The 135,409-nt window shown below is 47.7% G+C and overlaps 32 protein-coding genes across 32 annotated transcripts in view; 16 read left to right on the forward strand and 16 right to left on the reverse strand.

Annotated features, from left to right (window-relative positions):
- Positions 1-5,483, reverse strand: part of DDX47 (DEAD-box helicase 47) — a 9,834-nt gene extending 4,351 nt beyond the window's left edge. The window contains exons 1-6 of the mRNA XM_074167038.1: positions 5,459-5,483; positions 5,278-5,426; positions 4,435-4,528; positions 1,758-1,946; positions 1,010-1,081; positions 26-144 (exon numbers count right to left, since the gene is read on the reverse strand). Of these exons, the coding sequence (XP_074023139.1) occupies positions 26-144; positions 1,010-1,081; positions 1,758-1,946; positions 4,435-4,528; positions 5,278-5,379 (576 nt within the window). The 5' untranslated portion in view covers positions 5,380-5,426; positions 5,459-5,483. The remainder of the gene's footprint in view (positions 1-25; positions 145-1,009; positions 1,082-1,757; positions 1,947-4,434; positions 4,529-5,277; positions 5,427-5,458) is intronic.
- Positions 5,484-11,344: 5,861 nt separating this feature from the next.
- APOLD1 (apolipoprotein L domain containing 1) lies at positions 11,345-12,085 on the reverse strand. Its single transcript, XM_074169111.1, has one exon. The coding sequence runs from the start codon at positions 12,083-12,085 to the stop codon at positions 11,345-11,347; it is 741 nt and encodes a 246-aa protein (XP_074025212.1).
- A 16,371-nt stretch (positions 12,086-28,456) lies between these two features.
- Positions 28,457-29,128, forward strand: LOC141462398 (histone H1.03). Its single transcript, XM_074144213.1, has one exon. It carries the CDS (start codon positions 28,460-28,462, stop codon positions 29,126-29,128), a length of 669 nt encoding a protein of 222 aa, XP_074000314.1. The 5' UTR covers positions 28,457-28,459.
- Positions 29,129-29,714: 586 nt separating this feature from the next.
- On the reverse strand, positions 29,715-30,104 carry LOC141462397 (histone H2A-IV). The gene has a single exon (XM_074144212.1). It carries the CDS (start codon positions 30,102-30,104, stop codon positions 29,715-29,717), a length of 390 nt encoding a protein of 129 aa, XP_074000313.1.
- A 333-nt stretch (positions 30,105-30,437) lies between these two features.
- LOC141479399 (histone H2B 5) lies at positions 30,438-30,818 on the forward strand. Its single transcript, XM_074168562.1, has one exon. It carries the CDS (start codon positions 30,438-30,440, stop codon positions 30,816-30,818), a length of 381 nt encoding a protein of 126 aa, XP_074024663.1.
- A 1,888-nt stretch (positions 30,819-32,706) lies between these two features.
- LOC141462396 (histone H3) lies at positions 32,707-33,117 on the forward strand. Its single transcript, XM_074144210.1, has one exon. The coding sequence runs from the start codon at positions 32,707-32,709 to the stop codon at positions 33,115-33,117; it is 411 nt and encodes a 136-aa protein (XP_074000311.1).
- A 600-nt stretch (positions 33,118-33,717) lies between these two features.
- On the reverse strand, positions 33,718-34,128 carry LOC141479219 (histone H3). The gene has a single exon (XM_074168292.1). The coding sequence runs from the start codon at positions 34,126-34,128 to the stop codon at positions 33,718-33,720; it is 411 nt and encodes a 136-aa protein (XP_074024393.1).
- A 1,888-nt stretch (positions 34,129-36,016) lies between these two features.
- LOC141479221 (histone H2B 5) lies at positions 36,017-36,397 on the reverse strand. The gene has a single exon (XM_074168294.1). It carries the CDS (start codon positions 36,395-36,397, stop codon positions 36,017-36,019), a length of 381 nt encoding a protein of 126 aa, XP_074024395.1.
- Positions 36,398-36,752: 355 nt separating this feature from the next.
- On the forward strand, positions 36,753-37,142 carry LOC141479220 (histone H2A-IV). Its single transcript, XM_074168293.1, has one exon. The coding sequence runs from the start codon at positions 36,753-36,755 to the stop codon at positions 37,140-37,142; it is 390 nt and encodes a 129-aa protein (XP_074024394.1).
- Positions 37,143-37,918: 776 nt separating this feature from the next.
- On the reverse strand, positions 37,919-38,599 carry LOC141479218 (histone H1.03-like). Its single transcript, XM_074168291.1, has one exon. It carries the CDS (start codon positions 38,597-38,599, stop codon positions 37,919-37,921), a length of 681 nt encoding a protein of 226 aa, XP_074024392.1.
- A 17,022-nt stretch (positions 38,600-55,621) lies between these two features.
- LOC141479277 (histone H2B 1/2/3/4/6) lies at positions 55,622-56,002 on the forward strand. The gene has a single exon (XM_074168372.1). The coding sequence runs from the start codon at positions 55,622-55,624 to the stop codon at positions 56,000-56,002; it is 381 nt and encodes a 126-aa protein (XP_074024473.1).
- A 1,033-nt stretch (positions 56,003-57,035) lies between these two features.
- LOC141479401 (histone H2B 1/2/3/4/6) lies at positions 57,036-57,416 on the reverse strand. The gene has a single exon (XM_074168564.1). The coding sequence runs from the start codon at positions 57,414-57,416 to the stop codon at positions 57,036-57,038; it is 381 nt and encodes a 126-aa protein (XP_074024665.1).
- A 355-nt stretch (positions 57,417-57,771) lies between these two features.
- Positions 57,772-58,161, forward strand: LOC141476952 (histone H2A-IV). The gene has a single exon (XM_074165914.1). The coding sequence runs from the start codon at positions 57,772-57,774 to the stop codon at positions 58,159-58,161; it is 390 nt and encodes a 129-aa protein (XP_074022015.1).
- An 8,209-nt stretch (positions 58,162-66,370) lies between these two features.
- LOC141479353 (histone H2B 1/2/3/4/6) lies at positions 66,371-66,751 on the reverse strand. The gene has a single exon (XM_074168506.1). The coding sequence runs from the start codon at positions 66,749-66,751 to the stop codon at positions 66,371-66,373; it is 381 nt and encodes a 126-aa protein (XP_074024607.1).
- Positions 66,752-67,103: 352 nt separating this feature from the next.
- On the forward strand, positions 67,104-67,493 carry LOC141462509 (histone H2A-IV). Its single transcript, XM_074144384.1, has one exon. It carries the CDS (start codon positions 67,104-67,106, stop codon positions 67,491-67,493), a length of 390 nt encoding a protein of 129 aa, XP_074000485.1.
- Positions 67,494-67,656: 163 nt separating this feature from the next.
- LOC141462510 (histone H1.01-like) lies at positions 67,657-69,276 on the reverse strand. The gene has a single exon (XM_074144386.1). It carries the CDS (start codon positions 69,159-69,161, stop codon positions 68,502-68,504), a length of 660 nt encoding a protein of 219 aa, XP_074000487.1. The 5' UTR covers positions 69,162-69,276; the 3' UTR covers positions 67,657-68,501.
- Positions 69,277-77,819: 8,543 nt separating this feature from the next.
- On the forward strand, positions 77,820-78,131 carry LOC141479661 (histone H4). Its single transcript, XM_074168936.1, has one exon. The coding sequence runs from the start codon at positions 77,820-77,822 to the stop codon at positions 78,129-78,131; it is 312 nt and encodes a 103-aa protein (XP_074025037.1).
- A 1,079-nt stretch (positions 78,132-79,210) lies between these two features.
- LOC141477080 (histone H2A type 2-C) lies at positions 79,211-79,600 on the reverse strand. The gene has a single exon (XM_074166138.1). The coding sequence runs from the start codon at positions 79,598-79,600 to the stop codon at positions 79,211-79,213; it is 390 nt and encodes a 129-aa protein (XP_074022239.1).
- Positions 79,601-80,815: 1,215 nt separating this feature from the next.
- On the reverse strand, positions 80,816-81,226 carry LOC141479303 (histone H3). Its single transcript, XM_074168405.1, has one exon. The coding sequence runs from the start codon at positions 81,224-81,226 to the stop codon at positions 80,816-80,818; it is 411 nt and encodes a 136-aa protein (XP_074024506.1).
- Positions 81,227-82,465: 1,239 nt separating this feature from the next.
- LOC141477072 (histone H2A type 2-C) lies at positions 82,466-82,855 on the forward strand. Its single transcript, XM_074166127.1, has one exon. It carries the CDS (start codon positions 82,466-82,468, stop codon positions 82,853-82,855), a length of 390 nt encoding a protein of 129 aa, XP_074022228.1.
- Positions 82,856-83,934: 1,079 nt separating this feature from the next.
- LOC141479676 (histone H4) lies at positions 83,935-84,246 on the reverse strand. Its single transcript, XM_074168956.1, has one exon. The coding sequence runs from the start codon at positions 84,244-84,246 to the stop codon at positions 83,935-83,937; it is 312 nt and encodes a 103-aa protein (XP_074025057.1).
- Positions 84,247-90,588: 6,342 nt separating this feature from the next.
- LOC141462600 (histone H1.11R-like) lies at positions 90,589-91,269 on the forward strand. The gene has a single exon (XM_074144562.1). The coding sequence runs from the start codon at positions 90,589-90,591 to the stop codon at positions 91,267-91,269; it is 681 nt and encodes a 226-aa protein (XP_074000663.1).
- Positions 91,270-98,688: 7,419 nt separating this feature from the next.
- Positions 98,689-99,000, forward strand: LOC141462602 (histone H4). The gene has a single exon (XM_074144564.1). The coding sequence runs from the start codon at positions 98,689-98,691 to the stop codon at positions 98,998-99,000; it is 312 nt and encodes a 103-aa protein (XP_074000665.1).
- Positions 99,001-100,494: 1,494 nt separating this feature from the next.
- LOC141462601 (histone H3) lies at positions 100,495-100,905 on the forward strand. The gene has a single exon (XM_074144563.1). The coding sequence runs from the start codon at positions 100,495-100,497 to the stop codon at positions 100,903-100,905; it is 411 nt and encodes a 136-aa protein (XP_074000664.1).
- Positions 100,906-105,481: 4,576 nt separating this feature from the next.
- On the reverse strand, positions 105,482-105,892 carry LOC141479306 (histone H3). Its single transcript, XM_074168408.1, has one exon. It carries the CDS (start codon positions 105,890-105,892, stop codon positions 105,482-105,484), a length of 411 nt encoding a protein of 136 aa, XP_074024509.1.
- Positions 105,893-107,487: 1,595 nt separating this feature from the next.
- Positions 107,488-107,799, reverse strand: LOC141479675 (histone H4). The gene has a single exon (XM_074168955.1). It carries the CDS (start codon positions 107,797-107,799, stop codon positions 107,488-107,490), a length of 312 nt encoding a protein of 103 aa, XP_074025056.1.
- A 13,395-nt stretch (positions 107,800-121,194) lies between these two features.
- Positions 121,195-122,074, forward strand: LOC141479593 (histone H1.10). Its single transcript, XM_074168839.1, has one exon. It carries the CDS (start codon positions 121,195-121,197, stop codon positions 121,855-121,857), a length of 663 nt encoding a protein of 220 aa, XP_074024940.1. The 3' UTR covers positions 121,858-122,074.
- Positions 122,075-123,314: 1,240 nt separating this feature from the next.
- Positions 123,315-123,695, reverse strand: LOC141479595 (histone H2B 1/2/3/4/6). The gene has a single exon (XM_074168841.1). It carries the CDS (start codon positions 123,693-123,695, stop codon positions 123,315-123,317), a length of 381 nt encoding a protein of 126 aa, XP_074024942.1.
- A 331-nt stretch (positions 123,696-124,026) lies between these two features.
- Positions 124,027-124,416, forward strand: LOC141479594 (histone H2A.J). Its single transcript, XM_074168840.1, has one exon. The coding sequence runs from the start codon at positions 124,027-124,029 to the stop codon at positions 124,414-124,416; it is 390 nt and encodes a 129-aa protein (XP_074024941.1).
- A 7,260-nt stretch (positions 124,417-131,676) lies between these two features.
- On the forward strand, positions 131,677-131,988 carry LOC141479673 (histone H4). Its single transcript, XM_074168953.1, has one exon. The coding sequence runs from the start codon at positions 131,677-131,679 to the stop codon at positions 131,986-131,988; it is 312 nt and encodes a 103-aa protein (XP_074025054.1).
- A 551-nt stretch (positions 131,989-132,539) lies between these two features.
- LOC141479370 (histone H2B 7) lies at positions 132,540-132,920 on the forward strand. Its single transcript, XM_074168524.1, has one exon. It carries the CDS (start codon positions 132,540-132,542, stop codon positions 132,918-132,920), a length of 381 nt encoding a protein of 126 aa, XP_074024625.1.
- Positions 132,921-133,207: 287 nt separating this feature from the next.
- LOC141479674 (histone H4) lies at positions 133,208-133,519 on the reverse strand. The gene has a single exon (XM_074168954.1). It carries the CDS (start codon positions 133,517-133,519, stop codon positions 133,208-133,210), a length of 312 nt encoding a protein of 103 aa, XP_074025055.1.
- Positions 133,520-135,409: the final 1,890 nt, after the last annotated feature.

Raw genomic sequence — 135,409 nt, forward strand, 5'->3', positions numbered from 1 at the left:
AACTCTTCTTTTAGCAGATTCCTACCTCTGTCTCAAAATCCATGTTAAGGATCCGGTCAGCCTCATCCATCACTAGGAACTTCAGAGCTCGTAAGTTGAAACCCTTTGTGTTCTCCAGATGGTCAACTAGACGGCCAGGGGTAGCTACCAACAAAATCACGAGAGCAAATTTAGAATGAAAGCAAAGAAAGATCTAAAGAGGCAAGAGAGTAATCCATTACAGAAATGGGATTCTTTGCCCAAGAGAAGTAAAGGCAGATTGCTTTGTGGGAAGGACTCTTTCATAGGATATCTTCAGAGTGTTTTGAAATAAGACTAATGGAGTCAGACTCTCTGAACAACACCTTCCTTCCCCCTCTCCCCCTAAAAAAACCCCACAAAACAGACTGTAAAAGAGCTGTACTGAGAAGGATGACAACAGCATTTTGAATACTTGAGGAGAATGCAAAACCAAGCCAAAGGTGGTCTAGCAGGAATCACAGAATGATATATGGTTGGAAGGGACCTCTGAAGATCATATAGTCCAGCCCCCCTGCCAAAGCAGGTCCACCTAGAGCAGGTTGCACAGGAACATGTCCAGGCAGGTTTTGAATGCCTCCAGAGACAGAGCCTCCACCACTTCTCTGGGCAGCCTGTTCCAGGGCTCTGCCACCCTCAGTGAAGAAGTTCCTCCTCATGTTTATATGGAACTTCTTATGTTCAAGTTTGTGCCCGTTACCTCTTGTCCTTTCACTGGGCACCACTGAAAAAAGACTTGCCCCATCCTCTTGACACCCACCCTTTAAGTATTTATACGCGTGATGATTTGGAGTGAGCTTGTAGCAGCAAGGCTACTGGCATATACTTTAGAAGCATTATCAATGATCCAGTACTCAGATCTCACGACAAATACAAAGGAAGGATGTACTCTCACCTCTCCTTCAAATGCACAAAACCTTTTAGCACTCTTTCTATGGACTACTGTAGTTTGATAATATTCATACCCCGCACCCCCAGCACATTAACTTACCAATTATAACATGTGGTTTCTTGGCTAAGGCCAGAGACTGAGACATGGTGTCAATTCCACCCACAATAACCGCTGCAGGACAAACAGAATATAATGAATCTCTCAGTGTAGCACCAGCCAGCCCCAGCACCCTAGTGTTTCATCCTACTCCCTGCCACCCACAACTCTGTACAAATAAAAGGCTACTTATCTTTACAAGAATTCACTTTACTTTAGCACACCTGACCTTCCCAGGCCTCTTAAGCCATACAATGAAGTCCTTACTGGCCCCGGGTATTTTATTTTCACAGTTGAAGAGCTACAAGCAGAATCTATTCCTTGCAGCTTAACTCAGCTGCAAAAATACAGGAATTCTAATAATACCCACAAAGCTTTTATGTTTGTAGAGAATATCTAAAGAACCAGTACAGAGAGTCTGAAAGAAAGGTTAAACTACATCACACTATATAGAGTGGAGCTCTGTTCAATTTCACTGCACACAAACTTACTATTGAGAAGATTCTCTTCTACTTCCATCTCTAACTGTTTGGATATGAAATGCAGAAGAGCTGCAGACTACTCCATGAGGGAAGACCATATAGCCTTTCTTTCCCAAACCCGACACCAGATCTCTGTCTTCAGCATCACAAGCTTTTCTCATCTTTTGTTCAACCCTCCATACAAATATTCTCTACTTTTTCCTTTGCAATCTACAGCCAACAAACTTCAGTCTTCAGGAAAACTGCTTCAATATCACAAAGGTACTTACTAGTGTGGACACCGATGGAGGATCCAAGAGCTTCAAACTGCTCTGAGATTTGGAAGGCCAGCTCCCTTGTCGGTGTGAGGACAAGAGCAAATAATCGCTGAGGTGTTTCCAGCAGCGCTTGAAGAATTGGCAAAGCAAAGGCTCCTGTTTTTCCAGAGCCAGTTTCTGCCAGTCCGATGATATCTCTCCCTACAAGGAGTGCAAAAACTGTTACAAATCTAGACCAGAGAAAGAAGCCTTTAAAGCACTGTGCAATAAAGCACAAGAATTCCCTAAGGATTTAAAAAACAAAAAAAGACACAGGAAGGGTAAAGAGGAAAAAAAGGTCAAACCAAAGAATTTGAGAACATCTCTGAATCACTTTGAGAGTGTGACTTCAGTTGTACAATGATTACAGTCTCGATCCTTTCTATTCTGTAGTTAAACTCCTGCCAATATACAGTTTTCATACAAACTTTAGGTTCAAAAAATGCTTGACTTTTATTTCTCAAATCTGTCTGTCAACTTATAGCCTATTGCTTCTATCTGGGTAAGTATTCTAGACCAACTGTTGTCTTTTTACCGGTTTACAAGGAAATAAGACTCCAGTGGTTGAGACTTAGGTCATACCAACCACAAAACAGTGCTACCAAACTCGCATTTCACACGGATTAGGATAGCCAGTTCTTTGCCCAAAACCAGTGCAGGCAACACACAACATCCTGCTTGCCAAATTGGAGGGATACGGATTTGATGGGTGGACTGTTCCGTGGATAAGGTATTGGCTGGAAGGTCGCACCCAGAGGGTGGTACTTAATGGCTTGAAGTCCAGATGGAGAGCAGTGACAAGTGATGTCCCTCAAGGGTCCATGCTGGGACCGGTACTGTTTAACATTTTTATCAATGACATAGAGGGATTGAGAGTGCCATCAGCAAGTTTGCAGATGACACCAAGCTGTGTGGTGTTGTCGATACACCAGAGGGACGGGATGTCATTCAGAGGGACCTGGACAGGCTGGAGAGGTGGGCCCAGATGAACCTCATGAGGTTCAACAAAAGCAAGTGCAGGGTTCTGCACCTGGGAAGAAACAATCCTCAGTATAAATACAGACTAGGGGATGAGGTATTAGAAAGCAGCCCTGAGGAAAGGGACTTGGGGGTGCTGATGGACGAGAAGCTGGACATGAGCAGGCAGTGTGCACTTGCAGCCCAGAAGGCCAATCACATCCTGGGCTGCATCAAAAGAAGTGTTGCCAGCAGATCCAGAGAGGTGATTCTGCCACTTTACTCTGCTCTAGTGAAACCTCACCTGGAGTACTGTGTGCAGGTCTGGAGCCCTCAATCTAGAAAGGACATGGACCTGATGGAGCAGGTCCAGAGGAGGGCCACTAAAATGATCAGGGGGTTGGAGCACCTCTGCTATGAAGACAGGCTGAGGGAGCTGGGGTTGTTCAGCCTGGAGAAGAGGAAGCTCTGGGGAGACCTAATAGCGGCCTTCCAGTACCTGAGGGGGGCCTACAGGAAGGCTGGGGAGAGTCTGTTTACAAAGGCCTGCAGTGACAGGACGAGGGGCAATGGCTTTAAATTGGAGAAGGGGAGATTTAGATTGGATATTAGAAAAAAGTTCTTTACTACGAGGGTGGTGGAACACTGCAACAGGTTGCCCAGGGAGGTGGTTGACGCCCCTTCCCTTGAGATATTCAAGGTGAAGCTCGACGAGGCCCTGGGCAACCTCGTCTAGTTGGGGGTGCCCCTGCTGACTGCGGGAAGGTCGGACTAGATGACCTTTGGTCCAGGCCGGAAGGGACCTCCAAACTATGAATCTATGAACAGGATAGAATTCATCAACAGAATCCATTCTGACCTCCTAAACTGCCACAGCTGAGAAGAACACACTGCTAACAGGCTTTAAACTGGAGACAACTTCTCAGGAATGCAATTTTACTTTTGTTTCATTTTTTTTTATTTTTCCAAGAAAGTCTTATATGTAGAGTAAAAGAGTCTGACAACAGTTAAGTACTAGGACAGAGTAGACACTGAAAGTTTATTCCCATTCTGTCACTACACTCTATTCCTGCTTCATGGTGTTTTAAAAAAACAAAACAAAACAAAACACCCAAATATTCTGGAGGCAGAAATGTTTGCTGATTCAGTAATTTATTTTCCCATAATTCCAGGAAGTTTACAGAAAGTCCTTGTGGTTTACTCACTCCAGAAATCTAATTTCAAAGAACTGCCTGCTCACAGCAATGCAGATTATACAAGCTTTGTAATCAGTCAAGGCATCTCCAATTTCAGACACACACTATAGGTATCTACCAGAAGAGTCACAGTCCTAAATCTATCAGAAGTTGCCTGTGTATTTCAGAAAATGGTCGATGTGGACTAGCAGCTCAAACGATTGACAATAATCCTATTTACCAGGGAGCGTCAGAACTACCCAACAGTAGTGAACACTCAAGAACCCCTATTTGTACCCATTTGAAAGTTTACAACTGCAAGCAATGATACAGAAAAAATTTGTATTCCAAGCTCCATCTGGGAAGTACACAAGAATGAACAGACTGCTTCTAGACAGAGATCTTCAGTGATGAAATGAGAACACTCTCACCCCTGCCACTTCTCACTCAGCAAAATTCATTCCCATAGAGCTGCTGGGGCATCCCCAGGTTTGAGATCTGAGAAGCACAATGCTCACCTTGGAGAGCCACTGGAATAGCCTCAACTTGGATCTTTGTTGGTACCTTCCATCCTAACTGGTCACAAGCTTCACACAGGACATCTGTCACTCCCTGAACATTAGGGAAAAGAGAAAAGGGAAACAGACATCACCAAGAAGACCTAAATTAAATCACAGAGTTAAGTTAAATACACGATACAACAGAGCTAAGCTCATCTCTAGCAATGACAAACCCCATCAGACCCTCAATGCAACTACACGAAAGGCCAGGCTGCTCACAGTGATCCCCATCTCCATCCCCACCTCACAGATGTGTTCAAAAGTGTTGGAGGCGACTACCATCAGGAAGAAACTAGTCATTTTTTCCCTCGTTTACACAAGGAACCTTACACACACACAGCCGCCTCTCTTCCTCTCTGGGGTGTCCCACGAGCACGGAAATAGGAAAACGCCTAGGCAAGGTAACACAACTGGGAATACAGGCAGCCGGCCGAGAAGCACAGACCGGAGCAGCAACGCCATCCTCACCGGAGCAGAGGCCCGAACTCCCAAGACCTCCAGCCCAGGCACAGCACCGCGCACGCCGATCGACGCGGCGGCAGGGCCGGCCCACGTGTCTGCCCCGTTCCCGCACACCGGAGGCTCCACCGGGCCTGGGGCCGCCTGCAGCCTGCGGAGAGCCGCAGCCCGGGGCCATGCCACGACGAGCAAGCACGACGGGGCGGCGTGGGGCAGGGCCTAGCACACGGGGCTGTGCGAAGAGCTCCCCTCCGGCCCGACATGCGGGGCGGGAGCACGAAGGTGCCCCGCGGAACGGGAAAAGGAGCAGCAGGGGCAGAAGCGGCTCCAGCCCGGCCTCACCAGGTCCTTGAAGCTCCGTGGCTCTTCCACCGCCGCCTCCGACTCCGCTACCGACTCCGGCTCCGGCTCCGCCGCCTGGCCTTCCGCGGCTCCTGCCGCCATTTTGGCCAGTCACCGTCTGAGACAGCGCAGAGCACTATGGGAGTTGTAGTCCCACCCACGCCTCCGAGGGAGGTTATGGGATTTGTAGTTCGGAGGAACGAGCCAATCGAGAAGTGGGCGGGGCGGGGCTGTGCTCGGCTCGGCTCGGCTCGGTTCGGCTCGGCTCGGCTCGGCTCGGCTCGGCTGTGCTGGGCTTGGCTGGGCTGTGCTCAGCTCGGCTCGGCTCGGTCGCGGGGCCATGCGCGGCGGCCCTTGGTCGTCGGGTGGCGCGAAGGGGCCGATGTCGGCCGAATTAGCGTGTTTGTGTAAACAAGCTGATCTGCATGTTGGGGGGTATTAGTTGTTTAGCGTAAATAAGTAAGTCTAATTATAGTAAATTACTTATAATAGGGTGTGATTTGTGCTTTTACCTTGCTTTGCTGGGCATGAGTAGCTGGATTTGCTGAAGCCTTTGGGCCGCGATAGAGTTATTTTTCCTAGCAGCTGGTGCAGTGCTGTGCGTAGTCATTTAGTGTGGGAAAGATGTTGATATCACACTGATGTTTTGGTAGTGTTTTTCCCAAATCTGAGACCCTTCGGTTCTCCATATTCTGCCAGTGAGCCCAGGCGCACAGGATGTGTGAGCCCCAAGATAAGGAGGCACTAACCCTCGGCTGAAACTGCAGATCAACAAGATAAGAGCCTGCCTGCCTGGACACAGAAAAAGAATCCAGTAAGATGCTAGAAGACCCCAGACCAAAAGTCTCATGGGCAGTGTGTGATGAGCACGTAGGGGGCAGGTGTATAGCTCACAATAGCCAGGTGTACAGCTGGGCTGTAATTGCCCAGGGGTTTCTTTGGGGTCCCTCTCTTGAGAGGCAGCCAGCCTGGGCTGTCATTGCTGCTGTACCCTTCAATTAAATTAATTATTTTACAAAATCCGGTGCCTGAGACTCTGCTTTGGGAAACCTAGGGTGGAGCCTGAAGAAGGAGGAAGCCCACCTGAGAGTAAGTGTCAATGCCATGGATGGCGTGTGAATGCTTGGGCAGTGGCTTCCCCTTTAACACTTCACAAGGCTTGATTAAGCAGCACACTTGAGAAGGCATTTCTTCTAAAGGTGTTCAAGGCTTGTTTCCTTTTAACTTAATTGGGGTTATGCTTCTGCAAGGGAGGGTTGATTATGCGGCAAGTGCTGTGCTGCTTTGCTAAATTGGAAAGTGTGGGTTTTCACACAGTGTGGGTGGGTTTTCACTGATCGCCAGAGAGGCCGGGGGGGGGGGGGGGAAGGAGGAGTTATGGATCTGTAGCCACCTGTATAGGGATAAGAGCACACTGAATTGGCTGTGTTAAAACCTGCCTGCTTGGCATTAACCGCAAATGGCTAAGCCTCTGGCCTGCAGCTCAGCATTTGTATTGCTTAGGCGGTGTGTGATGGTGTTCTGTATTCATAAATTTTACAGTTGTGAAAGAGCAAGACAAAATGAGCTACCCAGGCACAAAAATACAGGTATATACATAAACCTACATATATAATACATATAAGGAGCAAATTAACTTTTATCATAAGTGCTGGTATGCAACATTTTGAATTACTAGTGAAGAAAAGAAGCCAAGATGTGTCATTGTTCTACCTTGTTTTCCTGTTTATGTTAATTGCCAATGTGCAGCTTTGAAGTGCCAGAAAAACATAAAATAAACTGAACTGTGGGAACTCACTGCATAAAATGAGAGAATAGGGGATGGGAATAGGTGAAAACATTCACCCAGATCTTTTGATTGCTGCTGTTGTGACTCAGGCGGGGAGCATGCAAGTGCAAAGTGAGAAAATGGTGATGGATTTAGTGCCTTTTGAGGGAAAGCAGCATCAAAATATCATGTCAAGATGGTAGTTCTGAGCTCATAGGTTTCCATCTGGTCTGGATGTGCCCTCTCTAATTTGTATTCCCACTGCTGATTGCAGCTGGGCACCCTTGCAGCTAGGTGAACATCCTTTGTTTTAGGGAAAAGGATGCTAATGTATCCAAGAGCTCGGGCTTCAAAAGGACAGCAGAGCTGCCTGCAAAATAGAACTCGTGACTGCATTTCTGAGCAGACCTCCGTCTCTCGTGCTGGTTGGGAAGGCCAGCTGGGTGTGCTCGCAGTGGAAATGCTGACGTACCTGAGCATCTCTCACTGGATTCCAAGCGTGCCATTTCCTCTGCTCCTAGAACAATGAGGAAAGTGAGAGGAAATCTGAACAAACTCTCTGCGTGACAGAGAAAGGAGAGGAAACCTGAAACAATTCACTGGGCAGCAGTGGAAATGAAGCTGCTGCATCCCACTGTGCTCAGGAGCAATGACTTTAAAATAAATTAAAAAAACCCCAACCAAACAAAAAAACAAACTAAAAAAATACTCCAACGAGAAACACCCAATGTAGATGCTAGTTATGGCCATATGTTTAAAAAAATTACAGCAATCTGAGCCATGGGCTTGCTATATATCATTAGTGCTAAAGTTTAAGACTGGCCAGCACTTAGACATGAACCCTTGTATGGGTCACTGGGATGCCTCAGGAAATGGAGCCAGGGATGTGACAGGAAGTCAACTGCTTGTGGTTCTTTGTTGAACTCATTGCCCATATAATATGGTAAGTGCTGTTTTGGTGGGGAGCAGGGCAGAGCAATTCTATTCTGGTGAAATTCCAGTTTTGGGTAATTCCCTTTTGTCAGTAGATGTATTTGAATAAAAGTTCCCTCCTGTCCTAAGCTGCTGTTGGAAGCACTGATGTGTGATAAAAGAAGTACCACTTCTAAATGATGATTCCCTTTTTGTGCTTTTCAGCACAGGACACTGCAGATTATACTGGATTTAGAAATCTTCATTCTTTTAGACTTGGCTTTTGACCAAATAGGTTCCTAACCCTCCTGCATGTCACAAGCTTAGTCTTCCTTAGGGGGGACAGGGTGAGAGCATACACAGCAGATGAATTTCAGCGCAGGTATAATGCCAACTAGTTAATAAGGGATGCACAATAAGACAAGATGGACAATGCGTGTAGTAGGTCGCGGTTAATGATAAATGGTCTTGTCTATGCACTGGGATGCCCAGAGGTAGGCTATTGGGATATCCTGACTCCCTGACTGTACTTGGGCTCCTTTGTCATAGACACCTTTTATTTAGCTTTCAAAACACACTATAGGACTTTGCATTAAAATTATGTTTGCATTCCTGCTTCACCATAGAATGATTACTCCCTGCAGTAATTTTCCAAAAAAAAAGGGAGTAAAAATGCCACCAGGAGGCCAGCCAGGCTTTGTAACTGCCAGCCCAGGTGAAACATCAAATCACACATATACCCTTCTCACCCGGCGGCCTAGCTACCAAAGGAGGGGCTCCACCAGCACATCTGCTATTTTGAAGGGTGAATAACTACTACCAAAAAAGCTGCTTATCAAAGACACTTCCCCCAAATGCTCTAAGGGAGTCACAATATCGGAACTAAGCCTATATTTATACTGGAGTAGGTGCATCCCTGTCCCAGCCCAGGTCACTTGCTTCTGGTTCTTTCTTGATGTCATCTCTGGTGCTCATCTGACGCAGCAGTGAGTAGGAAGAAGTAGGAAATGAATCTTACTGACAAATATGGTAGATTTCTTCCAGCACAGCTGTTAAATATTTTAATATGTGTTGATAAAACCAGCCATCTCAGAAGTATGGTGAAGTCGTAACTGATCTGGTAGAGGTAGCTAGTGATATGCTGGATATACTAAGAAAAACTTTACATGGTGTCTGCCTTTGCACAGTGCGCAGTTCACACTCCAAAAACACACTTAATGTGCTCACACTTATGCACCTCAGTGTCTGCATGTCAGAGATCAGCCTCTACAGTGTACATGGTCTAATTTGCACACCAGAGTATGCGCTCACACAGACATAAACACATACACACACACAAAAGCCAGCTGTGTGGCGTGGAGCTGTTGACCTCACTTTTCATTCTGCCCTTTTGAATGCCTCCAGCTACTCCTATTTATTCCCTGGCTCCAGTGCCTGGAGCATGAAATCGAGCAGGGTGAGCCAGGGGGACAGGAATGTGATCATATGAAGGTGTGCAGAGAGACACTGACACAAAAGTGCTTCATATTCATTTAATCAAACCAGCAGTGTACTTGTTCATTTCTGGCAAACAGGCATGGGCATTAAAGGCATCTGAGTCACACTCTGAGGAACCAAAGCTTTTTTTTCTTCTTATGTATAAAAACAAATGTTGATATCATTGTGAGGAAGAGGCAAAAAGGACAAGGATTCAAGCTTTGTGAGATGTAGTGTTTCCCTTCCTAAGATTTTTGCCAGCATTACAGAATTACAGAGTGGGTTTTCTGATCATTTTAAGATTCATGCATCTGCAGGGAAGTTTCCCTTATCCACTGGGGCCTACTTGTGGAGGTGGAATTATCCCTGCATTAACTTCTGTAGTTGTCTCAAGTTACTTTCTGGGGTCTCTTCCTTGTACCTCTTCAAGGTACATGATCCCCATCATCACAGTACTTGAGTGCTTCACAATATTCGTCTCAGAATCATCCTTGTGAGGTAGGGAAGTGCTACTGTCCCCTATTTTCAGTCAGAGAACTAAGGCACTGAGGGGTCAAAAATCACAAAGGACTTATTTAGCAGAACAGTCACTTGGAACAGGATCCCAGTCCTTCCTCCTGCTTTGTAAGTGCTCTGCTATTGAATCATCCTACTCCTCTGCACCCCTCTTAGTATTAGTACCAGTATATATATTGTTAATATTAAGCTTACCCCGGGAAGCATTGCTAAGAGTACGTGTAGCTCTCTTTGAGTGCTGCCTCCACCCTCATAGACTAACCACTGTGGGTATCACAGGCTGCTCGACTGCACAGAGAGCATCACCTCCACCTCTCAGATGTGCTTCTGTCACACCTGGGCTCCAGCTCAGACCAGTAACACCAACCTACGCTTCCCTTCCTGCTGCAAGAGATACAACTGCTTTCTTCCACCCGTGCCCTGAGGCAGGCTCTGGTCCCAGGGTCACTGACCTGTCCTTTTCCCTCTTTTCATTCCTGAGATCTGTCACTGGTTGACCGTGTTTCACCTATTTTATAACTACCAGCATTCAGGCCACGTTTTCCTTTTCCTACAGGGACTTGCCCTCCCTCACAGCCAAAGAACGGGTAACTTGCTCTCACATGCCACAGACTTGCTTTGCCTCTAAGAACAGCTGCTTTCCTTTGGAGCAGAGGCCTCCTTTTTAAAAGAAAAAAATATACACATCTTTAAATACAGTATCAAAACCTTAAAATAATTGTATGCAAATAAATAGAATAAAAACATCACAGTTCTCAGCCTGGAGAGGTTTCAACAAAAGGGATAACAATCAATTTCTGGCCCTGCTATTTCACCCTGGGGTGATGAGCCATCTATATAGTCTGACATATCTGGAGCTGCTTCCTTCAACAGCCTTTCAGATGTACCTTGGTAACAGGACTGTAGTGGAAATTGGCAGCTGCTGGCTTTTTGAGGGTAGCCCAGCCCTTTTACCACTCATAGATTCCTAAGTCCTGATAGGATTAGTAAGACCAGGACTGCAGGGATTCCATCACCTCCTGATCCTCTTTTTGCTGCCTTAGGGAAGCAGAGCTGGGGAGATGGCTGGGGAAACATGGGTCTGGGGAACGAACCCCTACCCCTGCCTTCAGGCTGTGGCATCTGCTGCTGTGTACACAATAGTCCACGTGTCCATCTTAACCTCCAGCTTGAATCAGGTGGCTACTGTCAGTTGGCAGTGCAGTGTGTCTGGAAGCTTTAGCTTCCTATCAGGAAGGAGTTTGTGTTCAGATATAGATAAGGCACATCAGAGATGTGCACACCTGTGTGGATTAGCACCACCAATATTATAATAGCAACAGGCAGCAATGCTAGCGGTGACAATTAATAATATAACGTCTCTAAGCCCGGTTTTTAGTATGGATAGCCACTGTTTCAGCTGGATGGTCTCGGGATCTCCGCAGTGGTTTTAGCACTCAAGTTGAGTCTCCTCGTGCATGGGGAAACCTCTGTCCTGGACTCAAGAAGTTCACAGACTTCATCCATCGCCCTGGTGCAGGTCTCAAGGTTGGCAGCCAGCTTCTGGATTTTGGCCTTCAGGACAGCCTGGCTCACTTTTGTGACCTCTTTTGTGTATTCTGGCACAAGGAAGCTGTGGGAACCACAGAAGACCATGAAGCAGATGGAGTTGTACAGCGAGATGGAGGCCCTCTTCTCTGACTGGCGCAGTGTGGGGTCCCCTGGGCCCTGCCCCCGGCGAAGGAACTCCAGGCAGCCGAGGATTTCCCTCATCTGCTTCCGACAAGTCATTGCAATTTCCTGCACCTTCCTCACCTCCCGGGAATTACAGAGCACTAAAGAGAGATCAGAGGAGATGCTGACGGCCCCCCCAGCAGTGGCCAGTCCCAGACCCACAGCTGATGCCAAGAGAGAGGCTCCCAGCGTCGCCGGGCTCAGGGACAGCCCCACGATGGCTGTGACTGCTCCAGCGGCGGTCAGGGTGCTCCCGCTGACATTGGCAATCAGGGACCTTTTGCGGAGCTTGTTGAGTTTACGAGCTGCCTTATGAAGGTGAGCAATTTGGCCACGCAGCCTCCGTCTCTGATCCAGAAGCGCTATGTGGAAGTGGTGTGTGGGGTCTAGAGTCTGGGGAAAGGCAGCACCGTTTCTCTCCATGGCCTCTGTCCAGAAACAGAAAAGGGTGGGTTGGGATTTATGTTAAAAAAGAGCATGAGACATGCTCAGCCTGGACCACCGTTTCAGACATGGCATCCAGCCAATATATTTTTTTGCTTCAGCCAGCTACATGAAAGGTTTGCTCTCTGCACACACGTACACACTCACGTACACATGCACACACGTACACACTCACGCACATACACAGAGGAACTTTTTCAGAGAGAGGAACTTCTTAAAATTTTTCTTGTTCCTTGAGAAAACTAAAATATCTTAAGGGCTGAGGTCAGAGGTGGTGTTGTTATTACCTCTCTGAAGACACAAAATGTCTCTTCCAGCCCTGGGGACAGAAATTCCCTTGAGATTGACTCAGTGCCCAGAGCAGTAATGCTGCTAGAACTAACGTGTTTTCCCCACAATGGGATTCAGAGGATCTGCAATACTCAAGGGCATCTTTCACAGGAAAGGCCAGACTCTAAGGAGGGGAAAGCCACCCATCCTAGGTTGCTATTTAGGGGTCATTTCCCATTAAAGGAGGACAGAGGAAAGCTGCTAAGGGGAGTCAAGGTCTGGCTTTTCCATCTAGGAGGTGAGAAGCTCATTGATGCCTCAGACGGGTATTGTGAACATCCTTCCTTTCTTTAAGCCTAAGCGACTCAAGGTCCTGCAGCATTTTTTCCCTATTGTAACCTGGCGTCAGGGTCTGGACAAAGATGGGAACCGTTTTTCTGCAGTGCTTAGTCCAACCTGTGGTGGTGGATCCCCAGGGACAGTAGCAAGGAGGCCTATGGACCTTGTTTAAAATGTTCATGGAGGGTACACCTGAAAAGCGAGTCCAGTTTCAGTATGCACTCCCTTGGGGATGGGGGAAACGGGGAAATACAGACACCTGTGAATAGAAAAGGCTGAAAAACTGCTGGCTATGGCAACCTCCCCTGGCAAGATAGCAGGAGAGTGGCTTCCCTCCCAGAGGGTGAATCTTCAGGGTTTCAGTGCTAGGTGATGTGTTTGCTCTCTCTGTTCTTTGTCACAAGGGTAGAAAGAAATGTTCCAATAAGCATTTGCAGGCTGCTGTAGGGCTGCAAAGTGCTTTACAAAGGAAGTTGGCATCCTTAACCCTGCTTACATATAGGCAGGCAGCTGCAGCAAGGGAGGCGACAGGAGCGATGTAGCATCGCCAGTTGTCTGGTGGGAGCAGAGCTTTTGTGCTCCACAACACTGCACTGTGCAAAAGTATGTGGTGCCTCTGCACCTAGCAAGGTTTACGAATAGAGCTAAGAAGCTCTTTGCAGTCCATAATGCCCTCATAGCCAAAAGAGGTCTCTGTAGCAGAAAGGCCCTGTCCCAGGGCCAACCAGACAAAACTATTCATTGCTACAGCCAACTTTCACTTCTCAGTCTCCTGAACTGTTTGAACTGGAGGTGCCTGGTCCCTCACACAGGCAGACTATACAGTTAGGATCCTTGGGGCTTTCATTCTGTAGAATCCCTGTGTTTCAGAAGAAGGAAACCTCCTACCATAAAGAGTCTTTCCATCCTGAAGTGTGTAAGTAAATAATTTTCACTCATTTTTTTTTCCCTTCTACTTGTCCTAATCCATCTCACACAGAATCCTTTAGGACCTTCCCTTATGCCGTTCAAAACAATGACCTCAGTGTCTCTTGGTATCTTTGGGCCATTTGACCTACTTAGTACATTGTGCTTGTCTTAACTGGAGGTAGTGACCTCTTATTTTTTACACTATAGTCAGAGATGAAGCTGAAAGCGCAAGGGCTAACACTAAGCTAAATGGATACCAGCATTGAAATGAACAATGAACATGTCATCAATAACTTAACAACAGATCAATAGGATAATGATTAAATATATCGATTCCTGTACCCTTTTAACAATTTGTTCTGCAGATTTTCTTGATGAGAACAGTGTCAGGTAATAATAGCGGCCATCTCACTGCAGTTAGTAGAAAAGTCATTCAATATATAGCATAAGTCACACAGTGTTCCAGGTCTTTCGAATACACTGATATATGCCAGCATAAAGGAAAATGAAACCAATTCCTGCTCTTAGAGAAAAATCTCCCCAGCAAAAAAGGTATAAATTAGTCCGAAACCCGCAAAAGCTTCCCTAATACAGTACTTAGAGAGACTCGAAAAAATATTGGTTCAGACTTACCTTTAGTTTCCAGCCGACCTCCCCAAAAACAAATTTTGATCTGTTTCTGGAGGAGACCAATTTATAGCTCCTGTGGACCAATTGCTGTGATGGGAATGCTTTGCCTCATACTGGGAGTTTGCCATTTCCTGCTCTCCCTTGTGCAGAAGGATGTGACACACTGGAAAGTGACCTGCGGGACAGCGAGCACACATCATGTTCAGGAAACGATCCCTGCGAATGAACATTGTGTGTTCGCTTTTCCTGAAGCGTAGGGGGAAAAATTTTTTTAAAAATCTCAGCCTATTCCTGGCGCTGAGCTGGTGCAGTCATTCCCCTCAGGGAACAGTTGCCTTTCCTTTCCCTGAAATAGCAGCTGACTTTACTCTGTGCTGGAGCCACCAATTGCTTGATGACTGAAGTTTCCCCCCCACCACACGTCTAGAGCCAGTGGAGTATCGGCCAGCCAGTGTTCTTACTTCATTCAAGGCCAGTGTACTTTTAAAATCTTTGGTACAATCGTGTGTGTGACTGGCTGGAGCACAGCAGTGTTGTGTGAGAGCTGGAGCGGTGCTCCGCTCCTTAAAAGGGAAGCAGCTCCACAGCAAGATGATTGCTCTGAATTCCTTTCCCTTCTACTTCTGAGTAGATAAAACCATGCAGCATCCTGCAAAAAGAGTGATCTCCCTGTGTTTTTGATCTGTTTGTTAACTGTGGGCACTGTGATGGTTGAGAAACAACTGTGGTGTTTCCCTAAGGTGCCTGCCTGGCAACCAATGATCAGAAAGAAAGGGTCATTGGAATCCCCTCTTTTGCTGCCTGCCATGTCCTAGCAGTTGTGCCCACATACCGATGTGGCCAGAAGGAGGAAGTGATGAAGTTGTCGGGGAGAAACAGCCTAAGTGACACTCCTGGCGCTGCCTTTCACTCTGAGCCAGGGCCAGCTTAATCAAAAACAGATTCTTTTTGTATGGGTTCAGGAAAAGAAGTATTTTTTTGTGTCACTGAGTGGCGCAGCCTACTATAGACCAAAGTGGCATGTGCCCTTATTGACACAGGGCTTGTGGTGCCCGGGCCGTCTGTTTTCAGCAGTTGTGCTTGAAGATGGGGCACCTGCTTTCTTGCTTGGTGGATTTTCACTCTTCAGGGCTTTTTATTAATAGGGAACCTCTGATTGTGCCCTGGTGTCCCCCTGGCCTGGCTAATCAGCTGTCACTGAGTGGTGAGGCTTTACTGTTGAATGTGTGAAATGCGTAGCCACGCAATTGCTGTAGCAGACCTTAGGAAGGGACAAGGACTGAGAGGCAGCAGGCAGGGAAAGGGAAAGGCTGGGATTATTCATTTCAATGGCGGCTTGGCTTTAGATCACCTTAAAATGACTGTGAAATGGTATGCCAAGTGTTTTGTCAGGGGTGGACCTGCATCAGATGGGACGTGAACAAATAAATAAATAGCATTGAAGAGCTACTTCAACCTGTCACATGCCTGAAAAGAGAAAACATTGTTTTGAAGATGCTTAAATAAGCAATCTTAGCCTGTTACACTTTGTACACATTGCACATTAACAGGACGGTGAGTTTTGACACTGAAGGAAACTGTGCTTTAGCCCTTCCCTTCGTTTTAGAAACATATGCTGGAATTTGAGCCCATCTGCCTTGGTGAACATTTGCAGTGGACAGACGCAAGAATTCTTTCCTACATTCCCAAATAGAATAGGCTTTTTTTATGTAACTGCATCTGCATTAGGACTTGTGCCAGCAGAGATGTCCTTGTTAGGACAGTGAGTTTTTGGTAAAAACAAAATAATGGAGAAAAGAAAAAAAAAGGTCTAGAATGAGCCTGAGAAGGTGACACAGTTTTTGTTGCTCTTCTTCCTTTCCCAGTGCTCTTCTTTCAGTATACTCAGCTGCAAAATGTTGTCAGAAACCCCCTGCAATGCTCAGTACGTGGGCGAGGACATGATTAGAGTGCAGAAGAGAGAATTCACTTTTTTAATAGTATTCCCTCACAGAGTTTCACACTGAAAGACCTACACTTCACATAAAACGAGATTTTGGTCTCAGACTAGGATGATTTCTCACAGGGATCATCCCTGGGCTTCTTCACCATCTAAAGAGAATGTTTCCCCCTAATCCACCCCAATAATGAGGAGCATACCCAGAAAGTAAGGACTTTCCATGAGGAGCTACAGATGTCAACTTGATTTAAAAAAAAAAAAAAAAAAGTGTATTAGAATAAGAAACATTATTTCCTAGGGAGTTGCCCTACAGCAGTATGCTGTGGTCTGGTTTTGTCCCTGCTGACACTCCCACAAGCATCCCTTTGGTGAGAGTACTTGTCTTCTCTTCCACCCACAATTAGAGAGACAGCCTCCAGCAAAGGTGAGCAGATGGGAATGGGAGCAAGATGGGAGGTCCCAGAGGCCTGCTTGGAGTGAAAGTTAGCTTCCAGGGATCTCAAGACTTGTGGGGTAGGTCTGACCTTCACTGGGCAGTCCTGCAAGCTAGTGGAGGCCTCACCATCCTGCCTGCTGTACGTTTTCACCCAAACCCTCTGCTGCTGCAGTCTCTTCATTCTTGGCCTGTGAAATGCTTGGGCATTAGGGTAGAAGGGGCACAGCAGGCGTTTCACAACTACCCTGGCCAAAAATGGTCCCTCTGCTCCACCCTTTCCCATCTAGCCACATCCTTTTGAAATGGGCAGAAGCCAGACCCATGCAAAATCTGCCCTGAAGGCATTTTGTGGGAACAGATGACCAACAAGGGGAAGGAAGGATGTTTTATTGCCTCAGTTCTCTTCCTTCCAGTGGATTTTGGCAGAAAGGACTGGTCTTTCTGCTCTTGTTCTCTCCAGTAGAAGGGATATACAGCAGAAAAATTTATTTTTAAGCTGTTTGGAGCTACTGCAACGTAACATGAAAATGTCTAACATTTGAAGCTGGAATTTCAAAGATATACTTCCTTTATTAACATTATTTTGATCAAATAATTGAGTAAATTTGAGTAAATTCATATTCAAATATAATCTTTTTAACAGGGGATTTCTGTCACCCTTGGTACTTTCAACCTTAACCGCTGGATCACGGAGCTAAAAGTTGTCTTTTTTTTCTTTTCTTTTTCCTGTGGTTAATTGAATCGATGACAAATTTTAGCTCCTCACAGCAAGACATTCATTCAGATTCAGTGGGAACTTGAATAGGCCAAAACTAAAACAAATAAAGCAAATGAGATCAAAAAGGGCTGCATTGGCTTTTAGTAACTTTACGAGTAGATCCAAATTAATTTTTGGAAAGCATTCCAGAATCAGACAGGCTGTTCTGGGCTCTGGTCACCAGCATGTGTGGGACTTGGTATTATCCTGTTTTTGCACAATTAAAAGCTCCTGATCCTGTCTCTGTACTTGTCACTGACAAAAAACAGAAAGCTGTAGTGAGTGGGTTCACGCCACAGCCCTGTGTGCTTCCCTTCCACCTGCCTGGGCAGTGGTTGGGCAATGCGATTTCAAATGTAGTAAAAAACCATCTGCTCCAATATTGAACCAAAAATGTAAAAAAATAAAAACAAAAAATCATGAGATGATACGAGGTCTCAGTGCATTGGTGTTGTCTGACTTAAGTTTTGGAAAGAAAACAATTTTTTTTTTACTATTTTTATGAATTCCAGTATTTCTTTTTAAATATATGAACAAAAAAAGAGTATGTTTTTAGAATTTGTGTTTTTATTTAATCTTAATTCTTCTCTTCCATCTTCAAATTAACCAACTGCTCTATTGTACATCATTTGCATCTAGTCATGAGAGATATTTAATATCCATAACAATACATGAGCATTTCACTGAAAAATAACTCAGATAAGAGAACTTATAATCAAATTTAGGTATTGGAGATGAAGTGATTTGGACAGATTGAGGCTGCACTTCAGGTCTGCATGTTAATTCCATACCAGTTTTACCAATGATGCTGGCTTTGTGTTGGGACTATTCAGCTCAAAAACCTCAAATTTCATAAAGGAGGATTTGAGTTGTCCTGGAATGGTCACAGTCATGTGTCAGTGTTTAATTCCTTCATCATCAAATGTGTATCCACAATCCTGGTGCTATATTTGAGGATGAACCAAGAGTTGAGAGGTTCAGACTGTGATGGAAGATCAAATCCTGGACTACTCTAAATTTTTCAGGTCTCCTCTCAGTTTTTTAATACGCTCGCAAGACCTATTTGGGGTGGGGTGGTGGGGTGGGTAGGTGGGGGGCATGAGAGGGTGGGAGGTCTGTTTTGTTTCATTTTGTTTAAAATTATTATTAGTTTTATATTGTTAAGCTTTTGCTAACAGGAAACATTCCATATAAAAAATGCGCTGGGATGAAAACAAAATAATGAAATTCATTAACTTGATTAACCCTCCCATCTGGCCCTAGAGAAGTCCAGGAGAAGCTGAAAACTGTTACCTCAAACTTCAGACAGGGATGCGTCTCACCTAACTTCGTCTTTCTTCAGAAGTTCACACGCAGCCAGTTTATTCGCTTTATGAAGCTCCCTCTAGAGCCAGGAGAAGGTACAGCCATCCCCAAAGACTGGTTCGGTCCATCTCTTACAGGCCCGTGCTCTATAATACGTGACTTATTACAGACAGCAATTCTTTATCCCTCTCCCCCTCTGTTCTATATCCTCCAGGTTTGTTAGGTTTATGCTGCAATTTCAAATGTCCTCTCCCACAGAGACTCCTCTGGGCCAGAGATGGTCCCTGTAACCCAGCACTTGGTGTCTTGCAGTGCTAGTAGGAGATGCTATTGTGGAAGATTGCAGGTAGCAGTGGTACATCCCTGCCTGTCCCCTTCAATAACAGGCCCTTCTTGCCCATGGATTTATCTGGTACCTTTTGACCCTGCTGATGCCAGCTGCCTCCACTGCCTCCTGGGACAGTAAAGTCCAGAAGTTCCCAATTACTCTTGGTATAAAGAAGTATTTTCTTTTGCCTGCTTTCAGCTAATATACTACTTTCCTAGAGTGACCCTTATGCTAGCTGTGTGGGATCAGGGAAAGAAAAGTCCATGGGTTTGATGATCCTGCACTGTGCAGTGTGTGGCATGTGGTCGCCTCTCATGCTCATGAGTGACAAGTTGTCAGTCACGTTCTCAGGATTAGCAGAAGACAGGTACAATCCAGACATGTACAGAAGAAAGCAGGGCTTTGTGGAGCTGCGCTTGGGAATGCAAAGAAAGCATGATGGATAACATCACTGCATCACAGTTCTCATGGTTTCTTCTAGGTCCAGGGAGACTAAGATTCAGTTTTAAATGGCTGAGTCTGAACTGAAAAAAAAATACCCAATTCAAATCATTACTATTTTTGTCAAGCCAGGACTGTTATTTTAAGGTCAGGTCTTCCATTCTTAAAATATGATAGCTGCAAGGTGATTCCTCTTCGTAACACTCTAGAGCTGGGAAAAATAATCAGAAACATTTTGTCCTATTGCTAGTGTCCTTAGAGGGAGGGAGAAAGGGAAATTCTTCCTCACCAGATAGGCTGGGTATATAGCCTTTTATACCTTTGTTAGCATTAAGGCATAATCCGGTATGAGGGCCTCAGAAATCACGTATTACATGTTACCCAGACCTGATCAGAAAGAATAGCTCTCAGCAATATAAACCTCTTTGAAGGGAAATTGATGAAGAGGGGGTGGTAGTCTCATGAAGGAGCTGAGGGCATCTTTCAGGCACGGTACTGAATCTGTTAATGGAAGATCTGGCAAGAGCAAGTCACCACTCCCATGAGGCCTGGGAGCCTGTGCTTCCAGAAGAAGGGAAACTGGCCAGCTGCAGAGCCAGGACGTGATGGGGACGGGAACTTGGCACTTCTCCCAGGCTCCTAGTTCATGTGTGCTGTGCCTGAGCGCTCTGCTGCCCGGTGTCCCTGAAGCAAGTTCATGAGACTACAGGGATGGTCAGCAGATGCTCTTGGCCCAGGTGGATTCGGCCCGTTTCCTGCACCCTCCTGAATAAATGATTGGGACATGGGAGGGAAGAAAGGAAACCTGTGAGAGAATGTGCTTCCCTGCATCTGCAGATACGCCCTGCACGATTAGCAGAAGCCATAAGGCAGGGCATGGTTCAGTGACCCCATGGTTTGCAAACACATGCAGTTTTAAAAAATACTTTCTAAAAATGGCATCTTTCTGGGAGGTACAAAGGCTTGGGAGAGTAGTAAACCTCTCTGGTAGTGTTTGATCAAATGCAGCCCTTGAAAAGATCAGGTAGTGCCTCTTTTTTACCAGTCCAGTAATACAAAAAAACCCAGCCCACCCCAAAACCAAACAAAGTAAGCAAACAAACAAAAATAAAATTTAAAAAAAAAAAGTATTTCCTTACCTATTCTTTGATTTTTCTAACCCACTCAAAACACAAACAGTAAAGAGAGACCTGGCTTTTGGGTATAACTGGGCTGGGCCTAGGACAAGACTTTTAGAGAACAGTAAAGCTGTTTGTATCTCCCAGGCTGGATGGAGCCAAGATAAATCCTGCTGTCACTGAGGGTGACCCAGAACAGGCTCTACTTTACCCTTTCCTTCTCACTGCCGAAGATGCTTTGCTGGCGGCTGGAAATTGTTGGGGTGACATGAGGAGATTCTCCTCTGAAATACCCAAAAAGGTATTTTCAAGGAAGATTCTGTAAAAAAAATCTTATCTTCTGATTCATGCTTATATCAGGATCATGGTCCATACAAGTATTATGCAGAAGAGATGCTTGTGTGGAAGGCAATCTCCTCTCTATTTCCTCACAGACTACTCGTGGCTACATGTTTAGTTTAGCGGTTAAGATACCTTTTCCCGGATTATTTTGTAGCCCATCTCCTTGCCATATGAAGTCTCCCATTCACTATTCTAATTCCATTCCTGATGCGAGGACACATCCACATGGCTTGGGAGGACTGCTCCAGAGGACAACCCTGGAGTAAGCTGCCGGACTGAAGTATGCCACTCCTGCATGCATACGGGGTCTTGTGGCTCTTGCTTGCTCCACACCATATATACATAACCACCTTCTATAATGCACGTTTCTTGCAATATCCTAAACAGGGCCCTTTTAGAACTCATCCAGCCCCTGCTTTGCATACACATGCTAGATCCACTATCCAATTTTCCAGCCTAACTCCCTGTTTTGAGACATGAATGGGAAAGAACGGGCTGGAGGGCCAGAGGAGTTTCCCACTACTCTGGGGAAAGACATGAAGATGAGAAACTTCACAGAGTACATGGGTGGCTTCCAGGATAAGCCAGAGAAGGATGCATTGTCATGGTCAGCTTCAGTACCTGTGTCATAGGAAAAGGAAGGAGAAAAGCTCTGGATGCAATGTGTAAGCTCCCAGGGAAGAACATGAAAATCAGAACGTCTCTGCTCGCCTCCTGCTGAAAAGGTCCCAGTATGCTGCTTGGGACCAGGGAGGGACATGGATGATGGTCTCACAACCTGGCTGAGAATAAGGTTTCGGCAGGAGCTGGGAACACTTCTGTACTTCAGAGCACTTGCACAGGAGGGATGGAACGCATCTGGGTCAAAAGAGAAATGGGCTTCTGGCTATGAGCATGCAGGAGGTTGTCAGTGAGCTTTTTAGCTGAAGAGCTAAAAAGACAGAAAACCAGTGGTGACATTTTTCAGGACAGTGTTTCCAAGGACAAGACATAGCAAATTCTGTAGCCTCTAGGGAAGGATACATCAGAGGATAGCATAAAACACGAGGGTTAGCATTCAAAGAGAAGGCTGGGAAACCAAATCAGTGCTGTGATCATCTCAACATCAGGGTTTGAAGCCTGGGGAGCAAGACAGGAACAGTGGCACATCTTGCTGATATGGTAGGCACTTTGGAAACCTTGAGCTTGTTAAAAAGAAGCTCAAAGGAACAGCTTTGTTCCTTTGGGGGGTTTAAATCCTCACAGGTGTGTGGAGATGGCTGAAGTGACCATACTGGGGACACCGTGGTAGGCTACCATCCACCCAGAAAGGCCTGAAAAAGGGAAAGATGCTGGTGGTGATAACAGGAGGGAGGGTTGAGAGTAAGACAGCATTATTCAGAGAGCTGCAGGTGTGCCTGAGTAAAAAACACAGAAAAGAACATTGACTCCAGCAGATTAGGCATAAAAATATAACTGAGCTGCCCAAAAAGGGATTAAAAGATCAGCTAGTTAAAAATTCAAACCTAGTATTAAATCCTCCAACTGTCACAGCAGCAGCAAAAATCCTGCCTGAGAGCCTGTCGGACCATAGGACTCTTGGTCTAGAAGCCTCTTCTAAGAGGTTTTTAAAGATTACCTGCATGAAGCAATATTCTTTCCTTATTGCTGGCATGTATTCAAACGAGAATTCCTATGACAGCTTTCCCATCATTTCCGTATTCAGAAAAAATAATACATTTTGTCCCAGAGGCCTTACAAGTGAAAGATTCCTGTTGGTCCACTGGTGCCTTTTCTTTTCCAAGAAATATAAAGAAAAGAATGCTGTGGCCTTGAAGGCTGAATCAGTATACCTCACATCAAGCTGTCTAGAATCAGAAGTATGACACACACTGAAAAATGGGAAAGTCTCACCCTCTAGTCTTGAGGAGGCCCAGAACAAGGAAATTTAAGGAATCTTTACTTTCTAAGATTTTTTTTTTTTTCTGAATATGGAAATGATGGGACAGCTGTCATAGGAATTCTCATTTGAATACAGGCCAGCAGTAAGGAAAGAATATTGCTTCATGCAGGTAATTTTTTAAAACCTCTTAGAACCTCTCATCAGTTCAAAACTACCAGAAGTCTAGTGGAAAAGGAACAGGAGGATGTATTCAGGGTCCCAAAACTAGTCACTTCACATAACACACCTTCCATATGCTCAAAAAGAAGATGGCAAAAACAACCCACCAGAAGTACCCTTCCTCCTCCAGCTCTTCTCTGAAGATGTCTGCTTGCCCAGCTCCACGCAGCTCCCCTGTTTTTACAGGTGCACTGATGCCAGCGGCTATTTTTGCACTTAGCTCAGGGTAGAGCTTCAGCTGCTGGACCTCTGTGTCCATCTGCTCCTTTCCTTTGTAGACTCTGCATCCCAGTGGCCTCTAGGAAAAGTGCAGGAATCATCATCTTCAATCCCTGCCCTTCAGCAAGAGAGGGAGAGGGACCAATCTCTTCTCCCTCAAGGGTGTTTGTCTGCCTGTGGTGGGCCACTGTGAGCTTGCTTTTGGAGGTGGCAGCTCACCTCACTGGCTTCTCTGCAGAAACTGGAGGGGTTGCAGGTTGTACATGGGCACTCTGCATTGCTGGTGGTTGAAGAAGGTGAGAGGAGTCAAAGCTATCAGTTAGTAAAGCAGGAACAAAACTAATAATTCAGGATCTTTCCATGGAGGCTGCAGAGGTGCCTAAATGCAGTGCACCTCTTCTGTAAGCAGGTCTTTTCCCAAACTGTGGATCATGGTACTTGAGAGGTGAAACAGGTCCAGAAGGCAGCTTTTAAGTGTCTGGATTAATCAGAGAACAGCTAATACGCTTAGCTACTGATAGCCAGTAAAAGCAGTTATCTTCTTCTTGGCCTGGGTGGGCATCAGTGGGGAGCAGGTGAGCGCCAAGGGCTGCACACCAGCCAGAAGTTGGAGAACAGCCTTAGAGGAAATGAAACTGGCTGAAGCACCCCTGTGATGTGAGTGTCATGGTTCAGAGTGGGACAGGAAAGGACGGGAGTACCCATCTGCAGTTAGTAAGGAGACTTGTACATCATCACCCAGACCAAAACTGTGGTTCAGCATTTTCTCCAGATAGCAGCTAAAAGGGGAAAAAAATGGCTTTTTCTACTGGTCCCTTTTGAGTTTTGTGGCTGTGCTGGAGGGGATGGAAAAGCTGTTACCCAGAAGGACAGTTTAGCAGCTGAAGCTGGCTGCTGTTAGTCCAAAACCTCTTGAGATGTTTCCCTGTGAGGGTCAATGAAATGAAGGTGTAAGGACAACTCAGATCCAACGGACCACTGTGGGCCCTGTACAAGGTCAGCCAAGCTATTCCCGTATTTTGATGTGCTTGATGACAAAACAGTAGGGAATCACTGAACTGAGGTGCGGGAGCTGTTGTTCTCAGCCATCTTGAACCTAAAGCTAGTGACTATACCCAATGTCAATGATAAGTGCCAGCGGCAGTAGATATTTGTTGTAACTGAAGTCTACTTCTCTGCCTGCTAGGACTGTAATCAAACATTTGCATGCAGCTCGGCCCAAATTGCTTTTTATTGTCTGGATCTAGAGGGATGCTGAAGCAGTAGCTTTGAGAGCCTTTTATAGCTCCTGCTCCACTAAGGAGGGGTCCTGTCAGGGTACCACCGGCCCTGCTTGTCCCTGCCCAGCACCGCCTGGGTCTCCTCCCACCCTGCCCAGGCCATTTCAGCCACCCAGGGCTGTCAGCCCCTGCCCCAGTGATGCCACAGCAGGGCCAGTCTCCAGCTCCCCACAGTCCTGCCCTGACTGGCCATGGCACCACTGCACCACGGAGGTGCCCTATGACCAGGGCTGGGGCTGTGTCTGACCCCAGAGCTCCTCACCAGGCCTGATCCTGACCCCACCTGCAGACAGACATCCTGGTCTGGCCTGTGTGTGTACGGAAGGAGGGAGCTGAGCTTTGTGACAAATTAAAAGATAAAATGAGCAGACAAACTCATCGCATTTTGAACAGGGGTTTGGGTTTTCCCCTGTGAAATTAGATGAATCATCTCTGAACTGTTTTTCTCCTGACAGGAAGTGGTGAGAATTAACCCTCATAGCTGGGCCTCAGCAGGAGGAGAGTGGAAAACCTGAGCCAGACAAAAATTGGAGGATCCAATTAACTGCACCTTTAAGAAATGTGGATAAGTGACCCTCAGTTCTCCCATCTGCAAAATGAACATGCGCTTTATGTGTTCGAGAAAGGTGTGGCAATGTGAAATGAATAAATGCAGTGCAGTTAGATACTGATGTGGAAAAGTCATAAGGAAGGGGAGAAAAAGGATCAAACAGTTCAGGAGGATTTTCCTCAGTACGTGTACAAACAGCTGAACACTGAACCTCTGTAAGGTGTTCTTCCTAGGACTTGTAATGTCATCTACGGTGGCCACTCTGCTTTGTCACCTAGCGCCAGGTTGTCACAAAAGGGACATGCAAAATAGGAAAACTACCCTAAACTTGTAAAAATTGCTTGTTGTCTTGCAGGCATTAAGTTTGGTTTGGATTACTATGTATACTTTCAAGTTAGTAGGCATATGTTAGTGGTTATAACAATCTATACTTTTTGTGCTGACTGGGAAGTGCTCTAAGGCTTTCAGATCTAGCCCTATGATATGAGCTGGCTCACACTGATAGTGGTAGCAAAAACTTTCTGTAGGATTTTCGGCAGATCTTCGTTACTCTACCAGATATCTCTGTCCATGCCAACAGAGCATCTAGAGATCGAGCATGAAATACCACTGAGGTCCCGTTGTTCTTGATGGTTCACCTCTTCTAAGGTGAGGCAGCAAAGTTAGGTGTAATTGTGGTGGCAAATGCGTAAGAGGGAGGGAGCATCTCTCCTAGAGAGTGTCCCCCCTATCTGCTCCTTTTTTGTGCCTGCATTGCAGGGAAACATGTACTACTTCCATGTATCCCGGTTAAGCTTGATCATGGCTAGACTAATGACTTCTGGCGTGTTACTTCAGGCTTTTTGTGCTGCTAATTACACAAGGAATAGCAGTATTTGGGGAAGGAGGGTGAACCACAGTCCTTGTGTATTCAGTACTGACACTGTATTCATCTCTCCTTGTATGCCTTGATTTTTCTCTGGTACTTCTGCATCCTCCCCCTAATACACATCGCTGGACTGCTTGTTTGTGAGATGGTCGTAGGAATATATTGTCTTCTTAACAATAAGGGAAGGGAATAATGGAGTAAACACGTAAGTGGAAAATCAAGTAAGTAAAACCACTTAAAATAATTAGAAAAAATAGCTCCAAGTTGCAAAATGGCCATTTAACATTTAATGGAGATTGATAGCCTCAGAAGTGGAGTAAGACAAGGACTACAACAACACACTGCAGTGTTGCTCCGGCACGTACCGAGAGGCTTTTCCTCTGGAGATGATTGGTGTTGTAGTTATCACTGCTATACAGGATTTAGACATACATCTGTATTCCATCTAACTATGTCTGTGCAAGGAAAATGGTCCTGAGAATATCAAATTACAGATTGGAGACAAATGTGCTATTGTGCTGCATTATTACTCTTGCAAAGTAAGAGCTGTAGAGAATGAGGGAAAATGCTTTATTGTGATGTAGAAAGGTTTCTGTCCCAACCCCAGTATTGACAGTGGCAGTGTTAGAAGAGTAGGTGACCATAAAAAGTTTCAGCTTACAGGCACTGTAACCAGTTCGGTTTTTAAAGGACACCAGGGCTCTTACCAGACCTAGATGGGATGGAGGAGACATATCATGTAAACCTGATTTCAGGAAACTTTAGGAGATTACAATCATTTCACTATTCACTACTTCATGCCTGCTGTTACTACATGAAGTAAATCTGTCTTACAGTCAAGTTCTCTTGCCTTTGTAAAATTCCTAATGAATATTGGTCTATAAACCATCCCACTTCCAACAGGGCTTGGACAGCCCAGATTCAGATTTGCTGAATTTGCCATCTTATTTGCCCTCCCAGCCTCAGGGATAGCTTCTCAGCTACAAGACCTCAATGATGAGGAAGAGATAGAAAGAAAACATAAGCGGGAGAGAAGAACATGTTTGTTTTCCTGAAGTCCTTTTTACCAAAAGGATACAATAAAAGGTTAAACTACCTATACGAAATTTTAAAGAATGGGACTTTGTGAATTAATTGAAGATGAAGAGTCACCCAAAAACTTCAAGAGGTTCATTTTTCTTCCCTGTAGTGGAATGAGAGAGGGAGTGAGGTGATATTTTTCCACTTAGAGATCCTGCATCTTGTTGAAATAGTGAAGTTGATCATCTGGTCAACACTGTATGTAAACTGTGCAAATGCAGTTTGCATAGTTCAGGTAGAAATGCAGCAATACAACAGTGCTAAACTGGGTGACAGCTATTAAACTTCTGGTTAAATGAAGTATGTTCTCCTGCCAGAGACACAAAAATATATACAAAGTTTTAGCTAATAAGGTGGTGTGCGTGCGAAGTCACCACATTGTGGATAAACAGCTTTGCATCAATTTTGTGTTGCAGCCAAAGATTTTATGTAGAGAAGCTGCTGTGACTTGATCTGTAACCTGGCAAAAGAGCAGTGAGCAAAAAGGGTGCGATTTGTCTTCCTAGCTTGGCATCAAAACATGAATAAAGTGGTGCTTTCACATTTCTTGCAGACTCGATCTCTGCCAATTTTTTTTCCATGTTACTGAATCATACTGACAGATTTTACAGAAATAGCACTGTGTGCTTTATTTAGAGTATGGTCTGTGTCTGGATGCCAGAGACTTACATGAAGCTCAGTGAGTCGACACAAACCTTTTCTTTTTTGGTCTTTGTGTCCCAATTTATGCCGTTAACATTAGAGAGCCTTTTACTGGGTTAACAGCAACAAAGTTGCAGAGAGAGTATCACATTCTCAGGTAAATAAAACACATGCTGTCTCTTATTTCACGAGTAGCCTCTAGAAACTGTAGCTTTGGAAGTAAGGGGGAAAAAATCCCTAATTGGATGTTTCGCAGTAGCCAGAGGTATAAACGTCGGCAAGAGAAGCAGATGCGCAGCTTGTGGGAGTTTGTGCTACCTGATCCTCTTTGAAACCATTTTATTAAAAAGAATGAGATCCTAACTGTTCACTTTCTTCTCCAATGTGAAAAAGACCCTCTGAAGATTAACACTGCGTTTCCTGTCTCACGTTACCTTTAAAGGAGAATTTCTAATTTACGAAGAAAAACAAAACTTTCCCTCTCTCAAGGTCCGTTCGGTTCCAGGACTCGGGATTTCTTATCTCCTCTCTTCCCAAACTCCACTCATTTCGCGACAAGACACCGGTAGGCGACAACAGGCACTCCCACGGCCGCCCAGGTGCACAAAAGGGACATTTTCGTGGAAGGTAAAGTGGAAAAAAAACCCTTTTATTACCCCCGAAGAAACACAAGCCGGGGCGCGGAGCGCCGGGCGGCGGTGAGGAGGGGCGGGGCGGGCGGCACCAATCAGCGCGCGCCGCGCTGCTATAAATGGGGGCGCCGCGGCCGCCGCCGCCCAGAGAGGTCCCCGCTGCTGAAATGGCTGAGACCGCCCCCGCAGCCGCTCCCGCCGCCGCCGCCCCGGCCCCCGCCGCCAAGGCCGCCGCTAAGAAGCCGAAGAAAGCGGCGGGCGCCGCCAAAGCCCGCAAACCCGCCGGCCCCAGCGTCACCGAGCTGATCACCAAGGCCGTCTCCGCCTCCAAGGAGCGCAAGGGGCTCTCCCTCGCCGCGCTCAAGAAGGCGCTGGCCGCCGGCGGCTACGATGTGGAGAAGAACAACAGCCGCATCAAGCTGGGGCTCAAGAGCCTGGTCAGCAAGGGCACCCTGGTGCAGACCAAGGGTATTGGTGCGTCTGGGTCTTTCCGCCTCAGCAAGAAGCCCGGGGAAGTGGAGAAGGCTCCTAAGAAGCGGACTGCCGCGGCCAAGCCCAAGAAGCCAGCGGCCAAGAAGCCCGTCAGCGCCGCCAAGAAGCCCAAGAAGGCAGTGACAGCGAAGAAGAGCCCTAAGAAAGCGAAGAAGCCGGCGGCCGCCGCGGCCAAGAAAGCGGCCAAGAGCCCCAAGAAGGTGACCAAGGCTGCCAAGCCCAAGAAGGCGGCAGCTGCCAAGAGCCCGGCTAAAGCGAAGGCGGTGAAGCCCAAAGCAGCCAAGCCCAAGGCGGCCAAGCCCAAAGCGGCGAAGGCGAAGAAGGCGGCGCCCAAGAAGAAGTAGATCCCCGTGGGAGAAAACTCTTGCTCCGCACTTAAACCCAACGGCTCTTTTAAGAGCCACCCACTTTTTCTCAAAAAGAGCTGAAACACTGTAGCTGCCACCCAGGTTGGGGATACAATGGGGATGTTTTCAGGGGTAATGGCAGTCTGATGGCGAGAGCGCTGTATTTTATTTTGGGGACAGGCAGGAGAGAGTAAGAGCAGGAAACTTAAGGGCTACTTTTTACACCTCCCCTCCGCTCACCGGGGAGAACGGAGCCCGACGCTGGTGGCGTGGAAAGGCGCGTAAGGTGTAGGGATTGGCTGCGGCTTAGGAAGGGACGAGCTGGGGCGTCCCGGGAGCCCCGCCCCGGAGTGGGGCAGGGAAAACAACGCGGTGGCGGAGTGCGTGTGGACGGGGCTGCCTCCCTGCGGGCAGTGCGGTTGTTCCACCGTCGGCCTTGGCCGACTATTTTAAAGTGCGCTGATACTTTTTGCTACTTATATTTAATGAAATCCGAGCTCTTTTTCTGAATTTGTTGGTGGCTCTGAAAAGAGCCTTTGGGTTTCTCTGGGAAGGACTCCCCGGGCGCTGTTCTTCGAGGCGCTCACTTGGCTTTAGCCTTGTGGCTGTCGGTCTTCTTGGGCAGCAGCACGGCCTGGATGTTGGGCAGCACCCCGCCCTGCGCGATCGTCACCTTGCCCAGCAGCTTGTTGAGCTCCTCGTCGTTGCGGATGGCCAGCTGCAGGTGGCGGGGGATGATGCGCGTCTTCTTGTTGTCGCGGGCCGCGTTGCCCGCCAGCTCCAGGATCTCGGCCGTCAGGTACTCCAGCACGGCCGCCAGGTACACCGGGGCGCCGGCGCCCACCCGCTCCGCGTAGTTGCCCTTGCGCAGCAGCCGGTGCACGCGGCCCACGGGGAACTGCAGCCCGGCCCGCGACGAGCGCGACTTGGCCTTGGCCCGCGCCTTCCCGCCCTGCTTCCCGCGGCCGGACATGGCAGAGACTCAGCAGCGACGAATTGGAGTCGTACGGAAATAAAGTCAGCTCCGGAACTCGGGCTTATATCCCTTCTCAGCGAAAGGCGCGAATTTCGATAGGCTGAGAGAGGAACATTGCCAAAGCAGCCAATGGGAACGCGGATCACATTCTAACCAATGGCGATGAAGTACGGAGAGCTATCAGTGTAAGGCCTTCTCTCAGCCAATGAAAACTGAGACTAGGGGAAACCTTAATTTGCATACAGTGTCTATAAAAGGAGGGCGCTCAGGCTGAGCTTGCATCCGCGTTTGTGGGTTCTGTAAACGAGGTTTATTGAAAGGCTGAGTAAAATGCCTGAGCCGGCCAAGTCCGCCCCCGCGCCCAAGAAGGGCTCCAAGAAGGCGGTCACCAAGACCCAGAAGAAGGGTGACAAGAAACGGCGCAAGAGCCGCAAGGAGAGCTACTCCATCTACGTGTACAAGGTGCTGAAGCAGGTGCACCCCGACACGGGCATCTCGTCCAAGGCCATGGGCATCATGAACTCCTTCGTCAACGACATCTTCGAGCGCATCGCCGGCGAGGCCTCGCGCCTGGCGCACTACAACAAGCGCTCCACCATCACCTCGCGGGAGATCCAGACGGCCGTGCGGCTCCTGCTGCCCGGCGAGCTGGCCAAGCACGCCGTCTCCGAGGGCACCAAGGCCGTCACCAAGTACACCAGCTCCAAGTAAGCTGCCTCTGCGCCCTGTGCCAGACCTGCTCCACCCAAAGGCTCTTTTAAGAGCCACCCACCTTCTCAGTAAAAGAGCTGATGCTGTGGTGACTTGTGTTTAGCTGTCCTGGGTTCTTCTCGGCAAAGGAGGAATAATAGTGTGAAAGAGCTCTCAGCTTTAAGCGCGGGTATGTGTGTGTTCGCGGTAAACGATGTTATCTGCGTCTGCCTGGCTGGAGCAGAGGACATTCAGCTTTCGCTAAAATCACCCCGGGATCGGGCTTCGCTTTCGCGTACATTGAGGGGCGGGGGTGTTACACAACCAACGAACGATGTGGGTGGTCTCTTTAAATGCCTGAAACCAAGGCTGTTCTGGAGAGGCGATGCTTGCTACGTTTCCCGGTGAGACACTCTAGAGGAATGGGGAACACCGAAAGCACAGACGGCTCAAGATGACCGTCTCCTTTTTTTTTTCTTCTCCAGTAAAAAGCTCCGGGCTGGACCCCACCCCCCTCCCGCCATCGCCAACCGTTAACGTTCTCACGGGCGACCGGAGGAAGCGATGCAGAGTGCCTCACGGCGTTCTGGCCCTCGAACCGCGCAGCCCCGCCTGTGCTCCCGAGCGCGGGCTGAGCCCCGGCGCTCTCCCCCGGTCAGGTCCGCTTCTCCCTCCGCCGCCGCTTCTCCGCGCCCCGAAAACCCTGCAGCCGAGCAGCCCGCGGGGCCGCGCAGCGGGGCGGGAGCGGCGCCGCCGTAGGGGTCGGTCGGTCCGACCTGAGTGAGGACTGCACGGCGCTCCCCAGCAGGCGGGCGTGGCGCAGCTCCCGGGAGGGCGGCCATTGGTCGCGGTGGCGCTCGCGGCTCGCAGCCCGTTCTGGCTTCACCAAGGCGCGCTCCGCCGAGGAGAGACGGGCCTTAAACCGAGGCGGGGGAGCACCCGGGAAACGTTCGCCCTGCGCGAAACGTCGGCTGCCGCCTGCGCCCGTCGCGTTCCTGCCGCGGCTCCGAACCGGACGCCGTTACTGTGTGGGAGCAAACAGCGAGCACTCGGGAGGGACGGAGGCTGCTGAGCGAAGGAGCCTCAGCCATCAGTCCCGATGCTGCGGGTTGGGGGAGGGGGGCGGGTTGGGAAGAGAATCATGGAGACAGAGTCTTTTGGGCTGGAAGGGGCTTCTAAAGGTCATCTGCAAGAAGCAGGGATATTGTCAACTAGATAAGGTTGCTCGGAGCTCCGTCCAACCTGACCTTGAATTTCTCCAAGGATGGGGCATCTACCACCTCTCTAGGCAACCTGTTTCAGTGTTTCACCGCCCTCAGCATAAAAAAAAACCCCAACTTTTTCCTGATATCTAGTCTAAAACTCCACTGTTTGAGTTTACAATCATTACCCTCTGTCCTATGGCAACACGCCCTGCTAAAAAGTTCCTCCCCATCTTTCTTATAAGCCCCTCTAAGAAGCCAAGTCCGAGGTGTGGACCGAGGGAGGTTGCTACACCGGTCACCCACGGTAGTTCCTGCGACCTCTCTCACCTCCCCGCCGCCCAAACCAAACTGCTCGCGGGGACAGTCCACCCGCATTGCTCCTTAGAACGCGAGGGAGCCGAGGCTAAAGCGGCCTAGCGAGCCAGAAAAGAGCAAGCGGCCGTGGCGGGAAGGGGGCGGGCGGGCCGGCCGGTTCGGGGGCTCGGGAGACGGAGGGGGCGGGGCGGGGGAAGGGGGGGGGGGGGAAGGGCCGGGTTTCCCGCCGGCGAGCGCGCGCCTTTCGAATGCCTGCGTCGCCCAATGGCAGCCGGCCTCTCGCGGGCGGCCAATCGGCGGGGAGCTTCGGCTATAAATAGCGCCGCGGCGGAGCAGCCCCACAGCCCGTTCTCTGCGGAGCGAGAGTGTTAAGTGGCGATTGCGGAGCGATGGCGCGCACGAAGCAGACGGCGCGTAAGTCGACGGGCGGGAAGGCGCCCCGCAAGCAGCTGGCCACTAAGGCGGCCCGCAAGAGCGCGCCGGCCACGGGCGGCGTGAAGAAGCCGCACCGCTACCGGCCCGGCACGGTGGCGCTGCGCGAGATCCGGCGCTACCAGAAGTCGACGGAGCTGCTGATCCGCAAACTGCCCTTCCAGCGCCTGGTGCGCGAGATCGCGCAGGACTTCAAGACCGACCTGCGCTTCCAGAGCTCGGCCGTCATGGCGCTGCAGGAGGCCAGCGAGGCCTACCTGGTGGGGCTCTTCGAGGACACCAACCTCTGCGCCATCCACGCCAAGCGCGTCACCATCATGCCCAAGGACATCCAGCTGGCCCGCCGCATCCGCGGGGAGCGTGCCTGAGGCTCCCGCCGCTGCCCCTCCCCGGCTCCAGCACACACTGAGGCAGCCCACACAGACCCAAAGGCTCTTTTAAGAGCCACTACACCAACAATAAAGGAGCTGTTATACTGTGGAATTCAAGTAAAATTTGTATTGTCCCCCATAAAATCATCAATCATAAATCATATCACTATTCAGTTACATAAAACTGGTATATATACAATGACAATTGCTTTAAAGGTTAATTGATTGCTTGAAAGCTGAATTCGGTTTGAGAGAATAAAGATCATGTATATTACAATGCCATTAACAAATGGAAAAAAGTTGAGGGTGACAGAGCACTGGAACAGGCTGTCCAGGGAGGTCGTGGAGTCCCCTTCTCTGGAGATTTTCAAGACCCACCTTGATGCGGTCCTGAGTAATGTGCTCTAGGCAATCCTGCTTTAGCAGGGGAGTTGGACTAAATGATCTCTAGAGGGGATTCCGTGAAAATGTTAGTTACCTTTACTAATTATTATCTTCTAAAAAGTTAAAGAACTGCATTAACAGCTCCTTTATTGTGCACTTGGTGGCTCTTAAAAGAGCCTTTGTGTTTAATGGTGGCAGGGGTGGGGCCACAGCTCAGGCACGCTCCCCGCGGATGCGGCGGGCCAGCTGGATGTCCTTGGGCATGATGGTGACGCGCTTGGCGTGGATGGCGCAGAGGTTGGTGTCCTCGAAGAGCCCCACCAGGTAGGCCTCGCTGGCCTCCTGCAGCGCCATGACGGCCGAGCTCTGGAAGCGCAGGTCGGTCTTGAAGTCCTGCGCGATCTCGCGCACCAGGCGCTGGAAGGGCAGTTTGCGGATCAGCAGCTCCGTCGACTTCTGGTAGCGCCGGATCTCGCGCAGCGCCACCGTGCCGGGCCGGTAGCGGTGCGGCTTCTTCACGCCGCCCGTGGCCGGCGCGCTCTTGCGGGCCGCCTTAGTGGCCAGCTGCTTGCGGGGCGCCTTCCCGCCCGTCGACTTACGCGCCGTCTGCTTCGTGCGCGCCATCGCTCCGCAATCGCCACTTAACACTCTCGCTCCGCAGAGAACGGGCTGTGGGGCTGCTCCGCCGCGGCGCTATTTATAGCCGAAGCTCCCCGCCGATTGGCCGCCCGCGAGAGGCCGGCTGCCATTGGGCGACGCAGGCATTCGAAAGGCGCGCGCTCGCCGGCGGGAAACCCGGCCCTTCCCCCCCCCCCCCTTCCCCCGCCCCGCCCCCTCCGTCTCCCGAGCCCCCGAACCGGCCGGCCCGCCCGCCCCCTTCCCGCCACGGCCGCTTGCTCTTTTCTGGCTCGCTAGGCCGCTTTAGCCTCGGCTCCCTCGCGTTCTAAGGAGCAATGCGGGTGGACTGTCCCCGCGAGCAGTTTGGTTTGGGCGGCGGGGAGGTGAGAGAGGTCGCAGGAACTACCGTGGGTGACCGGTGTAGCAACCTCCCTCGGTCCACACCTCGGACTTGGCTTCTTAGAGGGGCTTATAAGAAAGATGGGGAGGAACTTTTTAGCAGGGCGTGTTGCCATAGGACAGAGGGTAATGATTGTAAACTCAAACAGTGGAGTTTTAGACTAGATATCAGGAAAAAGTTGGGGTTTTTTTTTATGCTGAGGGCGGTGAAACACTGAAACAGGTTGCCTAGAGAGGTGGTAGATGCCCCATCCTTGGAGAAATTCAAGGTCAGGTTGGACGGAGCTCCGAGCAACCTTATCTAGTTGACAATATCCCTGCTTCTTGCAGATGACCTTTAGAAGCCCCTTCCAGCCCAAAAGACTCTGTCTCCATGATTCTCTTCCCAACCCGCCCCCCTCCCCCAACCCGCAGCATCGGGACTGATGGCTGAGGCTCCTTCGCTCAGCAGCCTCCGTCCCTCCCGAGTGCTCGCTGTTTGCTCCCACACAGTAACGGCGTCCGGTTCGGAGCCGCGGCAGGAACGCGACGGGCGCAGGCGGCAGCCGACGTTTCGCGCAGGGCGAACGTTTCCCGGGTGCTCCCCCGCCTCGGTTTAAGGCCCGTCTCTCCTCGGCGGAGCGCGCCTTGGTGAAGCCAGAACGGGCTGCGAGCCGCGAGCGCCACCGCGACCAATGGCCGCCCTCCCGGGAGCTGCGCCACGCCCGCCTGCTGGGGAGCGCCGTGCAGTCCTCACTCAGGTCGGACCGACCGACCCCTACGGCGGCGCCGCTCCCGCCCCGCTGCGCGGCCCCGCGGGCTGCTCGGCTGCAGGGTTTTCGGGGCGCGGAGAAGCGGCGGCGGAGGGAGAAGCGGACCTGACCGGGGGAGAGCGCCGGGGCTCAGCCCGCGCTCGGGAGCACAGGCGGGGCTGCGCGGTTCGAGGGCCAGAACGCCGTGAGGCACTCTGCATCGCTTCCTCCGGTCGCCCGTGAGAACGTTAACGGTTGGCGATGGCGGGAGGGGGGTGGGGTCCAGCCCGGAGCTTTTTACTGGAGAAGAAAAAAAAAAGGAGACGGTCATCTTGAGCCGTCTGTGCTTTCGGTGTTCCCCATTCCTCTAGAGTGTCTCACCGGGAAACGTAGCAAGCATCGCCTCTCCAGAACAGCCTTGGTTTCAGGCATTTAAAGAGACCACCCACATCGTTCGTTGGTTGTGTAACACCCCCGCCCCTCAATGTACGCGAAAGCGAAGCCCGATCCCGGGGTGATTTTAGCGAAAGCTGAATGTCCTCTGCTCCAGCCAGGCAGACGCAGATAACATCGTTTACCGCGAACACACACATACCCGCGCTTAAAGCTGAGAGCTCTTTCACACTATTATTCCTCCTTTGCCGAGAAGAACCCAGGACAGCTAAACACAAGTCACCACAGCATCAGCTCTTTTACTGAGAAGGTGGGTGGCTCTTAAAAGAGCCTTTGGGTGGAGCAGGTCTGGCACAGGGCGCAGAGGCAGCTTACTTGGAGCTGGTGTACTTGGTGACGGCCTTGGTGCCCTCGGAGACGGCGTGCTTGGCCAGCTCGCCGGGCAGCAGGAGCCGCACGGCCGTCTGGATCTCCCGCGAGGTGATGGTGGAGCGCTTGTTGTAGTGCGCCAGGCGCGAGGCCTCGCCGGCGATGCGCTCGAAGATGTCGTTGACGAAGGAGTTCATGATGCCCATGGCCTTGGACGAGATGCCCGTGTCGGGGTGCACCTGCTTCAGCACCTTGTACACGTAGATGGAGTAGCTCTCCTTGCGGCTCTTGCGCCGTTTCTTGTCACCCTTCTTCTGGGTCTTGGTGACCGCCTTCTTGGAGCCCTTCTTGGGCGCGGGGGCGGACTTGGCCGGCTCAGGCATCGCTGCAAACGCACGGCTCTCAACTCACTAACAGCGACCACTTAGCACGTACGAGATGAGGTCGAGTCCGCGGGAGTCCCCTTTATAGCGGCGCTGTGCAAAGCAGCAGCTCGACAGCGTCGCATCGCCATTGGTTGGAAGTTCTACCTTCGAACCGCACGCCCCGCGAAGCTTGGCTATTGGACACTTCTCGATTCGCGTTCCCATTGGCTGAAGAAACAACGCCTCCTTCACAGCCTATCAGAGAAAGCGCCGCCGCTCCGCCCGAGCAGTATATAAACGGGCTGGAGGGCGCGGCCCGGAGCAGCTTGTGTGACTGTGGTGCAGGCGGTTGTTTGTCTCCTGAGTCTCTGCCATGTCCGGCCGCGGGAAGCAGGGCGGGAAGGCGCGGGCCAAGGCCAAGTCGCGCTCGTCGCGGGCCGGGCTGCAGTTCCCCGTGGGCCGCGTGCACCGGCTGCTGCGCAAGGGCAACTACGCGGAGCGGGTGGGCGCCGGCGCCCCGGTGTACCTGGCGGCCGTGCTGGAGTACCTGACGGCCGAGATCCTGGAGCTGGCGGGCAACGCGGCCCGCGACAACAAGAAGACGCGCATCATCCCCCGCCACCTGCAGCTGGCCATCCGCAACGACGAGGAGCTCAACAAGCTGCTGGGCAAGGTGACGATCGCGCAGGGCGGGGTGCTGCCCAACATCCAGGCCGTGCTGCTGCCCAAGAAGACCGACAGCCACAAGGCTAAAGCCAAGTGAGCGCCTCGAAGAACAGCGCCCGGGGAGTCCTTCCCAGAGAAACCCAAAGGCTCTTTTCAGAGCCACCCACTAGATCACTGGAGAGCTGAAATGCTTTAAGTGTGCTTGGAAGCTCCTAAACAGGGATGTATCATGTTTTTCTCTAAGAAAAAAGAAAAAAAACACAACACCCAACAGAACAGTCATACCTTATTTTTTTTTTCATAGTTATATTTTAGAATATTTTTAAAACTATGCCTTGGTTGTGCAGGTCAGATTAGTTTTTTTGATGTTAGAATGAATTACCTCGGAAGGCGAAGCGTTTCGTGATTTAGATTCTACAGTTCTGCATCAATACGCAAATCAAGTCTTTCCCTTCCCTCAAGTTTGGGATGAGAGCGATCGAAAACCGTCCCCGCCCCTCCGCTTTGCCTCCCGTGTAGCTGCACACGCGGATGGGGAAAAGAAAGCGTTAAGTGCTGGCTACAAGGCTGTGTTTAAAACAAAATAAATAATAAATTTCAAGTCCCTAATTACTTACGCCGTCTTGAAGCAAAATTCACTCTCGAAGGAGTGAACCATTTCCCTGAAGTGGTGACGTTCCTCCCGCGGTCACAGGTGCCAGCTTCATGAACCCCCGTATGGAATAGATTTGAAAGCTCTAAAACCATTTCCAGCATTTATCCACAATATAAAAAAAGAACCACCTTGTTTCAGCTCTTTTTGAGAAAAAGTGGGTGGCTCTTAAAAGAGCCGTTGGGTTTAAGTGCGGAGCAAGAGTTTTCTCCCACGGGGATCTACTTCTTCTTGGGCGCCGCCTTCTTCGCCTTCGCCGCTTTGGGCTTGGCCGCCTTGGGCTTGGCTGCTTTGGGCTTCACCGCCTTCGCTTTAGCCGGGCTCTTGGCAGCTGCCGCCTTCTTGGGCTTGGCAGCCTTGGTCACCTTCTTGGGGCTCTTGGCCGCTTTCTTGGCCGCGGCGGCCGCCGGCTTCTTCGCTTTCTTAGGGCTCTTCTTCGCTGTCACTGCCTTCTTGGGCTTCTTGGCGGCGCTGGCGGGCTTCTTAGCTGCCGGCTTCTTGGGCTTGGCCGCAGTCGCCCGCTTCTTGGGAGCCTTCTCCTTCACTTCCCCGGGCTTCTTGCTGAGGCGGAAGGAGCCGGAGGCGCCGGTGCCCCTGGTCTGCACCAGGGTGCCCTTGCTGACCAGGCTCTTGAGCCCCAGCTTGATGCGGCTGTTGTTCTTCTCCACATCGTAGCCGCCGGCGGCCAGCGCCTTCTTGAGCGCGGCGAGGGAGAGCCCCTTGCGCTCCTTGGAGGCGGAAACGGCCTTGGTGATCAGCTCGGTGACGCTGGGGCCGGCGGGTTTGCGGGCTTTGGCGGCGCCCGCCGCTTTCTTCGGCTTCTTGGCGGCGGCCTTGGCGGCGGGGGCCGGGGCGGCGGCGGGCGCTGCCTCAGCAGCCGGGGCAGGAGCGGTCTCCGACATCGCAAAGCTGCGCGGTCGAGAGCGCGGCGGCTGTAGGAACGGCGGCGGCGCCCCTATTTATAGCAGCGCGGCGGGCGCTGATTGGTGCGTTGCCGAGCCCGCCCCGCCCCTCTTCTCCGGCGCTCTGCCGCTCGGCTTGTGTTTCTTCCTCCACAAAAAAGTGTGTTTTTCTTAAAAAAAACGTGACCACGGCACCCCGTTTCTTAGCAGCGTTGCTGGGGACAGAACGTATTTTTGTCTTGCGGCGTTTCTTTTAGCTGACAGTTAAAATGAGCTTCAAGCAAGCCAATAATCCCTGCGTTTGGGGATTGCACGCAGAGCTGGATGGTGAGATTTTTATTTTTCCTTTTGAATTAAAAATTTGCTTCTGACAGCACTGTCACAGTGACAGCGGATTCATGTTCCTGAGACGGTTTTTCATCAAGATAGCGCAAAGTGGAGGTAATGTCGAGACATTTTCTTAGCGAAAATTAGCTTTGAAAAGAAGCAAGTAACACAAAGTAGCCACTCTGCTCTCTATCTGGGTTATGATTTGTTTCCCGTAATACGGCTTCATCTCTTAAAAATAATGAAACCTTTGGACATAGTGGGCTATTTAGCTCTACTCGGAGCTAATAAAAAGTAAAAGAAAGGCAGTTTTCACTAGAAACTTTTATGTGTAAAACATCTCCCTCAATTCAGCAGGTACTTTCAACATTTCATAAAAAAGAAGACCTTTCACTGTTTCCCTCAATTCTCTGCGCACTTCTATTAATACTTTGGTGAACTATATTCCCATATTTTTCTCCAAAATACTTCTTTTGACTAAGCCAAATAGGTAAACACATTCATTTGTATGTTCTTATTTTAAAAGAGTGTTTATTTTAGTGCTTACTTTTACACTGTACTTCAGGCATTGTCAGCCAAGATCAGCAGTTGTGCAAAAAAAAAGAAAAAAAAATATTGTGTGCATGTTTCCTTTATGGAAAACAGAGGTAATGCTGCAGGCATTTCTTTAATAAAATTATATAAATTAAATATATTTTATTTATATTTAATTTAAATATAATTTATTTAATAAAATAATATCAATCAAGAGGTTTAATCAAACAATTATGTACTCAGAGGTGCTGAGATAAACTAGGGCATGATTTTTTCCAACCCATGAGTTATTGTGATGTGACATAAACTGAAAACACATAAAATCATTTTTTCCTGGGATGAGTTGGACAGAGGAGTGTCATGTTCAATAATATTTAGTACAATATGGGAAAGGAGACCCTGGTGATTATTTCATATGATTGAAAATGCAGTCGTTTGGCTTCTTTCTTTTTTTTTTTTGATCATATAATATTACACACCATCTTGTGGAGTTTTTGTGATGGGGGAGTCAGCTTTAAGAGCTTGTCAGTGGTGCTGGTTTACCATGACTAAAGCGCACCTAAAGTGTGAGAAACTGCCAAGAGATGTGGCAGCATTTCAGATGGGCTTTTGTCTATAGAAGACAAACAACAGAATAACATAACATGCAAGAGTATAAAACCTGAAGATAACGTGGATTTGGAGCCGACATCTATACAGATACTATATTTTATGGTAGTTTCACCTGCTGACCCCACTGCGGATTGTGGGTTGTGAACTACATTGTCACAGAAGTTAATCTTGGGAAAGACACACACCATTGAGGAGAAATTTCTGGGGATTAGTTCTGTAGCATACATATTTCCTTCAAATTCTGCATCTTACTCCCTTCTATTCACACCTATCCGAGTCAGTCCGCTGGTAGCTTTAGCTCTCAGTTCTTTTGATTCTCTGTGAATGCAATTTCCTAGGTTTAGGCTAGGCCTCTATCATTCTTCTAAACACCTTCTGTAGCAGCACAATCCTAGAGTAGTCTATATGTTCTCCTAAATGCTCCTTTTTCTGGTGCTCCAATGTTTTCACAATATATCTGGACTTTTTATTTTTGGGTTGGTGGGGTTTTTTTCAATCATAGACAGTTTTAGGCTCAGCAAAAGGAGGAAATGCAAAGAGATCTTGCAAATGTTGTCAGGTGGAGGGGAGGAAGGAAAAATAATCTTTCAAGTGTCCTTTAGTTCCTTTAATTTAATGGGCAACCTTATTTAAAAAAGTAATACTTTTTTCAAAGATCATTTTAACCTTTTTTTTTTTTTTCTGATAGGAAGTTTCGTAAAATGATGTATTCAATAAAAGACAGAATTACTTCCACTTCCTGTTTTTCCCTGAAAATAGTACCCAAGGAAATAGAGCATTTATTAAGATGGAAAAGTTTTGTGCAAAGGTAGAAGGTAGTGCTCACAGTGGACTGTGATGTTCGGACGTGACAAATTTCTCAGAACTTCAGGCAGAAATATGAGGACTCATTTTTCTCCTGATGTTGGATAAATGCTTTCATGAAGGTTCTTTTGAGCCTAAGTGACTGTAGAATCATAGAATGTTTTGGATCAGAAGGGACATACAGAGATCTTCTAGTCCAAATGCCCTGCCATGGGCAGGGACATCTTCCGCTAGATCAGGTTGCTCAAAACCCCGTCCAACCTGACCTTGAACACTTCCGATGATGGAGCATCCACAGCTTATCGGGGCAACATGTTTCTGTATCCCACCACCCTCATTGTAAAAAATTTCTTCTATATGTCCCATCTAAATCTAAGCTCTTTCAGTTTAAACTGTTGCCTCTTGTCCTGTCACTACAGGCCCTGGTGAAAAATCTCCATCTTTCTTATAAGCCCCCTTTATATATTGATAGGCCGCAATAAGGTCACACAACACCATTCTCTTCTCCAGGCTGAACAATTCCAAGTCTCTCTTTCTTCACAGGAGAGATGTTCCAGCCCTCTGATCATTTTTATCATTCTCCTATGGACCTGCCCAAACAGGTCCATGTCTTCCTAGTGCTGGGGACCTCAGATCTGACTGCAATACACCAGGTGGGGTCTCATGAGAGCAGAGCAGAGGGGGAGTATTAACTCCCTCAATCTGCTGGCCATGCTTCTTTTGATGCAGCCCATGATATGCTTGGCTTTCTGGGCTGCAAGTGCACATAGCCAGCTCATATCCAATTTTTCATTCACTACTGTCCCCAAGTTGTTCTCTGCAGAACTGCTCTTAACTAATTCATCCCCTAGTCTGTACTGATATTGGAGATGGCGGCAACCCAGGTGCAGAGCCTTGCACTCGGCCTTGTTAAACTTCATGATGTTCATATGGGTTCACCCCCCAAGCCTGTAAAAGTCCCTCTGGATGGCATCCCTTCCTTCTAGTATATCAACTGCTCCGCTCAGCTTAGTATCATATACAAACTTGCTGAGGGTGCACTCAGTCCCACTATCTATGTTATTAATGAAGGTATTAAATAGTATTGGTCCCGGTATGGACCCTTACAGGAAACTACTCATTACTGGTTTCCACTTGAACATTGAGCCATTGGCTGTAACTCTTTGGATGCAGCCATCCAACCAATTCCTTATCCATTTTATAGTCCATCCATCAAATCCATACCTCCCCTCAGTCACCTCCCAGCTAGAACTCAACCTGGCCATTAATATAAGGGACAACAAAAAAAGTTTCTATAAATACATCAACAAAAAGAGAGTGACAGAGAATGTCCATCCCTTACTGGATGCGGGGGGAAACCTTGCAACCAAGGATGAGGAGAAGGCTGAGATACTTAATGCCTTCTTTACCTCTGTCTTTAATAGTCAGACCAGCTACCCCCAGGGTGTTCAGCTTCTTGGGCTGGAAGATAAGAATGGCGAACAGAACAACTCCCCTGTAATCCAGGAGGAAGTGGTTAATGATTTGCTTATGCACCTGGACACGCATAAGTCTATGGGGCCGGATGGCATTCACCCAAAGGTTCTCAGGGAGCTGGCAAGAGAGCTCACCAAGCCTCTCTCCATTATTTATCAACAATCCTGGTCAACAGGAGAGGTGCCAGATGACTGGAGGGTGGCCAATGTGACGCCCATCTACAAGAAGGGCCAGAAGGAGGATCCTGGAAACTACAGGCCTGTCAGCCTGACCTCAGTACCGGGAAAGATCATGGAGAGGATCATCCTGAGTGAGCTCTCAAGGCATGTGCAGGGCAGCCAAGGGATCAGGGCCAGCCAGCATGGGTTTATGAGAGGGAGGTCCTGCCTGACCAACTTGATCTCTTTCTATGACCATGTGACCCGCTTTCTCAATGAGGGGAAGGCTGTGGATGTTGTCTACCTGGACTTTGGTAAGGCCTTCGACACCGTCCCTCACGGCATTCTCCTGGAGAAACTGGAGAATCATGGCATAGACAAGTGTACCCTCCGCTGGATAAAAAACTGGCTGGATGGCCATGCCCAGCGAGTTGTGATTAATGGAGCAAAATCTGGTTGGCGGCCGGTCATCAGTGGTGTCCCTCAGGGCTCAGTTTTGGGGCCAGTCTTGTTCAATATCTTCATTGATGATCTAGATAAGGGGATTGAGTGCACCCTCAGTAAGTTTGCGGATGACACCAAGGTAGGTGGGAGTGTTGATCTGCTTGAGGGTCGACAGGCTCTACAGAGGGACCTGGACAGATTGGACCAATGGGCCAAGGCCAATGGGATGAGGTTTAATAAGGCCAAGTGCCGGGTCCTGCATTTTGGTCACAACAACCCCAAGCAACGCTACAGGCTTGGGGAAGAGTGGCTGGAAAGCTGCCTGGCAGAAAAGGACCTGGGAGTGTTAGTGGACAGCCGGCTTAACATGAGCCAGCAGTGTGCCCAGGCAGCCAAGAAGGCCAACGGCATCCTGGCTTGTATCAGGAATAGCGTGGCCAGCAGGAGCAGGGAAGTCATCGTGCCTCTGTACTCGGCACTGGTGAGGCCTCACCTCGAGTACTGTGTTCAGTTTTGGGCCCCTCACTACAGGAAAGACATTGAAGTGCTGGAGCGTGTCCAGAGGAGAGCCACCAAGCGGGTGAGGGGTCTGGAGAACAAGTCCTATGAGGAGAGGCTGAGGGAACTGGGCATGTTTAGTTTGGAGAAGAGGAGGCTGAGGGGAGACTTCATTGCCCTCTACAACTACCTGAAAGGAAACTGTAGAGAGGCGGGGGTTGGCCTCTTCTCCCAAGGGAATAACGACAGGACCAGAGGAAATGGTATGAAGCTGCGGCAAGGGAGGTTTAGATTAGATATTAGGAAGAATTACTTTACTGAAAGAGTGGTCAAGCACTGGAACAGCCTGCCCAGGGAGGTGGTGGAGTCACCATCCCTGGAGGTATTTAAGAAACGTGTAGACGTGGCTCTTCAGGGCATGCTCTAGTGCCTGGGATTGTTGGTTTGTGGTGGGGTGTTGTGTGTGAGGTCGTGGGTGTGGGGTTTAGTTGGTGGGTGCTTTTTTTTTTTTTTTTTTTTGGGGGGGGGGGGTTGTTGTTTGTTTGGTTTTGTGTGTTGTGTGTGTTTGTTTGTTTGTGTGGTTTTTTTGTTTTTTTTTTATGTGGTTGGACTCGATGATCTCAAAGGTCCCTTCCAACCACTAAGATTCTGTGATTCTGTGATTCTGTCTTCCATATGCTTCGATGTGGCTTCCAGGAGGATCTGTTCCAGGATCTTACCAGTCACAAAGGTAAGGCTAACTGGTCAGTAGTTCCTGGGACCCTCCTTTTTAAAAAAATGGGTGTGATATTCCCTTTTCTCCAGTCACTGGGGATTTCACCTGACTGTTGTGACTTTTCAAATATGATGGAGAATGGCTTAGCAGCTGCACCTGCTGGTTCCCTTGGGACCCTGCATGCATCTTGCCAAGTCCCATGGACTTGTATATGTTCAGGTTCCTCAGATGATCTTCTCCTACAATGGGAGGGACTTTGTTCCCCCCTGTCCCTCTCTTGAGGTTCAAGGACTTGAGAGGTGTGGGTGGGTAGAGAGATTGCGAGTGAAAACTCAGGCAAAAAATCTGTTGAGTACCTCAGCTTTCTCTGTATCAGTTGTCACTAGGTTTCCTGTCTTATTTATTAGGGCCCTCATTTTCTCTGGTCTTCCCTTTCTGATCAACATACCTGCAGAAGCCCTTATTATTATTCTTCACATCCCTTGCCAAATTTAGCTCCAAATGTGCCTTACCTTTCCTGATCCTATCCCTACACAAGTGGACAGCATCCCTATATTCTTCCCAGGATGCATGTCCCTGCTTCCATGACCTGTGCGTTTCCTTCTTGCACTTCAATTCAACCAGAACTCACTCAGCCAGTTTGGTCTCCTGCCTTCCTTGCCTGATTTCTTACCTGTGGGAATTGAGAGGATTTGTTCTCTAAGAAAAACATCCTTAAATAGCTGCCAGCTCTGTTCTGCTCCTTTATCCCTGAGGGCAGTTTCCCAGGGGTTCCATTGTCATAGAGGCTTGCAAAATTAAATTTTGACAAGTCGCAAATTCAAAATAAACTTTATTCTAACCAAAATTGTTTAGCAGAGAACTGACTGGAAATTAGGTGTATCAAAATTGTTTAACACTCCAACAGCATTAGTAAACCACAGGTTTAGAATGTATGAGGAAATTAATACTACATGACTTAAGAATTTCTTAAGCTTTAGAAATGACGATTCAAAATGTGCACAATCACGCACCAATAAAATGAGGGCTCTCACCCTGTACAGGAGATGAACCATGGAATGGCATCCCAGCCAACGGGGAGAGTCCCTGACCACAGACCTGTTGCTCTGAGAACCATCTCTACATGGCTTTTTTGCGGGGCCTTGTTTATACCCTATTAGAACTTTATCTGTGATCATCCAGGGTCATGTAGCCACCCCATTGGCTGAATTGGCTGAAGACCCCAACTTCTTCTCCTTTTGACCAAAATGCATACATGTTGGCCCCCACCATGTGGGCTTCACAAGAACTGTGGTGGGAAGTTTTCACGGGCTTTTGCCCGGTTTTTATTAGGTCTTTCTCAGATCTTTGTCAGATCTCTGTCGGGGTGAGTGCATCTGCCACACCCATCCACTAGCTTCTTAAACATCTGAAAGTCCACTAAAATTCAAGGTCTTGACTTTACTTTTTGCCTGGTGCATAACTCTCAAGTTCGTGATGGGCCTGGACCCAGGCTGCAACCCAGGCTGCCACCAGTCTTGACCTCTCCAGTTAGTTTTTTCTGTTGGTGAGCAACAGGTCCGGTAGTGCTTCTCCTCTGGTTGGGTTGTCTTTCATCTGGATTAAAAAATTATCTTCAGTGCACATGAGGAATCTTCTGGACCAGTTACAACTTGCTGTGCCACTTTTCCAGCAGCTGTCAGGTTCACTGAAGTCCTCCAGCAGCATCAGGGCCTGCAAGTATGATGCTTCCTGTGGTTGAAATAAGAAAGCTTCAACATCCACCCCTTGATAGAGCAGCCTATAGTAAATATCAACCATTAGGTTTCCTTTGTTTGCTTGGCCCCTAATTTTCAGCCATAAGCTCTCAAGAGTTAGTTAATCACTGATTTTCAAAGGCAATTGTGTGCAATCAATTAATTCTTTTACATAGAGAGCAACCAGCCCAGACATACAGACACCTTTCCTTCCTTGCTTGTCCCTTCTGAACTGTTTATAGTCATTGATTGCAGCATTCTAGTCTTGTGATTCATCCCATCAAGTGACTGTGCTGGACTTTTACTATTTGCACAGGAGGATATATGGAGGTACCCATCTCACAGATGCAGCTGAGGAGGCAGGACTGCCACATACTTAGGCATACTTCAAGCAGGGTGATCAAGCTCATGCATTAAGACTATAGCTGGGAAGCCCCATTCATGTGTTTTTCACCTTGGGCTGGGTAAGGCTGCACAGCATCTTCAATATTTTTTGAAGCAAGTAGCTCCTCCTGATGCCTGTGTTGCTGAGAATTCATACTTTATATATGTGATCCAGTTAAATCCATTCTGACTTATAGAATCATAGAATCATAGAATCGTCTAGGTTGGAAGAGACCCTTGGGATCATCGAGTCCAACCATCTACCCTACTCTACAAAGTTCTCCCCTATACCATATCCCCCAACACCACATCTAAACGGCTCTTAAGCACATCCAGGGATGGTGATTCAACCACCTCCCTGGGCAGCCTATTCTAATGCCTGACCACTCTTTCTGTGAAAAATTCTTTCCTAACGTTCAGTCTAAACCTACCCTGCTGGAGCTTGAAGCCATTCCCTCTCATTCTGTCATTAATTACCTGTGCGAAGAGACCAGCACCAACCTCTCTACAGTGTCCTTTCAAGCAGTTGTAGAGAGTGATGAGGTCTCCCCTCAGCCTCCTCTTCCTCATACTAAACAGTCCCAGCTCCTTCAACTGCTCTTCATATGATTTGTGTTCCAGGCCCTTCACCAGCTTCGTTGCCCTCCTCTGCACTCGCTCCAGCACCTCGATCTCTCTCTTGTATTGAGGTGCCCAAAACTGGACACAATACTCGAGGTGTGGCCTCACCAGTGCTGAGTACAGGGGCACAATCACCTTCCTACTTCTGCTGGTCACGCTATTTCTAATACAAGCCAGGATGCCGTTGGCTTTCTTGGCCACCTGGGCACACTGCTGGCTCATATTCAGCCGCTTGTCAATTAGAACCCCCAGGTCTCTTTCTTCCAGGCAGCTTTCCAGCCACATTTCCCCAAGCCTGTAGCGCTGCTTGGGGTTATTGTGGCCCAAGGGCAGAACCTGGCACTTGGCCTTGTTGAAACTCATACCATTGATGTTGGCCCAATGATCCAATCTATCCAAGTCTCTCTGTAGAGCTTCCCTATCCTCCTGGGAATCAACACTCCTGCTTAACTTGGTGTCATCTGTGAACTTGCTGATGATACACCCTATGTCCTTGTCGAGAATGGGTGCTCCAGGTACATGAGAAACATAAATGAAGTCACAGGGTCATTTAAGGCATTTCAAATCTGCCCTTAATGTAACTGCAGACTTTGGATAATTTGGGAGATATCTTTTGTCCGTGGATGATGGATTTTATTTAAAAAACAATTTATATGATGTTCTACATCATAACACATTGTTACATGAGTAAGAAAAATTCATGTCTCAATAGGGAAGGGATTACAGCTGCGTACTGTTCAGTCTCCAGTAAAGGACTCTTCCCAATGACAAAAGGGTTTTGTATTCATATAGATTTAAAATTCCAGATAGATCTTTACTCTCTTAAAATAAGAGATCCATGACCAGAGGTATGGTATGCATTAGGAAGAAAATTTAGTTATTACAAGGGGATAAACAGATACAGCTTTCTTCATTTTTTCTTAAAATTATCTCCTTGGAAAAATATTCAGATTTTATAAAAATTTTTTTTTTTTTTTGGTTCAAAGCAAGAGAGAAATCGCTCCTTGATCATTCCAGACCACATAGTTTTCCATAACTTCAAAGCTCAGTTAAGGCATAATTCCAAGAATCAGTTCAGATTAATCAATCAAGCAAGCAATCAGTGATATTATGAAGTTTCATGTTTAGTATTTAATGTTCCAATGTGATATAAATATGTATGAAAATGTTACTGTACTGAATGAATTTATATGTGTATAATAATGGTTTAATAAAAAGCCTAATTTTGCCAGTGGGGGATGTGAATTTAGGCAGAGAGAAAGTAGCCAGTCATCGCTCTTCCTTTCTGCTTAACCCTTTTTAAGGTTTTTTTAACCCTTTCTGCTTAACCCTTTAATAAGCTGAGAGGGCCACAGGGTACACAAAATATGACATGTCTGGAAAATGTGTGCACAAGCTGGAGACCAGAAGGCTGTGTAGAATGGAAACTCTGGGTATCACAAATTTGAATATTTCTAATTGTTCAGGCAAATATTTGAGACCTTTTGAGGGGAACACGAACATGTGAAATAACACATTTCAATGCTACATGAAAGTGACACTTCCTTTGCTGCTGCACACGTTGTGCATGTCGTCTGGGATCTCCCAATGCAGCATGTCTGGACTGCTGTTGCCTGCCCTGTGTGTTGGGGAAGAGCAGCTCCTTCCCGCTATGGGTTACTCTGGGGAAAGAGGTGGCATTCTCCTTCCTGGGCTGTCCACTCCACAAACAACCTCAGCAAAGGTGCTGTGCCACACGGCCAACGTTTCATTTGCATCTCAAGACAGTGAGAACAAAATTTTAGTTTTGACTTCTGCCTGGCACCTGCAACAATGTGGGTCTGGGTTTTGTCGGGGAGAAATAAGAAGTGACAAACATGTAATGGTACGTCTTGTTGCAGAACTGAACCATCCTGTACAGTCTTCTACAAACTGCAGGCAGCACAGGCAGAGATTGAGTGGCTGAGACACTTCCTAGCTGCATGGTGCCTTGGCTCTGAAGACCTGTGATCATGAAATTATGCATTTCAGAACGAGCTTGTGTTCCTCTCTTTCCAGCTGATACTCAGGAAGTCATAGTGGGATTTCTGTTCCCAGGAGCCGCTTGAGTTTCTTGCTACAGTCCCTACCTGCTGTTTCCTCCTTCCTCTTCCTCAAAAAAAGAAGTGTTACAGGCCTTGCAGATTATTCTGAAAGCTTCCCTGACAAGGTTGTTCTGCATGCAGCCCGGTATTCACAGAATACGTGAATCTCATTCACAGAATGAGATCAGTAAAATCAGCGGGATGTACTTGACACCCCTATTTTTTGATGATTTCTTCTCTTAACCTGGCTCATGAGTACCCTGACTGCCCCGTCTGTCAGAAGGACCTCTGCAGAGGAAAGCGGAGCAGGGATGGTGGCAGTGATAAAGGGCAGCCACGGCCCTGGATCACTGGGGAAGTCCGCATGTACGAGCTTGGGACAACGTCGACCCAGGAAAGTGCAACCAGTGGAGTAAGAGATGCACAGGCACAGTATATAAGGTAAAGCCTGAGCCTAAATGCAATTCCAAAGCCAAGGGGTGGAGGGCAAGATCTCGAGAGATCCTCAAACAAGTCACCTTCAAGTCTGCCGAAAGGAAAGGGAAGAAGAAGGTCCTAGCAAAAAGCAGCATGTTTTCCTTATGCGAACAGAATCCGATTGGATGCAGAAGTACCAGCAGAACTGAAATGAAATCTTCCTGTACACTGCTGATGTGATGAATAAAGCTTTTTTGTTCTGCTTTTGTCACAGGGTCGGGTTTTCCATCGCGTGGAACCGGTGCCCAGAACTCCCCTTCCAAATATCAGTCTGTGTTCAGGGAATCAGTTCTTGCATGAGATCTGAAAGCACACAAAAAGTTAGGAGGGGGACAGGCTGGCCGAATATCTCTGTGGGCTGTTACTGTGGGGAAGACAGTGCTTTTCAAGAACAAAAGGGTGCTAAAGCCCCTGTCTTCAGATGTGTAAATTTTTTTTCTTTATCTTAAATACGTTCCCATTTCTTTTGATATCGGGATTGTAGGTCCACCCTGAGCAAAGAGTTCAGCTTACATGTTTTCAGCTTACTTTTTTTTCAGCTTTCCGTACAATTTAGTTTGTGTCTAGAAAGACATCAAACTAACCTTTGTGACTCCCTTACGTTTGTGGATGCTGGGCGAAGTTTGATAAGAAACTCCCAAAGGAAAACTGATTTATACTGCCTAAGATTTATCTATTTATCTATTTATTTATTTTAATGCGCCTTCTGTTGCTGATTCCATCTCTTGCCATTTAATTTCATTTCCCGGACAATATGCAATACACACCAGAGTCTATGAGGGAGAAGACTTTGGCAGGCAAAAAATGGCAGAGTTGACACGTCTGCAAAAATCCAACGAGAGTGTTAATTTAGATTCTCTTCATCTGAAGAAAAAGAAAAATCCTGGAACCATGCGACTTTATAAGGGCACAGATCGTATGCAAACGAAAGTGTTAAGTTGTTTGGAAAATGATTTATTTACGTCGGTAATGGCTGCCATGGTTTTGAGGAGAGAAGGCACTTCATCCCACCACTGAGAAGAGGAACTTTATCCTCACCTCACGCCAAGTATTCTCACCGCTATTGTTAACTATTCCACTCTGAGGGAGCCGTACGAAGCTGTTCTTGGACAGCTAAGGATAACACAGAAAATCAATTAGTGATTAATGTGTAGCTCTTAATTAGGCGAATGGTGGTTTCCCTGCCGAATCTGTGCACGTGAGTATGTGCTATTTACGGAAAGGGTGTGCTCCTCCCTGATAATCTGTCTACACAAAGGCTGGGAGGAGAGTTTGGATTGCTGAAGGGCACAGTGCCGGGCCGCCCCGAGCGCTGCCTATGCAGACTTCCCCGTGTCGCAAGGAACGAGGGGTCGCTGAGGTCTCCGCGTCGCCCCTTCGCTGCTTGGGATCCCTCCCACGGCCGTGTGTGTGCCCGGGACTCGGAACCGTGGAGAGGTGATGGAGTGTGCTGGCCTAAAGGTCGAGGAAATTGTGGAGGAACCAGCGTGGGAAAATGGAGAGGAGGGGGGGGCGGTGTTGTGTAAGCAGTCAGTGCCCCGCTGTGACTCAGCCCTGAGCCCGGTCGCCGCAGGCTCTTCTCTCCAATCTCTCCATTCGTGGCTATTTCCCGTGCGAGCGAGCTCCGCCACAGCTCTGGGCACCAGCAAACGGAGAGGGGTATCTGGGGAGGACTCCAATACTTCCTTTCGGGATAAAACACTGATTTTACCTCAGCAGTTCCCACACTTAGAAAACTTCCACCTACAATCGCCTTTCGCTCAACACCCAGACAAGAGAGAGCCTTTCAGTAGCGCGGGGAGAAGCAGGGCAGGGCAGGGCTATTGCCGGCCCTAGACAGAGCGGGCGAGGTGGGGTTGCAGCGGCTGGGGAGAGGAGCAGCCCCGCGACACGGCTGGGAGCGTGAGCAACCCCTCTCTTTCCGCACTTACAGCTGAAGCCCGACAAGGGTTAATTTTGGGCTGATGAGTACGATAGCTCCGTTCAAGGGCTTCCGGCAGCGGTGCAAGAAACAGAAGGGAATTGAATCTCTAACACGTACATTTCCAGAAAGAAATAGCCAGATGAAACAAATGTAAATTCGTTATAGGAATATGTGTGGAATTAACCTCTCAGTCACAAGGCTGGACCGGGAGAGGAATCGGGAGCAGAGCACGGCGGGACGCTATGCGGCGGCCGGAGAGGAATAAGCCACGGCTTTACACTGTGCCTTTACACCTTCGCGACCATCCCGTTTTATCTAGGCTGAGCGAGTGGGTCCCACCGCCGATTGAGCCTCGGGCAGTGCAGGGCAGGGCGGGCAGCAGGGGAGCGCCGTGCTCGGCAAACGGGAACGCGGAAATCCACCAGTAGGTAAGAAATGCCGGCGCTGTGCCGTGGTGGCTTACGCAAGCTCGACCGAAGAAACTCGAAACGAAACTGGTAAAAGATGATCAACGTGAAGTGTACAACATACTCTCTCCCACGTCTTCAAGCAGCGGGAGGAAGATCTTCTGTCCCGTCTCAAGTGCTCGGGGATCCCAACACGGAGCACTTGTTACAGTGATCTTACAGACAGCTTCTCTCAACAGCCCAATGTTGCGTCTCAGTACACACACTTTGTTCTTGAAAAAAACTTCACTTCCTTAATGTTCTGTAACATGTTTATCATAAAGTGATATTCAAACACATAGAGCGTGTCCCCGACACACACAGAGGACACACTGTGCTCCTGAAAAAAAAAAAAAAAAAAAAAAAAAGACAGGGCACCCCGAAACACACATTAGCTTTTCACCCCCTGACGCAGCCATCAGCGCGCACAGACCGACACACACGTCGCTCCGCGCAGACGGCGCACACATCGCTCTGCTTTAAGGCGCAGCCATCGGTCAGTGCCCGACACCGCACACATAGCTGTTCTTCCGATGACACACACATCGCTCCGCTCCTCCCCTACACAGGCATCGCTTCATAGCGTCGGCGTCCGTCCCCTGCCTTCCCCGAAACGCATCGCTCTGCGCCGACGGACACACACATCCCGAAACGCATCGCTCTGCGCCGACGGACACACACATCCCTCATCGCCCCGCCACGCACACGTTCCCCCGCGTACCACACAGCCATCGCTCTGAGCCCCCTGCCCCAGACACCGTCGTTCTGCCTCCTCCCCCAAAACACATTACCCTTACGTCCCGACACACACGGCGCTCTGCACCGCCTGAACAAACACATCGCTCAGCCCCCAGCAGCGCACGCACCGCTCTTCGTCCAATCGCACACACATCGCTCTGCGACGTCTTCGTCCCGTCCCCCACCTCCTTTCTCCGCCCTGCCGCCCCCTCTCCACCCCACACTTCTCCGAAACGCATCGCTCTGCCCCGACGGACACTCCCATCGCTCCGCTCCGCTCCCCGAAGTCACTCCCATCGCTCTGCGCCGGCTGACAGACACTTCACCCTTCGTAACATAGTCCCGTCGCTCTGCGCCTCACGAAACACCCATCGCTCTGCGGCGGCGTCGCCGTGGCCCTCAGCCCCCTTCCCCGAAACACATCGCTCTGCCCCGACGGACACGCATAACGCTCCGCTCCCGCAACGCTCCCATCGCCCTGCACAGCCTGACGAACATATCGCTCCGTACCCAACGACACACGGACCGCGTATACGCCTCCGTTGCGATGACAAGCACATCGCTCCGAGCCCCAAGATCGGAGCGTAGATCCCTCTGAGTCCCCCACAACACACATCGTCCTGCGCCCCTAAGACGCACGAATGAGCCCGCGCCCCGCGACCATCGTACTGGGTACGACAGGCCGTCGATCTGCGCCTCCAGAAACACACCTCCCCCCCGAAAATGCATAATTAGGATCCTCATTACCATTACGCTCCGACACAGATATTGACCTATGCCTCCTCGAAACTTATCGCCCTGAGGCCAGCGACACACACATCGCCGTGCTCGACGACGGAGAAACACAGCGCTCCGCTCCTTCCGTACACACGCACGACGACGGACACACCGTCGCATCGCTCCCCGAAGACACTCCCATCGCTCTGCGCCGCCTGACAAACACGGCCCCCAGCGTACCATAGTCCCATCGCTCTACGGCGTCTTCGTCCCGTCCCGCCCCCCCTGCCCCCTTCCTTCTCCGAAACGCATCGCTCTGCCCCGACGGACACTCCCATCGCTCCGCTCCCCGACTAACACTCCCATCGCTCCGCTCCGCCTGACAAACACAGCTCCCAGCGTACCATAGTCGCAACGCTCTGCGCCTCCCGAAACACACATCGCTCTGCGGCGTCTTCGTCCCGCCCCCTCCCCCCCCCCTTCCTTCTTCGAAACACATCTCTCTGCCCCTACGGACACACCATCGCTCCGCTCCCCTAAGACATTCCCATCCCTCGGCACCGAAAGACAGACACTTCACCCTTCGTACCATAGTCCCATCGCTCTACGTCTCACGAAGCACACATCGCTCTGCGGCGTTGTCGCCACCCTCATGACCTTCCCCCCCCCCCCCCCATCCGCCAAAACACATTGCTCTGCTCCCCCAACACTCGCTATTTCCTGAGTGCAACGACACACGCAGCGTTCCGCTTCTGCCCTACACACTCGTCGCTCCGGTCCCCGAAGAGACTCCCATCGCTCTGCGCCGCCTGACAATCGCGGCGCGCAGCGTACCATAGTCGCAACGCTCTGCGCCTCCCGAAGCACGCATCTCTCTGCGGCGTCTTTGTCCCGTCCCGCTCCCCACGCCTCCATCCTTCTCCGAAACGCATCGCTCTGCCCCCGACGGACACTCCCATCGCTCCGCTCCCCTAAGACATTCCCATCGCTCGGCACCGACAGACAGACACTTCACCATTCGTACCATAGTCCCATCGCTCTGCGCCTCACGAAACACACATCGTCCAGCGGGGTTGTCGCCGCTCTCCCCCGCAACCCCTTCCCCGAAAACACATCGCTCTGCGTCCCTAAACCACCTTACCCTTGCCTCCTAACACACACAGTGCTCTGCTCCCCCTGACATACGCTACGCTCTGAGAGCTACAAGGCACACATCGTTACGCCCCGACGGACGCTCCCATCGCTCTGCTCCGATGGGTAAACACATCGCTCTGACACCGGTGACAGACACGCACACATCGCTCCGCTCCTCCCCCACACAGGAGCCGCTCGGCTCCCCGAAGTCGCTCCCATCGCTCTGCGCCGGCTGACAGACACTTCACCCTTCGTAACATAGTCCCGTCGCTCTGCGCCTCACGAAACACCCATCGCTCTGCACCAACGGCGGCGTCGCCGTGTCCCCTCACCCCCTTTCCCCGAAACACATCGCTCTGCCCCGACGGACACGCATAACGCTCCGCTCCCGCAACGCTCCCATCGCCCTGCACAGCCTGACGAACATATCGCTCCGTGCCCCACGACACACGGACCGCGTATACGCCTCCGTTGCGATGACAAGCACATCGCTCCGAGCCCCAAGATCGGAGCGTAGATCCCTCTGAGTCCCCCACAACACACATCGTCCTGCGCCCCTAAAACACACGAATGAGCCCGCGCCCCGCGACCATCGTACTGGGTACGACAGGCCGTCGATCTGCGCCTCCAGAAACACACCTCCCCCCCAAAATACGTAGATTTAGGACCCCCAAAACTCATTACCATTACGCCCCGACACAGATATTGACCTATGCCTCCCCGAAACTTATCGCCCCGAGGCCAGCGACACACACATCGCCGTGCTCGACGACGGAGAAACACAACGCTCCGCTCCTTCCGTACACACGCACGACGACGGACACACCGTCGCATCGCTCCCCGAAGACACTCCCATCGCTCTGCGCCGATGCATCGCTGCGCGCCCAGCGGTACTGTAGCCTCTCCGCGCCACCACGCCGCCGTTTCCTCCCTAGGACACACAACGGCCGCGCAGGTGATTGCGGTGACCACAAACCCAAGATGACACACATCGTGCAGCACCGATTAAAAAGCATACATTCCGCTGTGCGATCCACAGTGGGATTGCGAAATCATATCTTATATTTCAATGACTCATAAGCCCGGAGGAGGAGGGGTTTCCCGCCCTGTCGTTACATCCACGCTGATATAAAAGGAGCTCCCGCGGGCAGCAGCGTTATCCGCTGCTTCATGAGCGCTGCCCGGGCGTGAGTGAGGGCTGCCCGTTTGCTGCGATGCCTGAGCCGGCCAAGTCCGCCCCCGCGCCCAAGAAGGGCTCCAAGAAGGCGGTCACCAAGACCCAGAAGAAGGGTGACAAGAAGCGCAAGAAGAGCCGCAAGGAGAGCTACTCCATCTACGTGTACAAGGTGCTGAAGCAGGTGCACCCCGACACGGGCATCTCGTCCAAGGCCATGGGCATCATGAACTCCTTCGTCAACGACATCTTCGAGCGCATCGCCGGCGAGGCCTCGCGCCTGGCGCACTACAACAAGCGCTCCACCATCACCTCGCGGGAGATCCAGACGGCCGTGCGGCTCCTGCTGCCCGGCGAGCTGGCCAAGCACGCCGTCTCCGAGGGCACCAAGGCCGTCACCAAGTACACCAGCTCCAAGTAAGCTGCCTCTGCGCCCTGTGCCAGACCTGCTCCACCCAAAGGCTCTTTTAAGAACCACCAATTCTTCCACTTGAAGAGCTTCGTCACTGGTGTTTTCCGACGGTTATTTGGCTCCTCTGTCTTCTAAGTCTCGCTTGCGTAGGGACCAGTTTTTCATCGGTTATTGCAGTTTTTTCTATGTCTCTGAGCCTGTGGTCTTAACCTGATGCTATAACACGCAAAATGACAGAAACTTTAGAGACTGCCCATCAGGGGGCAGCAGGGGCTAAGGAATCGCGGTCGTGACACCCTATTAGACCTTACTTACGTGAATGTTAGTCCATTCAGAAATCATTACCAATTTTGTATTAGGAACCTTAGAATAAAGAAATACTAGGAAATAGCTTAATTAATCATTTAAAGCATACATTTTAAATGGAGGGTTTTTCCTGATAAAGAAGACGAATGACACATAGCACTAAAAAAAAAACTTTACTTAAATTACTAAAATCTTCGAAGAAACTTTAAAAGTACATTGGTATAGGTCTATGACTGATAACAGAAGTTCATCGAACGAGGACAGTGAGAAGGAATAGAACAGGGCTGAAACCACCCTAACTCGGGGATAGCAAGCACCACACCCACTTCCCCTTCCTTTCTCTCATTTCAGACGACAGCGACTTTCGCCGAGCAATGGCACGCTAAAAGCGGATGGCACAGGGAAGGTGCCCTGCAGACAGATGGTAATCGAAGCAGCCCGCAAGAGAGCATACACAGCGGGGAGCGTGAAACCTCGCTGCTAATGGCTGGGTACAGCAGGACAGAAAAAACAATTGAAGAGGTAAGTGCACTAACCACAGAGCAGGAACCAGAGATAGATGTGTGCTTTATGCTGAATTACGCTAGGGCTTTTCAATCATTCGGAATGAACATTTGTCATTAAGATTAAAACATGCTATCAATTAAACTGAAATAAAACAGAAATTAAAGCTCTTTTTACTGAATACATGGGTGGCTCTTAAAAGAGCCTTTGGGTTAATCTCTTAAAACAGGTTTTACTTGGAGCTGGTGTACTTGGTGACGGCCTTGGTGCCCTCGGAGACGGCGTGCTTGGCCAGCTCGCCGGGCAGCAGGAGCCGCACGGCCGTCTGGATCTCCCGCGAGGTGATGGTGGAGCGCTTGTTGTAGTGCGCCAGGCGCGAGGCCTCGCCGGCGATGCGCTCGAAGATGTCGTTGACGAAGGAGTTCATGATGCCCATGGCCTTGGACGAGATGCCCGTGTCGGGGTGCACCTGCTTCAGCACCTTGTACACGTAGATGGAGTAGCTCTCCTTGCGGCTCTTCTTGCGCTTCTTGTCACCCTTCTTCTGGGTCTTGGTGACCGCCTTCTTGGAGCCCTTCTTGGGCGCGGGGGCGGACTTGGCCGGCTCAGGCATCGCTGCAAACGCACAGCTCTCACCCAACCTCGGGCAGCGCTCACGGAGCACCAGATGACGCTGCTGCCCGCGGGAGTCCCCTTTATAGCGGCGCTGTGCAAAGCAGCAGCTCGACAGCGTCGCATCGCCATTGGTTGGAAGTTCTACCTTCGAACCGCACGCCCCGCGAAGCTTGGCTATTGGACACTTCTCGATTCGCGTTCCCATTGGCTGAAGAAACAACGCCTCCTTCACAGCCTATCAGGGAAAGCGCCGCCGCTCCGCCCGAGCAGTATATAAACGGGCTGGAGGGCGCGGCCCGGAGCAGCTTGTGCAACTGCGGCGCAGGCGGTTGTTTGTCTCCTGAGTCTCTGCCATGTCCGGCCGCGGGAAGCAGGGCGGGAAGGCGCGGGCCAAGGCCAAGTCGCGCTCGTCGCGGGCCGGGCTGCAGTTCCCCGTGGGCCGCGTGCACCGGCTGCTGCGCAAGGGCAACTACGCGGAGCGGGTGGGCGCCGGCGCCCCGGTGTACCTGGCGGCCGTGCTGGAGTACCTGACGGCCGAGATCCTGGAGCTGGCGGGCAACGCGGCCCGCGACAACAAGAAGACGCGCATCATCCCCCGCCACCTGCAGCTGGCCATCCGCAACGACGAGGAGCTCAACAAGCTGCTGGGCAAGGTGACGATCGCGCAGGGCGGGGTGCTGCCCAACATCCAGGCCGTGCTGCTGCCCAAGAAGACCGACAGCCACAAGGCTAAAGCCAAGTGAGCGTATCTAAGTCTAATTAGGATACTGAATAAGCAAACAAACAAAAAGGCTCTTTTCAGAGCCGCCCACAACGGTCATAAAAGGTTGAGTCGCTCTCTGGGGTTTCGGTTCTTCTCGTGAACGCAAGCAGAAACATGTAAGCCGCTTTTTTCTTAAAAGTTTTTGCATTAAGTTCGCGTTCTCCGTTCTCGCCTGCCTAATTTTTCACAGGGAAGTTGTTTTATTAATACTGTATGTTTTTTTTTTTTTAAAGAAAAGGACTGAGGTGTTCAATTTAGTTGCTTTTTACTTTCTTTTGTATTTGTCTCATTTTATTTTTAATAAAATGTTTTTGTGCTTGAGAAAGTCTAGACCCTTTTGACTGTTTTTGTGTGGTATTGGAGTGAGCGTTGTGTTTCCTAGTAAGCGAACTCTGGCTTACCTATCAGTGCTCTATGGAATATTTATTAAAGGACGGTATAACCCGAAGTCTTCATATAGAGTCTCAGTTTTCATAGACTATTTCTGTTCCCGTGGAGAGCATCAAAAAGCTGTAACATCGTCGATCGATGTTACAGCTCTGGGCAACGCAGAGTGAAGTGTGGGGAAAACAAAGCATAGACAGAAAAAATAAAGCCCTGAAGAAATCACGCGTCCCGGCAGGGACTCTGAGCCAATTCTTTCGCAACGGGGGGTGGGGGTGGGGCGTTCCCTGCCTCGGGTCCCTTGTCGATTTCCATTTTTCACTGCTTTTTAACGCACTCGTTAGAGAGTCCCGTTGGCTTTCCTTGGCAGAATTAACTCCGCAGAGCCCTAGGGAAGTATCTCGGGCAGGGTTAGCAGCGTTCTCAGTGGGCTGCCTGATATGATATGCCACCACGGTGACAGCTGTTGCGTTACACTGGGAAGAGCATTATCACTTTTAATTTCATTTTTCTGGCAGTACTGGCTGGATCCGCCTACTCTTCTCCATGAGGTAGGGGAAGTTTCGAGCTTCCTCCTTTGTTTTGGGAGAAGGCAAGTGGTTCCTAGAAAACTTCCCTCCTTTCCAGCAGGGCACAGTGTTGCTCTAAAGTCGTTTTTCTGCTTTGCTGCTGCCCTACTTGTTTCCGATTTCCTTCTGGTTCAGCGGGGTTCCTCGTTGCTTTTTTACCCTTACAGTCTTGAGCAGTCCCTTAGCTGCAGAGGCCGGCAGCTTCCTGGCTCTCCTGCGGCACTTCTTTTTTTTTTTTTTTTTTTGCGCTCCATGGTGGCAGGGCCCTGGTGAGCAGCCCTGGATCAACAGGAGCGCTTTTCATCATGACCAGTACTCATCTCTGTTCTCGAGTATAGAGAAGAGAGAAGTGGGCTAATGTATCTGTGGACCTGGTTCGTGTTCACTGAGTTTAGCTTTACTAAAATTGAATCGGTAATAAGGTCACTCATCTACAGATGAGGGACGCCCCTACTCCCCTCTGTGTCTGTGTTTCTTCCACACGATTAAACTGCCACCCGCACCTCGGAAGCACTGGGGATTGTAACAAAGATGGGGAAGGGTCCTGTGAACCTCCCTGGGTACACGTGCATCACCTCAATGTTGTGTGAGAGGATTTAAGTTCTAGTTTCTAGACTGTAGAAACTTTCAAGAGGGCAAATACTTTTATTACGTTTCCTTATAAATGAATGCTCTGGTATCAACAGTAGTAACGCAATAGTACAGAAGATATAGTATTATTTATTTTTCTTGTAGTTATTCCTCTTAGTTCCCTGTTGGAGAATATGTTTTGGCATTACATAGCTCTAATTTCAAATCATATATCTGGGAAACACAGTCTTAAAACAACTGACAGGGCTACCTGAGGTCTAAAGTATGAAGGACCACAAGGCCTCAAAAGTATATCGTACAGACAGACACTTTCGTGAAGATGCTTCATCGATCTGGTTTACTAAAACTGGCGCAAGCAAGCAGATTGGTTTTGAAAACATGTATTTCTTAACAAGGCGAGTGTGAACGTTTGCAGTCTCCTACAAGCGGCACAGACGGATTCCCGGTTTCTTGAACATTAGCTCGGTTTGGCAACAGCAGAAGGGGAGAGGAAGGTGAAAACGCCTGTGATTAAGAGACAAAGAGAAACCTGCCCCCTCGAGGCCGCGTGAATGGAGACCGCTTAGCAACTCTAAGGAGCCGACGTTCGGGGCGGCAAAGGGCAGCGCATCCCCCGCGTTCCCCCCGGCGGGTCCCTCTCCCGGACCCATCCCATGCAGGTCTGCGGCTGATGGGGCAGCCGCCACTACCCATCCTCCCCTCTTCATTCACCGAGCCTGAGGAAAAGAGGGGAAGTGTGCGCTGTTTCGGCACCCCGGTTGAAGAGCTGGCTGTACATTGAAACGAGACAATTACGTACGAATTTGTTTCTTTCTTCGTTGTGCGTTTCATTCCTTGGGGGAGGGAAGCAGAAAAAGAGCCAAAACACTCAAAGGTGTTTTATATCTAATACGCATTTATTAGCTTTACTGTGTGATTTAATCCCACGAGTTCAATTTGGGTACGTTAACGGAGGAGACCTGAGGCTGAAGCCGTTACCTCGTCGCTGGGTAAACGCGGCGGGCGGGCGGATAACGGAGCGGGCAGCGACCGCTGAAGGGGGAGTCCCCGCCAGGATCCCTCATTCCTCCGGTGGCGACGAAACCCTCCGGGTTTGTCCGTCCGGCCACGGCAAACGGAAATTTTCCTACTCCCCGCGCCCTTGCCAGAAACGGGGATCTAAGGACTGACCCGGCTCCAGGGAAGGAGTCCATTGCAGAGGAGAGGAAGGGGAAGTGCGGTGTAACACGGGCTGATTCAAGAAAAGAAGCGGGGCCGGAGGCCGGTCTGGGCGGGGACGCAGGAGAGAGCGGAGACAGGGGCGTCGCGGGGGTTGGAGGCTGAGAGGGCTCTGCTGCCAGAGGAGCCTGGAAACAGCGAGGAGAAGAGCCAAAAAAAAAAAGGTCAGGTATCTCTGGAAAGGGCAGAGCGGGGGCCCGGGTTTTTAAATCCAGAACACAGCATTTTCTTTTCTCTTTTTAAACAATTAAAGTTAAAAATCTCTTTCATTGTCAAGAAGTAAGCCTGTAATGAGAGCAGAAGAATCCACGTCATTCAGTTCAGATAAATGCTGTAAATGACCCCCAGTTCTTCTGAAACTTCCTGGTGTCCCGTTTAGGCCCTGTGCCATTTCCTGCTGAGAAATATGGTCTGTCATTCAAATGTTCTCAGGTGGCAAATAATGTAAAAATTAAAAAAGGGTGAAAGACTTACCTTCCTTCATGGTCTTATGAAAAAGGTTAATTGCTTTAATTGTTTTTATCAACGTTTTAGAACCCCTCATCGTTTGATTTTTGTCCCGTCAACAAATGCACCTTTAGAAGTTGCAATTATAAGTCTGACGTACAACACATACACATCCCATTAAATTTTGCATGACATTTACGTATCAATTAAGGCTAAAACTCCGGCAACTAAATGTACTTTACACCCGTGTGACCATTTCCCTTTTTCCATGGGATTTGTACCAAAGATTTCAAAAGGCAACGTTTAAAAGCCCCTGCACGTAAGGAGTGGAGCCGATTATACATTATACGTACAAATACATATACCCAGATACATTGTCTGGGCTTCCTGAGCCAGCTCGGCTGAGCCCAGATACCCGGGTTTGCCTGCCATACTGTCAGCCCGGTATGCTGGTGTTTGGAGCACAGGAGGAGGCAGCCCTATTTAAAGACATATTTCGATGTGTAGAAAGATTGGGGCTATGCCCTTCCTATGGTAATTCTTGTCCTCTTTTCTAAGCGGGATGATCAAAGACGCTAACCTTGCTGTGTCCCAAACCAAAGGTGAAAAAACATTATCATGCGGAGTGTTCTGACTCTTTCTCATTACAGTGGTTGCTGCTTGCTACAAAAGGAAAAAGGGATGCATAAAAGAGATCCATGCATTTCTTCATAGCTCTGATGCTGCACAAAGGTAGTGCAAGATCCTTTACTCCCTCTGAAGTCCAAAATTCAGCTGTAAGTCTCCATCAGTGCCCTCTTCCTATTTTGGGAATTATTTCTTCCATTTTCCTATGACCAAGAACTAAATCTACGTGCAGTGCAAGTAAGGCTACGAGTACAAAAAGGTTATGGATTTTACTGGTGATAAAAATGCCAAGCTGTCCTGATGCTCCTTTCACACACAAACTGCAACTGCTTATTTTCTACTTTTAAAATGCAAGTAAGTCCAGAATTGCTTCCTGAGCTTTTCTGTGTTAAAAAGGGAAAGGAAGAACCTTTGTGATTAATACTTAGTATCTAATTTTTGAACAAGGAATTCTTTTAGAACAACCTCTCCATCAGAATGGGCATCAAATAATTTATTTCTTTGCAGCCACCAAAGAATCCCACACCAAAACCTAAAAAACCCTTTCCACCTACATAGACCTCCAGTTGTGTGACCCCAGTCCCCGAGGAAAGAGCTGTCCTTGCTCATTGTAATGTTTCTTCCTTCCTTGCAGGGTACGTGAGCTGGAAAGGGAGGAGAGGTGTTCCCAGTCACATTCCCCTCTACTTCCAGCCCTCTCCAGTGAGTTTTATGTCACATCTTGAGCTATGCTGTGCCCTGATGTAGCACAACCCTGAGACCAGGTTTTTGGAGTCCAAAGCTCAATCTTTTCCTTTACAATCTGAACCAGGAACATTTTCATTACTGGCCAAAAGCATTACATCAAGGCATACATAAGACCAAATCTTCTTCCCTAGCTGCAGTTAATACTTTCTCCCTCAGTGCTAATTATTTTGAAAGATATTATTTTCTATTAAAACTGGAAAATAAAGTCTCCAGAAAACTAACATAACTATAATTTGCCCTGTGTAATTATGATCTCTGACCATTGGGAAAAAAAATTTGATTTCATAAGTAGGTGAGCAGATATTGATTTACTCCATTAAAAAAAAAAAAAAAAAAAAAGAGCAGGAAGTAGTATAAAATTGTTATAATCAGAGTGTGATTTTTCCAGGTTTTGGATCAGGTTTCTGGTATCTATTTCTTGTTTCTGATTCACTGTCTGATCAGTTAACTAGAAAATAGTTATTTGTTTAATCAGCTGTGTTTCCACGCTTGGGGCTGTCAATTCCAAGTCTACTGGATGCCCCTCCAAGTGAAAGCAAACTGTGGTCTGCACTTTGCTGCCAAAGGGATTGAGAAAAATGCATTAGCAACATCAGTTGTGGCACACCACTTAGCTGCCTTGGACTCCGGTTCGTATAGAAGTTCTAGCATGTCCAGCATGGCAGCACTCGGCAGTGGTGTGACTTTGTTCAGGCTACAATAGTCAACCGTTAGACTCCACCCTCCATTAGACTTTTTGGGACCCCAGAGCTGGGTGCAGTACTCCAGGTGGGGTCTCATGAGAGTGGAGTAGAGGGGCAGAATCACCTCCTTCCGCCTGCTGGCCACGCTTCTTTTGATGCAGCCCAGGATGCGGTTGGCTTTCTGGGCTGCAAGCGCACATTGTTGGCAAGACCTGAAACATATACAGAAGTAATGAACCACCTAGCAACAGAAGCACATTGGTTCGAGCATCCCAAGGGTATTCAAAAATCTTGAATGCCTTTGTAATTAGCCTGGAGGACAAGAGAGAGGTGAAGGAAGGTGTCTCCTCCACAGATTGGTTCTCCAAGGAGGAAGGGTAAAAGTGTAACTACTAAAAGTTACTGGATACTAAAGATTTCCACTAAATAGCTCCTGAAATACGGGTATGAACGTATCACTTCCATTTTGCCTTGTTCATCGCTCTTAATCATTAATGAGTACAGCCACAGCACACACAATTTCATCATATCATAAGGCCACACTACAAAGCACAGAAAAACGATAATCGTGACCCATGACCCAAGGATAATAACACAACGGGGAGCACATACAGCAGCTAAAGTATTACAAGATGCAACCCAAAAGCAACATTGTGAATATTTATCCCATACAATGACTGCTTATGACAAATTTCTTCTAATGTGCTTTTATCAGTTTTGTCACTATCTCAATCCATCAAGCCCCTCATTGGGTGCCAAAAAGGCCACAAGAGCTGACTGAGAGTAAACTTTTTGATAAAACTAATGCTGCAAACACAGAACTAGCTGAAACCAGGAAATGCAAGCAGAAAGAAGATAAGGACCAAGGAAATAATTCCAAGAGAATGGGGTAACGTCAGAAGGCATCTAGCCCAACTATGAAGAAAACCGATAAGAAATCAAGAGACCACTGACGAGAATTAAGTGATTGGACTTGGCAATTGAGTGCTGGGTGGTACTGGTATACTTGGGAAGTAAATCTGGGATAGGGGTTCCTCTTTGGAGGCACCCAGCTCAAGCTGCTCTGGGATAAATAAACCACTTCTTTAGTCAGCGGATTGGAGGCTCATCTTCTTTAAGCAGAACTTAGAGCCTCGAAACCTGTTGAGATGGCAACTACATAACTCCTACTATAGTCTAGGTGGCGATGGCATAATTCCTGCTACATCAGGATGATGTGGTTGAACACTGTGCCATCTGACTGTTGCTGGATGATGTCATCTGGGTAGTTAATCATCTGGATCATCATCTAGACTTCAGAATACAAAGAAAGCTGTTTTGAACTGAATAGGAAAGGACATTAAGGAACATGGAAGATGGAAGAATACGCTGGCATATGATTTTATATTCACACTATTTCTTTTATTCATTTTAAATGTTCATTCTCCTGTGGGATGAAATTGTTGTTTGTTATTCTTGCTGAGACTAAATCCTACTATTTTTACCTTTGGTGAAAAGAACAAGTACACAAAATTTTCCAATGTAATTACTTTTTGTCATTTCAGAAACTTTGGTCTCAGCATTGACGGAAAAATAATGGATGTGTTAGAATCAGATCTAATCATGTGTGTGCAGGTAGAAATGTTATGTTCACGTTATACCCCCTAATATTGCCTTATCATTGATACTGAGATTGGGAGAAGCAACCAGAAACAACATTTTCTTTTCTGCTGAGTGAAGTGTTTCATGAGCCTAGAAACAGTTTCGTATACTGAAACATCCTTTTAAAATAAAATCCCCTGAAAGCTACATTAATGAAGCATGCAGCAGGGAACACATGAAGTCAGGAAAGGCAAAGAGAATGTTTATGGATTCCCGAACTGGGAGGCCAAAAGGCACCACCAAGCTCCTACTCTAGGGATGCCCTATGATAGTTGCATTTTGAATCAAGGTCTTTTTTTTTTTTTTTTTTTTTTTTAAACAACATAACTGACTTTGACACTTATGTGACTGATTATTGAGAATAAGAGCCACCATCAAATTTTTCAAATGACAACAACCACGATCAAAATATGAGTTCTTTTAGTATGTGATATTTTCTAAAATCCCTTTCTAGTGACCCATACGTCCCCTTCCACAAAAACCTAGGGACTAGAATACACTGTGTTTTATTCATCTTCTTAGGTAGTGGACATACAGAGCGGTACAAAATCTGCAAACTATTTCAGAGTTTGAAACTAAAGGCACTTGGAGAACAGATCTCTAAACTTCATTTGAAGCTGCTAGAGAACAGAGTGTGGAGGATAAATAATTTTAGAAAGGACTTCTGTGTTGTATTATTCACTGAACTATTGGTGACAGCTTATTAAGATGCAAATCACATGTTACTGTACAGATTCTTTCACAGTACAGGGCACTGTAGACTTCTCACTTTACTAGGGAGGAAAAGAGTGAGCACCATCAAGCGGTAGATGGTGCTACAGCACTTAGAAGAACAACGTACATGAAGTTTCCATTACCAATAACTGATTATTTCCCGACTAAAAAACCACAGAAGCCGTTTTCCCTTAAATTTACAACGCATGTAACGGGAACATGCTTAGAATTAATAATGAAGTATTGCACAAAAAATATACAAAGCAAAGTTTAAAAGCGCTGTAAAACTCTAAGTTAAAAAAAAACAAAACAGTATCACACAGAAAATAGAACAAAAAACCCCCACGTTATCAACACAAACTTTGGTTACAGCAAATCATTTGTTGCCTAGATAAAGTGTTTGTTCTCTAACACAGAGAACAGGATAGCAAGTTTTAATGAAATCTCAAGCAGGACTTAACCTTTTTTTCCATAGTTGACTATACAGCCCTTTTATTGAATAAGTGGGTGGCTCTTAAAAGAGCCTTTGGGTTAATGGGTTAAAACCGACGGTGCCGAGGCGCTCGCTCTACTTGGAGCTGGTGTACTTGGTGACGGCCTTGGTGCCCTCGGAGACGGCGTGCTTGGCCAGCTCGCCGGGCAGCAGGAGCCGCACGGCCGTCTGGATCTCCCGCGAGGTGATGGTGGAGCGCTTGTTGTAGTGCGCCAGGCGCGAGGCCTCGCCGGCGATGCGCTCGAAGATGTCGTTGACGAAGGAGTTCATGATGCCCATGGCCTTGGACGAGATGCCCGTGTCGGGGTGCACCTGCTTCAGCACCTTGTACACGTAGATGGAGTAGCTCTCCTTGCGGCTCTTCTTGCGCTTCTTGTCACCCTTCTTCTGGGTCTTGGTGACCGCCTTCTTGGAGCCCTTCTTGGGCGCGGGGGCGGACTTGGCCGGCTCAGGCATCGCAGCAAACACCCTTCTCTCACAGACCGAAGCAACGGCTGTAGCGACTGCTGAAAACGAAGTGAGGAGCAACACCCGAGTGCCACCTATTTATACTTCTCTTATGCAAATGAACAGCATTCCCTCTGCGTTCTGTCATTGGTCAGCAAAGAGCAACGCGTCATAGCTCCCCTACGGCCGCTTTTTATTGGTCGGAATTCGATTCGCCACCTCATTGGCTGCCTAGCGGAGACCTACTTCTCAGCCTATCAGCGAAGGGGCGAGGCGGCAAAGCGAGGCTATAGCTGAGCAGCGCCGGGTGGTCGCTGTGTTGCGCTGCTGGTTACTCCCAGAAGCGAGCGCTCGATCGAGGATGTCCGGCCGCGGGAAGCAGGGCGGGAAGGCGCGGGCCAAGGCCAAGTCGCGCTCGTCGCGGGCCGGGCTGCAGTTCCCCGTGGGCCGCGTGCACCGGCTGCTGCGCAAGGGCAACTACGCGGAGCGGGTGGGCGCCGGCGCCCCGGTGTACCTGGCGGCCGTGCTGGAGTACCTGACGGCCGAGATCCTGGAGCTGGCGGGCAACGCGGCCCGCGACAACAAGAAGACGCGCATCATCCCCCGCCACCTGCAGCTGGCCATCCGCAACGACGAGGAGCTCAACAAGCTGCTGGGCAAGGTGACGATCGCGCAGGGCGGGGTGCTGCCCAACATCCAGGCCGTGCTGCTGCCCAAGAAGACCGACAGCCACAAGGCTAAAGCCAAGTGAGCGCAACGGAAAAGCGGCGCGTTGTCTCATCCAGAGAAGATAATTCTAAGGCTCTTTTCAGAGCCACCCACAAAATCATAAGAGAGCTCAGTTATCCATACTGTACATAATGCTGTTTTATATTAATTACTCAACCCATGTTTTGTCGTTTTTTCTTCGTGTTTATTAACCATATTTTTGGTTTAGCGATAGTAGCAACGCTTTCCATGTTTCTATTAACACAAAGTCGTGCCAAAATGTCCTTTCAAAGCAAGTTCTTCCGGGGATGGGCTATTTTCCGGTTAGTTCTTAAGCCAGGGAACACGGGAACTGTGTTTCGGTGGGAGCTGCCGTCCCTCCCCCTTCTTCCGCGTTTTGCTTCTCCGAGAGTGGCTGGAACAGCAACAGAGAGGAAGCGAACGGGGGGGGCGAAGGGGCAGCGGGCCGGGCTCTCCGCTGGCCAATCCTTGGTCAGGGCGGGCTTTTTCAATACTTAAAGGTCCTTTTCTTTCTCATTGAGAACAAAAGGAAGGGGAAAGCTCAGGGCTATTTTCGGGTCAGTAAGCAAACCCTCCCCTCCTCCCCCAATCAGACAAAACCATTTAAGGAGACACCTTTAAGAGAAATAATACAATAGATTAGACGTGGCTCAGTAGGTGCGCGCCTGGCAATTGCATTGCTTTTGTTACAAAATATATTCTTAAAAAACCATACATCCGATTTTTATCAAATCATTACTATAAAACATTGCTTCCTGGTAGTCAAACCAATTACTCGGCAAAAAGATGTAAAAGTCTACACTTCCCTAAAAGCCGCCGCGTTACACCGTGCTCGTTAGCGTTTCTTTCGGTAATTGTAGAGGGGGAGGGGGAAAGACACAATTGACCTCTGACGACTTACGAATTACTGGATCCTTGCTGCAGATTACTGACGACCTCGGTGCCTCAGCTCCTTTAGGGAAAGTGTGGGTGGCTCTTAAAAGAGCCGTTGGATAACAAAATATGTCGAGCAAGACTCTTCTGGTATAATTTACTTCTTTTTGGGTGCTGCCTTCTTTGCCTTGGCCGCTTTGGGCTTGGCCGCCTTGGGCTTGGCTGCTTTGGGCTTCACCGCCTTCGCTTTAGCCGGGCTCTTCGCTGCCTTTTTGGGGCGGCCTGCCTTAGCCGCTTTCTTGGGGCTCTTGGCCGCTTTCTTGGCCGCGGCGGCCGCCGGCTTCTTGGCTTTCTTGGGGCTCTTCTTCACGGCCGCCGCTTTCTTGGGCTTCTTGGCGGCGCTGGCGGGCTTCTTGGCCGCCGGCTTCTTGGGCTTGGCCGCCGTCGTCCGCTTCCTGGGGGCCTTCTCCTTCACTTCCCCGGGTTTCTTGTTGAGGCGGAAGGAGCCGGAGGCGCCGGTGCCCTTGGTCTGCACCAGGGTGCCCTTGCTGACCAGGCTCTTGAGCCCCAGCTTGATGCGGCTGTTGTTCTTCTCCACATCGTAGCCGCCGGCGGCCAGCGCCTTCTTGAGCGCGGCGAGGGAGAGCCCCTTGCGCTCCTTGGAGGCGGAGACGGCCTTGGTGATCAGCTCGGTGACGCTGGGGCCGGCGGGTTTGCGGGCTTTGGCGGCGCCCGCCGCTTTCTTCGGCTTCTTGGCGGCGGCCTTGGCGCCGGGCGCGGGCGCATCGGGGGCGGCGGCGGGAGCGGTCTCGGACATGGTCGGCGGCGTCCTCTGCGGAGCAGGCGAACACAATTGGGCTGGCGCGGGTCAGATGCTCGTATTTTTAGAGAGGAGCCGCGCGGTGATTGGTGCGTTGCAGAGCCCGCCCCGCTGCACGGCCGGGGAGCCCTTCGGTGTGCTCGATTTGTGTTTCTTTGGACTAACAAAAGTGTATTTTCCTCGGAATTTCTGCCACCAAATCGCCCCGTTTCCTCGGTGAGGGAGGAGAAGAGCAGGTACTTGCGTTCGGGAGAGTTTCCAGCCGCAAACGCGCGGAGTGAGTTAAAGGAGAGGCGATAAATCCGGTGTGCTGCTGCTGGAGAGACCTCTGAAGAGAGAAACTTTTGTTTTTCCTTGCAAATTAAAAAATTCCTTTTGACACAAATGTTACAGCAACAACTCAGTCTGATTCTTTAGAGGGTTTTCTTGGGGTCAAAGTCGAAACCTGCCGATTTGAAGCTATTTTGACAGTTTAAATTGATTTTGAAGAGGAGGAAGTAACACAAACTCCTCTTTCAGCTCTGAATATGGATTAAGAACCGGTTCCTTTGACCATGTGTTTTACCTCCTAAAACGCTAAAGTCCAGTGAAATAGTGTCTCGTACAACCTCCTATTGCACTTATTATAGATCCAGAAGCAATTTGTTAATATCAGGAGATTTATGAACACACAGTTGTTTTATTTTGTCTTCCTGCAATTTCAGTAGAAGGGAGGCAAACTTACCCTGCTACCTTGTGCTGGGTGTTTTCTTTCTTTTGTTTGTTTTCCATATGATTTTCTGTACCAATTATTAAGTAAATCAAGCTATTTGCTTTTCATATTGCATGTTACTTCCAAGGAAACAGTAATTTGGTAGATGATGTTACAAAACTGCGGCTTTGTAAGAGAAAGCAAGCTCCTGAACTTCTGGGGATATTTACTGGAATTATCTTTGTCTCTCTAGTAATTTAAGATGTGCAAGGGCTAGTGTAGCAGTTTAGTAGTTATGCTTTTCCTGCCCAGAAAGTATTATCTTGTTATGTATTTTCTCTAATAGTAGTAGAATTTAAAACCATATTACTGTTTGGGTTTTTGTTGGGTTTTTTTTAACACATCTCACACAGTATGCCTACACAAAGGTTTATCTAAAGGCGTTTCTGAATCCTCTTCCCACTTCAAATAAAATCCACCTTATTTTTCCTTATGCATTTTGCAGCCGTTACTGAAATGAGGAAATGCGTTCAGGACAAAAAATATTGCACTTTGTGATAACCTGAGTTTTAACAAGGGGAGAGGTAGGCCATAGGTCGTTCCTAAAGAACCAGGAAGAATTCAATCAATATTGGTATCTGGTTGAAGATGATGTAATAAGCTGAACAGAACAGAGCTCTGGAATAATTTCATGAACCTCTACTTGATTATAAACAAATGTATTATCCATCGCTTTTTGTAGTTATTTAAGAATCGCAAAGGCTACACTTCAGCCCTGCCCTCTGTTTTCCTTTGGTATGCCCAGATATAACCTATAATGTAAATACAGTATTTAAGAAGATATTAGAAACTAAAATTTCAGATTGTATGAATAGGTAGTTTTAGGTAAGTGTAATCCTATTTCCACCTCATTGATTCATTTACAGTGGCCATTTTGTAAATACTAAATGTGTGTATAACACAAAACCATTTTAGTTTGCTGGAAAATTGTATTTCAATGAATATGAAGCTATGAATAAATGCAATGAAGGGAAAAATTGCAACCCACACCCTAGAAGAAAAAAATACCAGAAAAAAAGGTTGCAGGAAAAGTGCATGTGAGTTCTGTAATGCTTCAACAGGAAGATAGCTGAGACAAGGGCTAATCAAATTGGGACTTTAAGGGTCTTGTTTGTAAAAGATATTTAGCATAAAATAAGGATATAGGAATTAAATAAATTGGAGTGGATGTGGGTATTGAAGATACACCTTCACAAATTACCAAAGAAATGAAATAAAATAAATATATATTTTTTAAGCCTATGTCCAATATGTGTTTGTAAATCGATGAATGAGACTTTCTATTGACTTTACTACATAGCGAAATAAAGTAGCAACGCTGTCAGGAGATGACATTTAGCAGCTACCAAGACACTTCATACCACATAGACAGAGGAAAAGTGTAGGCTATGAGTGACATGTCAGCAAAATGAAAACTCACGTTGCCTACTTTTTTTATTTTGAACTCATACACATTTACTTCAGTAACCTTCACTGGAGGAGCTTTAAATACTTCAGCCCTCAGTTGTGGCTTCACAGAGTGTTGATTCACATTTATTGGTGGCTGAAATTGAGGTGGCTAAAATGGTCACCATCCCAGTTGTCTGCCTGGCTTTTCTCCCAGCAGTTGCTACCCTCTCCCCATTCCCAACAGGGATAGCTAATAATACGTGTAGCAGCTTCTGACCTCCAACAGTTACAGTCTACTATCTCAAAATAAATTGAGGTAACTTCAGAAATTTCACGACACAGAGAGAAGCACTGATCTTTCCTTTTTAATGGCTTTGCAGCAAAGACATAAAAACTTTAGTGATGTACAATTGCTGCTGGGAACACATGTTCTTCTCTACATGAAATACATGCAGGAACAAAACTTTGGAAAGCTAAGGTGCATTTGACAATTTTAAATAGAGTTTGCTCTGCAGTCAGAACAGATAGTTTAGAAGGAATGGACAGATGTACTCAGACAAATTAAAAGTGGGGTGAAGGATTACATAAAAGGCAGGAATGGCAGTTTCACCTCCAGCTGAGCAAATGAGGAAAGGAAATAATCTTGGTTTAGGTCTAGGATATTGTAGAAAGACTTCATGAAGAAGGTGCCATGTAGTCTCTCACAAGCAGTTTGGCTTTCCCAATGAGTTTGGAGGGAGGTAGACTTCATCATTCATTAAAAGAGAAGGGAAGTGATATCAGGATCTCCAGAGTTACTTTTAGGGAAAGCATCACTGTAATGTCTATGAAATCTGAACAACTTCAATCCTTCTTGCTTCATGGGCACCCCAGCAGGCCACACTACATCAGAAAGCTGCATAAGATTGCAATTTGAACCCTGCAAGCCACTTCCCTTCAGATACCTAGATCTGTACAACTTTTGCAGTTATCTATTCAGACCTCTTGGCAAAGCAAGGAGACACATGAACCACAGCCAAGGGCTGGCACTACACCCGAGAGCTATCAAACATTCCCATCTCCAGTTTAGGACCTGCTGGTACTTGTTCTTAAGAAAATGAGCTCTGGGTTATATTTAGATATTTTTGCAATAATGAGAGGTGGCACAGTATTTGTTCTTCTCAAGCAATTTTGTTAGAAGGCATTAGCATGAGAGCTAGCCACTTAAATGTGGCTAATGGGCTGCTCTACCTGCTGTAGGTGAGTGCTGTGGTCAGTCATTCTTAGCTGGAGGAAGTAGAGCTGATTTGCCTGTGCACTGTAGACCCTCTCCTTCCTTCAAGTGACAATTTCGGGAGAGATTTAGGTGAGAGCCTTTACGTTATGTGCTGCCCTCCCACATACATGTTCCACAGGAAAGAGGTGTAAATACTCCCTGAAACCGTGATTACACTCTTATTACAGTGTTACACCCATGTCTGTCTTGCCCTCAGTGACTTCATCCTTCATCTGAGTTACAAATGTAATAACTCGTGTGATCAAACCAGCCAGCACAGTTTAACAGCTTTTAACCCTTAGCCAAGCAATTTTAAAGTGGTACCTACCAAACTACAAACTCGTTGCAGCTCAACAAACAAGTCTCAGCCTACATAATATGAACGTTGCTGCTCTTGCTGTTGTTAAGACTCCTTAGTGTAAATGAGGCCACACAAGGCCTCTTAAATCCAGTGTATGGCTGAACCTCTATAGTGGGCAGGACAAATAGGGTAGGGCAATGGATGACTGTCCCCGTAGACTCAGCTTCCTGGAATGTTGCAAACTCCTCCCTGTACTCTTGGTTAAGGGTTGGGGCACCTATTGTGGCCTCCCTTCATCATTGCCATGGCATGTCATTTGGCAATTGAAAACCTATAGTCCAAAACCTGGATATGTCCATAGTTAGGAGGCGCTGGGAAGGATGCCCTTGCTGGGAAGGAGAGAAAAAACTCAGCAAAAACGCAGGGGGCCAAAATCCTTCTCAGAACAGCTAATGAGGAAAAAAAAGATTCACTTTGTTCTCTACTGTACAGGAGTTTACCAGGTTAACACATTTTTACTTTTCTCATACACAGGCAAAGAAAAGATCCTCACTGTCAGTCAGATACCAAAGAACAGCATTATTTATGTCTCAAAGTACTCTGGTCTTCTAAAACTAACCTAAGGCACTTGACAAACTGTCTTCTGGACCACGCTGGCATGCTTTGAATGTAGTCATCTACCAGCAAATGAGGACCTCAGGCCTGAGACAAACTGTCCATGAAAGTTAAACAGTGTTAACAGAAGCTCCACCAACCATGGCTCCCCAAAGAAATCATCTCCTCCTGAATTGACAGTGCCTGTCTTTCAGCTGCATTTCATAGTGAATTCCACCAAGGAAAGGTGCCACCACACTGTCCTTTCAGAGCAGACTCTCCATCAGCACTGAAGTCTGGCTGCACAGAGAAGTATTGCTCACACAGACCAATGCTGAGCAACCCTCTTTTCCTCCCCATGAGACCCCAGCTCTTCTGCATGATTTCTGCCCTCCACTTTCCTATTTGTGTGCGAGTGCTCCCTGTGAATGCCGGTAAGAGGGAGGGAGCAATGTGACCAATCCACATGCTCCCTCCAGCCAGAGCCATGTTTGGTACCTGTGGAGGGACAAAGTGTCCTTGGGCATCTAGTGCATGCACAGCTGCTCTGCAATCCACCATTTCCCTGGCTGATGACACCCCAGGTGCTGATGTGACATGCTTCCAGGTACATTCGGGTTGGCAGGCAATGCATTTTTTTGCCGCACAGGCAGTGATGGTGGCACTCAGAGACTGTGTAGGCTGCACTTCTTCTATCAATGACAGCCAAAGCACTGTGTCACACACCATGTGAAGGTGCTCTCATTAAGTGATGCCGCCTTGCCGGTTTTCCTCAGAGGTGTGGGGGTGAAGCAGGTACTGTCCCCAGCAGGTACTGGCACAATTTGTGCCATCTTTCTAGAGCAGGAGTATGGCGAGGTAGCGCTTGGGTGCCAGCAATATAGGCTGGCTGCCTTCTCATAGAAGGGATCAAAAAGGTATTGAAGAGTTGTTCAGTGCACAAGGGTGCTGTGCTGTAGCTTATGTTTTTTACAGTACATGCTTTGCAGCTGTGCAGTCCATGGGCTGGTGCCAGAGTGGCACTGTCCCTGGTGAGGATGTCATCCAGACTGCCAGCAGCAGTGGAAGGGCCGGCTGGTGCCCGGATTTCCCCACAATATACATATGAGGCCAGTCACTCAGCACTGCTGCTATCAGACAGTTAGGAAGTCAGGAATCTGGCTTCACAGGCACAAGAAAGTATGTGTATACAGTGCAGGCACATTCAAGAAGAATATATTTTACCTATTTTGCCTGCAGCCTGCCTTGTATGAACTGATTCCAGAAAGAAGGATTGGATTCCATGTTAAGTATATTAAGTCTAAATCTTGGTCTTCCTGACATAGTGTTTTTCTGGTTTGGACACTAAAAATGCAATCAAGTTTTGGTTGCTTTGTGCATGAAATGAGGAGTGGAATAACAAGTTTTACTTTTGTGCACTGTTTGAGGTTAGTAGTTTGTAACATTTTACATTTACTTCCATGGTTAACTAGATCAGCACACAAGGCAGCAGGGAGCAGCTAGGAGAAGGGACCACTCGGTGTCCAGCTATTTAAAGGAGGTAAGTAAAAAGAAGTCAGCTGGGTTTTGGGGTTTACCCAAACTGCAATAGGAGGCACCTACAAGAAAGGAAACTTCATAGTCCAAATTACCCAGAGTTGTTGAGAAGAGCGCCTGCTGAACAACAAGGTAAACATTTGAGTAATTCTGATACTAACTGTCCAGATTTAATGCATGTTCATTTATATAAACAACTTCCCGGGAGGGGGAGGGGGTGCAACGAAAGAAAAAAAAAAGGAAAAAAAGACCAAAAAAGGGTTTAGGCTCAACAGTTGAACAAAAACTTAAGTGAAGGCAAAGGTATAATCTCTGCTTTTCTTTTTAATTCTTTAGAATAAGGCAGGCCTTGGCATGTTGAGTACATGCAAAGGCTTTCAAGGGTTACCATTGTGAGCAACAACAGTGAATGAGGACAGGAATATTTGTTTGCATCTGACACTAATGAAAAGAAAAGGTTCTTATACTTGAAAACTTTTTTAAGGTGGGTGGGTTGTTTGTTTTTTTTTTTTTTTTCTTTTTTTTCATTTTACAACATGTGATTACTCTCCTAACGTGGTGAATCGTCTTAGCTCTGGTTTGGATTGTTTTGAGTTTTTTTGTTGCCTGGTTATGGTCTCTTGAGTGCTGAAGGAGACGCTAGCTCATGACCTATTGGGCTGTTATTGGGGGGACACAAGCCCTAACTCCGGGGGAGGACAGAGGAAGAATGTAGTAGTAGAACTTGTTTCTGCAGTTAAGAATATCAGCAGAGATCCAGAATGGGGACAAATGAATGGGACAACCTTGAGATTGTGCTGTGCTTTGAATTGCATTCTGGACAGAGACCTATGAACATAAAACTGGAAGAACAAAGTAATTCACAGGAAATTTCCATCTGGGCCAATATCCCATCTCTGACAGGGGCCAATAAAATAAGTGTGTAAAAACAATAACTGATATTTCATCAAAATTCTGCCTTAGATCCTAGTGATTTGTAGGCTAGGGACTAACCGGGTCAGGGGGATTGTCTTTGAATAGAAGAACATTTGAATGAATTTTTCTCCTGTGTGTTGATTGATTGCATTCTCTGCATATAGCAACTCTCATTTTTCATGTTTTTGGATGTGGCTTCAACAGGAGAAATTATAATAGGCTGAAGAACAGGTACAGTGGGAAGTGGACAAATGGGTGATGGACATGTATACTAGATGGTGTGTATCCCTTTCATAGAGGAGAATCTCATTTATATACAGTTAAGTGTCCTCAGTGCATGCGAGTGTTACAAAATGGTGCCGGAAAACATGATTTCTATGGTGTAGATGAAGTGGGACAAAATGGCAACCAGCATAGAGAGTGAACTGCACCCTCTTTCCTGTAGCTGAAGAGAGGTGAAGGGAGTATATTTGAAGCAAAGGGAATGACAAGCCATTTGAAAGAACAAAGAAAAAGAAATCAGGCAGGGCCAGAAAGAGACATTCCTATATAAATTATCAGAACTGAAAGATACTGAGAAAGAATTACCTCACCATTATATTTTTAGATCCCATCACTCACACAGACCTTCGCTCCTGGGGTCACTGTGACTGAGGGAGAACCAAATGACGAAAGGTTGTCAGAGTTCACAAAGATCTCCCTGACCTCTTTCTTCATCTTGAAAGGATGTCCTCTGTCTCTGTGTGGATAATGATGCATGCATTTGGCCACGATGATCACTGGCAAACCCTCCATGTTAGAATTATGCTAATCTCATAGCCCCAGTAGGCCCTAAGCTACAAAAAGAAAGACTGCAAGGATAGCCAGGAGAAATTAGGTATATTTTTAACAGTCGCAATGACTGATTTTCAGAGTCATGAAGTTGTACGAAAATTATAAAGAGAAATCTTGTCACTGGCAATGTACACTCATGAGAGGAAGACATGTTACAGGAAAGAAAGAATATCTGTATACTCAGAATGCTGTAAGGCCTTTGAAAACATGGAGGTACACATGTACACATACACATAGCTGACATAGCTATTTCTATTGTGCATTTGACAGGCATGACTAGTTTTCATCCAGCTACTATGAGTGATCTAAATAGAAACATAATGCTTTTTTAATGTGACCAGGACGTCTGTGACTTAATATGAAGCAACATTCCAGAAACAAGGTAGCAAATAAAGGGCCTTCTCCAGTCCTACACTGAACTCCAGTTTGCAAACTCCCCAGTGCTGCAATAGTCTGCGAGTCAGGCATATCAAGCTTCTAAAAACACACTCACACTTATTTCTGGGCTGAGGTGAAGGCATAAATGTGATGTGATTTTCCTTATCCTTTGCAGCATAAGGCAAATCCTAGCAAAAGTCCACCGAGCTGAACTATTAGTTCATATATTTAGCTGCCGGTTCACAATCCTACCATTGAGTCCTGGAGATGTGACCTCAGAATTGTTGACACCTGGTCAGCATGACCTTAGCAAGGGCCCTTGGGGGCCTTAAGGCCACCGGTTCCCTGCTCATGGGTGCGCTTGGCTCATCCTAAAAGGGAGGACTGTGCGCCGCCGCCCTGCCAGGAAGTAAAGATGCCGGGTAAAAGTCACTTCAGGGCCACCGGGACTGGGGGACGGCGAGCGAGGCGAAGGCCTAGACGGAGGCGGGGACTGCGCAGCGAAGCCGGCCGGCGCCCCGGGGAGGAGCCCGAAAGCGGCGAAGGGCGAAGGCGCCGCCGCGCCCGCGCAGGAGGCGGAGCGCAAGCCCCGCCCCCGTCGGCCGTGCCCGCCCCTGCTCCCAATCAGGTCGGCTCCCAACGCATAAAAGCCAACGCGCGGCCAAGTGGGGCTCACTGCTCGGCACAGGTGCAGGGAGCAAGATGTCTGGCAGAGGCAAGGGCGGGAAGGGGCTCGGCAAGGGGGGCGCCAAGCGCCACCGCAAGGTGCTGCGCGACAACATCCAGGGCATCACCAAGCCGGCCATCCGCCGCCTGGCTCGGCGCGGCGGCGTCAAGCGCATCTCGGGGCTGATCTACGAGGAGACGCGCGGCGTCCTGAAGGTCTTTCTGGAGAACGTGATCCGCGACGCCGTCACCTACACCGAGCACGCCAAGAGGAAGACGGTGACGGCCATGGACGTGGTCTACGCCCTGAAACGCCAGGGACGCACCCTCTACGGCTTCGGCGGCTAAAGCCTTTCGCCCCCCGGACCATCTCGAGAACCCAAAGGCTCTTTTAAGAGCCACCCACTTTTTCCTTGTAAGGAGCTGTGTCGCATTAGTCGATTCTCCTTTGTTAATTCTCGTAATTGATGGAGTTCTCTTGTAGTCGCGGCATCCCTATTTCTCTTAGCATCCCTACTCCCTGGAGCCGAGCTATAGCCGGGCTGGTAAGCGTTACAGTTCGGGCTTTGGGTTTCTAGTGCCCTGCTGCTGGCTCTTCGTTACTGTTTTCAGTTCTGCCTCTTTTCTGCTTGGCACCCGCTTTGAGAGCGGCTTACTGGGGTGCTCTGTCAACTCGTAACTCTCCTCGGGGCGTTTATCGATGCCACAAAGTCCTGGGAACTACCGAGGCCAGAAGGTGCCAGCCTGGTGCCCCCCCTTAAGGGGCTTTTTTCGGAAAATACGCGGGCCAAGGGAACAGATCCCCTTCTGCAACAATAAAATTAAAAAAAAAGGCAAAACCTAGACCTGCCTCACCAAGTTCTCTATTACAGAGCGGGGGATCCTTCGTTTGCTCATGCCCGTAGGGAGAAAGTGCTGGGACTACACTGAGGCTCGCCCCAGCCGGTGGGGTGCTGGGGACTGGCAGTCGCTGTCCCCGGGCTCTGTCCCCGGGCGCGAGCGAGCGGGTTAAGCGCCCTCGCTCTTTCGAAAAGCCCGCGCGGGTGGCGATTGGCGCCGGGCGATTCCGCGCTCGGCAAAGCTCGCGCTCCGCTCCCGGGGCGCTCCCCCCAGCACAGCCTCCGTCCCGGGCACCGCCCGACAGCTAGAGTCGGAAGCCAGCTCCTCCCGCCCGATGGCCGGGGCGGACGTGCGGGGCCCACGAGGAAACGCGCACCTTGCCCAGCCGCGCTACAGCGACTAAGACTCCTCTCGGCTAACGAGCCAACCCTCCCCCGCCTCCCTCGAGAAACGCACACACACTCCCTCACATCCCCTGCCACCCACGCCCAGCGGCAACTCCAGCTCTTTTTCTCGAGACTGTGGGTGGCTCTGAAAAGAGCCTTTGGGTTTCGTTTCCGTGCTCGGGACGCTTCTCCCGGCCCGCTTTACTTGCTCTTGGCCTTGTGACTCTCGGTCTTCTTGGGCAGCAGCACGGCCTGGATGTTGGGCAGCACCCCGCCCTGCGCGATCGTCACCTTGCCCAGCAGCTTGTTGAGCTCCTCGTCGTTGCGGATGGCCAGCTGCAGGTGGCGGGGGATGATGCGCGTCTTCTTGTTGTCGCGGGCCGCGTTGCCCGCCAGCTCCAGGATCTCGGCCGTCAGGTACTCCAGCACGGCCGCCAGGTACACCGGGGCTCCGGCGCCCACCCGCTCCGCGTAGTTGCCCTTGCGCAGCAGCCGGTGCACGCGGCCCACGGGGAACTGCAGCCCGGCCCGCGACGAGCGCGACTTGGCCTTAGCCCGCGCCTTCCCGCCCTGCTTCCCGCGGCCAGACATCCTCCAATCGATCGATCAAGCGCTGCTCGGCTCCCGCAGACACAGCAAGCGGCACCTCAGCTTTCCCGGCGCCCTCAGGCCCGCCCTTATATCCCTTCCCTCGCGCGGCCCCCGCCTCCTGATAGGCCGAGGCGCCCATCGCTGAACGCGCACCCAATGGCGGAGCGAATCTCGTTCTGACCAATAGCGAGGGGCTCAGCGCTGAAAGACCTCCGCCCGCGCTCTCGAGACGGCCAATGACGAGGCGGGGGGGGCGGGATTCGTCAGGCGGCTCCGCTCGGACGGGAACGACCCATCCCGCCGCCGCTGCCCGGAGCGGCCCCCATTTGCCTTGTATTTTCCGTTCTTTTTTTTTTTTTTTTTTTTTTTTTTATCGTTTGAAAGCAGACGGGGATGTAAGGGCGGAGCTGAGGAGGTAGAGAGGAAAAGAGACAGTGTGGCTGTGTCAGTGAGCGGGAGCAAAGGGGGGATGGGATACCGGGAGATGGGAAATGCCGCACACCCCCCCCCGCTGTTTCAAGTGGGGTCTTTCACTCACGGGAAGGTTTCGTTCTTTTCCAGCACTGGATCAACCTAAGCTTTCCGACCTTCCAAAACTGTACGTTTCCTTGCATCGACAAACCCCCACCGCTCCCTCCCTTCCGTGTCCGTCCCCGACCCTTGGCGCAGCGGGGAATAGTAGTTAAACCCGGCTTCTGCACTCAGTAATTGCAACGGGCCGGCACAGAGCACAGAGAAGAGGCAGCTTCCAAGCAATAGTGACGAGTAGATCACTTGTACTCATGTAGTACTGCTTAGATTAATAAAATATACTTGTATCGAGAAACAGGGATACAAATTTCAGGCAGGAAAATTTTCAAAGACCCTCACTTACATACCAAAATAAGGGGCCCTTTGGCATTCAGGGCGAGGTCAGCTCAGATTCTGATGTAATTCATACTGAAACTCCCTCAGTTTCCCTCTATTCATCACAAACTCATTAGGATCCGCATTGCTGATTAGCCTGATTATACATAACACCTCAGTTACAGTTATTGCATTATCTATCAACCTGAAGGCTTAAATAGAGCTTAGGAATATTTTCTAAAGTAATATTCTTTTAAAAAAAATAGTATCAGTGTTACGGCTCTTTTCATGGTGTATGTAGTGGCTCTTAAAAGAGCCTTTGTGTTGGTTAAAATGTTCTGAAAATACGCGGTAATGTTCTAACCGGGTTTATGCGCGCTCCCCGCGGATGCGGCGGGCCAGCTGGATGTCCTTGGGCATGATGGTGACGCGCTTGGCGTGGATGGCGCAGAGGTTGGTGTCCTCGAAGAGCCCCACCAGGTAGGCCTCGCTGGCCTCCTGCAGCGCCATGACGGCCGAGCTCTGGAAGCGCAGGTCGGTCTTGAAGTCCTGCGCGATCTCGCGCACCAGGCGCTGGAAGGGCAGTTTGCGGATCAGCAGCTCCGTCGACTTCTGGTAGCGCCGGATCTCGCGCAGCGCCACCGTGCCGGGCCGGTAGCGGTGCGGCTTCTTCACGCCGCCCGTGGCCGGCGCGCTCTTGCGGGCCGCCTTGGTGGCCAGCTGCTTGCGGGGCGCCTTCCCGCCCGTCGACTTACGCGCCGTCTGCTTCGTGCGCGCCATCGCTTTCCAGCAACCAGCAACAACAGTCGCGACAACCAGACACACTGACACTCGGGTCGTATTCGAGGAGTATATATAGCAGCAGTCCCTGCTCTGATAGGCGGAGGGTCACAGGCTGAGTCTCATTGGTGGATTCAAATTCGAAAAATCCCGCCACTGGCAGGTACCGCCTACCCTTTTTCGTCTTTGTTCCTTTATACTCTGTATCCCTAAAGAAGCAATTCTGTTTCTAATTGTATATTTTTCCCATTTCCGTAAACCCCGCATATATTATTGATTTTAAATTAGTTTTAAACATTTAGTTAATAGTTATGGCTTCATTTTTTGAAAGGGTTTATTTTTCACTGTGAAATTTTCTTTTTTTTTTTAATGGATATTTCCTTGCAGTTAACAAGGATAAAATTACTCTGGAAGATACAGGAATTTTTATTTAAATACATTGAAATATTTCTGAAACATACAAAATAAGGCAAGAGAGGAAAAGATGGCTTTTGAAAAATAAAATGTAACAGATTGGAAAAATAATGAAAATTAGGATATTGCAAAACATAAGTTTAATTGAAGAAAGAAAAAGATCCCCGCTTTTTAGTCCCTATTAATGCTACATGAAAACATCAGCTGCAAGTAGGATATAAGGACCAGGGGATGAGTATAGGAATCAAAGACTGTAACTGAAGTTTTAATACGTAATCAGAGCGTGAGCGCAGAGGCCGTGTTTAACTGTATAGTTCTGCTGTGCTTTGGGGGCAGAGGAGAGTAACAGAAGAGCAAACTGCGGGGGTTTGCCGATGCAAGCACGTATGTGCAGTCCTGCAAGGTCGGAAAGGCTGGCGGTAGCCTAGTGCTGGAAAAGGACGAAGGTGATGGAAAGACCCCGCTTGAAACAGCGTGGGGAGGTGTGCGGCATTTCCCATCCCCCCCCTTTGCTCCCGCTCACTGACACAGCCACACTGTCTCTTTTCCTCTCTACCTCCTCACGAATCCCGCCCCCCCCGCCTCGTCATTGGCCGTCTCGAGAGCGCGGGCGGAGGCCTTTCAGCGCTGAGCCCCTCGCTATTGGTCAGGACGAGATTCGCTCCGCCATTGGGTGCGCGTTCAGCGATGGGCGCCTCGGCCTATCAGGAGGCGGGGGCCGCGCGAGGGAAGGGATATAAGGGCGGGCCTGAGGGCGCCGGGAAAGCTGAGGTGCCGCTTGCTGTGTCTGCGGGAGCCGAGCAGCGCTTGATCGATCGATTGAGGATGTCCGGCCGCGGGAAGCAGGGCGGGAAGGCGCGGGCCAAGGCCAAGTCGCGCTCGTCGCGGGCCGGGCTGCAGTTCCCCGTGGGCCGCGTGCACCGGCTGCTGCGCAAGGGCAACTACGCGGAGCGGGTGGGCGCCGGCGCCCCGGTGTACCTGGCGGCTGTGCTGGAGTACCTGACGGCCGAGATCCTGGAGCTGGCGGGCAACGCGGCCCGCGACAACAAGAAGACGCGCATCATCCCCCGCCACCTGCAGCTGGCCATCCGCAACGACGAGGAGCTCAACAAGCTGCTGGGCAAGGTGACGATCGCGCAGGGCGGGGTGCTGCCCAACATCCAGGCCGTGCTGCTGCCCAAGAAGACCGAGAGTCACAAGGCCAAGAGCAAGTAAAGCGGGCCGGGAGAAGCGTCCCGAGCACGGAAACGAAACCCAAAGGCTCTTTTCAGAGCCACCCACAGTCTCGAGAAAAAGAGCTGGAGTTGCCGCTGGGCGTGGGTGGCAGGGGATGTGAGGGAGTGTGTGTGCGTTTCTCGAGGGAGGCGGGGGAGGGTTGGCTCGTTAGCCGAGAGGAGTCTTAGTCGCTGTAGCGCGGCTGGGCAAGGTGCGCGTTTCCTCGTGGGCCCCGCACGTCCGCCCCGGCCATCGGGCGGGAGGAGCTGGCTTCCGACTCTAGCTGTCGGGCGGTGCCCGGGACGGAGGCTGTGCTGGGGGGAGCGCCCCGGGAGCGGAGCGCGAGCTTTGCCGAGCGCGGAATCGCCCGGCGCCAATCGCCACCCGCGCGGGCTTTTCGAAAGAGCGAGGGCGCTTAACCCGCTCGCTCGCGCCCGGGGACAGAGCCCGGGGACAGCGACTGCCAGTCCCCAGCACCCCACCGGCTGGGGCGAGCCTCAGTGTAGTCCCAGCACTTTCTCCCTACGGGCATGAGCAAACGAAGGATCCCCCGCTCTGTAATAGAGAACTTGGTGAGGCAGGTCTAGGTTTTGCCTTTTTTTTTAATTTTATTGTTGCAGAAGGGGATCTCTTCCCTTGGCCCGCGTATTTTCCGAGAAAAGCCCCTTAAGGGGGGGCACCAGGCTGGCACCTTCTGGCCTCGGTAGTTCCCAGGACTTTGTGGCATCGATAAACGCCCCGGGGAGAGTTACGAGTTGACAGAGCACCCCAGTAAGCCGCTCTCAAAGCGGGTGCCAAGCAGAAAAGAGGCAGAACTGAAAACAGTAACGAAGAGCCAGCAGCAGGGCACTAGAAACCCAAAGCCCGAACTGTAATGCTTACCGGCCCGGCTATAGCTCGGCTCCAGGGAGTAGGGGTGCTAAGAGAAATAGGGATGCCGCGACTACAAGAGAACTCCATCAATTACGAGAATTAACAAAGGAGAATCGACTAATGCGACACAGCTCCTTACAAGGAAAAAGTGGGTGGCTCTTAAAAGAGCCTTTGGGTTCTCGAGATGGTCCGGGGGGCGAAAGGCTTTAGCCGCCGAAGCCGTAGAGGGTGCGTCCCTGGCGTTTCAGGGCGTAGACCACGTCCATGGCCGTCACCGTCTTCCTCTTGGCGTGCTCGGTGTAGGTGACGGCGTCGCGGATCACGTTCTCCAGAAAGACCTTCAGGACGCCGCGCGTCTCCTCGTAGATCAGCCCCGAGATGCGCTTGACGCCGCCGCGCCGAGCCAGGCGGCGGATGGCCGGCTTGGTGATGCCCTGGATGTTGTCGCGCAGCACCTTGCGGTGGCGCTTAGCGCCCCCCTTGCCGAGCCCCTTCCCGCCCTTGCCTCTGCCAGACATCTTGCTCTCTACACCTGTGCCGAGCAGTGAGCCCCACTTGGCCGCGCGTTGGCTTTTATGCGTTGGGATCCGACCTGATTGGGAGCAGGGGCGGGCACGGCCGAAGGGGGCGGGGCTTGCGCTCCGCCTCCTTGCGCGGGCGCGGCGGCGCCTTCGCCCTTCGCCGCTTTCGGGCTCCTCCCCGGGGCGCCGGCCGGCTTCGCTGCGCAGTCCCCGCCTCCGTCTAGGCCTTCGCCTCGCTCGCCGTCCCCCAGTCCCTGTGCCCCGAAGCGCCATTTCCCGGCTTCTTCCCTTCCCGGCGTGGCGGCTGCGCCCAGTCCCTCCTTTTGCGGTGGGGTGAGCGCGTCCCTGACGCCGCTTCGATCTTGGGGGCGCTGGGACCCTGGCTCAAAGGCTCTGTGGGTCGCGGCCCAGCGCTCCCATGGTCCGGGAGTCGGCGGTCGTGTGGCCCCCGCGGACCTCTCAAGCCGTTTGTCGCAGCACTCGCCAGGGACAGCCGTGCCGAAAACGGCTGGGAGCTACTTTTCTTGACTTCACCGGTCTTTTACTCTTCTGCATTTGCTGGACATAATTCCATTTTCTTTAAATATTTTCTCATTACTTTTTCGACCACGTGGTATAAGTGTTACAAGCATCTATTCGACTTTCAATTGGTGTTGCTCTTTTTCTTAGTGTTAACATTAATATTTTGAATATTATTGTATTTCTATACACGCAGGGTGACTTATCTGTCTCATCAACATTTGTGTATAAATTACTATATTGTTTGCAAGTACTAATTATTTTCAAGAATCAGCATAGATCTTATGGTTTGGGTTTGTTATGTTTCCCTTTCTGCATAGCACTAAATCCTTGAACTCTTAATCTCTAGTTCTTTTGATTCTAGATACTGTATACAGTAGAGTTTACAGTAAATGGGATCATCAGAAAGAGTACGTAGAGTTTATTTTCCTTTCTCCTGTTTGCTTTTTTTTTGGACATGGGTTTGAGGCCTATATATATGCTCCTGAATTCATTTCAATACCACTCCATATGTAAAATAAATATATATTGACTAGAAGATAATGAACAATTGCTAATAACTTATAAAGCAACAGGCAAACTATACTAAATATGATACTAAGTACATGTGAAAATTCTGAAAGCACATCTTAGGTTTTTTTAATTCTGTTCCCTGTTCTTTTTGGTTGTGTCTATTTAAATTTTTTTACAATTTTCTTCTTAGCTATTTACCTTAATAAATCATCAGCCTAGAGACCACAGTTTGCGGGTCTTGTTTTTTGGGGTGGTTTTTTTGGGGGGGTGTATGATTTGTTGGTGGTGGGGTTTAGAAAATCAGCTCCAAAATATTTTTATATGTGGCTTAAATGCTGAATTGTTACAAATACAAAGTTGACTTATTTATATTTCATCAGTGAGAACCAGCATTAAATATGTGAAATGTGAGCATGTCAGCTGTAAACTGAATTTCAAAATGACTCCTAACTGCAGCAAGCAGTAGAAATCATTTTGAAAGGGCTGCTCTGGCCTTTGGTGCTGCATATGCCCTTAAATGTTTTCAAATATGTGGCACCTAAGAAAGCAATATTTCACCCATGTCGTATTTTACACTTTTCTGAATTACATTCCCATTCAGTTACAACTTGTCTGATTATCTCACTCTCTTTACTTCAGGACGTGCTGAAGAATTCACCTGATAATATCTTTATAATCCTTCACGTGCAAGGGTTAAAATCTTCACAAAATAAAAAAAAATTAAAAAAAAAAACAGCAGGGTTTGAGCTGCTGGGACACACTATTTCCTGAATTTTGGGGATTTACTCACAAATTCAAAGTGCCAAAAACTGGGCGGAAGCGCTCTTGCCAGTTTTGCCTTGTTCCACTCTCAGCTTGCACCCATTAGGTTGTAGGTAAATTGTTCTCTTGTGTTATGTAAACGCCCAGTTAAAAGATTCATCCCCGCGGTAGTCAGGGACAAAAGACTCTTCAAGAATTAAAGGAGGGATGTAAGCCTCGCTTTTCGCAGAAGCAGCAATCTACATTTTATGTTAACATAATAGAAAGTGAAAGAAAAAAACCACTCCTGTTATGTTCTTACGCTACAATTTTTTTTAATTTATTTTATTTTCTATGTTAAAACTACAGCATTGATTTAATAGCCTTTGAAACAGGCAGAGACACATTTTTTTCAGTGTAAAAATACCTAGAAATTCTTCTAAAGCAGTGCTCAGAGCTTGGGCTGTTACATGGCAATAGGAATTAGGCTAACTGGTGTCAATGGAGTTGGGGAACCCCAAGTACTGCTTCTGCCACATGAAGGAGAAGAAAAAAATTTTTCCAAGTGCATTAGGCATTTCACAAACATCCTTAACTTCCCTCACTACTGTCCCAAAACTTTATCTGCCATATGTACCATATGTGGAGTTTCCAAAGGGCAATAACTGTCAGTTGCCTGTGGGGAAGAAGGCCCCATTTACATTCTCACCCTGCAAATCTGAAAGGAGCTCTAATATGACTTTTAGAAAAGCACTGTAGGTCACCTCATTCTTCAATCAGCTTTGGGAATCTGTGACCTGGAAAATTATTCTTTCTAGCCTATACTTATTATTAGATCTATACTGTTGACTAAGTGTAAGTTGTTCCTTCTTATCATCCTCATCCTTGTGCCACTGAGCCAGTTCCAGCAGCAGCCTTTAGGTATAATGCCATGTCAGAAACTGCTCTTCCTCAACATGAGAGAAAAATTAAAATGGAAAGTTCCGGTCCATTGGAGCTTCTGTGTGCTGAGCAGCAGGATTTCCATCCTGTCAAGAGTGCTAGTGGAGAAAGTGAAGAAAGAGTAGTTTTCATCTGTATTTGAATGCTGTTTCTGTGATTTAAAAAATGTTTCTGTTTACTGACAATGAGGCCTGTTCTGTTGTATAAAAAAAAAAAAACAAACGATTTTGAGATGTCTTTCAAATATGGAATACTGAATATTTCACAATGCATAGCTTACTATGAACTACAGCCTATGTCCAGAAATTTGGAGAATAATAAAATAAGATTGCTCCACAACAAAGCCAAGAGCCTTACAATTGCAGAAGCCATGATTCCCGGTGAAGGGATTGGCTGCTGTTGATTTGTGCGTGGTGATAATGAAAATACTGCATCAACAAATTATAGGACATTTTTAATTTCCTATTAAATCAGGAAAATAAATGTAAGTAGGTACAGAGGAAAACAATGGGAGCCTACGACTCTCTTAGCAGAAGGAAGCAGGGATTTGTGATTTACTGAACATTATGACACCTGTGTTTGGTGTCAGCTTTGAAAGAGGGCATTAAAACATAGGGCAACAATTTGGTACTATCTAACCCACTCTTCCTTGAAATAGTAACCAGGGTAGGTGTTCAGTTTCAGTAAGCAGTCTGCATAAAGTTAAACCGATCCACAAAGCAAGTGTGGGGTTTTGATGCAGAACAGAACTCATCGCATTCTCCTTTCAGTGGTTCTTTTTTTTTTTTTTCCTAGTAGCCTCTTAAAGAAATACAGTGTAGAATCTCTCCATAGGCCTGAGGTAATTCATAGAACTGTTTACTTCCTAGAAGGAAAGTAACAACACTTTAGTAAAATATTTCAGTATTTTTATTGATGCTGATTCTTAAAATGAAGGAAAGCTGGATGGAGTGGTGATACCCACACACAACTTCTGATTGAAGAGGTGATGGAATATCAAAGCCTGGGGAAGCCTTCCTGCTGTACCTGTGTAACTGCACCAAGTTTCTATGTTGAGTACATGCTCTCTCTTTTGGGTTATATTCTACAGCAGCTGTATACTCTACAGCTAAAAAAAAAATAAAATAAATTTTATTCTACAGTGGCTGAGAAATTAAAATCCACTTACTGGATTACAATCCAAATACTTTGATAGTTCTATGATGTTATGCTTGAACATCCAAAAGCGGAACATAACTGAATAAAAGAGCCAGAGGGAGGCAAATGTTCTGCCACTTGCTTCGACGCTCAGGTCTGGTCTTCCTGTTTTCTGGTTTATGCCTGTCTTTGCTTTGACCTACATTGTAGAGGGGATCATATTTTTTTTTTTTTTTGTTCGATGAGAACCCACAGCTTGATACCACCAATCTGTCTTTTCTTGGTCACAAATCCGTAGTGGATGGGAATAATCTCCGATGTACACAAATATATCTTCCATGGAGCAATGATGGGTTCGAGAGATCAGGATCAAATCTCTAAACTTTTTCTCGTTTCCAAATAAGTCAAGAAGCAATCACGACAATGAAAGCAAAAAGTGAATACTCTGTTTCTATTTCCAGCAATCTCAGAGTCCGTTTCTGCCTTAAAGAATTTGGGAGGACGAGGAATCTTTCAAAGACTGATAAGGACGACAATATTCCTTGTTGTACGAGTCCGGAAAATTGACAGCAAGCTGACATTAAATGTGAAAATATTGAAACAAACAAACAAAAAAAATCACTTATATTCAGAAATCAATGGACTACAGAGTTAAAAAATGTTATCTCCACTGCCTAGGGAAGGACTTGAAATCTCCATTCCCTATTACAGGAAATAACCATCAGATAAAATGGTCGTTAAATTTAGTTCCCACTCTCCGTGTTTAATCAATACACAATGCACGCTTCTGCAGTCTTACACTGCAGTTCTGTCATGCTCGTTATCGCAGCCAGATCATCCAAAACACCCAATTACCTTCGTTTTAACAAGCTGAAATTAATTCACCAGGAGACCTCACAAAGCTGTATTTCTTCCCACGTTTCTCTTCCAAGCAGAGAAAAAAAACCCTAAAACGGTATGTTAAATTACTAGAATAACTCTAGTCCTTTCATTGATTGTAGCCCTTTAGCATTTTCAGTTAAACACGCATAATCAGAAAAGAATATGAGATTTCTCGGATGTCACATGGAGATTAAAGTCAGCGTATTTGTATATTTTCCCAGTCCCAGGCAGAGGCAACTCTGCATTGTACCGTCATTCCATTCACCTTGTTATACTTTTAGCCCTGAAAAGATCTGCTCACCCGTTTTTAGGAGCTGCTGAAAGCCTGGTATCTAGTGTATGAAACTCAATATTATTGCAGGCAGGCTGTTAATTGTTTCATATTAAAAAGAAAGCGACACGCCATTGAAGACAAAGGAAGAAAGTGAGAATTAATCTATTGTTTGGAATCTGGAGCTGCCACTGGCCCGGAGAAGGAACCCCCTTGAAAAGGTGTGAGTTATTAACTTACTTCTGAAAGGAGCAAAACGGCGAATCACCAGAAGGTGTTATTAAAGCAAAACACTTTCAGCATCAACATACATTCATTAGAACAGAGAAATCGGTTTTGCATAGTAAAGTGTCCCGATTACCGAATATACCCTCAAAGGACCGAATTTTCAGCTTTAACGCCTTGTCCAGTTCAAATTCCATTACACCCCAGACTGTTTCCCAATCAATTTTAACAAATCGCGATGCAAAAACAAGTACTGTTATACGTTTTAAGACTAAAATCCGGTATATTGCAATATATATCTGTATATATATATGAATTTAATATATCTGAATATATATCTGAATTTAGCAGGCAAAAGCGAGTTCGTTGAGTTTACATGGGAAGTGCAATGACAGGAACATAAGCCTTCAGAGGGGCACGTCGGTGCTCTGTCCCGCTGAAACACCCGAGCAAGATGTAAAGTAACACCGGCTTTCACAGACCCCGCTAAAGCCCAAACGTCTCCCTAAAAGGCCGTAGGTAAGACACGGTGGTCGCTGAAGGGAGACTGAGAGGGATGATGTGATTTCGGAGGGAAGCGGCTCGGCCGCGGGAGCCAGCTCTGCATCCGCGTCCAGGACCACGGGGCGAGCTGTGTTACTTCCTCGGCTTTAATATCAATTTGCGCTGAGACCAGAGGCTCAAAACACTCTGTTTCTTGCCCTAATCGGGAGAGGACCTTCTAAAGCACAAGATTTCACGACGGCTGTGGCCACTTAGCCGATGGTATAATTTTAATTTAAAGGAAAAAACGAAAGTTTGTCTGTCACGAGGTCTCCGCAGCTCCGTGCCACGGAGTTTCTGGAGTCGCTTTTCCCTCATTTCTGCTCCTTCCGACGGGAAACTCCGTTAGCTGGTCGGACACGCGTCCCCCTCCCGGCTCGGGAAGAAACGGGGTGCGCCGGCGGGAAATTTCGGGAGCAAAAAGCCCTTTTTGGACCGGTAAGAAACACAACTGGCGCGGCGGCGGGGCGGGGCGGGACGCGCCAATCAGCGCGCGCGGCGCCCCTATAAAAGGGGGCGGCGGTGGCGGCCTCGCTATTGTTCGCGCTGACTCTGTAGGAGGCGCCATGTCCGAGACCGCTCCCGTCGCCGCGCCCGATGTCGCCGCCGCTCCGGCTCCGGCCCCTGCCAAAGCTACGGCCGCCAAGAAGCCGAAGAAAGCGGCGGGCGCCGCCAAAGCCCGCAAACCCGCCGGCCCCAGCGTCACCGAGCTGATCACCAAGGCCGTCTCCGCCTCCAAGGAGCGCAAGGGGCTCTCCCTCGCCGCGCTCAAGAAGGCGCTGGCCGCCGGCGGCTACGATGTGGAAAAGAGTAATAACCGTATCAAGCTGGGGTTAAAGAGCCTGGTCAGCAAGGGCACCCTGGTGCAGACCAAGGGCACCGGCGCCTCCGGCTCCTTCCGCCTCAGCAAGAAGCCCGGGGAAGTGAAGGAGAAGGCTCCCAAGAAGCGGACGACGGCGGCCAAGCCTAAGAAGCCGGCGCCTAAGAAGCCCGCCAGCGCCGCCAAGAAACCCAAGAAGGCAGTGACAGCGAAGAAGAGCCCTAAGAAAGTTAAGAAGCCGGCGGCCGCCGCGGCCAAGAAAGCGGCCAAGAGCCCCAAGAAGGTGACCAAGGCTGCCAAGCCCAAGAAGGCGGCAGCTGCCAAGAGCCCGGCTAAAGCGAAGGCGGTGAAGCCCAAAGCAGCCAAGCCCAAGGCGGCCAAGCCCAAAGCGGCGAAGGCGAAGAAGGCGGCGCCCAAGAAGAAATAAATGATTCTGAAAAAGTCCCGTCTGCCTTGCAGACAAACCCAACGGCTCTTTTAAGAGCCACCCAAGCTTTCCTAAAAATGGCTGAAACACTGTTTTACGTTTCTGTTATGGTGCGCGTGTGCGCAAGTTAAATGTGGGGTTTTTTTCAGCACTGCTCTTGTTGAAGGTCGGTCCGGTAACAGTGCATACTTGGTTCTCCGCAGGCGCCGCGCAGCACTGCAGCGATGTTAACTGCGGGTACAGCTCATTTCAGCGCACAACCCGCGGGAGTGGGTGCAAATAGCTTCCCGTGATCCGCAAGAAACCGGTGCGAGCCCGAAGTCCCCGTGGGAATCGGGCAGAGCGCACGGCACCGGGGCGGGGGGAGAGGGTGGGGGGGGAAGGGAGTGCGGCGGCTCCCCGTAGTTTCTCTCCGCTCGGTCGGGGGTGGTGGGGGGGACACACGCAGAGCCGCGCTCGGGAGCGCTCCCGCCCGTCCCCCGGAGCTCTACCGATTTCGAAAAGCCCGCGCTGCTCGTAGATTGGCCACGACCCTTGGGCTTTTCTGGTGCACGGCAGTTTTCGGGTTAAACACACGCGCCACTTCCTCGGCGGAAGAGGCTTATGAGCTTCCTGGGTCGCCTCCCCTCCCCTGTTAGGGGCTTTTTCCACTCCTAGTCCCCTTCTGTCCCTTGCGACTTCATGTCTTCCCTGGAAATCGTAGGGCAGCCTGGCCCGAGAGGCACGGGCGTTTCGAGCTGCCTTTTGAGCATTCCTCGCCGCTGCCCGCCCGTCCTCGGCTTCGGTGCTGGAGCCCCTTGGAGCTACCGGGCTGGATTCTGAGCCGGGTGCCGGGGGGCTCGTTTGGGCAACGGAGCCGCTCGGAGGCAGCTCCGGGCGCGGTAGGAACCCGCGGGGGTCGCGACCTTCTTGCCGCCCTCCCCAACCCTGCAGCCGCCTCCTTTTCCCAGTCACCCGACGGTACCCTCCTTCTGTCGCCTTTTCTGCGCTCGGGCGATGCCCTGCGCTACGCTCAGCTCTGTTAGGGCGCCAGCAGTTGAAAAGAAATCGGGGAGAAGAGGAGAGCGAGGGGTACTCTTCCCCAGAGGGCAGGAGAAGGTGGAATTTAATGGAATTAACCGTTCAGCTCTCGACAAAGACGGTTAATCTCAGGTCTGTAGCTGTTAACCTCGTATATTTGAAGGGATTACTCAGAAACGGCATCCCCTGCATTCTGGAGAAGAAGTGATGAGATTGGATTCGACTGGATACTTGTGGTTTTGCACAGACTGTCCACGTCCTAAATCCCTGTACTAAAAGGGAAAGAAATACAGAACAGAGACTCTATTTTTAAGCCCAGTTCCTGAAACACTGTTCTTAGTCTTCCTCTGTATTGCCGCTTAGGGTGCATCCAATTTTTTGGTCCTTGCTCGGGTTTGTCACCTCTTCCACTATATAACATAGAAACCTGCATACATATCCCACCTTTTTTTTCTGAAATTATCGGGCCATATCCCTGCATCCTGACAGTCTGAGCTGACACGCCTGTGCCCCTGTTTGGGATGGAGATGGGCCTACCAGACTCTCATAGTTACCATAAGGGAGGGGTGTTGGGAGTCACACCCACTAATTCTCAGAGGGTTTCACCCAACTAGGTGCTCTGATCCGAGGAGAGTGGATCAACTATGATTTTCCAGCCCTCTACAACTAGTTGGAAAGGAGTAGATTTTGACTAGGTATGGTCAAGCAACAGGTACACTCCTGTAGCAAAGGTGATATTCATGCTTTTTTTTCTTTACAGCCGAGCCGGGAAGGACAAAACAGAAGCAGTTGCAGTAGCATGGGCAAAATTGTATCACACACATCCCTGCTAATTGCTGGCCTCCGCAGGATAGCCCGGGAATAAACAATTCGACCTCTGGAATGAGTTGGGGTAATGACAGCATTTCACTCATGGCCTGTTGCAACTCACCCTCCCTGCTCGCTTGCACGAGACATCAGGGCACTTCTTTCCCTTTTCTGAGAGGTTAGAGGGAAAACTCAAATTATTATAACTGGTTTTTAAGAAAATTCAGTTGGAGCAGTTACCCACCACAGATATTGCAATAGTTGAGACTTAGGAGATTAGCAAATCACTGAACACAAGTGGTGATGGAGAACACCCTCCTAAGTACAATGATATCAGTCTAAAATACCTTTGCAAGCAAAAAGTGTATAGCTGTGGGTTCAGTTGAATAGACTTTATAGTCCTTAGCTGGAGGTAACCGCCAAATAATGTAGAGATTGTTCCACGCTCCAGAAAGGAAGTGTATGTGTCTGCGTCTGCAGGAACACTGAAAGGACCGGCTATATAGGCTCCACTGCATATACTGTCAAGTACAGGGACAAAATTAATATCTAAACAAAAATTGCTCTTTAATTTGTAAAGCTGAGCCGGGTAGCATAGCATAGGTACCTATGGGAGATTGTTTTTCCCAGCTGGAAAAGGGGAGTGCAGTGACATAGAGCAAGAGTGGCCTGAGGAAAATAAGCTTGCCAGAGACAAGGGACAACTTAATGTCATGTTAATGCCATGTCAGTGCCAATTGCACCACTGGCCTATCGGTCAGTACCCTTAACTTGTAATTTCTCCTGCTCCTTCCCCTCAGCCTGTGCACTGTTAGCCCTGTGGATTCCCACTCATCTCAGTTACGGGGGTGGATGTGCACAACTTCAGACTGATCCTCCCTCAGAAATAGCTTATCTTAAATTATTGCCTCACTGCCACAGTGTCTGATCACCGTGTGTGTCTCAGGCCCCCATATCATCCTCAACAAGTTGCTCTTTGGCTACTTACGCAGTTTTGTATTCTGGTGATAAGAGAAGTTGATATCCTAAGAAAAAAATCAGGGGCTGCTATTCTGCTGTTGTGGTTCAATTTTCCAACTCACCTGCTGAGCTGAGGTTCGAGTGTGTGATTTATGATTGCAGTGGAGAGGGAACATAGCTCGCTCTGTATGATATCCTTTTTGGACATCTGGGCATTAATTTCGTATCTTAAAGCTCTTACAATGCCTTATGAAAGTGGGAAAAGAAGGAAAAAAAGTAAGGTCTGCTTAGTATCTACCAAGATGTGCCATATGCTAAGATGAAACTTTTCAGGGCAGCTTGAAAAGACTTGAACATGTGCTCATAATGAAAAGTCAAACCTCAAAACAACTAGGAGGGGCTAACACACTTTTGTTTTGCCCTTGTAATGCTGCTGATGAAACAAAGTCTTTTGTGAATAGTTCTGACCTGGGAACTGGATTGGAATCAGACTTATCAGTGATTCTGTGCAACTATTTGACATGGAGAACTGAGATGCTGATGGCCAAAGAGGAGGTGGCTTAATAGGAGGCAAAATAAGGCTGATGTTGAGTGAGTAGCCATACTGAGATAGAAAACCCAAGTATCCATTTTCTTAATTAAAATGCTAAGCTACTCAAAAATTAGGAGGAAGGTCAAAAAATAGGTTCAGAATTGCAAATTATTACAAAGAAGAGCTGCTTTCATTTGTTTTCTCTTCCATGGGGCCAACTTCTTATTTCACAGATTTACTTAAGTAAATGGTGATATCAAAAGCCTGTGATGTTTCAGCACTGGAAGTAGAAATGGCAAAAGAAAATTATGGCCAAAGGATCCATGAGTTAGATAAAGTTCTCCATGTAGCAGCACAGACTCTAAGCAGCCTGGCAAGAATTCTGTTGAAGTCAATTTACTCCCTCACAGAGTAATAAATCACTTTATACTGATGGACACACTTATGTTATGGGGTTACAGAATTTTTAATTGCCATTAGTCCCCACAAAGCCACATTACCACAAAACCTGGTAATTTCTGTACATGTGTTTCTTTACCTCTTTGTTCTCTGTCGGTGCGTTCTGTTACTCCTGTACTTTTTGTATATCTCTCTGTCTTTTACTGTAGTAGTTGTCCTGTGAGAATAAGAGTTTATTCTTCACAGCCCCAGTATGTCTTTAAAAAACAATAAAAATGTCTCTCTCAGAAGCTCACTTTTGAAAAACATCAAAGCTGGAGTTTTACTTCAAGTTAAACTATTCCAATACTAACATTAAAAAGCTATTGCATTTGTTAGAGAAAATTGGAAGCTTGTCTTCGACAAAAGGCTGAACAATGTTAGTTCAGGCACAAAGATGCTTACAATAGGGATATGCTGCTGTTGTACATCCTCAGTAGTAGTGAGCACCCTAAACTGAATAAAGCAGGGGAAAAGCCCTGCCACATCTCTCCTGCTTCTCTGTTTTCTCTGCCATAGATTTACCATCTTTGTAACAGAACTCTGTGCCCATTCCCTGGTTGCCTGCATGATTTCCCTTGTCTGTATCAGTGACAACAGCAACTGTTGTCATCTACCTGGGCTTCTGTAAGGCCTTTGAAATGGTCCCCCACAATATTCTTACCTCTAAATTGGAGAAGCGTGGATTTGATGGATGGATTGGTAAATGAATAAGGAATTGACTGGATAGCTGTATCCAAAGAATCACAGCCAGCGGCTCAATGTCTACGTAGAAACCAGTAATGAGTGGTGTCCTTCAGTTGTCTGTGTCTTCATCGGTGACAGAGGGATTGAGTGCACCCTCAGCAAGTCTGCAGATGACACCAAGCTGAGTGGTGCAGCTGATTCACTAGAGGGAAGGGATGCCATCCAGAAGGACCTTGGTAGGCTTAAGTAGCTGAGACCATGTGAACCCCATGAAGGGCTGGAACATCTCTTATGAAGAAAGGCTGAGGGAGTTGGAGTTGTTCAGCCTGGAGAAGAGAAGGCTGAGGTGAGACCTTTATATGGCCTCTCAATATATGAAGGGGGCTTATAAGAAAGACACAAAAAGGCTTTTCAGAAGTGCCTGTAGTGATAGGACAAGGCACAATAGTTTTAAACCTGAAGAGGGTAGATTTCGATTAGACATAAGGAAGAATTTTTTTATGAGGAAGGTGGTGGGACACTGGAATAGGTGGCCCAGAGAAGTTGTGAATGCCTCATCCTTGTAAGTGTGCAAAGTCAGGTTGGATGAGGCTTTTACTTGATCGAATGGAAAATGCCTCTACCCACAGCAGGGGGGTAATCTAGGTGATCTTTGAACATCCCTTCCAAAGCAAATGATTCTATGAATCTCAGCAGCTTTCCAGAAGATGATGCATTTCTATCTCAAGTTATATTTACAGTTTAATTTTATCAGACAGGCCTAAGAGGCCAGATGAAATTTAATGTCTGATTTGGAATCACATGGGAGGGAAGAAGAGAGGCAACTTGGCTCCAAACTTGCTTCATTTTATGAGATGAATTTCTGTCATGAGTTAAAAATCTGCTATGAATTTACTACATAAGTATGTATCTACTTATTTTAAAAAAATCCTTTTCCTAACGGGTTCTGACATTTTACCAAGGAGAGCATGGAGACAAGGACTCAGACAGCAAGAGACATGGGGAAATATTATATGTAGTCATAGATTCCTGGGAAGAAGCAACTAATTATGCATCAGAGTTATAGCATGAAGCTCTAACTTAATTTTATCCAGTGAAAAAAAAAAAAAGCAGAAATAAAACCTCAGCTTTGCAGAGCTGGACAACTCATCAGGGATGGTATGGAGATGTCATTTGATAAAGCCCAGGTTTGTCCAGTAACATCATGATGGGGGTCTGCAAGTTGTAATAACTCCTGGGGAGTCTGTGATACAGCCAGATTCCCAAGCATTGAGCAGACTGAAGAACTGATCTTCATGGCAGAACAAGTTCAGGGAGCTCTGCAGCAGATAGTGTTAAACTACACTGTTAGTAATGTCCTGGGGACTGGTCTGTGTACCCAAAGCACGATAAAGCAAATGTTACAGCGAGTGTCTTTACTAGTGCTGGATGCAGCTACCTTACTCTCAGAATCTCCTGGGAATGACAGAGGACCTGACTACAGAATGCCCAGTTTCTCACAGTGGCCTGGTCTCCCACAACAGTCCAGTCACAGTCACTGAACTTCCTCCCTGGAAGGAGCAAACTGGCCTTAGGAAAGGGAACAGCATGAACTTAGCTGTGGCTTCCTCACTGTACTCCAGAATTATTTTCATAGCCCAGTCTAGGATACTGTCAAGTTCCTTGTGGAACAGGGCACTTTTTACCAGTTTGAGCTTTTAGCCTTGAGCCAAGACTTCAGAGTCTTGGTGTTTGTCTTGCCCTATTTGGGTTTCCTTTGGGCCTATGCCAAAAAGATTGTGCACGAACACCATGGCAGAATACATTACTTTTGTCTGCCAGTGAGGGGCCACTGAAAGAGTGATTTCTCTGCTAGCAGATGTATCATCTGTATCTGTGGCCTATGCGAAAATAGAGACTGATTAATGATGAATTTTACATTATATGTTTATGAAAGGATACATTATATACAGCCACTCAGCTTGCAAGGGGGAAAAAAAACAACCAACCAACCACAAAAAGCAGCGTCCATGAGAGGGCAGCAAATGCTCAGTACTGGAAACTTTTTTCACCTTTCCTGACCATTATGGGGTCAAATGCCAGCTACCAAATGCCTTTTGTCAAATACTGCTTCTTCTTTTAAACAGTAAAACCTCAGAAGGTTTTTCCTCCCCAAAAGAAGGCAAAACCAGAGCTGAATATCTTCCCGTGAAGGACAAAAACTTTGTTTTACATATTTAATTTTTAAATCTCTCTATAAATTAGCCATGTTATTGTCTATCCCACCAAATGAGCAGAAACAGTGTAGATATCCCTCAAAAAAATCCGTTTACACTAAAAAAATTAGTGTCCCTTTCCAGCTAAACTCTCCTTGAGAAAACATTCAGACAGGGCGGGAAACAGAGACGAGAAAGAAATTCAAGGAGGGGTAGAATTTCTCAGAAGCGTGATTGGATAGAATTTGCTGCAAGATGCTCCATTAAAAAACAACCATGGGGAGCAGATGTTCAAAACACTGAAGCCAAACGTGAGAATCAATGCAACCAGGTGAAATTGCAATACACAACACAGATCCGTGTTGTAAAATAACTATTACAGTAAAATACGAAAAGAGAAATTTAGGACATTCAGTGGCTGTGATACCTTTCTATGATCGGCGTTTTATTTCTAATGGTCACGACGTATCAAAGACTTTTAAAAATGTATAAACTATTGCGCCGAAAGGCCCAATGACTTTGGTATCTGAAAGCCCGAACGCACCCGAAAAGGGCAGCAACAGGGAACCGCTCGTGCCGCGGGAATAGAAACTCACCCGAAACTCGCATTTTTGTGCTAGAGCGGAGGGGGCGATGGGGGAAGCGGGGAGATCCGGCGGGAACAAGCCCCAGGCCCCGCCCCTTCTCGCGGCAGTCCCCAACCAGGTCGGATCCCAACGCATAAAAAACCACGCGCCGACCCACTCCCGCCACACTCCACTCCCGGCTCGCAGCGGCAGGATGTCTGGCAGAGGCAAGGGCGGGAAGGGGCTTGGCAAGGGGGGCGCCAAGCGCCACCGCAAGGTGCTGCGCGACAACATCCAGGGCATCACCAAGCCGGCCATCCGCCGCCTGGCTCGGCGCGGCGGCGTCAAGCGCATCTCGGGGCTGATCTACGAGGAGACGCGCGGCGTCCTGAAGGTCTTTCTGGAGAACGTGATCCGCGACGCCGTCACCTACACCGAGCACGCCAAGAGGAAGACGGTGACGGCCATGGACGTGGTCTACGCCCTGAAACGCCAGGGACGCACCCTCTACGGCTTCGGCGGCTAAAGCCTTTCGCCCCCCGGACCATCTCGAGAACCCAAAGGCTCTTTTAAGAGCCACCCACTGAAACTGGAAAAGAGCTGTGACATTTTTACTGAAAGGGCACCTGGAACTTCTACGATCTATTTTCTAAAGCTTATTGAAACCGGCGCGATGCAGTACGGCTAAAAGGCTATAAAGATTAAATAAGTGTGAACTAATGTTAAAATTTTGCTGTTAATAGGGAAGTTGTCTTTTTTTTTTATGTAAAATGGACGCTTTTTCCTTTGTATACCTCTTAAACTTCCTTGCAAATCTTTTACCTCGCTAAAAATTCTTTAAGTGCTCTTTGTAATCAATGCAAGGAAGAAAGGGAAACCGAGAGAAAATACGAAAGTCTGGGATAAATGTTTTCTTTTTAATATTTCTCAATAAACATTTTTCTTCATTATAACCTGATCTTAGTTCCTTGTCAGTATTATTTTTATTTCATTTTTAAAAGCAATTTTCTAGAGTATGTGTTTGTGGGTGGGAGGGTGCACGACACGACATGACACATCATGATAGAAAACTATGTCCCTGCCAGAGACATAGGAATCTTGTGCAAAAGTTCTCATTCTCGCAATTCTCCCACATTCTCGTCCGAGAAGCACTGTTATTGGTGTATCGGTGTTATTGGTGTGCTGTTTCCTTCATCACCGGAGGAAAAAATTGCAAAACCACTTTTTTCAGGTTTATATTAAACTACTGATAGTCATTGACCACTCGAAGCCAACGGCGGTGACTTCTGGTTTTCTTACAGCTTTAGTGAGTAGGGGCAAACTAAATAAAAGAGTAATTCCGTATTCCTTTACATGCTCTTCATTTCACAAGTTCGTTTGCTAAGTATTCTCAAATTTTATGCTACGATGCTAATCTCTCATGTCGATTTTCCCGGAGAAAAGAAAATAACATGAGAAAAATAGCATGCATCTCGATTGCTGCAGCTTGTTACATACTTGTTAACAGCTACAAACTTGCATTATAGGATTTCTTAAGCGTCTGTCTCTGTGTTTTGAGGTAAGAGACGCGTTATCCCTAAAGCCACAAATGAAAGATTGCCTGATACCTACAGGGAGCTCTGTACGGCATCGAAGGAACTAAATTTTCTAATCATCCCACCAAAAAAAAATATAAAAAATCAATTAAACCAATTTGCGGTTTTAAGAACAGCTCCTGAATTTGAGCCTCCACAAGGTTTTTAATCTGTCAGGAGCCTGGCGGAGAGGGAAAGCTGGAGAAGCAAAAGGGATGCGAGCGCTGTGTCTGAAATACACCCCCCGGGGGATGGGGGACAGTGGGGGCGCGTATGGCGGCGGATGCGGCAGCTCCTTGGGCCCTGGCAGGGATTTCCACGATAGCCAATGAGGACTCGCTGCTGCCGTCCAATCAGAGGCGAGACAGCTCTATAAATGCCGGCGCTGAGGTGCTTCTTCCACACAGCGCATTCTCTTGCCGAGAGGGGTTCGTATCCGGTTGGCGATGGCGCGCACGAAGCAGACGGCGCGTAAGTCGACGGGCGGGAAGGCGCCCCGCAAGCAGCTGGCCACCAAGGCGGCCCGCAAGAGCGCGCCGGCCACGGGCGGCGTGAAGAAGCCGCACCGCTACCGGCCCGGCACGGTGGCGCTGCGCGAGATCCGGCGCTACCAGAAGTCGACGGAGCTGCTGATCCGCAAACTGCCCTTCCAGCGCCTGGTGCGCGAGATCGCGCAGGACTTCAAGACCGACCTGCGCTTCCAGAGCTCGGCCGTCATGGCGCTGCAGGAGGCCAGCGAGGCCTACCTGGTGGGGCTCTTCGAGGACACCAACCTCTGCGCCATCCACGCCAAGCGCGTCACCATCATGCCCAAGGACATCCAGCTGGCCCGCCGCATCCGCGGGGAGCGCGCCTGAGGCTCCCGCCGCTGCCCCTCCCCGGCTCCAGCACACACTGAGGCAGCCCACACAGACCCAAAGGCTCTTTTAAGAGCCACTACACCAACAATAAAGGAGCTGTAACGCTGCTTTTAAGCGGGTACGCTTTAGAAATAGCCAATGTTTCCTTGGTTTGCTTTTTTTTTTTTTTAATTCCTAAATTTTAGCATTTGGTTTTATGCCCTAGCTCTTAATTTAAAATTATTTAATTTCTTTCATTTTTTGCTACATTGACTGCGTATAAACTCATGTTTTATAAACACCACAGGCAGAATGGAAGTTTGTACGTCGCTGTGACTGCACGGAACTCGAAACAGCTTTGAGGGAGAAAGGGCAGGGGGGTGGGGGGAAAAAGGGGGAGGGCTTGTGAAGGGGGTCGTGGGTGGGACATGGCTCTGCCCCGGACGGGCTCGGGCTCAGGAATTCTGCGCCTTAAACTCACCTGGTCGGCTGGGTCTAGCCAAGAGCAGAAACTTCCCGCAGCTCACTGGAACTCTTACTGTCGAACCTGGCTAAGGTGGCCTTCTAAAGGGGGTTGTCGCCTTGCTCCAACGTTTATTAATGCCGGGAGCAAGAATATCTGTCTCAAAAAAGATGGATGGCCACGCTGATGAGACAGGGCTGCTTGAGGCTTCTTCTTCACAACACAGAAACGTACTTAAAAAGGCCCAGAAACTATGATTGAAATGTTCTGTACACAGGAATAACTATCAATTCTGTCCAGATTTGTTACTATTGATAATAAAAAACCGTGAAAAAAAGTTTATGTATTTACTGATTTTTTTTTTTTTTTTTGGGGGGGGGGGGGGGTTAGTAGTGTGTTTTTATTAAGAGTTTTATGATAATCTTGGGATGGAAATTTATGTATTCTTCCAATAATGTGTGTACTGTATAATGTAATATATTTGTCTTTGAACTTGTACTTCCCCAAAGAGTGATCACAAGTTTTCTGACGAGCAGTCAGAAAATATGTTGAATTTGTTAGCTTTCTGCAGTCAGATTTCTAGGATTCTTCAGAAGATACTGGCAGGGTATAATCGATATATGCATGTAGCTTTCAACCTTCCTTTGCTCGAATCATTACTGAGACATGCACACAGGAGTGACCAGTCTAACAAGAACCTGAGCATTAAAAAAAAAAAAAAAAGGAAGTTAAAAATTAGGTCTCAGATTCATATGAGAAAGTAGTTGTTGTTTCTCCCATTATTTTGGGAAAGATCTTATCATTTTCTTCCCATCTGCCAATGCTCAGGGTTTGTACTTGGGATGTACCAGTCCTGAGTGCTGGGTAGCACTGAAGGGAGCCGTTAGAAGGCAGAGGGGTCACTGTTGGCTTTAGAAGCTTCTGAGCCCCATTTGTGTGCTTTCTCTTAGCCATCCTTGCTGCATCAGGGACACAATCTGTCAGAGACAGCACTCATGGATGAGAAAAAAAAGGTGCAAATACTTGCCAAGTATAGCAATCAGCCAAGATTAAGGTTTGTTTGGGGGTTTCTTTCCTTTCCTCTTTATTTTTTTTTTTTTTCTTCATTTTTTTTCCTCTCACATAAAGTCCCTCAACAAGTTTGCTGACCTTCATGGCATTATATTGAATCCAGGTTGCAATGGAAGTGGAGAGCTGCAATGTTATCAAGTGATGAATGGAATGGCTGTGCAGTCTGTAGTGAAGAGTGGAGTTAATCAATTTTTTTATTTTGTTTCTTTCAAACAGAATGTATACTTTTTTATTACTATTTTTAAGATAGATTTCACCTCTATTTGGATGTAAATTAAACATTTTTCTGAGTTTGAAATGTATCAAAGAAACTCAAGTGATACGGAAAGAAAATATTGGCAGGTTTGGAAAATGAAGTTTTATGCCATAGCATAACTAAGGCTTTGCCTTGCTTTTAGAGGCAGCATGACGTGAGAATACTTTGCACTTAGAGTCTGGGGAGTGAAGGAAACCTTCCAATAGGCCATAAAAGTTCTGTGTTCTCTTAAAAGTCTGATGACAAAAGCATAACCTCCGTCCTTGCTTCTACTGCTGCTGTTGTCCTACAGTGTATTTAATGTTAACCTGAAAGAAAGGAAAAAAAAAAAATGAAAGAAAAAAGTAAACCACAAAAAAACTTCAGTCTTATTTCTAACAATTACTGCCTTGGTGATGCAGTAAGGTCCTACCTAGTCATTTTTAGCAATTTTACTGGATAGCACTGATACATGACCTGGTAACGCAGACAAGATATTGAGTACTTATTAATGATGATGAAGAAATTCTTCATTTGCTTTTGAGAACACGTTGCTCAGCCTGGTAACAGTGAGGGCTCCTTACAGAGCCTGGGCATGCACTAAGTATGGTTGGGTTTGTTCACCCTGTGACCTTACTCTTAATTTATTTACAATTGTAACAAGTCTGAGGTTTAGCCATTTTAACCTTTGCTAACCTCGAAGTGGGGGCTGCTACAAACTTTCATTCCAGTTAATCATACCCTGCCAACGTGGAACAACAATTACAATCAGTATGGAGCGTACTGAAGTCTTACAATTTAACCAGACATTTAGTTAATTTTAAAATTATAATCATATAATTCCTTTCAAATTAAATTTATAGGCCTAGTCTCTATGCTATTCCATTATGACGTTGGAATTCACTTTCTACTTCATAAAATTGTCACCCCTTATTGTGCAAGTGGTGATGTACAAGATGATGAATAGAATAGAATAAAATAGAATAGAATAGAATCCTACAACGATCGTTGAGTCCAACTGTGAAGTAGCTTCCTTCATTTCACCTACCATATGGTATTGCTGGAACCACAAAAAATAAAGCCAGATGGATAAAGCTGGGTGGTGCTGGGATAGAGGGGACTAGGAAAGGGACAGATGTGGATGGGTACCAAGAGGAATTAAAAGATGTGAGTGAAGGACAAGCCTATATAAGTGTGTATTCATACCTATATCATTATGCTGTGATTATTGCTTGTACCTACGGTGTTTCACCTCTTGTGTAGTGTTTCTGAAACACACCCAATGAAACTTCTTGCAGGATTCCCCAGATGCCACACTCAAATACAGATATGGCTGGTAACATTTACAGAAGTATATTGAACAGGCCAGAATCCAATACAAAGGGCTGTGTAAAGATGCTGTGACAGCACAGGAGCAAAAACCACAGGAATGGGGTTTATTTTTGTGACTACATAGAAATGCATAGACTTCTCTGAAATATTAAAACAGCAAGAGTCTGCAAGACTTCACACAATCAAGCAAGAAACTGAAGTGGACTAAGGGCCAACTGGAATTTCCTGACAACAAAACTTATTTGAATCAACTAAAGTCTCGTAAATGACCTTCTGATCCCCCCATGTGTATTTCTCTACTGACTCCACTTCCTTTTTATCATCAAACACAAAATGCTTGTCTCCAGTTCTCAAACCCATATAAGCATGTTTCCTACAGGGCTCTCACCAGTTACAAAGCTGCCCCGGCTTGACAGCCGCTCCCTTTCCCACAGCTGCTTTAGTCCCAAAAAAAAGCCACAAAACTTTCCTTTGTGCCAGCACTCCCCATGTACTTGGAAGATGGGAGAGCAGACTTCCCAGGAACATACACAAGGTTCTCTTTGTTTTTTCCAAGCTCTCCTTCATCTTCTGCTCCAGGCTTTCTCAAATTCGTAAAGCAAACAGAAAATCAAGAATATACAAGACAATTAGACTAATTTCTTGACATTCCTATTGCATCAGGCTTATCTCCTTAGAGCTTTTATTTATTTCATACTTAGGGAGGTAGGGCTCTCAGATCTAATACAGTATTAGGATTTTTAGAGTATATTCAGTAAGATTAATGATAAAGTATGTTTAGATCAATTTTTCTTTAGTAAAAAGCTAATTAAACCTTATCATCTAATACTAAGTCACTTTATGCCTTCCACGTTTCTTAAAAGCGAAAACCTGCAGCAGTTTATAAACCAGTTGCAAAATAAAATATTTACTGGAAATATCAAGTGTTGGGAGGGAGAATAATTATTATAGGCTTTAGGGTTGGTTTTTTGTTTGTTTTTTGTTTGTTTGTTTGTTTTTTTAAGATTATAGCTCTTACCGTGTCTGTTAAACAAAGAGTACTTTTCATTTACCTTATGAGGTACTCCTTTTTCTGATTTGTGAAGTTACTTTTTCTGCATAGTTGATTAAGTATTTCCAAGCCCCTCACTATAACAGCACGTAATAGAATGCTCTGAAAGCCCAGTTTTAGAGGACTGCTTAGGAAGGCTTAAAAACCTGTTTTCACTGGAATTGTGCTATCTGATTGCAAAGGCCTCTTAACAACAGTATTGAGAGAAGTGAGCTGAGCAGAGAGCTGGGGAGGATGGGAAGGAAACTAAACAAATACTGAGAGTTTTACTAGCTATAAAAGTTAATAAATTATACTACCTTAAAAGAACTTCAGGATGCTTTTATCCAAGTACCAAAAAAAAAGACAGTGTCACAGCCCTATTATGCAATGTGGTGGCTCTTAAAAGAGCCTTTAGGTTGCAGGGATGAAGGAACGCAGAGGGAGGGCCTGTAGCAGGAGCTCAGGCGCGCTCCCCGCGGATGCGGCGGGCCAGCTGGATGTCCTTGGGCATGATGGTGACGCGCTTGGCGTGGATGGCGCAGAGGTTGGTGTCCTCGAAGAGCCCCACCAGGTAGGCCTCGCTGGCCTCCTGCAGCGCCATGACGGCCGAGCTCTGGAAGCGCAGGTCGGTCTTGAAGTCCTGCGCGATCTCGCGCACCAGGCGCTGGAAGGGCAGTTTGCGGATCAGCAGCTCCGTCGACTTCTGGTAGCGCCGGATCTCGCGCAGCGCCACCGTGCCGGGCCGGTAGCGGTGCGGCTTCTTCACGCCGCCCGTGGCCGGCGCGCTCTTGCGGGCCGCCTTGGTGGCCAGCTGCTTGCGGGGCGCCTTCCCGCCCGTCGACTTACGCGCCGTCTGCTTCGTGCGCGCCATGGCTTTCAAGGAACCCCGAGCCGCCTCCCGGAGCCGGTGCGCTGGAATGGCGGCGCTCGGCAGCCCTGGCGGCTTTTATAGCATGTTCTCCTCCCTGATTGGCTGGCAGCAACGCCCCGCTGTTATTGGGTGCTTTCAAATTCGAAAAGGCCGCCTCGAAAGCGCGCGTTTTCGCCAACGGCGCTGGCTCACCGCCCCTCCCCCCCCCGTCTTGCACTCGCCGCCCTTGTTTTCGGTTTTGTCTTTTTATTACAAAAATGTTTATAGCCTGCCTTGAAATCGAAAACCTTTGTGTAAAATTGTTCAAAAGGGAAACGAATAAAATGGCAAGTTACGATGTCCTGAACATCTGTGACATTCTTGTTCATTTTGTTCTAATTTAACGAGACCTGAGCTTTAAAAAAAAAATAAAATTGTTTTTACAGGTTTTTCCTCAAAAAGAGTCCTTATAACCGTATTTTAGGGTTTGGGTGGCGCGTGGGGGGGTATTATGTTAGGGTTTTTTATTGCTTTTCTTTTTTATTGTGGGTTTTGGTTTGGTGGGGTTTTTTTTTAATTTGTGGGTTTTTTTTTTCATAGAGCAACTTTAATTTTGAATAGTAGAAAATGATACTTCAGCTGGTATAGTAAATGCTTTTGGACTTAGATGAACTGCAGTTGAAAGTTCTCTAATTCAAGATATAGCGTTTTCAACTGCTCAGAATTACTTTCACTATAAGAAGTTTTCCCAGGCTGTAGTTTGCTGAAATACAAGCTTTGTAGTTCGTGAGCTTTCCATTTTTCCCCACTACATATTTCTGCTGTATTTGCCTGGCCAGGAGAGTTTTCCCTAGAGCCCGAGTAAAGAAGGGCTTTCGGGCAAGAGGAGAACTGACCCTGGATAAGGGGAACTGCTCCAACTTCACCAGCCCTAAACTGGAAGCAGCAGCAGCATCTGAGCTTTAACACAAAGGATGCACAAATAACAGATAACTCGCTAAAAACCCCTTTCAAAGGACAGACTTGGGATTATTCCGGTATTTATGATTGTATGAGGTGAGGGTTCAGGTGGTGACCAGCTGTCACACCTCCCACCCCGTGCCCGGACATTTCCACGGGTCGAGCACTAGCAGGGATTAACAGAAGTTAAATACCAACGCGTATCTACTTCTATTACTGTTTACTCAATTAGTGAGAAACAGGCCACCGAGAGATGCCTGCAGTGCGATCCGTAGCTCTCTGAGCCGGGTCAGCTCAACAGCTCGAAACAGGAGCATAAACTCGGGGTGGTGTTTTTTTTGCTCAAATTTGCTCGAACTCTGAGGCAAGAAGAGTCCTTAACTCATTAGATCCCAAATACGCTAATTCCAAAATCAATAGCTTTATAGAATTCCTCATCTACTTAAAGTAGGGCATTTCTCAGCACGTTAGCAACGTATAATTAAGTACTTAATTGTCTAAGGAATTACTTGTTAATGAAAAGACACGATTAATAACGAAAATTAAAGAGCGTTTACTTTTACCAGCTTTGAAGCAATACAGCTCTTTTCCAGTTTCAGTGGGTGGCTCTTAGAAGAGCCTTTGGGTTCTCGAGATGGTCCGGGGGGCGAAAGGCTTTAGCCGCCGAAGCCGTAGAGGGTGCGTCCCTGGCGTTTCAGGGCGTAGACCACGTCCATGGCCGTCACCGTCTTCCTCTTGGCGTGCTCGGTGTAGGTGACGGCGTCGCGGATCACGTTCTCCAGAAAGACCTTCAGGACGCCGCGCGTCTCCTCGTAGATCAGCCCCGAGATGCGCTTGACGCCGCCGCGCCGAGCCAGGCGGCGGATGGCCGGCTTGGTGATGCCCTGGATGTTGTCGCGCAGCACCTTGCGGTGGCGCTTGGCGCCCCCCTTGCCGAGCCCCTTCCCGCCCTTGCCTCTGCCAGACATCCTGCCGCTGCGAGCCGGGAGTGGAGTGTGGCGGGACTGGGTCGGCGCGTGGTTTTTTATGGGTTGGGATCCGACCTGGTTGGGGACTGCCGCGAGAAGGGGCGGGGTTCCCGCCGTTTTTTTCTGCTTCCGTCACAGAGCGTAGAGGAACATCGCTTGCCGCTACCTGTTTATCAGGGCTGTACAGTCTACAAAGGAAACAAGAAAATGACACCCCTCCGACAAAAAAAAAAAAGAAACAAAACTCCCTCCACGTACACGGTCGTAACAATTGTAAAGCTTTCTTCCCCCCCCGTCGTTGGATTTGTATAACCCACCTGCTCTGCATCCGTGTTTGTAGTTTATTTTCTTGCAATGACTGCGGTTTGTTTGAACGGCTTAAAATTATCATAATATTCATGCTGCTGTTCATTAACGGTTTTATTTTATTTGTATTCAAAGTTCTATAAACTATCCTTCAGAAGTTTTAATGTTTTGAAATCTTGTACTGGTTTTAGGGAATTTTCCACAATATCTGTGCTGGCAGGTTTTCTAATATATGGGGTTTGCGTTTTGCTTCCCACCTCCCATTTCTTAAATGGGAAGTTTGATACTCTCTTCTGATTTTTATATAAGCAATTTTGAGTCTGTAGGCACATATTAAAAAAAAAGGTGGAATAGAATCTTTTTCATTTTATTAGATAATGTGTTTTACTAATTTTACTCACTTGGATTTACTGCTGTGGGGATTTTATCCTTATTTTTCACAAAATATCCTTTAGTATAAATATGGATTTACATTTTGCTATCCTAATCAATAAGAAAATCGCCTTTCTCTTGTACTGCAGATCAATCTTTGGCTTTGTTTTATGGGTCTAAATGTATATTGGAAACAAACAAGATTCTGAATTGGTATTTGTGAAAGTAAGGTGCACTCCTTGTCTAAGGATGTTACAAATGTCACAGTATAAGAACATTCTGAGCTGAAATAACTGCTGGACTAACACATAAGAAATGGCTCCATTTTTTCTGAAATGCAAAAAAAAAAAGGTTTACAATTTGATTTTCTTCTGTCCTTTATGTAGGAAATGCAAGCAAATTTGCTACATAGTCTTTCAAATAGTGTCATGTATAACATACTGTAAGTAGTTTCTCTCTGTTGTTCAACTAAACTGGAAAGGAGTAGCTTGCCTAAGTCTGTTTAATAATTAATTCCATCATAAAACCAAAGGAGTCATATTAAAAGGGGAACTTATTATCCTAGTTTCTCAAATATTGTTTCTAATACTGTCCCTAGATGTTTTCTTGATCAAATCTATGTCTTTTTGGTGTTGGGTTTTGTGGGGTTTTGTTGGGTTGTTTTGTTTTGTTTTTTAGTAGAGGGTAACAAATATGATTTAGATGAAAATTTTCTTCTCCCTAGCTAATCTGCATCACTTCAGAAAAGGAGTATATTAATAAACATAGGAATGATCTTTGCTTTTCCTTTCTTCCAGTAGGAAGCAACCCCCACGGAACACTTTTAGTTACCATCCTTCACCTGGCAGAGGCTGCACAGCTTTTACGCAGGCTGGAGCAACTCTGCTTCCTGTTGCAAAGCTGCAGAGTAATGAATGCATAGGTATAATGGGGAGTCTCCTTAGCTTTGGTATAGACCTCAGCATACCTCCTTTCTTTTCCTGGGGTGAGCGAATGTGTGAGCTGAGTATGATAGTGGGGCTTTAATAATTTATTATGCTTGCTACATTTCTTACTTATACAGCACTGACAGGTCACAAAGCAGTAAACAAACTCAATTTTTTTCTGCTGTAAATAGAGATCCTAAATCCTAAAGAAGTATTTCAGAATAGTTTTGGAGTTTTTTAATTATAACTGACTTTATTTTCTTCAGTTACTAGTGTCTCACTACAGGCAGAACACAAAATTTCAGTCCCCCTCTCTTTCTGCTCCACCACCCCTGCCCATACTTACTAGTAACAGTGCTCAAGCAAGAACACTTAAAATTTTGTTCAGTTGGAACACTGGATTGTAGGCTAAGGCCAGATTCACAACAAGGTGGAATCAAGGCAGATTTAATTCAGCGAGACAGAGGCAAATGACAAAGCTTTTGATGTACTGAGAACACTTGCTATCTATCACCGTGATTTTTAGACTCAGCTTTTGGTTTCCGTTTGTAAGTTTTCAGATGTCTTGCTTATATTCTGCTTTTGCATCCTCTAGGTAATTAAGATGATGTTTTTTAATATGTGTTTAAAGTCTAGTACAATAAGATAGGGCTCTTGTAGTTATTAATTTAATCCTGATTTTAAAAAAGTCGAGCATTGATGAAATGCTAATAGAACTTCAGGCTTCAAGTTTTAGATCAATATTAGCCAAAAATTTTACTGTTGGACATTGTGTTGAGAGAATATATATGAATAAACTTCTGGAAATGTATTCATATTTTTCAAACTAGTAGTTTTGAACTTTGGATGAGTATTGGACAAGTTTTCATATTCCTTGTGCTTTCCACTCACTGGCAGCTGGTGCACCATTCCCTATTCAAAATATTCTCTGTCACTTTCAAAGGAAAAATGGAATTGCAATCTGTCCTTTGTGAATGAGACAGGTTGTACAGACCACTGTTGTCCTGCTCCTATGATCTGCCATGCTGAAAACACAGCAGATTTCATCTGGACTATCTGGGGGAAAGAAACAAATTGTTCCCTTGTAGTGAGCACTTTTGGCAGACCAACACACCCCCACAGTGGAGGAGAGATCAGAGGAGAAGGGTAAAAAGACAATGAGCTTGAGGAATAGTGTACCCTAAAGAAGGCTGCTTTTATCTCAACACCAGGGAGACTGGAGGGTTACCATGGTTTTAGATAAGACGGCTGCACCAGTGAATCATCGGGTTCCCTCAGACAATTAACAAATAACTGAGCAAGCCAGACCAGCATGAGAGGCAAGGGGAACAGCATAGATGTGGCTCAGCCCAACATAAAGTATAAAAACGGGACAAGAAATAAAACAAAGTTTGAAGGAGCAATGGGCTTGACATGGTTTCAACCAACGTATTCCTTCCCGGCAACTGGGGAGGCCCAGCATCATGACAATGAGCATATAGAGACCAGTAACGACAATCATGTTTGCACTGTGATTCAACTGTATGTCGCAAGTGCTATATTATGCTTGTGATGCAGTTTAAGTACATCGCTGTGTATCACTCCACTAAATCAAAATCCCATATAATGCCAAATATGCTCAATAAGGAAATTTGATATTAAATGTTAAACTCTCCTTGTGCATAATATCTAAAAGAACCTGGTTGGAGAGCATTCAACTCTGACAGCACGGAGATGTGATCTACTGGGACCTGTCTCTACATGTGGGTAAGACTGTAAACTGCACAAGATCTGACTTCTTTGGCACAATTTGGGCTTTTAATCTACTCCAGTGGTCCTTGTTTCCTGTGTCCCTGTGCCCACATACCCCTCACTTCAGTTCAGCATGTAAGCCACAATACAAAGCTGTGCTTACTGAGATTGAGTAGACCACGTGATTTTTGGTAAGAAATATCTTAAGCACAGAAAACTTTTCTCTTGAGACTGAGGCCCAAGTCAACATTTGCGTGTGTAGATTTGCCATTTGGAAGGAATCTCCTGGCAGTAGCATAGTTGCAAAAGTGGTTTATGTTGCTTAAGTAAAACTAGCAAACAATATCACCAAATGTTTAAATATTTAAATGTTACAGCTATCAGATTCCCAGTGTGTTGGTCATAGCTATCTATTCGATAAGCATGATAAGATTTGGGGGGACTGCGATAACAAATTTAGTTTAATGATTGATAACATCTCTCCCTTTCCCTTCCCCATCAGCTGAGACAGTCAGAGGTGGGGACCTTCATTCTCATCTTCTGTTTTAAAGGCTCCTGTCAGACAGAGATACCAGAGGTTGGACTGTTTCTAACCTCCTTCTTGCTGCCAAGTTCAGAAACTACACAAGGACAGATAAATCAAGAAAATACCTCTGTCATGGCCCAGCAGCCTGGGCTGACCTTTACGGATGCGGTTTGCCATGCTCAGAGAGCAGTTTCTTACAGATCAGAGGATGATCCATTCAGGGGGAAAATCTTCTAGACGCCATCTCGCTTCCCCTGCGCCATGCCAGCTGCAGGCGAGGGCGAGCGCATGTTGCCTGAGTCACTGCTGTGTTGCTCTGTAAACCAGCAGGAGCTGGATGCCGTTTCCTCATGGAAAACGACATCACAGGATTAGTCTCCACAACAGCGGATCGCAGGAAGGGACATGGCACACGCACTTCCGAAGGAATGTTGTGCTTGGCAGGCACCAACACCCAAGCAACACGCATGGCCCTGCCACCACTCACATGTCCTCCTCACCAGGCCAGATGTTTCAGGGTTCCTTTCAAAGCAACGCTGTTTGTGCTAGAATTGCAAAAATACACTTTCTGGAGTGTTTCTCTCACACAACAATGTACCAGCTGTCAGGACAGTTGTCCATGGCCAGCCTAGTATTACTCTGGATGTGTGATGTGTCTCACCACTCTGCCTCGGAAGGACAAGGCTTACATGGACCTCATCCCCAGCACCCCATGCACAAGCTGCAGGCTTGCTAAGATATGTAGGTCCCTCTTTTCCCCATCATCAAAGTTTTAGGAAACATCTGCTCATGGCTTCTGATTGCAGCCTGGCAGCTCCCCCCATGTACAGCCTGTCTGCTCACTCATCGTGGGCAGGGAGCTGGCAGGCTCACTGAATAGCTGCTGTAGCTGAGGAGGTCTATGAAGAAAGGCTGGAGGAACTCCTAGACCAGGTTTGAGGTCTTGGGAAGATAGCAATATAACCAGTTCCTCATGCAAAGTTGTTTTAGGACATGGAAGAGAAGGGACAGGGTCAATAACCTGCAACTGCAGGCAGGGGCACCCCTTTGCCCATGTTGGTTTCCTCCCTGTGCTCTGGACTTCTCCCAGGAAGACAATGAAGGATCAAGCCCAGTCAGACCTCTCCAACTCCAACCAAGGCACTCCAGGTGTTTTCCCCAGAACCGGGTGGTCCATGGAGTTCAGAGCTCTGTAGCACACCATGCAAATCTTCTCCTGCATTCGGGTAAAGGAGAGCAAACAGCAAACCAGCTACTCGGCAACCACAGCTGACACTTGACTGCTTCTCTTAAACCCTTACTCTTCTTTCTTAACCAGCAGTTAAAGCAGCACAGGTCTCTTAATACATTGATCATTAATTAAGCTAGAAAGATGTATCATGAAATCATGGTAAGCACATTTCCTGCACAGCCGAGACTGATCAGCTCCTCTCCTTGCCCGGGCTCCCACAGAGCTGCACTGGGCAGTAAGTTTTCCCATCAAACTCTGCCAACTCTTACGGAGTTGTAAGTACTTAACAGCAGCTGAAGTACTGCCCTGTCCAAACAGTCTCTCTGGGGCATAGTTTTCCAAGTAATGAATCTGCTGTGGCCACCGCTGCAGGAATGTACTGAATTTTGTCTTGGGCTGTGTTTCTGGAGGAAGCCAAGTCTGGAAAATGGTGACGTGCATTCTGTCGGTTTCTCCAGACCCTACTGCTGTGCTTTGTCTTTGTTACAGTAATACTTGGTTGGAAAACCAAATACTTCGGTTGGAAACCCCAGCTGCTTGCAGGGTTTTATTTATGCTTAGGCTTTGGACACAGCAGCAGGCTTGCCTTTAAGGATCCAGCAGCTGAGAAAGACACCACAACCCCCAGGCTCCATCCAGGTCAGACCAGTCATTTCCCAGCCCATGCAAGTAGCTGTTCTGCTTCCTGTGCAGAACTTTGCACCTCTCTTTGACAAACTCCACAAGATTTCTTTTGGCCTATACCTCAAGTTTGCTAAAGTCCCTTTTAATGGGGTGTCTTACTTTTAGCTCTGTCTACCGTCCTTAACTTAGTATCTTCCATGCATGCTAAGGGTACATTATCTCTTATCATCCAGGTTTTACTGAAAACACCAATTAATATCAAATATTCATTCAGCCCTGGGGTGTTGTTTTCTCTACTGAGTGTCCACAGTCACTAATTTGTTAACTAGAGCCCTTTGACCCTGTTCTACAGTCATTTTTCAAACATCTAACAGCCTGTTGATCCTGCCCATACTCCTTCAGATTGTAAATTAGAATGCTCTGTGAGATGGCTCCAAAAGCCTTACTAAGTGCATGTGTATTGCACCCTGCCCTCCTCCCCTGCCTGCATAGATTCTCTCTAATCTATAGTTCTGTGATAACTACCAGTACCTAGACATCAGCAATTTGTGTTGCTCTCCGCCCATCATCAGGAGTCAACTGAACACATTTTATTTATGCTGGTTGCTCAGTCTCACTGATTCTTAGAGACGCCACTATCTTCCCAAATAACATTTTCTAGTGTGTCACTTTAGTTCCTATTGGAAATTATTTCTTTACTGCTAACTTGCTGCAACAAAGAACATTAGTTCTTGTATTTCCTACAATGTGTAGAGGAAAGATGAATTCTTTCCTCTTCACGTTTTAAGTGTTTGAGAAGAAACTTCAGGTTTTTAGCCTTCTTTTTGAGTCAGAGAACTCCAACAGTATGTGCCTTTCCATTAAGGGAATAGTTCTTAGACCTCTCTCATAATTACTGTTGCTCTCTTCTGTGTATTCCCTTATTGTTCACTTCTCATTACCTGAAGTTCAGTACTAAAAACTAGGCCTAGAACTCCCAGTGAGACTATACTGTTCCTGTCTACAGAGTAAGATCTTCTTCATCTGTCTTGTAGATATTGTCATCATGTTCCTTTCCTAACACCTAGTAACATACTGTTGTTGATTCATTGTCAACTTATAACTGCAACCTGAAGATCCAGATCTACCAGGTTCTAATCAACTGCTACTGTCCCAGATTTATAAAATTTATATATTTCTTTCCAGGTAAAGTATCCCACACATTTTTGAAGACAGTGTCTCCAACTTATCAGGCATAAACTGTCCCCCGTCATTCTAGCATTTCTTTGCTTGTGGTACCCATTGTACTTCTATACATGCCCTGTAGACTGTAATTCCGATCATACATAATGTTATATCGGGCCTAAGACTGATCCTCGCAGAACTCAGCTTGTCACAACATTTTAATTTCCTAGTTGATAATCATAAACATTTAAATATAACTTTCTACCCTGGGGGTGGGTGGTTGTGTTAGACCAAGTTTCCCTGATTATTAGTTTTAATTCTAATATTTTTCTAAAATGAAATAAAATGAAAGAGAGGTAAAATCTGCAGTGTATCAGCCAGCTCTTGGGAAACATTACATCTTCTATTGAGACTCTTTCTAATGTTAATTTTGGAGCAAGCCAGTTAAACATGGTTTTAATTTCTTCCCTTATGTCTTACAAAAAAATGTCTGTCTTGAGTACTGTAAATTCTTATTTTTATTCATATCTTCCTTGAATTTGGCTGAGCTGGTAATTAGTGCAACTCAATATCAATGAGGTATTCCTTCCCCAGGGTGTACTGAGTCTGTAAACCTGAGCGATGCCTAAACCTGTAACCCAGAATGCCTTATCATGTGCTTAGTTCTTGCCAATATTCTTCAGATACCTTAGGAGTAACAGAATGGCTGCATAGGCTGGTCTACTGCGTATTATCACAGATAAGCTTTTAGCATCCTATTTCCCTTTCACTCAGCATGAAGAACTGGAACTACCTTTGATAGCTTAGGAAATGGCATCTAGTAACATGTGCATCCTGAGTTCCATGGAAGGGGTAGGACGTAGGCTTTCTACATTGACAGCCTAGTTTCAATTTCCATTTCTGACTGAATCAGTATTTGCAATCTGGCTCATAAAAAAAAGAATTGTTATTTGTCTGTGTTGGGTACCTGGGAGAACAGATAGCATGTGACATACATATGACATTTCATTTTTTTCCAGGCGCTCAGTGAGAGTTACAGATAGGGTTACTTTTTCATGCTTTTGCATGTAGGACCCTAGCATTTCTTTGTCTTTCTTTATTCACCTGCTTTCTCTTTTTTTTTTTCAACTAAAAACAATGCAAAATTTATAGTTTACATAATTCAATAGAAGAAATTCTCCTCATAACTGGGATTCCTATATTTAATAATAATACTACTAATGATAATTCTCAGTCCCGGAGATGGGTGGTGGGAAGTACAACTTGGTTACAAAAGGATAGCTGATCCACAGGCTTTCAGAAGCTGGAAGGAATATTTTGATTCTTTAGCCTGTCAGTTTCTGGACAGGCAAGGAGTTTTGGGCTTGATTCATTAACATGCACAGCCCTTTTTTTGCTTGTTAGCAACTATTTAACAGTTATGGCAGGAGGAGAGTCACTTCTCCCCACCTTTTGATCACTCCAGAATGTGGGGATTTTTTTTAAAGTGGCAATTTTGCTGAGACTCCAACTAGCCTTTCCAAGTCCTACAGTCATGGACTACAGGATTACTGAGCCAAATCAGGGTTCCTCAATCTGGTCTTGACAAGCCTTGAAACTAAGGACTGTGTGAGAGGCAACAATGTTTATTGAAGCTACCTTTAATTAACTACCAAAATTTAAAAAGTGGCAGGAGTGTCATTCAGGGTCAATCTGTACACAGATTTCACAACTTAACCTGGACAAGTATTATTTGCAAAATAGTCCTGAGGGAAATGATTGTTTCTCTCCAATCAGCTCTGGTGACACCCACCTGTAGTGCTGTGTTCAGCTCTGGGCTCCCCAGTGCAAAAAAGACATGGATATATCTGGAGTGAGATGAGCGGGGGGCCACAAAGATAATTAGGGGACTGGAAAATCTCTCATATGAGGAGAGGCTGAAAAAGCTGAGACTTGGAAGAAGCGAAGGCTCAGAGAAGTCTTATCCATGCGTTCAGATACCTGATGGGGGGAAAAAAGGAGACAGAAACAATCTTCTCAGTACTGGGCAGAACAGGAGGCAATGGGCACAAACTGAAACACAGGAAATTCTACTTAAACATAAGGAAGATATTTTTTTTTTGAACAGACTGCCAAGAGAGGCTGTAGTATCTCCGTGCTCTAGCTGACTCTTCTTTGAATATGGGCGTAGGACCTATTGCCTTAGGTGTTAGATTAGAAGGCAAGATAGGGGTTTTATTCTTTTAGGATATGTGATTGACCTAACATTGAAATATCTCTCAGTATATTTTTGTTAGTTTAGTTAAAGTATATACATGAAAGGATACAGGCTTCTTTACTACTGACAGCCCTTCGACATGTTAACTCTTCCCTACTATATAAACTTTGTAATTGCTGAATCAGTATTGAGAACATAGCTGCAGCACAACAGAAACGTGACTAATGTCTTTTGATCTTGGTATGGTGCTTTTATTATTAATGTTGAGAGTGATTACTTGTCTGCAAAATCATTCTTTGTCAAGAGGATAGCATGCTTCAGTTAAAAGATTGTAATTTCTCTAGGTCTTCACCATACTAGCAATAGTAATCGTAATTAAATGAGTGTAGGCTTTCAGATAAATTTGGCTAATCAGTTTATCTGGATTGTTCTCCTCCTGCAGTCTGAATGTCTAATCTGCCTCTATTTATCTAACGTCTAATCTGTTTCTCCTCCATGTGGAGCTACTGTCTTGATAAGAAAAAAATCAAGTGTTTTCTTTGCTATATAGTTTTAGGAATGATTTCTTATGTTATATATGAACTATTTCTATTTTGAATATCATTGCATTAGAAAACGCTCTAGCATTTTATAGGATCTTCTGTAATCTCCACTGGAACCTATACTCGAGGCAAGGAAGGAAGCCAGGGCAGGTTATGTGATGATGCATGAAAATTAACTTCTGTTTTGAGGATGTAAGGGTATGCATTTTAAGGAGGCATAAGAAATTGGTTTGAAGTTCTGAGTATGAGATAATCAGAGGCTGCATTTGGACAGGATGCTTGGAAAGGAAAAACAAGATAACTTTCAATCTTTGCTGTTTGACTGAAATTTAGCATAAAAGGAGTCACATTAAAATATTTGTCTCTTCACGTGGAAACTGCAAACAATTTTTATTATCAGATCACTCTCAAAACATTTTTTCCAAGTCGTGTTTCTTGTCAGTAAGAAAATTTCTCTGTCAGGTTGAAAAACTCTGAGACTGATTTGCTGAGTTATGTGGCGGGATGCTTGCTTTGCTTTGTCTTTTTCCATCATCTGTAAAACACCCAGGGCAATATCAGTGCTATTTCTAAGGTTAATTGGGATTGGTCTCTCTAAAAGCCGAGAATTATTATTTTGGTCCAGTGTTGCATTTAACAGCTATTTCCAGCAATGCTAACCTGAAAACTGTTCAGACTTTCTGGCAAGTTTATTTTATCCAATTAGCTAGCAAATGTCATTGCTGGGCCCAGGGGGGTAATCACCCCAGAAAAGCCTCCCCTTTTCACATCACCTCATATCTCCAAAGATGCTCTCTTTAAAAAAAAAAAAAAAAAAAAAAAAAAAAAGGTTGGGAAGATCAGGAAAATTCTCACCTCTCAGAAGTAGGCCAGGAATAATGCTTTATGCAGAACAGGGCCGTTTTGATGTGTAGGAATAGGTACAATGAAGGTTGCTGACACATAATGCCACAGGCCAGTTGCCAGGTCTCAGACTATTTAGGGAAAAGCAAGGAACTTCAGAAGTCCAAGTCAAAACAGCCAGCACCCAGAGGAAGGAACTGGTTAAAAGACATGTGGATTTACCTGGACCCATCCAGAACTAAAAGTGTGAGAAGTCCTAAATTCTGCTCCTTGAAATCATGGCCGCCTTCATCTGCTTTCTTTACAAAAGCGGAGGAGGTCTTGTCCCTTTAAAACTTGTTACAGGGTAGGGACACAAATTCCTATGTGCTGTGGATGGAGTTAAGTGACTGCCACTATTTAGGGAGCAAGATCTGAGAGCTCCAGTCTCTTTCTACCTCCTGTCTTTAACCTGCAACCTGTTTATGGGGGAGGAAATCTCTTTCCTCCTGGTGGACTGAGAACAGGTTTACAAAGAGCAAGCTTGAAGTGAAACTTGCCCAAATGTGTGGATGCCGGTGAAGAGGACCCACCCCTGGGGCTGCAGCTGCACTCTTCTACCAGCAGTTACTGTCCACTCCCAGTTGCTCCCAGCTTTCTGAGCAGTTTCAAGTGCAATAAACTAGATTTGCAGAGATCTAACACTAAATTGCCAAAGCTACAGAGATTAAGGCACATTAAGCTTCTTTCAGTCCTTATTCCCAGAAGACTGTGCATTAAGCAGACCTGGATAGATGACAACCCATCCCTGCTCTGTCTTTTGCATCACTTGTAGTCTGATTTTCCTTTATGCCCATCTTCATCCACTTAACCTGGAAAATAAGCATAATGCCCTTATCTTGCTACCAGCAACTGCCTTTTTTACATCTCAGAAAAATATTCCTACAGTTGATTTGAGTTACCAGCCTGAGCTTTCAAACCCTATGGCTACTGTGCATTTGGTCTCGTTGCTTATGTGGGAACGACAAGAAGCGTGGCAGATTTCACAGCCTGCTTCTATATGCCTTACACTCTGTTTTTTACTGTGCATTACTGATAAGCCTAATTTTTCCCTTTCTCTGCTTTTCCTTTCCTGTCCTTCTCTCCCTCAAACTATTTATTAGCTCGACTGCATGCAGATGCAACCAAATAAAAATAGAACTAAAAGAGAATAGGAAAAAGTGACAGTTCATTGTTTTCACTTTTGTTATTCTAATGTTATTCTAATGTATCATTTATCCTTGCTATTTTAATCCATCTCATTTCAACTGAAAATCATTACTCTTAAGTATTACTTAATTCTGTCTTCTACATTTAATGTATGAAAATAAATGTCAGGGCCTTTTGCAACTTACTACTTGTCTTCTAGAATCCCAAATTCATCCGTGCTAGAACAGATGCTCCTTTCCTGAAAGAGCCCACTGATGTTTTGCATTACAAATTTTTACAAAGTACAATGGTTCGGGCCGAATTTGTGTTTTTCAACCAAGGAAAAAAAGAATTCTGGCTGTTTTTTTAATTAGAAGTCAAACAAGACTTTTGTCTTCTGATTTAATCAAAAATTATCCCAAACAATCCATAGCAGCCCTTAAAAAAATGTAATTAACTTCTGTTGTCACTTAATATGTTACTTAATGTGTCTCACTTCTGTTGTGAGACTTAATAATTAAGTGGGATCATAATAATTAAAGCTGATTCTGATTTATGACGTTTGTCTGAAATTTTTTTAAGTATTGTGAGGATTTGGATGAAAACTTACATTGACAAATGTTTTCTTTTTCCTTTAAAGAAGAGAATGCTAGATTTTATGAAACCTAGGGGGAAAAAAAAAAAAAAAAAGAAAAAAACCACCCCAAACCACAACAATCTGCGTCCAAATATTTGTAGGTAACATTGGAGCTGAAGTATTCTGTTCACACAGGCCAGATTTCCACATTATTTTAGTTGGGGAGAATAGAGGCTTCAGCTGGCTCTATTAATGTTTAAGTAGTATGCCACACGCATTAGTGTATATATACCTGTTTGACATTTCCCCCCCCTACAAATCTGCCTCTGATTTCTGCAAGTGTTAAATAATAATATACACTACTATATCTCAGAAAACATTAAACTAGAGGTTTATCCGGAATTTGTATGCATTAACGAGGCATTCACAGATTCACTTTATAAACAGAAAATATTAAAAAAAAAAAAATAAATAAACCCCTTGCTATTCACTTACAGAACACCATAAAAATTGCAAAGCCCTAGCAAGTTCCAGACACTTTTCAAGCGTATATACATTTATCCGAAGGTCTCCTATTTTCCCAAAACACGAAATTCTGTGGAAATACCGTGTCTTTAATAGTTAAAGATACGGTTAAGAGAGTCGAATCTTTATCCGTATTCAAAGCTAAGCCATGAAATTGTGTTACTTCCTTCTCTTTGAAATCAATTTACGCCAAAAATAATGAAGCTGCCCCCTCTATTTCTATCCTAACCTGGAGAGAACCCCCTAAAGAATAAGCATGCATTACGGGGGAGACTTTTTATCTATGGGTTTTATTTTAATTTAGAAGGAAAAACAAAAGTTTGCCGTTCCCGGGGTCTCTCTGGCTTCACAACGCGGGGTTAAACACGTCTTTTCTCTCTCATCTGGGGTCCCAACAGCAAGAAATTCCCCCGAATGAAAGTCCACCGTCTTCTCTTCCCTCCCCGAAGAAACTGGGGTGATTTCGTGGCACGCATTTTACAAAAAATATGGATTTATAACTCCGAAGAAACACAGACTCGGAGGACGAAAAGCCCTTCCTGGCTAACAGTTAGGCGGGCTCTGCAAAGCACCAATCACAGATCACCGCTTCGCTATAAATTCAGGCATCGGGGTTACTGTAGCCCAATTACTTTCTTTTGATTAGGAAGAAGTCTCTGCAGCGATGTCGGAGACCGCTCCCGCCGCCGCTCCCACCGTCGCGGCCCCCGCCGCCAAGGCCGCCGCCAAGAAGCCGAAGAAAGCGGCGGGCGCCGCCAAAGCCCGCAAACCCGCCGGCCCCAGCGTCACCGAGCTGATCACCAAGGCCGTCTCCGCCTCCAAGGAGCGCAAGGGGCTCTCCCTCGCCGCGCTCAAGAAGGCGCTGGCCGCCGGCGGCTACGATGTGGAGAAGAACAACAGCCGCATCAAGCTGGGGCTCAAGAGCCTGGTCAGCAAGGGCACCCTGGTGCAGACCAAGGGCACCGGCGCCTCCGGCTCCTTCCGCCTCAGCAAGAAGCCCGGGGAAGTGAAGGAGAAGGCTCCCAAGAAGCGGACGGCCGCGGCTAAGCCCAAGAAGCCGGCGGCCAAGAAGCCCGCCAGCGCCGCCAAGAAGCCCAAGAAAGCGGCGGCCGTAAAGAAGAGCCCCAAGAAAGCCAAGAAGCCGGCGGCCGCCGCGGCCAAGAAAGCGGCCAAGAGCCCCAAGAAGGTGACCAAGGCTGCCAAGCCCAAGAAGGCGGCAGCGGCCAAGAGCCCGGCTAAAGCGAAGGCGGTGAAGCCCAAAGCAGCCAAGCCCAAGGCGGCCAAGCCCAAAGCGGCGAAGGCGAAGAAGGCGGCGCCCAAGAAGTGAAGTGTTGAAGTGGAAATACTTAAACCCAACGGCTCTTTTAAGAGCCACCCACTATTGTCCGAAAAAGGGCTGATACGCTCCGTCACCGAGCTCCGTGCCTGCAGCAGAGGTAACCACACGCTACTATCCGTGTGGGACGTTCGTCTGTGGAGTGGATGGGACGCTAAACTTCCGGCCGTGGTTGCGTTAAGACTTGGGAAAAATAAAGTTTACGTTCCCTGCGAAAACGCTTTCTAAAGGCTGACTTTTTTTTTTTTTTTTTTTTTTTTTTTTTTTTTTTAGCAGGGCGGTTGGGTGTTTGCGTTAAAGGGGCTGCTTGGGGCGTGGAGGTTTCTTTCGGCGCTTTGACCGACGCGGTTCCTAACCCGGCTGGGTGCGACTGCCACACCTCTTAGCGACCGCAGCCGGGAACTGTCACAGCACGGCTCCTCCGCTTCCTTGGCAGTGATCTTTCCGCTTGGCAGCGCTGCCCTGGGGCAGCTCTTGAGTTCTGCGTGACTTCACCGACCTGCCTTTTTGAGAAGGCGACCGCCGGGGAGGGAAGGGCGGGTCGGAGCTACCGGCGATCCTCTCCCGCACCCTGCCGGCCGGGTGGCGGTGCGGCAGGAGCTCTGCCGGGCGGCCGTCCTTAGCCGCCGCGGGCAGGGCCCTTTGCTCCCGCTTGGAGCGCGGAGGCGGAGCGGCGCGGAGCTGCACCCAGCACCGGGAGCTCCGCCTACGGCCGGTGGTGATTGGCTGATGGGAGAAGCCGCGGCCGTTTATTGGGCGATGGGAGAGTTTCGAAAAGCCCGCGCTGGCGGCGGGGCAGGGAGCGGAGCGCTGCCCGCGCTGCCTCCGCGCTCGGCGGTGAGCCCGAGTCCACGCGTCCCCGGTCAGCGCGTCCTCCCGAAGCACCCATCCCGCCTTAGAAGTGTTCTCGCTTCTCCTCGTCCTCCTCTTCCCAACTACGAGGCTGCTTCCTGTCTTCCCATTCAAAAGAGAAAAATTTTAAGCTTAGACTCTCCCGGGACCGCTGTGCAAAAAAGCGATCAGAGTCCTTTATTTTCCCCTCATCCTCACGTTTTGGGGTGGGTGCCTTAATGTAGGTGTTGGAAGCTACGCGATTTTCTTATTTATGATGGAACATATAGCCTTCTATAAGGTACTGCATCTCACCTCTATTGTAAAGAGCTTAACAGTACAGCTGACGTTTATTGGAAAGGAATCTGAATGTTAACATTTATCAAGTAATAATACATCTGAATTTGATTGAAGCTGCAAAATACTCAAGGATTTTAAATTATTAATCATTACAAAGTTTGATAAGACCGATAAATTTATTTACTGCTTTTCACGTATGTTTCACACCTAGAAAGACTGAAACACTGGTGTTAGAGCTCTTTCAGGGAGTATGTGGGTGGCTCTTAAAAGAGCCTTTGGGTTAATGGGTTAAAACCGACAGTGCCGAGGCGCTCGCTCTACTTGGAGCTGGTGTACTTGGTGACGGCCTTGGTGCCCTCGGAGACGGCGTGCTTGGCCAGCTCGCCGGGCAGCAGGAGCCGCACGGCCGTCTGGATCTCCCGCGAGGTGATGGTGGAGCGCTTGTTGTAGTGCGCCAGGCGCGAGGCCTCGCCGGCGATGCGCTCGAAGATGTCGTTGACGAAGGAGTTCATGATGCCCATGGCCTTGGACGAGATGCCCGTGTCGGGGTGCACCTGCTTCAGCACCTTGTACACGTAGATGGAGTAGCTCTCCTTGCGGCTCTTCTTGCGCTTCTTGTCACCCTTCTTCTGGGTCTTGGTGACCGCCTTCTTGGAGCCCTTCTTGGGCGCGGGGGCAGACTTGGCCGGCTCAGGCATTTTAACCGCACCACCGCTCTCACTCAGAACAGAAGCAACAACTAAAATGGCCGCGGCGCCCTCTATTTATAGGGCGGTTATGCAAATTTCGAATCTCTTACTCGTACAATTTGATTGGTCCTTCCCGCTCGGGGCCTGTAGCTTTCTCTCTGATTGGTCGAAATACGATCCGTCTTCTCATTGGCTGTATAAGCAGCGACAGCTTCCAGCCAATCAGCAAGCCCGAATCCCGCCCAGGGAAGGGATAAAAGGGGAAGAGCCGTTGCGTCAGTTTGATTTTGTCTGTTTCCTTGCGGGAGGGGAGGTTGAAGCTCTTTCAAGCTCGTAAATCATGTCCGGCCGCGGGAAGCAGGGAGGCAAAGTCCGAGCCAAGGCTAAGTCGCGCTCGTCGCGGGCCGGGCTGCAGTTCCCCGTGGGCCGCGTCCATCGTCTGCTCCGGAAAGGTAACTACGCGGAGCGGGTGGGGGCTGGAGCGCCCGTCTACATGGCGGCTGTGCTGGAGTACCTGACGGCCGAGATCCTGGAGCTGGCGGGCAACGCGGCCCGCGACAACAAGAAGACGCGCATCATCCCCCGCCACCTGCAGCTGGCCATCCGCAACGACGAGGAGCTCAACAAGCTGCTGGGCAAGGTGACGATCGCGCAGGGCGGGGTGCTGCCCAACATCCAGGCCGTGCTGCTGCCCAAGAAGACCGAGAGTCACAAGGCCAAGAGCAAATAAGCTCAACGAGCAAAACTGCTCAGACTTTTCATAATCTAACATTATAACCCAAAGGCTCTTTTCAGAGCCACCCACACATTCAGAAAAGAGTTGTGTTGCTTTCTTTAAAGAAGTGCTTTGGTACTAAATATATGTCCTCCTTTTGTTAGGGAGCTGAAACTATATTCTGTGGCAATGTCTTAAAACTTTTGGTTCATTTCTGAGAGGGGTGATATATTTGCTTTCCAACTCCCCCTTTTCAATAAAAGAACCCTAATGCTCTTTCTTCGTCTGGCGGACGAAGTTGCTAAGCCCCTCTCCATCATATTTGAGAAATCGTGGCAGTCTGGTGAAGTTCCCACTGACTGGAAAAAAGGGAACATAACTCCAATATTCAAAAAAGGAAACAAAGAAGACCCGGGAAACTACAGGCCGGTCAGTCTCACCTCTGTGCCTGGCAAGATCATGGAGCAGATCCTCCTGAAATCCTTGCTAAGGCACATGGAGAATAAAGAAGTGATTGGAAACAGCCAACATGGCTTCACCAAGGGCAAATCGTGCCTGACAAATTTGGTGGCCTTTTACAATACTGCCACAGACTTGGTAGACAAGGGCAGAGCGACTGACGTCATTTACCTGGACTTATGCAAAGCATTTGACACTGTCCCGCACGACATCCTGGTCTCAAAATTGGAAACTCATGGATTCGATGGATGGACCACTCGGTGGATAGGGAACTGGCTGGATGGCCGCATCCAAAGGGTTACAATCAATGGCTCAATGTCCAGGTGGCGGCCAGTAACGAGTGGTGTTCCGCAGGGGTCGGTACTGGGACCAGTACTGTTTAACATCTTTGTCGGAGACATGGACAGTGGGATAGAGTGCACCCTCAGCAAGTTTGCTGATGACACCAAGCTCGGTGGCGCAGTTGACACGCTGGAGGGAAGGGATGCCATCCAGAGGGACCTAGACAGGCTGGAGAGGTGGGCTCGTGCAAATTGCATGAAGTTCAACCAAGCCAAGTGCAGGGTCCTGCACCTGGGACGTGGCAACCCCAGGCACAAATACAAGTTGGGTGGAGAATGGCTGGAGAGCAGCCCCGAGGAGAAGGACTTGGGAGTGCTTATGGATGAGAAGCTCAACATGAGCAGGCAGTGTGCACTGGCAGCCCAGAGAGCCAACCGTGTCCTGGGCTGCATCAGGAGAAGTGTGGCCAGCAGGTCTCGCGAGGTGATTCTGCCCCTCTACTCTGCGCTCGTGAGACCCCTCCTGGAGTACTGTGTCCAGCTTTGGAGTCCTCAACACAGAAAGGACATGGACCTGTTGGAACGGGTCCAGCGGAGGGCCACGAGGATGATCAGAGGGATGGAGCACCTCTCCTATGAAGACAGACTGAGAGAGCTGGGGTTGTTCAGCCTGGAGAAGAGAAGGCTCCGGGGAGACCTTATAACAGCCTATCAATACCTGAAGGGAGCCTACAGAAGAGCTGAAGAGGGACTCTTTGTCAGGAAGAGTGGTGACAGGACAAGGGGCAATGGTTTTAAATTGGAAGAGAAGAGATTTAGATTAGATATAAGGAAGAAATTCTTTACAGTGAGGGTGGTGAGGCACTGGAACAGGTTGCCCAGGGAAGTTGTGGATGCCCCATCCCTGGAAGTGTTCAAGGCCAGGCTGGATGGGGCTTTAAGCAACCTGCTCTAGTGAGAGGTGTCCCTGCCCATGGCAGGGGGGTTGGAACTAGATGATCTTTAAGGTCCTTTCCAACTCTAGCCATTCTATGATTCTATGATTCTATGAATTACATTTGTAATGATTTACTGCTTGTTTCATGTCTGTCTTGTAATAAGATCAGTAAAACACTCATTCTTTACTGAGTCCGCTCAAATTCCATGATTTCACAGGCTACTTATAGTGTGAAATATATGTATTCATATATTTTTGGGGGTGACGAACTGACTGAGGGGCGAGTGGATAAAGCTATGCGGCATGAAAATAAATAGGAGGTCATCCCAAACCCATATAACTACATCTAAGAATGAAGAAAAGCTTCCTTGGCAGGCCTTTGTTCTTTAAAAGATGTAAAGATTCCCTGTGACTATTTAGGAAATAAAAAGAGAAGTGCTTTAGGGGGAATGGCTCGTTTTGATCTAGATACTTAACTAGTCAGACCTGCTCTGTAAAGCAACAACGTAGCGTCTTTCTATTTAGAAGAAACTCTTTGCAGTGCTAGTATGTTCCTGTTTTAAGTGGGATTTTCGAACTTGCCATTCTTAAATTCCCTTACTGTGCATAACTGTTCCTCTTGTTACCTCAGTTAACAGCGGGCTGTATTATTTGGATTTGTCTTCTACATTGTTGGCACAAGTATCACAATGTTCAAGCGCTTTGGAGTCTCTGTTATAAATCATGCGAAAGCCTGTCTAGCTGATTCCTCTTGCTAGGATGTTCCCAGAAGCTGTGCGTGATGGTCTCCAGCACACTGCACTGGGGCCATAGCTCCCACCTGTGCGGCACCTCTGCCCTCCCCATCCCCTGGGGAGAAGGAGGAGTGCTCTGGGCCTGGAGGAAGCAAAATACTGCCTATAGCAACATAGTGCACCCTGTGCCTCTCAGCTGCCCCCTTCCCCAAGCTGTAGCAGAGAGGCTTCTTTAGGCAGGACTATGTCATGGCCAAAGTGGGACATCAGGGATCATTTGTGGAGAGAAACATAAATTAAGAGAGCTGTGTAGAGCACCAGACTATTCTGATACTGTGACAGAATGTGTACTAACGGTTCTGTTTGCAAGTGGGTACATTTAGACCTGTAATGTTTTCATTATGCTGTTTTATTGATCCTCATTAGCTGCAGCTACATATCTCCTAGCACTTATACTTCTCTTCTTGAAGAGCTGTGATGGTATAGAAACTGTTTTAACATGCACAAGTCTTCCATATTTAGTTCCCAGAACAGATCCCGGCATATGTGTGTGTCAGAAGATTACAATCATAGAACAGTTTAGGTTGGAAGACACCATCAAAGATCACCTAGTTCCAACCCCTCCGCCATGGGCAGGGGCACCTTTCACTAGACCAAGTTGCTCAAAGCCTCATCCAACCTGACTTCGCACACTTCCAGGGATGGAGCATCCACAACTTCTCTGGGCAGCCTGGTTCAGTGTCCCACCACCCTTGCAAAAAAATTTCTTCTTTATATCCAATTTAAATCTACCCTCTCTTAGTTTAAAACTGTTGCCCCTTGCCCTCTCAGCTGCTGCCTTACCTGCCTTGGTAAAAAGTCTCTCTCCATCTTTCTATATTGAAAAGCTGCAATGTGCTCTCCCTAGACCCTGCTTTTCCCCAGGCTAAACAAACCCAACTCTCTCAACCTGTTTTCTTAGGAGGTGTGCTCCAACCCTCTGATAATTTTGGGGGCCCTCCTCTGGACCTGCTCTAACAGCTGTATGTCTGTCTTGTGCTGGGGACCTCAGAGCTGGATGCAGTACTCCCAGGTGGGGTCTCGCAAGAGCAGAGAGTAGAAGGGGACAATCACCTCTCTCAACCTGCTGGCCATGTTACTTTTTATGCAGCTCAGGATATGATGGGCTTTCTGGGCCACAAGTGTGCACCTCTAGACCAAAGCACTGGAATTTCAGAGAAAGCTATGGGGGTTGGAGGTATCTGTATCCAGGAGTGGGATTTCTCCATGAACAAATTCCTGTATGTGGAAATCAAAGTCAGTTCCACAGGAGAAAGCCCTGCCCTTCTCTGTGTGTGGAAGCAAATTCAGAACATCTCTCCAAATTTTTCTTGTTATCTGACCAGAAATTCATTATTTTCTTCAGAATCTCATTCCAACCACCTCTTCTTTCACTCACTACTCTGCTCACCTCAGTGACTCGAGTTTCGCCCTCTGTGATACTGAGGTCCACTTCTTAGCATTTCCTATTTTTGTTCTTAGTCTCTACTGGTTGTACCAGTTGTGAAGCCTGTGCTGCCACCACACTGACGAGGCCTCAAATGTATATGTCCTATAAATCAGATGGATTATATGACAAGAGGGCTAGCAAATCTACTGGCATTAAAGACTCATGGCTTTCAAGCAAATCCCAATGAACGAAGGAGTTTAGCAAAGCCAGTTTAAATAAATGAGCTTTCTCTCATTTGCGTATACAACAAAGAGTAGTAAAGAGGAAATCCATACCATAAGGTGTTTTAGCTGTATCACTGGGTTCCAATACATGTTCTAAAGAACTTGTTATGCAAAAAAAAAAAAAAACAACCCTCCAACCCAGCTCCCTCAAATTCTATAGATCACCATTATGTTTAGGGATAGCTCAATAATGTCAGTGTACATATCAAAAATCTTACAATTGCGTAGTTGAAAAGTAAGATGACAGGCTTTTCTAGCCCTTGTTTCACGTTTACTTTGTTTGCAATGTTAGGGATAATGTACTCTATTAAAAAATCTTACATGACTTTAGTTTGATGATGATGATTATTTATTATTATTTTTACACTTACAGCAGATACAGGTATGGGTTTAAATTGCCATTTAACCTCTCAAGAAAACTAAGAGCAACTTTGCAGTTGGATGTAATACACTGATGTGATGATTTTTTTAATAAGTATGTAGTTTCTTGTAAAGTCATGGTGAGATGTCGTCTTACTGCAGCAAATACAATTTCCTCATTATAGTTTAATGAGGAAATGGGGGAGATTGTCCAATTAAAGTAATAAGTTGTTGGGTTTTTTTTTAATGAAGCAGAGTTTTGCAAAGGCTTCCTTACTCGTTTAACTCCCGGTACTATGAGTCCAAATTCATGAGTAAAATGTAATTCCTATAATCTGGGGACCGGATCCTAAACTTTGATCTGAATAATAATTGTTGGCTCCAAATCCATAGTAAAAACAAGGCATTAGGCATTATACTCAGCAGCAAAATTTTCTTTCTACTTTAATAGTATTTTTCTAAGAACAGCCTTTCGTCCATAAGAGAGATGACTATGTCGCTAACACACTTGGGAAATACATCTGTGCCCACTGGTAGCAACCGTCAGGCAAGGCAGCCTTCTAGAAAGCATGTTATTAAATTATATCAAAGGTGCTCTCCACTTTGGGGAAATGTATTTGCTGTTAATCTGTAAATTATTGGTCTCAGCCTCTGCATCACCCATTTCTGCCAGGACGCACTGGAAGATTATTTTCCAAGTTTCCAGTGGTTATACAGCTAGAAGGAAAAATTATACTAGGATACTCACCCTGCACTTAGGAAGAGTTATGAAGAAATTATGACTTTTGACACACTAAAAGATTATTTTCCAAGTCTTCCAGTGGTTATACAGCTAGAAGGAAAAATTATACTAGGATACTCACCCTGTACTTAGGAAGAGTTATGAAGAAATTATGACTTTTGAACCACTAAAAGATTCTCTGTAATTCCTTTAGGCTTCCTTTAGTATGCAGAAGGTTGTTCATAACTGCCTCAGGAAACATATCTGGACACAGATCTTCAGGTATAAAGAACAAAGCAGACTTTGTGGAGCCAAATGGTAATGTCAGGCACCAGGCTGGCAGGCCCCCTAATGAGAAACCTTCCAGTAACTCTATAAACAGTTTTAGTTCATTCTGTTCTGTTAATAAGGGAATATAATTAAATTAAAGCTAGTTTTGCCACCTCATGTCGTATGTATTTGGGTGACATCCTTTCACTTTAATTTGTTTAAAATCACAGTTGGGATGAAAGTGGAATTCACATTGATAATCATAGAAAAAGCTTGTACTTCTTTGGACACCTGTAACTATATACATGAATATCTCAATGATGTTTTTCCCTGCATTTGGGAAAATATATTCTACCAAGAAATATTCTGGAGAAGTTGCCTCAATTCTGTAAATTATGTTCAGGAATGAAATTACATAAACAACTGTACAAATTTAAAAGTATATCAATAATTTTTTAAAAGGTAGACATGTGTGAAGTGCACAAAATAGAAATAATATAATCATTTCCAAGTAGGACAGTCATATCACTTCTGTTCTAAGTGTGTAACTTACACTGAAAATTTTAACAATTTTAAAATATAGCCTCATAACTCAGTATTTCCTCATCCGCTACAGCCCAACCTACTGTAAGCAGCATGGATGAGAGGTTTGCTAGCAAAAGTGTGATATACACAGCCAAAATCCTGCATTGCTCATTTGCAAAATAAATAAGTAAATAAATAAATATTTGGTTATTCTTCATTTTTAAGATGTCATACCGACATCTGCTTGGTAATGTCTTTAATGTTTTCTGTCGCTTTTTTGCATCCAGCTGCACGCCAGCGAGCACTTCTCTCCTTCAGAGCCCGGCAGCTGCCGGGAGGCAGCCCGGCACCCTGCGGCCAGCGCTGCCCGGCGGACCGCGCCGCGGGGCTGGGGCTGGCTGAAGAAGAGGAAGGCGGACGGCCCATCCGGCGCGCCAAAGCAGCCGCTCCGAGTTGCCTTCACGGGAGCCTCAAGGCCCAACCGTCTCCCCACCGGAGTCCTCACGGACCGTTTTCCCTGCTGCTTAGGGCCCTGTTCCCCCTCGCACCGACACGAAAGCGCTGAACTCTCGGGGCTCGGCCCCCAGGCCTGCGCGGAGGACGGGGCCGCGGTTGGGAGCGCAGTATCCAGGTAGACAAAGAAAACGCGGAGCCTCCATGGCCGAGGCGAACAAAGAGAGCGCAGCCAAGGAAACGTCCCTCCACGGGCTGCTCCGAGCGGAAGCGGGACGGGCGGAGGGGCGGGGCGGTAGCGCCCAGCGCGGCCCCGGATTGGTCGGATTTTGCCGCAGCCCCGCGAGCAGCGGCCAGGGACGGGACGGCACGGGGCCCGGGGCGCCGCGGCCCCAAACGCGGTCCCGGCACCACCGGCACCCGCTCCCGCCACCGGCCCGGACCCAGAGCCGTCTCGGACGCGGCGCCTGCGCAAGGCGGGGAAGGGACGGGGCGGCAGAGGAAGGAAGCGGAGAGCCGCGCGGGCTGACAGCCGGCCGGGGCCGCGCGGGGCGGGGTGCCGGGGCCGCCGGCGACAGGCAGAGCCGGCGGAGGCGTCCCGGGGGCCAGCGGCGGGCGAAGGGGCTCGGCCGCCGTCTCGCGGGAAGCCCCTGGCGAGGGCGCCGCCCGGGGGCGGGCGGGCGGGCGGGCGGGGGAAAGGGCGGAGACGGCGGCCTAGCGCCCGCCTCCCGCCGCAGTCCTCAACCAGGTCGGATCCCGGGGAATATACCGCGCCTCCGCCCCGCTGGTGGCGTGCAGTGCGAGGCTGCGGGTTGTGCTGTCATGTCTGGCAGAGGCAAGGGCGGGAAGGGGCTCGGCAAGGGGGGCGCCAAGCGCCACCGCAAGGTGCTGCGCGACAACATCCAGGGCATCACCAAGCCGGCCATCCGCCGCCTGGCTCGGCGCGGCGGCGTCAAGCGCATCTCGGGGCTGATCTACGAGGAGACGCGCGGCGTCCTGAAGGTCTTTCTGGAGAACGTGATCCGCGACGCCGTCACCTACACCGAGCACGCCAAGAGGAAGACGGTGACGGCCATGGACGTGGTCTACGCCCTGAAACGCCAGGGACGCACCCTCTACGGCTTCGGCGGCTAAACTCGAATCGCAAACCACGTACTGTAAAAACACAAAGGCTCTTTTCAGAGCCACCCACAAATTTCACAATGAGAGCTGTTTGTTACCGAATTTTGTGTTCATAAACGTTAGAATACCTGTAATGCTAAAACATTAATGAGTCGTTGATCCTTTTAAAATTGAAATGCTGCTAGCAACTATAATTCCTCTCTTAAACATCCGAAAAAAAGCTGAGTTCTGCAAAATGCTAAACCCAGACGTTTTTAATGATACCTCTGCTGCCTGTAAGCTCAGTAGATCTTTTACTGTGTAGTTAGACACGTTTGCGCCCTATTGAGGGCAGTACCGCCATCAGCGTAGCTGCAAAGCACAACGATTGTGTAGATGCAGCGCCCAAGCTGTGACGGGTGACAGGACGGAAGTGCCTGTAATTACGTTGATATTTTTTACTCCAATAGGAATGGGACGATTACAATCCACTAATTTGCATAACGCCCTTATAAATAGGGGTGGCAGGCGCCATTTTCGATGTTGTGAGGTACAGAGGAGATCTTGGAAAGAAACTTTTAAGAATGCCCGAGCCGGCAAAATCAGCTCCTGCTCCGAAGAAGGGCTCCAAGAAAGCCGTCACCAAGACCCAGAAGAAGGGTGACAAGAAGCGCAAGAGAGCAAGAAAGGAGAGTTACTCCATCTACGTGTACAAGGTGCTGAAGCAGGTGCACCCCGACACGGGCATCTCGTCCAAGGCCATGAGCATCATGAACTCCTTCGTCAACGACATCTTCGAGCGCATCGCCGGCGAGGCCTCGCGCCTGGCGCACTACAACAAGCGCTCCACCATCACCTCGCGGGAGATCCAGACGGCCGTGCGGCTCCTGCTGCCCGGCGAGCTGGCCAAGCACGCCGTCTCCGAGGGCACCAAGGCCGTCACCAAGTACACCAGCTCCAAGTAAAACGGTTTAAAATTCTGACCCAAAGGCTCTTTTAAGAGCCCCCACATACTCCCTAAAAAGAGCTGCAATTACAAAAAAAAAAAAATATCTCATAATTTTATGTATTTTGCATACGTAGGAAATGACGTGTGTTGTCTAAAGTACTTAACACGGCACAACTTCAAACTATCAACTTTCATTCTCTACCAACAACTTTTTGTAGTAATCAACAGCTCTCATTGTGAAATTTGTGGGTGGCTCTGAAAAGAGCCTTTGTGTTTTTACAGTACGTGGTTTGCGATTCGAGTTTAGCCGCCGAAGCCGTAGAGGGTGCGTCCCTGGCGTTTCAGGGCGTAGACCACGTCCATGGCCGTCACCGTCTTCCTCTTGGCGTGCTCGGTGTAGGTGACGGCGTCGCGGATCACGTTCTCCAGAAAGACCTTCAGGACGCCGCGCGTCTCCTCGTAGATCAGCCCCGAGATGCGCTTGACGCCGCCGCGCCGAGCCAGGCGGCGGATGGCCGGCTTGGTGATGCCCTGGATGTTGTCGCGCAGCACCTTGCGGTGGCGCTTGGCGCCCCCCTTGCCGAGCCCCTTCCCGCCCTTGCCTCTGCCAGACATGACAGCACAACCCGCAGCCTCGCACTGCACGCCACCAGCGGGGCGGAGGCGCGGTATATTCCCCGGGATCCGACCTGGTTGAGGACTGCGGCGGGAGGCGGGCGCTAGGCCGCCGTCTCCGCCCTTTCCCCCGCCCGCCCGCCCGCCCGCCCCCGGGCGGCGCCCTCGCCAGGGGCTTCCCGCGAGACGGCGGCCGAGCCCCTTCGCCCGCCGCTGGCCCCCGGGACGCCTCCGCCGGCTCTGCCTGTCGCCGGCGGCCCCGGCACCCCGCCCCGCGCGGCCCCGGCCGGCTGTCAGCCCGCGCGGCTCTCCGCTTCCTTCCTCTGCCGCCCCGTCCCTTCCCCGCCTTGCGCAGGCGCCGCGTCCGAGACGGCTCTGGGTCCGGGCCGGTGGCGGGAGCGGGTGCCGGTGGTGCCGGGACCGCGTTTGGGGCCGCGGCGCCCCGGGCCCCGTGCCGTCCCGTCCCTGGCCGCTGCTCGCGGGGCTGCGGCAAAATCCGACCAATCCGGGGCCGCGCTGGGCGCTACCGCCCCGCCCCTCCCGCTCGGAGCAGCCCGCCCGCCCCGGCTGCGCTTTTACTTTGGACGCTTCGTGTTTTCCTTATTAATTATTTAGTTCTTAGTGTTTACCTCAAAGACACCTTCCTCGGGTGTAATTAAATAACGTCTGCCAGCCTTGTCCTCCTCGTCCTACAGCTTCTTCCCGTCATGAGTCCTACGTGATGCTTTGGAGGGCAAGGAAATGCTCCGGCCCCGTGATAAGAGGAAAGTTTTTTTCCTTTTTTAAGTATAACGTGGTATTTCATCCGTGTGGATTAAAACGTGATCTGTTTTGCTTGCTTGGTGTTTGTTTTTTTTTTTTTTTCCTTCTCACAGCACATGCACACAATCACGCAGATACATACATACATCTGTCATACCTTTACCTATCAAGCATCTTTTTGACCGTTCTGAGAGAAGCTGAGAACCTAAAGAATTCTTCCGAGAGAACGGACCATAAGGAAGCAGCACCAGTTGCAACGTGGTGTTCGGGGATTGCTTCCCACTGGGGAAGCTAGAGACCCGTTCTTTCTTGGTGCCTTAATAGAAAAATAAAGAGACTCTTACAACACTCTCACTAATGCTTGGGTTGTCTCCTTGCTAAACAGATGCCATTCAAAATAGGAAAGCTACTTATATTTTTAATGATTAAAAACAAAATACAGATTAGCATTCTAATATTACTAACTTTCCAGACTTGCTCAAACTAATAAACTTTACTTCCTTACACAGACAATATTAAACTGATTTATACCAAGATTAAACACAATTTCACAATCAAAAATAAAATGTTTGAAGCTACCTGGGTTTTTCCCCTTCTTCCTTTTCACAGCACAGATTTTCACAAATTTCTAGTGACTTTGGCAATAGTAAATCATTTTTCCATTTAATAGAGCAATATTGAAACATAAATAAATTTTCAAGAAATGTGAAAATTAGAATTTCCTGGAAAAACTTTTCAGGGATTTTCTTTTAGTGTGATTTCTGTTTTAATTTGCACTTTGTCTTCATATTCTGAGAACTCATAGCATTATAAAAGATCTTCACTGGCATGATTTTATGGGACTTCTCTGGAAAATGGGGCAAAAAAAAAAAATATTTCAGTAGCAAACCTCCCCTCTCCCCTGCATCTTTCTTATTTACTAATCATAATAGCTCCACACATTTTTAGGCTATGAAATTTACCCAGTTCTTTCCCTTTGCCACTCCTCCCTCATCCCCCAGAAAGCGTACTAAACACTTGTACAAAAATGAAATTGCTATCATTTTAGAAGATACATATATATAGGTGTATCTTATATTGTGTGTATATTTGTATATATCTTCATCTATATTACTTCTTCCAAACACA

The sequence above is a fragment of the Numenius arquata genome, chromosome 2 (assembly GCF_964106895.1).
Source record: "Numenius arquata chromosome 2, bNumArq3.hap1.1, whole genome shotgun sequence".
Classification (NCBI taxonomy): domain Eukaryota; kingdom Metazoa; phylum Chordata; class Aves; order Charadriiformes; family Scolopacidae; genus Numenius; species Numenius arquata.

Excerpts from the sequence above, each read along its gene's own strand:
- APOLD1 (XM_074169111.1), bottom strand. The coding sequence starts at position 12,085 with ATGGAGAGAAACGGTGCTGCCTTTCCCCAGACTCTAGACCCCACACAC.
- LOC141462398 (XM_074144213.1), top strand. The coding sequence starts at position 28,460 with ATGGCTGAGACCGCCCCCGCAGCCGCTCCCGCCGCCGCCGCCCCGGCC.
- LOC141462397 (XM_074144212.1), bottom strand. The coding sequence starts at position 30,104 with ATGTCCGGCCGCGGGAAGCAGGGCGGGAAGGCGCGGGCCAAGGCCAAG.
- LOC141479399 (XM_074168562.1), top strand. The coding sequence starts at position 30,438 with ATGCCTGAGCCGGCCAAGTCCGCCCCCGCGCCCAAGAAGGGCTCCAAG.
- LOC141462396 (XM_074144210.1), top strand. The coding sequence starts at position 32,707 with ATGGCGCGCACGAAGCAGACGGCGCGTAAGTCGACGGGCGGGAAGGCG.
- LOC141479219 (XM_074168292.1), bottom strand. The coding sequence starts at position 34,128 with ATGGCGCGCACGAAGCAGACGGCGCGTAAGTCGACGGGCGGGAAGGCG.
- LOC141479221 (XM_074168294.1), bottom strand. The coding sequence starts at position 36,397 with ATGCCTGAGCCGGCCAAGTCCGCCCCCGCGCCCAAGAAGGGCTCCAAG.
- LOC141479220 (XM_074168293.1), top strand. The coding sequence starts at position 36,753 with ATGTCCGGCCGCGGGAAGCAGGGCGGGAAGGCGCGGGCCAAGGCCAAG.
- LOC141479218 (XM_074168291.1), bottom strand. The coding sequence starts at position 38,599 with ATGTCGGAGACCGCTCCTGCCCCGGCTGCTGAGGCAGCGCCCGCCGCC.
- LOC141479277 (XM_074168372.1), top strand. The coding sequence starts at position 55,622 with ATGCCTGAGCCGGCCAAGTCCGCCCCCGCGCCCAAGAAGGGCTCCAAG.
- LOC141479401 (XM_074168564.1), bottom strand. The coding sequence starts at position 57,416 with ATGCCTGAGCCGGCCAAGTCCGCCCCCGCGCCCAAGAAGGGCTCCAAG.
- LOC141476952 (XM_074165914.1), top strand. The coding sequence starts at position 57,772 with ATGTCCGGCCGCGGGAAGCAGGGCGGGAAGGCGCGGGCCAAGGCCAAG.
- LOC141479353 (XM_074168506.1), bottom strand. The coding sequence starts at position 66,751 with ATGCCTGAGCCGGCCAAGTCCGCCCCCGCGCCCAAGAAGGGCTCCAAG.
- LOC141462509 (XM_074144384.1), top strand. The coding sequence starts at position 67,104 with ATGTCCGGCCGCGGGAAGCAGGGCGGGAAGGCGCGGGCCAAGGCCAAG.
- LOC141462510 (XM_074144386.1), bottom strand. The coding sequence starts at position 69,161 with ATGTCCGAGACCGCTCCCGCCGCCGCCCCCGATGCGCCCGCGCCCGGC.
- LOC141479661 (XM_074168936.1), top strand. The coding sequence starts at position 77,820 with ATGTCTGGCAGAGGCAAGGGCGGGAAGGGGCTCGGCAAGGGGGGCGCC.
- LOC141477080 (XM_074166138.1), bottom strand. The coding sequence starts at position 79,600 with ATGTCTGGCCGCGGGAAGCAGGGCGGGAAGGCGCGGGCTAAGGCCAAG.
- LOC141479303 (XM_074168405.1), bottom strand. The coding sequence starts at position 81,226 with ATGGCGCGCACGAAGCAGACGGCGCGTAAGTCGACGGGCGGGAAGGCG.
- LOC141477072 (XM_074166127.1), top strand. The coding sequence starts at position 82,466 with ATGTCCGGCCGCGGGAAGCAGGGCGGGAAGGCGCGGGCCAAGGCCAAG.
- LOC141479676 (XM_074168956.1), bottom strand. The coding sequence starts at position 84,246 with ATGTCTGGCAGAGGCAAGGGCGGGAAGGGGCTCGGCAAGGGGGGCGCT.
- LOC141462600 (XM_074144562.1), top strand. The coding sequence starts at position 90,589 with ATGTCCGAGACCGCTCCCGTCGCCGCGCCCGATGTCGCCGCCGCTCCG.
- LOC141462602 (XM_074144564.1), top strand. The coding sequence starts at position 98,689 with ATGTCTGGCAGAGGCAAGGGCGGGAAGGGGCTTGGCAAGGGGGGCGCC.
- LOC141462601 (XM_074144563.1), top strand. The coding sequence starts at position 100,495 with ATGGCGCGCACGAAGCAGACGGCGCGTAAGTCGACGGGCGGGAAGGCG.
- LOC141479306 (XM_074168408.1), bottom strand. The coding sequence starts at position 105,892 with ATGGCGCGCACGAAGCAGACGGCGCGTAAGTCGACGGGCGGGAAGGCG.
- LOC141479675 (XM_074168955.1), bottom strand. The coding sequence starts at position 107,799 with ATGTCTGGCAGAGGCAAGGGCGGGAAGGGGCTCGGCAAGGGGGGCGCC.
- LOC141479593 (XM_074168839.1), top strand. The coding sequence starts at position 121,195 with ATGTCGGAGACCGCTCCCGCCGCCGCTCCCACCGTCGCGGCCCCCGCC.
- LOC141479595 (XM_074168841.1), bottom strand. The coding sequence starts at position 123,695 with ATGCCTGAGCCGGCCAAGTCTGCCCCCGCGCCCAAGAAGGGCTCCAAG.
- LOC141479594 (XM_074168840.1), top strand. The coding sequence starts at position 124,027 with ATGTCCGGCCGCGGGAAGCAGGGAGGCAAAGTCCGAGCCAAGGCTAAG.
- LOC141479673 (XM_074168953.1), top strand. The coding sequence starts at position 131,677 with ATGTCTGGCAGAGGCAAGGGCGGGAAGGGGCTCGGCAAGGGGGGCGCC.
- LOC141479370 (XM_074168524.1), top strand. The coding sequence starts at position 132,540 with ATGCCCGAGCCGGCAAAATCAGCTCCTGCTCCGAAGAAGGGCTCCAAG.
- LOC141479674 (XM_074168954.1), bottom strand. The coding sequence starts at position 133,519 with ATGTCTGGCAGAGGCAAGGGCGGGAAGGGGCTCGGCAAGGGGGGCGCC.